The 144,179-nt window shown below is 45.0% G+C and overlaps 1 protein-coding gene and 1 long non-coding RNA gene across 2 annotated transcripts; one reads left to right on the top strand and one right to left on the bottom strand.

The window, feature by feature from the left end:
• Nucleotides 1-30,179: 30,179 nt before the first annotated feature.
• LOC121005295 (proton channel OTOP3-like) lies at nucleotides 30,180-129,168 on the bottom strand. Its single transcript, XM_040437948.1, has 7 exons — nucleotides 129,093-129,168; nucleotides 40,407-40,754; nucleotides 38,871-39,007; nucleotides 37,545-37,603; nucleotides 34,778-34,887; nucleotides 33,451-34,655; nucleotides 30,180-31,449 (listed from the first exon to the last, which is right to left on the bottom strand). Exons 2-7 carry the CDS (start codon nucleotides 40,750-40,752, stop codon nucleotides 31,279-31,281), a joined length of 2,028 nt encoding a protein of 675 aa, XP_040293882.1. The 5' UTR covers nucleotides 40,753-40,754; nucleotides 129,093-129,168; the 3' UTR covers nucleotides 30,180-31,278.
• On the top strand, nucleotides 47,253-59,350 carry LOC121005296. Its single transcript, XR_005779905.1, has 3 exons — nucleotides 47,253-47,264; nucleotides 49,184-49,188; nucleotides 59,251-59,350. It is a non-coding gene; the product is annotated as an uncharacterized LOC121005296 (long non-coding RNA).
• Nucleotides 129,169-144,179: the final 15,011 nt, after the last annotated feature.

The following is a 144,179-nucleotide window of genomic DNA, read 5'->3' as shown; positions in this document are numbered from 1 at the left end:
GTCCACCACCACCAGAATCACAGACTTCCCCGAGGAACGAGGCAAGTCCGTTATGAAGTCCATGGACAGATGTGTCCAAGGACGGGAAGGAATGGGCAAAGGAAGGAGAGGACCTGATGGCCGTGAATGAGGGACCTTGGCACGAGCGCAAGTCTCGCAAGCTGCCACAAAACCCTCAACCGACTTACGAAGCGCAGGCCACCAGAATCTCCCAGCGATGAGATCCAGTGTGGCTCTTGCCCCCGGGTGCCCAGCAAGGACCGTGTCGTGGTGTTCTTTAAAAATCTTGTGTCTCAAAGCGAGAGGCACAAACAACCTCCCAGGAGGACAAAGATCAGGAGCTTCTGACTGGGCTGCCTGCACCTCTGCCTCCAATTCAGGAAAAAGAGCAGAGACCACCACACCTTCAGCCAAAATGGGACCCGGGTCTTCAAAATTCCCACCTCCCGGAAAACAACGTGACAGGGCATCTGCCTTCACATTCTTAACCCCAGGGCGGAACGTAACAACAAAATTAAACCTTGAAAAGAACAAAGACCATCTGGCCTGTCTCGGGTTCAGACGCTTGGCTGACTCCAAGTAGGCCAGATTTTTATGGTCAGTAAACACGGTAATAGGGTGTCTGGCTCCCTCTAGCCAATGGCGCCATTCCTCAAAAGCCAACTTGATGGCCAACAATTCCCTATCTCCCACATAATAATTTCTCTCTGCGGAGGAGAGTTTCTTTGAGAAAAAGGCACACGGTTGCCATTTGGCAGGAGAGGAACCCTGAGACAAGACCGCACCCACCCCTACCTCAGAAGCATCAACCTCAACTATGAAGATAACGAAATATCAGGTTGTACTAGGATGGGAGCGGAAGCAAAACTCTCCTTGATATTAGAAAAGGCCTTACGCGCCTCTACCGACCAGGAAGAAAAATCTACCCCCTTTCTGGTCATATCAGTGAGTGGTTTAACAACAGAGGAATAATTCAAAATAAATTTCCTGTAATAATTGGCAAAGCCCAAAAAACGCATCAGCGCCTTCTGATTCTCAGGAAGCTCCCACTCAAGCACAGCGCAGACCTTCTCGGGGTCCATGCGAAAACCAGAAGCGGAGACAAGAAACCCCAGAAATTGGATTTCTGGAACAGCAAACACACATTTTTCCAGTTTCGCGTATAATTTATTCTCCCGCAGGATGAGCAAGACCTGACGTAAGTGTTCCTTATGAGTCTTGAAATCAGGAGAAAAAATCAAAATGTCATCCAAATACACTAATACAAATTTTCCCATTAAATGATAAAAAATGCTGTTGACGAAATGCTGAAAAACGTCTGGGGCATTCATCAAACCAAAAGGCATAACCAAATTCTCAAAATGGCCCTCAGGGGTATTGAAAGCCGTCTTCCATTCGTCTCCTTCTCTGACCCTAACCAGGTTGTATGCCCCTCTTAGGTCTAATTTGGAAAAGACTTTAGCCCCAACAACCTGGTTAAACAGGTCCGGGATCAGAGGAAGCGGATAAGGATCACGAATAGTGATACTGTTCAGCTCCCTGAAATCCAGACAAGGTCTTAAAGAACCATCTTTTTTCTTAACAAAGAAAAAACCAGCGGCAACAGGTGACTTCGAGGGTCGTATGTGTCCTTTTCTCAGACTCTCAGAGATATAAGCCCGCATAGCGATCCTCTCAGGTTGGGAGAGATTGTACAAACGAGATTTAGGCAGCTTGGCGCCTGGGATGAGATTAATAGGGCAATCATACTCCCTGTGCGGAGGTAAACCCTGAACTCCACTCTCAGAGAAGACATCCAAAAATTCAGAGAGGAAAGGTGGTACAGTCTTAGTAGAAACCTCAGAAACAGATGTTATGAGGCAATTCTCTCTGCAAAAGTTACTCCAACCATTTATTTGCCTCGCTTGCCAATCAATGGTGGGGTTATGTTTAGTGAGCCAGGGTAGCCCCAACACTAGAGGAGTAGGCAAACCGCTAAGGACGAAACATGACACATCCTCAACATGAGCATAACTCACAATTAAACGGATATTGTGAACTATGCCCTTTAATGATTTCTGAGAAAGTGGAGCTGAATCAATAGCAAAAACAGGAATATCCTTTCCCAAAGTGCATACCTGGAAACCATGAGTTATTGCAAATTGATTATCAATGAGTTTGACAGCTGCTCCACTATCCACAAAAATCTCACAAAAAATGCTCTTGCTCTCTAGCGCCACCCTAGCAGACAGGACAAAACGGGAACTACAAGCAAACGGAAAACCTTCAATTTCCGCCTCAACCCTGCCAATAGTAACAGACGGAACATTTTTAAAAGATTTTTTCCTTTTTGTCTCTTTATTACTCCCAGAAAACTGCCTGAATCTCCTAGAGGGACAAACATTTGCCAGATGATTTATACCTCCACAACAAAAACAAACCCTCCCCTGCGGGCTGAATCTTCTATTGTCAGAGGCAATCAACCCCAGCTGCATGGACTCCTGCTCAGAAGGGGCTGACAGCGACTGAGACCCCTGTGCACAGAATGAGACCGCTGCACTGTCCCGGGACTGAGTATGACAGGAAGGAGAGATCTCTCCTCTCTCTCTAAGACGCCTGTCAATACGAACAGCCTGAGACATAGCAGAATCCAAGGAGGTAGGTCTTTCATGAAAGGCAAATGCATCTTTCAATCCCTCTGAAAGACCATAGCAAAATTGACTTCGGAGTGCAGCATCATTCCAACCCGTATCTGCTGCCCATCTCCGAAATTCTGAACAGTATATCTCTGCGGATTGTTTACCCTGGCATAACAGACGTAGTCTAGACTCAGCCAGAGCAATACGATCCGGATCATCATATATCTGACCCAGGGCTAAAAAGAATTCATCCACTGAACGAAGGGGCCGTGGCAGCGAAAAGGCCCAGGACTGAGCGTTACCCCTGAGCAGCGATATAATGATCCCCACCCTCCGTTCTTCATCACCAGAAGAATGGGGAAGAAGGCGAAAATGGAGTTTGCAAGCCTCTCTAAAACGCACAAAATTCTCACTACCCCCGGAGAACGTATCCGGGAGCGAGATCTTAGGCTCAGCACAAACTCCATGAACGCAAGCTGAACCGGTCACTTGAAACTGAGAAAAAGTCTTACGGAGATCAGCTACCTCCAAAGAAAGACCCTGAAAGCGTTCAGCCAAAAGTGAAACCGGATCCATGCTTGAGACGGTTTCGGCGGCTGATAATGTCACGGATGGTGTACAGGAAACAAGACAATACCATATAAACAATGTCTCTCTGGAACCACAACTAAGGAACAAAGGGAGACCCCTGCAATAGACCTGCCGCTCTCCCTCACTGCTCAGCCTATGCGAACACCCCAAAGGTGGATGGCCGCATATCCACGTTCCTCGGCTATCTATTACCTGAAGACCCTACAATAGTGAAGGGACACGACCACCGGCTCCCTACACTGACACGGAGGGAGTCAGGGTCACCTGGATCCAGAAAAGACAAAATCATAAATACATAAACAGCACTTATCTTGCAGACGACTGACGACTGAGGACAGGGCACTGGGAACAGCATGCACACACACTCCAGGAAGTTGTATCAGCCGCACACTACTGCATTATGGGGAGGAACTTAAAGGGTAGCAATCAGTCGAACTGCATGACAGCTGAGATAGACTAACGAGATGAGAAACTAAACCAAAACAAAGAAATTCAAGGAGGAGGATCTGAGAAGCTCCTGTGAGCGCTTCTCAGCTGTCTGGCTGTGACACTACCCTATAAAGAGAAACAGAATCCTGCCTAAATTGTAGATATCACTATAAATTCTGAATTAATATACAGAAATTACAACTATAACCCCCCCTCCCCAATTGGCTGTCGTCACAACAGCTCTATCAAATATAACCATAATTACAATAATAATTGTACCTAAACAGTCACACGTGCCGCTCTCCGTTTCCTTTCCATATCCTCATAAATTCTAATTTGTTGAAGGTACAGGATCCATTCATTTAACGAGGGTGGGGAGACAGACCCCCAGTATTTTGGCGTATAATACAATCGGTGCAAGATCTTAAATTGAATTAATCTGTGAGCATTAGTGATTGTGGCCTTTCTTACATTCCTATAAATGCTGGTCCATTGTAATGGAAGGCAATTCAACTCTTTGCTCTCATTTACTTGGGCTTTTAAATAGTTACAGTTGCCAGTGCCATTCGGAGTTTGCAGTATAAGGGTACTTTCACACTTGCGGCAGAGAGATCCGGCAAGCAGTTATGTCGCCGGAACTGCCTGCCGGATCAGGCAAAATGTATGCTAACTGATGGCATTAGTAAGACTGATCAGGATCCTGATCAGTCTTAAAAATGCCTGATCAGTCGAAAAAATGCATTGAAATGCCGGATCCGTCTTTCCGGTGTCATCCGGCAAAAACGGATCCGGCATTTATTTTTTTACCTTTTTGTCAGTCTGCGCATGCGCATACCGGAAGGACGGATCTGGCATTCCGGTATTCTGAATGCCGGATCCGGCACTAATACATTCCTATGGGAAAAAATGCCAAAACCGTAGCATGCTGCGGTTTTCTCTTTTGCCTGATCAGTCAAAACGACTGAACTGAAGACATCCTGATGCATCCTGAACGGATTGCTCTCCATTCGGAATGCATGGGGATAAAACTGATCAGTTCTTTTCTGGTATAGAGCCCCTGTGACGGAACTCTATGCCGGAAAAGAACAACGCAAGTGTGAAAGTACCCTAAGCTAGCTATCTCAACCCTCTCGTCTATCTGGGCATAACAATAATCAAAAAATAAATTCTCCTGTGGAAAAATGTAGCCTTTATTCCTAGAGGCCTCCTATACGTGTTTTAAACGTGAGTACATAAACAGATCTAATGATGTACTATCAGTGAAATTAAATTCCAAAAACGATTTAAAGTGTCCCGAAGAAAAAAGGTGACACACATTGACAACCCCCTTACGTAACCAGTAAACAAAATCTGTGATTTTGAAGAATTCCACCAGATTCCTGACACTGAGTGAAAGCAAAAGAATAGGAGACTTTTAGAATCTCCTTAAGCTTATTCCAAACCCTCTGTAGGGTCCAAGGGATCAGTAGGGACTTCCCCAATCCCATATAACCAGACTTCAAACATGTGAAGATATTCTCTATTGGTTTATCCATAACCTGAGTCAAATATCGTGAGCTCTCTTTAAAGTTACAACATCGCTGAATCCGTGCACATAATATCCTTGAAAAAAAGGAAATGATAACCCGCCCTCTGATTCCGACAGCCATAAATATCTTGTTTTTGTTTTTTTTTTACTTTCAAGTTTTATTGATTTTTCATCATAACAAAATCAGAAAGTAAATATGTCACTTGCATAAGCCAGAATCAATGTTAACATTGGCAAAGTACAACTTTGACACTCATATTGTGATGTTACATAGTTAATCCAACATAAGAATATCAGATAATAAATGTCACTTGCATAATCCAACAACAATCACTAACCTATACAAGGTATATCATTGACATATACATCAGATTGTAGCATAGTCAATCCAAGAACATACTAATAGTTTGAAATCCAGAACTTGTGATCCATCTACGAGATATAATTTATTCTATACTATAGCGTGCCGCTATATAGTTATTTCCTACACGGTTATCCATCCACCGTTCTCTCCCACCATGTATACCACATTATCAGTCACTACAAAGCCAAAGAGGAAATTTTAGCTGCAAACGGACAGGAGTTCCACAAATCCCATTAGATATCTTTGTTTTATCCGCACCCTCTTCCTTCCCCAAATTAGATTGTTAATAAGAGTCTCCAGTCTATGGAAAAAGATATCATCGCTCCAAACCGGGGAGGCACACATCGGGTACATCACAATAGGCAGGATGATCATTTTAACAAATGCTATTCGATCCGTCTGTGCCAATATAAATTTCTGGCAAGCGCATATTTTAGACTTCACTTTATTCAGAACCGGGGCCAAATTAAGCTCATAAAACCTATTTATGGGAACCCCAATCTTAACCCCCAAGTAGTCCAAAGTATCATTAGGAGCAAGAACCCGGACTCCACTTCCCCTCATCTACGGCCTTGCGGTTCAGCGGGAGGAGCGATGACTTGGTCCAATTAATCAGATAACCAGATAATTTACCAAAGTCCTCTATTGCTTCCATCACATAGGGAAGGATTTTCCATCCCTGGTCCAGGAAGGATCATCGAATTTCTGGCTCACACACATGATCAATAACAGACTGGGGGCTGCTATAAGGTAATGCTGGCAGTTTTATATCAGGGGACAGGTTGCCTTTAACTGATCTGTGGGGGTCCGACTGCTGGGAGCGCAACCACCACCGCTCCTGATGGATTAGCTGGCCGCACATGTGCCCTGCCACTCCATTCATTCTGTATGGGACTTCCGGAGATGGCCAGTACAGCGCTTAGCTACTTTTGGTGGTGGCGTAGAGAATGAATGAAGCAGCAGGGCTGATGCTCCATCAGGATAGGAGAACGGGACCCCTGTACCTCACATGTATCCCGAGATTTCCACATTCATTGCTCCAATTGTTCTGCTAGATTTATTTCAGGGGGCGTGTCCTTTCTCAGAGGATGTGTCCTGTCTGTTGCAGCTCTCTCCTTGTAACTGTCACAGCTTAGGTGGTGTGTCCTTTCTGCTGCAGCTAGTATGGCCAACAAGAGAAAGGCGCTCATAGGGTGAATGTTAGAATACATGGTCCCTAGAGGGATGAGTTATGCTTACCTCTTTGTCTTGCTCACAAGAGCAGAGGTTGGTGCAGCCATTGCTATCACTTGTTCTCCAGGTACAATGGCCAATTGACCGGAGGAGTATCATAGGTAAGGATGAGTGGACTGGTTATGTCCCACTCAAGGGTGGTAGCTGACAGTCGCAGTGGGTTGATGAACTCTATAGTCTTTGCTAAATATTCACATAGACAACGCATTTCGTGCATGCTCAGGACCTCTTTTTCAAGTCATCTTGCTTATCTCAGCACGTGCGGCGTCTGTAACTACTTTGCTGCAGCTGGTGGTAGTTGCAGTATGGAACGGAGTGTGTGCTTCCGTCTCAGTGAGCAGGAGAGAGATATTAGAAAAAGAACAAACAGCAGAGGGCGCTATACGATAGATTTCAGTGAATAAGTCAGTAGCAATACAAAATTTTTAATTCAATGCAATTACAAAAGTATTCAGAACCAGGTGCTGGTTTGAAAACTGTAGAATATGGGGCAACTCCTTTTAATCCGTAGAGGACCCTCGCCGTACATGTACGGCGCTGGTGGATGTGACTTAAGGACCAGCGCCGTACATGTATGACGGGCTGATCGGGCGGGTGCAGGAGCTGCGCCCGCCCGATCAGCGGCACGGACCCGACAGTCACTGACAGCCGGGCCCCTGCTGCATACACCGGCATTGGTGAAAACACTGATCCCGGCATATTAACCCCTTGTATGCCGCGGTCAAAGCTGACCGCGGCATGCAGAGGGTTTGTGGAGGGTACGGGTGCCCTCCACATCTCCATCGGGTTCCCGCGCTGCAGTGACGGGGACCCGATGGCAGAGAAGGCAGCCCGATGCCTTCCATATCTTCTATCTTCATTCAGCAGTACCTGTGCTGACGTCACCGCGCTCACCACGTGGTGAGCACGATTACGTTATCAAAGGTCTTTTGGCAGGTCCTGAAAGAAGATGATGACGGCTGCGCGAACAACAGGATGAGGTGAGTTAATTTTTTATTTTATTTTTTAACCCCTAAAGTCACATTTTAGTAAGCATTCTGTATTAAGAATGCTATTATTTTCCTTTATAACCATGTTATAAGGGAAAATAATACAGTAAATTTACTTTTATCAATTTACTTACATCAAGAAGTAAGCATATAAATCACTAAAACAGGAGGGTAGCACGGAAGCACTGAAAAACTATAAGGAAAAAAATAGAACATGTTAAAAACAAATAAAAGCGGCCAAACTGGAGACCGAGAGATTAATTGCCAAAGATAGTAAAACTAACCCTAAAATGTTCTTCAATTACAGTTGCAAGAAAAAGTATGTGAACCCTTTGGAATGATCTGGATTTCTGCACAAATTGGTCATAAAATGTGATCTGATCTTCATCTAAGTCACAACAATAGACAATCACAGTCTGCTTAAACTAATAACACACAAAGAATTAAATGTCACCATGTTTTTATTGAACACACCATGTAAACATTCACAGTGCAGGTGGAAAAAGTATGTGAACCCCTAGACTAATGACATCTCCAAGAGCTAATTGGAGTGAGGTGTCAGCCAACTGGAGTCCTATCAATGAGATGAGATTGGAGGTGTTGGTTAAAGCTGCCCTGCCCTATAAAAAACACACACCAGTTCTGGGTTTGCTTTTCACAAGAAGCATTGCCTGATGTGAATGATGCCTCGCACAAAAGAGCTCTCAGAAGACCTACAATTAAGAATTGTTGACTTGCATAAAGCTGGAAAGGGTTATAAAATTATCTCCAAAAGCCTTGCTGTTCATCAGTCCACGGTAAGACAAATTGTCTATAAATGGAGAAAGTTCAGCACTGCTGCTACTCTCCCTAGGAGTGGCCATCCTGTAAAGATGACTGCAAGAGCACAGCGCAGACTGCTCAATGAGGTGAAGAAGAATCCTAGAGTGTCAGCTAAAGACTTACAAAACTGTTAGCGAATCTACGATACGTAAAACACTAAACAAGAATGGATTTCATGGGAGGATACCACAGAGGAAGCCACTGCTGTCCAAAAAAACATTGCTGCACGTTTACAGTTTACACAAGAGCACCTGGATGTTCCACAGCAGTACTGGCACAATATTCTGTGGACAGATAAAACCAAAGTTGAGTTGTTTGGAAGAAACACACAACACTATGTGTGGAGAAAAAGAGGCACAGCACACCAACATCAAAACCTCATCAGAACTGTGAAGTATGGTGGTGGGGGCACCATGGTTTGGGGCTGCTTTGCTGCGTCAGGGCCTGGACGGATTGCTATCATCGAAGGAAAAATGAATTCCCAAGTTTATCAAGACATTTTGCAGGAGAACTTAAGGCCATCTATCCACCAGCTGAAGCTCAAGAGAAGATGGGTGTTGCAACAGGACAACGACCCAAAGCATAGAAGTAAATCAACAACAGAATGGCTTAAACATAAGAAAATACACCTTCTGGAGTGGCCCAGTCAGAGTCCTGACCTCAACCCGATTGAGAAGCTGTGGCATGACCTGAAGAAAGCGATTCACACCAGACATCCCAAGAATATTGCTGAACTGAAACAGTTCTGTAAAGAGGAATGGTCAAGAATTACTCCTGACCGTTGTGCACGTCTGATCTGCAATTACAGGAAACGTTTGGTTGAAGTTATTGCTGCCAAATGAGGTTTAACCAGTTATTAAATCCAAAGGTTCATATACTTTTTTCACCTGCACTGCGAATGTTTACATGGTGTGTTCAATAAAAACATGGTAACATTTAATTCTTTGTGTGTTATTAGTTTAAGCAGACTGTGATTGTCTATTGTTGTGACTTAGATAAAGATCAGATCACATTTTATGACCAATTTGTGCAGAAATCCATATAATTCCAAAGGGTTCACATACTTTTTCTTGCAACTGTATATACATGGTAAAAAGTATAAATCTGAAGGTGTCGGCCCTTTACAGAGTAATGAGGGGGGAGTCGCAGAGAGCGACGAGGAGAAAGCAAAACTGTTAAATTTTTTCTCCAATGTATTCACTGAGGAAAATAAACTGTCAGATGAAATGCTGAATGTAAAAATAAATTCCCCATTAAAAGTGTCCTGTCTGACCGAGGAAGAAGTACAACAGCGACTTAAGAAGGTTATAATAGACAAATCGCCAGGATCGGATGGCATACACCCCCATATCCTAAGGGAATTAAGTAATGTCATAGCCAGACCCTTATTTCTGATATTTGCGGACTCTATACTGACAGGGAATGTTCCACAGAATTGGCGCATAGCAAATGTGGTGCCAATATTCAAAAAGGGTCCAAAAACAGAGCCTGGAAACTATAGGCCGGTAAGTTTAACATCTGTTGTGGGTAAACTGTTTGAAGGTTTTCTGAGAGATGCTATCTTAGAGCATCTTAACGGAAATAAGCAAATAATGCCATATCAGCATGGCTTCGTGAGGGATCGATCATGTCAAACTAATTCAATCAGTTTCTATGAGGAGGTAAGTTCTAGACTTGACAGCGGTGAATCAATGGATGTCGTGTATCTGGACTTCTCCAAAGAATTTGACACTACCGCATAAAAGGTTAGTATATAAAATGAGAATGCTCGGACTGGGAGAAAACATATGTATGTGGGTAAGTAACTGTCTGAGGGATAGAAAACAGAGGGTGGTTATTAACGGTACACACTCAGATTGGGTCCCTGTCACTAGTGGGGTACCTCAGGGGTCAGTATTGGGCCCTATTCTCTTCAATATATTTATTAATGATCTTGTAGAAGGCTTGCATAGTAAAGTATCAATTTTCGCAGATGACACTAAACTGTGTAAAGTAATTGACACAGAAGAGGACAGTATACTACTACAGAGGGATCTGGATAGATTGGAGGCTTGGGCAGAGAAGTGGCAGATGAGGTTTAACACTGACAAATGTAAGGTTATGCACATGGGAAGGAATAATGCAAGTCACCCGTACATACTAAATGATAAAACACTCGGAACACTGACATGGAAAAGGATCTAGGAATTTTAATAAACAGCAAACTAAGCTGCAAAAACCAGTGTCAGGCAGCTGCTGCCAAGGCCAATAAGATAATGGGTTGCATCAGAAAGGGCATAGATGCCCGTGATAAGAACATAGTCCTACCGCTTTACAAATCGCTAGTCAGACCACACATGGAGTACTGTGTACAGTTCTGGGCTCCTGTGAACAAGGCAGACATAGCAGAGCTGGAGAGGGTCCAGAGGAGGGCAACTAAAGTAATAACTGGAATGGGGCAACTACAGTACCCTGAAAGATTATCAAAATTAGGGTTATTCACTTTAGAAAAAAGACGAGGAGATCTAATTACTATGTATAAATATATCAGGGGTCAGTACAGAGATCTATCCCATCATCTATTTATCCCCAGGACAGTGACTGTGACGAGGGGACATCCTCTGCGTCTGGAGGAAAGAAGGTTTGTACACAAACATAGAAGAGGATTCTTTATGGTAAGAGCAGTGAGACTATGGAACTCTCTGCCTGAGGAGGTGGTGATGGTGAGTACAATAAAGGAATTCAAGAGGGGCCTGGATGTATTTCTGGAGTGTAATAATATTACAGGCTATGGCTACTAGAGAGGGGTCGTTGATCCAGGAAGTTATTCTGATTGGAGTCAGGAAGGAATTTTTTATTCCCCTAAAGTGGGGAAAATTGGCTTCTACCTCACAGGTTTTTTTTTTGCCTTCCTCTGGATCCACTTGCAGGATAACAGGCTGAACTGGATGGACAAATGTCTTTTTTCAGCCTTGTGTACTATGTTACTATCTCCTAGCAACCATGAGTGAAAATCGCACGGCATCCGCACTTGCTTGCGGATGCTTGCGATTTTCACACAGACCCATTCATTTCTATGGGGCCTACGTTGCGTGAAAAACGCAGAATATAGAACATGCTGCAATGTTCACGCAACACACAAGTGATGCATTAAAATCACCGCTCATCTGAACACCCCTATTGATGTGAATGGGTCCGGATTCAGTGCGGGTGCAATGCATTCACCTCACGAATTGCAACTGCACGGAATTCTCGCCCGTGTGAAAGGGGCCTAAGGCCTCTTTCACACGAGCGTGACGGATTAGGTCCGGATGCGTTCAGGGTGCGTTCAGTGAAACTCGCACGATTTTGCAAGCAAGTTTCAGTCAGTTTTGTCTGCGATTGCATTCAGTTCAGTTTTTTTCCGCGCGGGTGCAATGCGTTTTGATGCGTTTTTGATGTGTTTTTCACGTGTGTGATAAATAACTGAAGGTTTACACACATCATCTCTTAGGCCCCTTTCACACGGGCGAGTATTCCGCGCGTATGTTGAACGCATTGCACCCGCACTGAATACCGACCCATTCATTTCTATGGGGCATCACTTGTGCGTTGCGTGAAAATCGCAGCATGCTCTATATTCTGCGTTTTTCACATAACGCAGGCCCCATAGAAGTGAATGGGGTTGCGTGAAAATCGCAAGCATCCGCAAGCAAGTGCGGATGCGGTGCGATTTTCACGCACGGTTGCTAGGAGACGATTGGGATGGAGACCCGATCATTATTATTTTCCCTTATAACATGGTTATAAGGGAAAATAATAGCATTCTGAATACAAAAAAAATAAATAAAATTAATTTAACTCACCTTAATCCACTTAATCGCGGAGGCCGGCATCTCCTTCTGTCTCCTTTGCTAAACAGGACCTGTGGTGAGCATTCATTACAGGAAAATGACCTGTGGTGACGTCACTCCGGTCATCACATGATCTTTTACCATGGTGATGGATCATGTGATGACCGGGGTGACGTCACCACAGGTCATTTTCCTGTAATGAATGCTCACCACAGGTCCTGTTCAGCAAAGGAGACAGAAGGAGATGCCGGCCTCCGCGATCAAGTGGATTAAGATGAGTTAAAAATTTTATTTATTTTTTTTAACCCCTCCAGCGCTATTTTACTATGCATTCTGTATTCAGAATGCTATTATATTCCCTTATAACCATGTTATAAGGGAAAATAATACAATCTACAGAACACCGATCCCAAGCCCGAACTTCTGTGAAGAAGTTCGGGTTTGGGTACCAAACATGCGCGATTTTTCTCACGCGAGTGCAAAACGCATTACAATGTTTTGCACTCGCGCGGAAAAATCGCGGGTGTTCCCGTAAACGCACCCGCACATTTTCCCGCAACGCCCGTGTGAAAGAGGCCTTAGGCCCCTTGCAGACAAGCGTGTCCGGATTAGATCTGGATGCGTCCCGGTGCATTGCGGCAAACCCGCACGAGTAGGTACGCAATTGCAGTCAGTTTTGACTGCGATTACGTTCCGTTGTTCAGTTTTTATCGCGCGTGTGCAATGTGTTTTGCACGCGCGTGATAAAAAACTGAATGTGGTACCCAGACCCAAACTTCTTCGCAGAAGTTCAGGTTTGGGTTCAAGGTTGTGTAGATTGTATTATTTTCCCTTATAACATGGTTATAAGGGAAAATAATAGCATTCTGAATACAGAATGCATAGTAAAATTATCACGGTCGGCGTGACTATCACATACGTGACACAGAGGGAGGGAACGAGGAAGGCCCTGCCCAAGTGAGAGGGAAGGTGGTGACCCCTGACTCACCTTGCGGCTGGCACCTGGCTGCCCTGACGTCCCTAGACGGGTTCCTCACCCGTACGCCGATCACGTGCCTAAAGCCCTGGCTTTCCCTGAGCTGAGCCCTAGATAGTGAACAGGGCGGTGGGAACACTAGTCCGCACCACTAGCTCTAAGGGAAAACACCAAGGGGAGGACAGACAACACAGACTCAACATATAATCCCAGGTGGGCGACAACAGGAGACAACAATAAGCCCAACAGGGATCCGGAGGGTAGCACTCTGGAACAACAACCAGGATTCACAACTCCAGTGGGTCAGTATAGATGTCCAGGCAGGAAGCTCTATAACTGGCAACTAGAGAAGTGTGAGGGGAGAATATAAGGAGGTTGGGAGTGGCAGACAAGAAACAGCTGAGGAGGAGAAGCTACGGATCCCTGAGTGAGACAAAAAGGATAGCAAGGCAAACACAGAAAACAATCACTAAGAAACAACGTGATCTTTAGATATAGAGCGCGCAGCCACCCGCTGCGAGTTCCTGACCCCGGGTATAACGGAGTCAGACGTGGCTCTTGATACCCTCGTGACAAAAATAGGGCTGGACGGGTTAAAAAAAAAAAAAATAATAATTTAACTCGCCTTAATCCACTTGTTCGCGCAGCCGGCATCTCTTCTGTCTTGTTCTGTGAGGAATAGGACCTTTGATGACGTCAGTGCGTTCATCACATGGTCTATCACATGATCCATTACCATGGTGATGGATCATGTGACGGACCACGTGATGAATGTAGTGACGTCATCAAAGGTCCTATTCCTCACAGATGAAGACAGAAGAGATGCCGGCTGCGCGAACAAGTGGATTAAGGTGAGTTAAATTATTATTATTTTTAACCCCTCCAGCCCTATTGTACTATGCATTCTGCATTCAATAACCATGTTATATTTTCCCTTATAACCATGTTATAAGGGAAAATAATACAATCTACACAACCTTAAACCCAAACCTGAACTTCTGTGAAGAAGTTCGGGTCTGGGTACCACATTCAGTTTTTTATCACGCGCGTGCAAAACGCATTGCACCCGGGTGATAAAAACTGAACAACGGAACGCAATCGCAGTCAAAACTGACTGCAATTGCGTACCTACTCTAGCTGGTTTGCCGCAATGCACCGGGACGCATCCGGACCTAATACGGACACGCTCGTCTGCAAGGGGCCTTAGCAACCATCAATGAAAAACGCATCGCACCCGCACTTGCTTGCGGATGCAATTCGTTTTTCACGCAGCCCCATTCACTTCTATGGGGCTAGGGCTGCGTAAAAACGCTGAATATAGAACATGCTGCATTTTTCACGCAACGCAGAACTGACGCCTGAAAAAAAACGCTCATGTACACAGACACATTGAAATGAATGGGTCAGGATTCAGTGCGGGTGCTATAAGTTCACATCATGCATTGCACCCACGTGGAAAACTGGCTCATGTGAAAGGGGCCTAATACCAAGCGATCAAAAAGTCATACGCACTCCAAAATAGCACCAATCAAACCGTCAACTCAAAAAATACTATGGCTTTCAGAATATATGTAAAACTGAAACAAACAACCAAATTGTCATATTTGGTATTGTCGCATCCGTAACAACCTGCCTTATAAAAATAGCACATGATCTAACTTCTCAGATGAACATTGTAAATTACAAAAAACAAAAACAGTGGCAAAACAGCTATTGGTGGGCGATTCTATCATAAGAGGTGTGAAGTTTGAGGAAAATGGTTTTGTGAGATGTCTCCGTGGTGCTACCGCTAGCAGGGACAGACGACGCATCCTTAATATTGTTAGGCAAGCAAAGCAGGAAAGGGAGGTGGATGTTATTGTCCATCTTGGGACAAATGATCTGGCTTGCAATGAGGTTTTTAAAGGTGAAGGAAGCTTTTCACACACTTGGTAACGATATACGAGAGGTTGCATAGAATGTTTCAGTCTCTGCAGTTTTGCCTGTGCATAACCTTCAGCATGACAGGAAGATGCGCATTAAGGAATTAAATGTATGGCTTTGTGAAAGGGTTTGGCTTTGTGTCTCATGTTAGCTCTCGTTGGAATGGAAAAGAACTGTACAAGAAAGATGGTTTGCATCTTTCTTTCAAGGGAACGAATGTCCTCAGTGAACAGTTTAAAGTATTTGCTAAGGAGCATTTAAACTAGGAAAGGGGGGCAAAAGAGTGATAACCCAGCAGTCCGACTGCCCCCTGGAACAATGCCAGAAGATGCCAGTAGCACAAAGGTTAAGAAATTACAAGCTCAGAGTCTTGTCTACAAATGCTCGCAGTTTAGGGAATAAGATCAATGAACTTGAGTCTATAATGGCATCTGAGAATATAGATTTAGTGGCGGTTACTGAGACATGGTTCAAAGGGAATAATGACTGGGATATAACAATACCAGGGTTCTCTCTATATAGGAAAGACTGAGAAGGCAAGAAAGGGGGAGGGTGGCCCCTATGTGAAAGCATAAAATTTAATTTAATACAAGTTATCGAGACCAATTTAGAGTCAGTTTGGGTTACGTTGCAACTTGATCATCATAAGGTAACTCGTGTAGGTGTGATATATAGACCACCTAGCCAAGTCAAAGAATTAGATGATCTACTAGTTGAGAAAATAGCTAAAATGACATTGAAAGGGGAAGTTATCATTATGGGAGACTTTAATCTACCTGATGTAAACTGGAAAACCAAAATAGCTAGTTCTGCCAGGAGTACAGATATTCTAAATTCCCTACTGGGATTATCTCTACAGCAAGTAGTTGAGGAGCCAACCCGGAAGGAGGCCATTTTAGAGTTAGTATTCACAAATGGGAATTTGGTATCTGATATTACTGTAGGGGAAAGCTTGGGATCTAGTGATCACCAGTCAGTGTGGTTTACTAGAAGTACAGTGACCGAGTCACACCACACAAAAACAAAAGTTTTCTAAAATTAGATTAGTGGTATACGCGTCTCTATCAGATTGGAACAGTTTCAATGGAGTCCAGGAGAAATGGGACTACTTAAAAGTGGCACTATTGAGGGCAACAGATAATTGCATTAGGCTTGTCAGTAAAAGCAAAAAAAGCAAGAGACCACTGTGGTACTCAGCAGAAGTGGCCAAAATCATTAAAAACAAAAAGATAGCATTTAGTAATTATAAAAAAAAAATGAGGATGACAGGCAAATTTATAAGATTAGGCAGAGAGAGGCCAAGCAAGTTATAAGAGCTTCTAAAGCACAGGCAGAAGAGAAATTAGCTCAGTCAGTGAAAAAAGGCGATAAGACATTCTTCAGATACATACAGTTGCAAGAAAAAGTTTGTGAACCCTTTGGAATGATATGGATTTCTGCACAAATTGGTCATAAAATGTGATCTAATCTTCATCTAAGTGAAAACTATGGACAATCACAGTCTACTTAAACTTATAACACACAAAGAATTAAATGTTACCATGTTTTTATTGAACACACCATGTAAACATTACAGTGAAGGTGGAAAACGTATGTGAACTTCAACCAAACGTTTCCTGTAGTTGCAGACCAGACGTGCACAACGGTCAGGAGTAATTCTTGACCATTCCTCTTTACAGAACAGTTTCAGTTCAGCAATATTCTTGGGATGTCTGGTGTGAATCGCTTTCTTCAGGTCATGCCACAGCATCTCAATCGGGTTGAGGTCAGGACTCTGACTGGGCCACTCCAGACGGCATATTTTCTTCCGTTTAAGCCATTCTGTTGTTGATTTATTTCTATGCTTTGGGTCGTTGTCCTGTTGCAACACCGATCTTCTGTTGAGCTTCAGCTGGTGGATAGATGGCCTTAAGTTCTCCTGCAAAATGTCTTGATAAACTTGGGAATTCATTTTTCCTTCGATGATAGCAATCTGTCCAGGCCCTGACGCAGCAAAGCAGCCCCAAACCATGATGCCCCCACCACCATACTTTACAGTTGGGATGAGGTTTTGATGTTGGTGTGCTGTGCCTCTTTTTCTCCACACATAGTGTTGTGTGTTACTTCCAAACAACTCAACTTTGGTTTCATCTGTCCACAGAATATTTTGCCAGTACTGCTGTGGAACATCCAGGTGCTCTTGTGCAAACTGTAAACGTGCAGCAATGTTTTTTTCTAGACAGCAGTGACTTCCTCTGTGGTATCCTCCCATGAAATCCATTCTTGTTTACTGTTTTACGTATCATAGATTCACTAACAGGGATGTTAGCATATGCCAGATACTTTTGTAAGTCTTTAGATGGCACTCTAGGATTCTTCTTCACCTTATTGAGCAGTGTGCGCTGTGCTCTTGCAGTCATCTTTACAGGACGGGCATTCCTAGGGAGAGTAGCATGAGTGCTGAACTTTCTCCATTTATAGACAATTTGTCTTACCGTAGACTGATGAACAGCAAGGCTTTTGGAGATACTTTTATAACCCTTTCCAGCTTTATGCAAGTCAACAATTCTTAATTGTAGGTCTTCTGAGAGCTATTTTGTGCGAGGCATCATTCACATCAGGCAATGCTTCTTGTGAAAAGCAAACCCAGAACTGGTGTGTGTTTTTTATAGGGCAGGGCAGCTGTAACCAACACCTCCAATCTCATCTCATTGATTGGACTCCAGTTGGCTGACACCTCACTCCAATTAGCTATTGGAGATGTCATTAGTCTAGAGGTTCACAAACTTTTTCCACCTGCATTGTGAATGTTTACATGGTGTGTTCAATAAAAACATGGTGACATTTAATTCTTTGTGTGTTATTAGTTTAAGCAGACTGTGATTGTCTATTGTTGTGACTTAGATGAAGATCAGATCACATTTTATGACCAATTTGTGCAGAAATCCATATCATTCCAAAGGGTTAACATACTTTTCTTGCAACTGTAAATTAAAAAAGGAAACTAAAACAAGGAATTACCAAATTAAAAACAAAATAAGGAAGGTATATTGAAGAAAATAAAGAACTAGCTGACTGCCTCAATGAATACTTCTGTTCAGTTTTTACAAAGGAAAATGAAGGAAAAGGACCTCAGTTAGGAAAGAAGACTAATGAATCTTTTTATGCATGTGTCTTTTCAGAGGAAGAGGTTCTAAGTCAGCTGTCTAAAATGAATACAAATAAGTCACAGGGGCCTGATGGGATACACCCAAAGCTATTAAAAGGGCTCAGCGGTGAACTAGCAAAACCATTAACAGATTTATTTAACCAATCACTGGTAACAGGAGTCGTCCCAGAAGATTGGAAATTAGCAAATGTTGTGCCCATTCACAAGAAAGGTAGTAGGGAGGAATCGGGCAACTATAGGCCAGTAAGCCTGATATCAATAGTGGGGAAATTAATGGAAACCATACTTAAGGAGAGGATTGTGGAACATCTAAAATCCCATTGATTGAAAGATGAAAAACAGCATGGGTTTACTTCAGGGAGATCATGTCAAACTAATCTTATTGATTTTTTTGATTGAGTGACTAAAATAATAGATGGCGGAGGTGCAGTAGACATGTCTATTGTTGTGACTTAGATGAAGATCAGATCACATTTTATGACCAATTTGTGCAGAAATCCATATCATTCCAAAGGGTTAACATACTTTTCTTGCAACTGTAAATTAAAAAAGGAAACTAAAACAAGGAATTACCAAATTAAAAACAAAATAAGGAAGGTATATTGAAGAAAATAAAGAACTAGCTGACTGCCTCAATGAATACTTCTGTTCAGTTTTTACAAAGGAAAATGAAGGAAAAGGACCTCAGTTAGGAAAGAAGACTAATGAATCTTTTTATGCATGTGTCTTTTCAGAGGAAGAGGTTCTAAGTCAGCTGTCTAAAATGAATACAAATAAGTCACAGGGGCCTGATGGGATACACCCAAAGCTATTAAAAGGGCTCAGCGGTGAACTAGCAAAACCATTAACAGATTTATTTAACCAATCACTGGTAACAGGAGTCGTCCCAGAAGATTGGAAATTAGCAAATGTTGTGCCCATTCACAAGAAAGGTAGTAGGGAGGAATCGGGCAACTATAGGCCAGTAAGCCTGATATCAATAGTGGGGAAATTAATGGAAACCATACTTAAGGAGAGGATTGTGGAACATCTAAAATCCCATTGATTGAAAGATGAAAAACAGCATGGGTTTACTTCAGGGAGATCATGTCAAACTAATCTTATTGATTTTTTTGATTGAGTGACTAAAATAATAGATGGCGGAGGTGCAGTAGACATGGCTTATCTAGACTTTAGTAAGGCTTTTGATACTATCCCACATAGAAGGCTTATCAATAAATTGCAGTCTTTGTGCTTGGTCTCCCATATTGTTGAATGGATTAGGCAGTGGCTGAGGGACAGGCAACAGACGGTTGTAGTTAATGCAGTATATTCAGACCATGGTCTTGTTACCAGTGGGCTACCTCAGGGATCTGTTCTGGGACCCATATTGTTTAATATCTTTATCAGTGAAATAGCAGAAGGCCTCGATGGTAAGGTGTGTATTTTTGCTGATGACAGAAAGATTTGTAACAGGGTTAATGTTCCTGGAGGGATACACCAAATGGAAAAGGATTTAGGAAAACTAGTGGAATGGTCAAAAATCTGGCAACTAAAATTTAATGTTGATAAGTGAAAGATAATGCACCTGGGGCGTAAAAAGCCAAGAGCAGAATATAAAATCAGTGATACAGTCCTAACCTCAGTATCTGAGGAAAGGGATTTAGGGGTCATTATTTCAGAAGACTTAAAGGTAGGCAGACAATGTCATGGGGCAGCAGGAAATGCTAGCAGAATGCTTGGGTGTATAAGGAGAGGCATTACCAGTAGAAAGAGGGAGGTGCTCATGCCTCTCTACAGAGCACTAGTGAGACCTCATTTGGAGTATTGTGCGCAGTACTGGAGACCATATCTCCAGAAGGATATTGATACTTTGGAGAGAGTTCAGAGATGAGCTACTAAACTGGTACATGGATTGCAGGATAAAACTTACCAGGAAAGATTAAAGGACCTTAACATGTATAGCTTGGAAGAAAGACGAGACAGAGGGGATATGATAGAAACTTTTAAATACATAAAGGGAATCAACAAGGTAAAAGAGGAGAGAATATTTAAAAGAAGAAAAACTGCTACAAGAGGACATAGTTTTAAATTAGAGGGGCAAAGGTTTAAAAGTAATATACTTTAACCACCTCATCCCCCTTAGCTTAAACACCCTTAATGACCAGGCCACTTTCTACACTTCTGACCTACACTACTTTAACCGTTTATTGCTCGGTCATGCAACTTACCACCCAAATGAATTTTACCTCCTTTTCTTCTCACTAATAGAGCTTTCATTTGGAGAAATTTCATTGCTGCTGACATTTTTACTTTTTTTGTTATTAATCGAAATTTAACGATTTTTTTGCAAAAAAATGACATTTTTCACTTTCAGTTGTAAAATTTTGCAAAAAAAACGACATCCATATATACATTTTTCTCTAAATTTATTGTTCTACATGTCTTTGATAAAAAAAAAATGTTTGGGTAAAAAAAAATGGTTTGGGTAAAAGTTATAGTGTTTACAAACTATGGTACAAAAATGTGAATTTCCGCTTTTTGAAGCAGCTCTGACTTTCTGAGCACCTGTCATGTTTCCTGAGGTTCTACAATGGCCAGACAGTACAAACACCCCACAAATGACCCCATTTTGGAAAGTAGACACCCTAAGGTATTCGCTGATGGGCATAGTGAGTTCATAGAACTTTTTATTTTTTGTCACAAGTTAGCGGAAAATGATTTTTATTTTTTATTTTTTCTTACAAAGTCTCATATTCCACTAACTTGTGACAAAAAATAAAAACTTCCATGAACTCACTATGCCCATCAGCGAATACCTTGGGGTGTCTTCTTTCCAAAATGGGGTCACTTGTGGGGTAGTTATACTGCCCTGGGATTCTAGGGGCCCTAATGTGTGGTAAGTAGTTTGAAATCAAAATCTGTAAAAAATGGCCGGTGAAATCTGAAAGGTGCTCTTTGGAATGTGGGCCCCTTTGCCCACCTAGGCTGCAAAAAAGTGTCACACATCTGGTATCCCCGTACTCAGGAGAAGTTGGGCAATGTGTTTTGGGGTGTCATTTTACATATACCCATGCTGGGTGAGATAAATATCTCGGTCAAATGCCAACTTTGTATAAAAAAATGGGAAAAGTTGTCTTTTGCCAAGATATTTCTCTCACCCAGCATGGGTATATGTAAAAAGACACCCCAAAACACATTGCCCAACTTCTTCTGAGTATGGGGATACCAGATGTGTGACACTTTTTTGCAGCCTAGGTGGGCAAAGGGGCCCACATTCCAAAGAGCACCTTTCGGATTTCACCGACCATTTTTTACAGATTTTGATTTCAAACCACTTCTCACGCATTCGGCCCCTAAAATGCCAGGGCAGTATAACTACCCCACAAGTGACCCCATTTTGGAAATAAGACACCCCAAGGTATTTCGTGATGGGCATAGTGAGTTCATGGAAGTTTTTATTTTTTGTCACAAGTTAGTGGAATATGAGACTTTGTAAGGAAAAAAAAAAAAAATTATCATTTTCCGCTAACTTGTGACAAAAAATATTAAATTCTAGGAACTCTCCATGCCCCTCACGGAATACCTTGGGGTGTCTTCTTTCCAAAATGGGGTCACTTGTGGGGTAGTTATACTGCCCTGGCATTCTAGGGGCCCTAATGTGTGGTAAGTAGGTAAATGACCTGTGAAATCCGAAAGGTGCTCTTTGGAATATGGGCCCCTTTGCCCACCTAGGCTGCAAAAAAGTGTCACACATGTGGTATCGCCGTATTCAGGAGAAGTTGGGCAATGTGTTTTGGGGTGTCTTTTTACATATACTCATGCTGGGTGAGAAATATCTCGGCAAAAGACAACTTTTCCCATTTTTTTATACAAAGTTGGCATTTGACCAAGATATTTATCTCACCCAGCATGGGTATATGTAAAATGACACCCCAAAACACATTGCCCAACTTCTCCTGAGTACGGCGATACCAGATGTGTGACACTTTTTTGCAGCCTAGATGCGCAAAGGGGCCCACATTCCTTTTATGAGGGCATTTTTAGACATTTGGATCCCAGACTTCTTCTCACGCTTTAGGGCCCCTAGAATGCCAGGGCAGTATAAATACCCCACATGTGACCCCATTTTGGAAAGAAGACACCCCAAGGTATTCAATGAGGGGCATGGCGAGTTCATATAATTTTTTTTTTTTTTGGCACAAGTTAGCGGAAATTGATATTTATTTATTTTTTCTCACAAAGTCTCCCTTTCCGCTAACTTGGGACAAAAATTTCAATCTTTCATGGACTCAATATGCCCCTCACGGAATACCTTGGGGTGTCTTCTTTCCGAAATGGGGTCACATGTGGGGTATTTATACTGCCATGGCATTCTAGGGGCCCTAAAGCGTGAGAAGAAGTCTGGAATATAAATGTCTAAAAAATTTTACGCATTTGGATTCCGCGAGGGGTATGGTGAGTTCATGTGAGATTTTATTTTTTGACACAAGTTAGTGGAATATGAGACTTTGTAAGAAAAAAAATAATAATTTCCGCTAACTTGGGCCAAGAAAATGTCTGAATGGAGCCTTACAGGGGGGTGATCAATGACAGGGGGGTGATGAATGACAGGGGGGTGATGAATGACAGGGGGATGATCAGGGAGTCTATATGGGGTGATCACCCCCCTTTCATTGATCACCCCCCTATAAGGCTGCATTCAGATGTCCGTATGTGTTTTGCGGATCCGATCCATGTATCAGTGGATCCGTAAAAATCATACGGACATCTGAATGCAGCCTGACAGGGGGGTGATCAATGACAGAGGGGTGATCAGGGTGTCTATATGGGGTGATCACCCCCCTATAAGGCTCCATTCAGATGTCCGTATGTGTTTTGCGGATCCGATCCATGTATCAGTGGATCCGTAAAAATCATACAGACATCTGAATGCAGCCTTACAGGGGGGTGATCAATGACAGGGGGGGGATCAATGACAGGGGGGTGACCAGTGAGTCTATATGGGGTGATCACCCCCTGTCATTGATCACCCCCCTATAAGGCTCCATTCAGATGTCCGTATGTGTTTTGCGGGACCGATCCATGTATCAGTGGATCTGTAAAAATCATACGGACATCTGAATGCAGCCTTACAGGGGGGTGATAAATGACAGGGGGGTGATCAGGGAGTCTATATGGGGTGATCACCCCCCTGTAAGGCTCCATTCAGATGTCCGTATGTGTTTTGCGGATCCGATCCATGTATCAGTGGATCCGTAAAAATCATACGGACATCTGAATGCAGTCTTACAGGGGGGTGATCAATGACAGGGGGGTGATCAGGGAGTCTATATGGGGTGATCACCTCCGTCATTGATCACTCCACTGTAAGGCTCCATTCAGACGTCCGTATGTGTTTTGCGGATCCGATCCATCTATCAGTGGATCCGTAAAAATCATACGGACGTCTGAATGGAGTCTTACAGGGGGGTGATCAATGACAGGGGGGTGATCAATGACAGGGGGGTGATCACCTCCGTCATTGATCACTCCCCTGTAAGGCTCCATTCAGACGTCCGTATGTGTTTTGCGGATCCGATCCATCTATCAGTGGATCCGTAAAATTCATACGGACCTCTGAATGGAGCCTTACAGGGGGTTATCAATGACAGGGGGGTGATCAATGACAGGGGGGTGATCAGGGAGTCTATATGGGGTGATCAGGGGTGATCAGTGGTTCATAAGGGGTTAATAAGTGACAGGGGGGGGGGTGTAGTGTAGTGTAGTGGTGTTTGGTGCTACTTTACTGAGCTACCTGTGTCCTCTGGTGGTCGATCCAAACAAAAGGGACCACCAAAGGACCAGGTAGCAGCTATTTTAGACGCTGTTATCATAACAGCGTCTAATATACCTGTTAGGGGTTAAAAAAATCACATCTCCAGCCTGCCAGCGAACGATTGCCGCTGGCAGGCTGGAGATCCACTCGCTTACCTTCCGTTCCTGTGAACGCGCGCACCTGTGTGCGCGCTTTCACAGGAAATCTCGCGTCTCGCGAGATGACGCACGGATGCGTCCAGGAGGAATGAATCAACCACCTTCCGGACGCATCCGTGCGTTAGGCGGTCCGGAGGTGGTTAAAGTATAAAGTATTACTTTACTGAGAGAGAGTAGTGGATGCATGGAATAGCCTTCCTGCAGAAGTGGTAGCTGCAAATACAGTGGAGGAGTTTAAGCATGCATGGGATAGGCATAAGGCTATCCTTCATATAAGATAGGGCCAGGGGCTATCCATAGTATTCAGTATATTGGGCAGACTAGATGGGCCATAGACTATCATTATAAAAATTGTTGAGACAAAATGTCGCGCGACACATGTTGTCGTGTAGCCCTAGCATTAAAGGGGCAGGGTGCTATGGAGGTCACTGTTAAAGGGGAGGACACTGTGGAGGTCGATGTTAAGGGGGTAGGGGCCACTATTAAAGGGGCAACTGCTGTGGAGGTCACTGTTAAGGCAGCAGGGTACTGTGAGGTCACTGTTAAGGCAGCAGGGTACTGTGAGGTCACTGTTAAGGCAGCGGGGTACTGTGAGGTCACTGTTAAGGCAGCGGGGTACTGTGAGGTCACTGTTAAGGCAGCGGGGTACTGTGAGGTCACTGTTAAGGCAGCGGGTACTGTGAGGTCACTGTTAAGGCAGCGGGGTACTGTGAGGTCACTGTTAAGGCAGCGGGGTACTGTGAGGTCACTGTTAAGGCAGCGGGGTACTGTGAGGTCACTGTTAAAGCAGCGGGGTACTGTGAGGTCACTGTTAAGGCAGCTGGGTACTGTGAGGTCACTGTTAAGGCAGCAGGGTACTGTGAGGTCACTGTTAAGGCAGCAGGGTACTGTGAGGTCATTGTTAAGGCAGCATGGTACTGTGAGGTCACTGTTAAGGCAGCAGGGTACTGTGAGGTCACTGTTAAGGCAGCGGGGTACTGTGAGGTCACTGTTAAGGCAGCGGGGTACTGTGAGGTCACTGTTAAGGCAGCGGGGTACTGTGAAGTCACTGTTAAGGCAGCGGGGTACTGTGAGGTCACTGTTAAGGCAGCAGGGTACTGTGAGGTCACTGTTAAGGCAGCGGGGTACTGTGAGGTCACTGTTAAGGCAGCGGGGTACTGTGAGGTCACTGTTAAGGCAGCGGGGTACTGTGAGGTCACTGTTAAGGCAGCGGGGTGCTGTGAGGTCACTGTTAAGGCAGCGGGGTACTGTGAGGTCACTGTTAAGGCAGCGGGGTACTGTGAGGTCACTGTTAAGGCAGCGGGGTACTGTGAGGTCACTGTTAAGGCAGCAGGGTACTGTGAGGTCACTGTTAAGGCAGCGGGGTGCTGTGAGGTCACTGTTAAGGCAGCGGGGTACTGTGAGGTCACTGTTAAGGCAGCGGGGTACTGTGAGGTCACTGTTAAGGCAGCGGGGTGCTGTGAGGTCACTGTTAAGGCAGCGGGGTACTGTGAGGTCACTGTTAAGGCAGCGGGGTACTGTGAGGTCACTGTTAAGGCAGCGGGGTGCTGTGAGGTCACTGTTAAGGCAGCGGGGTACTGTGAGGTCACTGTTAAGGCAGCGGGGTACTGTGAGGTCACTGTTAAGGCAGCGGGGTACTGTGAGGTCACTGTTAAGGCAGCGGGGTACTGTGAGGTCACTGTTAAGGCAGCAGGGTACTGTGAGGTCACTGTTAAGGCAGCAGGGTACTGTGAGGTCACTGTTAAGGCAGCAGGGTACTGTGAAGTCACTGTTAAAGGAGCGGGTTTCTGTGGAAGTCACTGTTTAGGGGACGGGGTGCTGTAGAGGTCACTGTTATGGGGGATACTGTCTATATCTTTTAACGACACACACAAACATTCAATGAAATATACCCGTGCGAAGCCGGGTCCTTCTGCTAGTAACTATTATATGAGGTAGCACTATCTGTTTTAAAAGCAGAGAAATTGAAATATGGAAAGTTGCGAATTTTTCAAATTTTTGGGTAAATTTGGGATTTACATTTTTTTTAAATGAAAAATATTGACTGAAATGTACCACTATCATGAAGTACAATGTGTCGCAAGAAAACTATCTCAAAATGGCCTGGATAAGTAAAAGCGTTCCAAAGTTATTACCACATAAAGTGACACATCAAAATTCCCCAAAAACGGCCTGGTCCTTTAAGGTGAAAAATGGCAGGGTCCTGAAGGGGTTAAGCGTTAGAACTTGTTTGGACTCAAGCATCCCCACCTCCACTTCATTATCTGAGGTCTACCCAATAAATCTGCCCGGGAGCTGGCATCTTTCTGTGTACACTAAAAGCAGATAATTTGCTAACAAAGTCCATTATGTTTGGATGCCAAATGATAACTAATACAGCGTACTATTGATCAATCAAGTGTTTTCTCTTCTGCAGGGTAACTCTTAGGGCTCTTTCACACGGGCGAGTATTCCGCGCGGGTGCAATGCGTGAGGTGAACGCATTGCACCCGCACTGAATTCGGACCCATTCATTTCTACGGCGCTGTGCACATGAGCGGTGATTTTCACGCATCACTTGCGCGTTGCGTGAAAATTGCAGCATGCTCTATTTTGTGCGTTTTTCACGCAATGCAGGCCCCATAGATGTGAATGGGGCTGCGTGAAAAACGCATTGCGTAGTGCGGGTGCGATGCGTTTTTCACTGATGGTTGCTAAGAGATGTTGTTTGTAAACCTTCCGTTTTTTATCATGCGCTTGAAAAACGCATCAAAGCGCATTGCACCCGCGCTGAAAAAACTGAACAACTGAACGCAATCGCAGACAAAACTGACTGAACTTGCTTGCAAAATAGTGCAAGCTTCCCTGAACGCCCGTGTGAAAGAGGCCTTAGGGCTCATGCACACAAACGTATTTTTTTTTCTGTGTCCGTTAGTTTTTTTTTGCAGCCCATATGTGGAACCATTCACTTCAAAGGTGGCAAAAAAAACGGAAATGACCTTGTGTGCATTCCGTGTCTGCATGGCTGTTCCGCATTACGGACAAAGATAGGACTGTTTCTATAAGGGGCTGGCCCTTCCGTAAAATGCGGAATGCACATGGCCGGTATCGGTGTTTTGTGGATCCGCAATTTGCATGAGCCCTTAGGGCTCTTTCACACGAGCATGTCCCTTGCGGGAATCGCGCTCTGTGTGAGAGAGGGATTATGAGGTTTGGACTACAGAAGCGCAGGGATTTATCATGATTGATAATGCTGTGTTACTCTGCCTCACCTTTGTGTAACTGAATCGTACTGACAGCTTTATGTCAGTATGATTCCATTGCAGAAAGGTCAGGCAGAAGCACACCGCATTATCAATCATGATAAATCTGTGCGCTTAGGTAGTCAAGACCGCATGATCTCTCACACACACACACGGAGCGTGATTCACACAAGGGACTCACTTGTGTGAAAGAGCCCTTAGGAAGACATAGGGAAGAAGGGCGTGTAAGGACCCTAAATTAGACCGCCAAGCATGAGCGCCCACTAAAGGCCTAGAAGATAGTATCCTGTCTTTTTCATGACAATGCAAGTCCCAATGCCAAGTGAGGAGAATAGGATAACGCTTACCAAGTAAACGATAGTGCCCATAGAAGAGTGGGGCCCCATAACAAAAATCTAAATCCGGATTAAGCAGACCATAGACCTTGCTGTTCACAAAACTGCCTTGTTTTTATGCTTTACTAAAAAATAGTCATATTTTTATTAGGTTTCAAAACATGAACCAATATCAACAGAAATTGTGAGACATTTCCAAAAGCATTAACAATAATTAAATAATAATAATATAAGAAATGTAGTTTATTATCCTCCTTCTCCTCTCCCTATAATAGGCAATAATAAAAATAAAAAATATGAAAATCTGGCACGACTTCCAGGGCTTTGTAGTACTGACAACTTGTAGCTTAGGCTACTTTCACACTTGCGGTAGCCTTTTCCGGCAGGCTGTTCCGGCGGGGGAACAGCCTGCCAGATCCGTGCTACCGCAAGTCCACCGTCCTGGCGGAAGTCCGCCCCGGTCCCATTCACAATAATGGGGGAGGGCCGGCAGCCCAGCAAACATGCCAAAAGGCAGCTGGACATAAACCGCAGCGTGCTGTAGTGAGTGTACATCGTTTACCTGCGTATTTGAGTAACTTTTTTAAGTGCCCATGCACGCAACCGTTGTCTGTTTTGCGGATGTGCAGAACACAGATATCGGCCGTGTGCGTTCTGAATTTTGCGGAACGGAATGTCTGGCCCATAATAGAACTGTCCTATCCTTGACCATAACGCGGACAAGAATAGGACATGTTCTATATTTCTGCGCGGCCGTGGAACAGACATATGGAGGCCGACAGCACACTATGTAAATGCGGATGCGGACAAAAAATATGTTTGTGTGCTTGAGCCCTAAGCCAAATTTAGACTCTAAAATTCAGCTTTATGACATATTTTCTTTCCGTGCCCGTTCCATTTTTTTTGCGGACTGTATGCGGAACCATTCATTTCAATGGGTCCACCAAAAAATCTGTGTGCATTCTGTTTCCGTATGTCTGCATGGCTGTTCCGCAAAAAAATAGAATATGTCCTATTGTTGTCCGCATAACAAGCAAGGATAGTACTGTTCTATTTGGAGACAGCTGTTCCGTTCCACAAAATACGGAATGCACACGGACGTCATCCGTATTTTTTGCGGATCTGTGTTTTGCAGACTGCAAAATACATACGGTCATGTGCATGAGCTCTTAAGATAAGAATTTACAATTAGCTGGGGAAGGCATGGTCCATTTACAGATGATTCCTGGACTTCTCCAAGATGGCCATGCCTCTTCTCAGACTGCATGATGCACACTGTGTATTAGTAGTCCAGGACACGTCTCTTTTGTCCAGCACTGCTCTCTGATTGGTTATTGCTGCTCATGTGAGTAGCGCTAGCCAATCTGGAAGCAGCAGGAAGTGCCTCGAACTACTCATGCGCAGCTTGCATCAGGTAGTCTGAGAAGTGGCACAACCATATTGGGTAGCAGAAGAGGAGCCCAGGAATCGGCAGATCAGGAGCTCAGTCGGTGAAATGGAGGGCACGGTGTAAGTGTACCATGCATTCCCCTGCTAATTGTACATTTCTATTTGGAACCAGAGGCTCACTTTAATGTAGCCTTACTTTAAAAATATAACTTTAAAGTCAATATTTTTTTTAAAGACAGTAAATTACAGCAACAACACATGATCTGCACTCATATGTTCTATATCTATAATCTCCCCCATTATAGAAACACATTGATAGTTCTGATCCATTTTGCCCAGATGCTGCAGCCAGGCCATGTAGCTTACAAGAGCTGAAAAGGTCCTAAGAGGAGACCAGTAGTGTTAATGGCGCTAGATAGGTGGGGGTCCTCTAACAGACTGAATCAGAGCCCAGGAGCTTCAGGGGATGCCACTGAAGATAGACATGCACACTGATCAGAATAAAGGGGAAGTCATACTGTGTACTTCATATCCAAGCGCAGCTCTCGCTCTACTATTTTTCCTTGGGGATAAAGGTGCCAGGAGTCTTCCAGATAATGCTCCCTGGATATGCAAGTTAGCTCTCTTCCAGAAGAAAGAAAAACATCAGTCTAGTGCAGGCATCCTCAACCTGCGGCCCTCCAGCTGTTGCAAAACTACAACTCCCAGCATGCCCGAACAGCCTACAGCTATCAGCCTACAGCAGGGCATTGTGGGAGTTGTAGTTTTTGAACAGCTGGAGGGCCGCAGGTTGACTAGAGATTTTAGCCAAGCCATAGTTTCATTTCAAGGCTCTTTATTGGGTCAGACATTGGATTACAGGCAGCTTTCTTCCTTCTGGAGGAGAGCTAATTTTATATCTGGGCACAACAATATAGCCTTTTCTCTTTATCTATGAATGATATAGCTCATATTATGCCTCCAAATGATCCCGGATCCAGTAGGACAGCTGCTTGTTTTGCAATGGGAGGATTTTGGATAGCTAATAAATTCCTAATAGAGTGGTGGTGGTCTTGATGCTACAGCCCCTATACCCCTGAAGATGCCACGTCATTGGCAAAACATATTGGCTCTTCTGAGACCTACTGCTATGTCAAAAATAGGGCCCCACCATGAGCTTTCTGTGCATGCAGAGTGTACTGTCTACTCACTGCTACAAGACTTCCCAAAATAGCCAAGTGAGTGCACTCAGCTTTTTTTGGACGTCTGATAACAATGGAGAGGACATGATGCATGCATTGCCACTCCTCCATTCACTGCTATAAGACTTCGGAAAATATCCAAGCCAGTGAGCTCCGAGGTAGCCTTGGCTAGTTTTGGAAGTCTCATAGCAGTCAATGGAGAAAGCTACGCATGTGCAGCATGCTTTCCATTCATGGTGGGGCCTTTCCTTGAAAGTAAAGAGTTATGATCATGTAGCTGTCCCTTAGGATGCATAAGGGGGCTATTTGTTGTACAACGTTGTAGTCTGCAGGTCATCTCACCAAAAACCTGCCAGATTTATTTATATCAGTCTACCCCTAAACCTTGTGCAGATATCACATTGGTACCTTCTTGTGGTCCAAAACCTTGCTATCCCCAAGGGGGATAATGTCCTCAGGGTAATGTCTACTTGCTTCCATACCAGTTAGCAGCTCAACACTGAGTAACCACTGGTGTCCTCATGATAACATATAGGGCTACACAGGTTTGTATAGGACGTTAAGCAGAAAACTTGATGTCTACAATCAGCAGAAAGCTCCCCATATTATTGTCATCAGTTTATGAATACTCAATAATGCTACACGCTTGTGGATTGTAGTAGTGTCTACTGCGCTGTCAAAATGTTCTGTGGTTGACATATTGCAATGTAGATCTTTGTAGACCTTGAGATGGAAGAACTGCATTACGCAGTGACATAGACCTCCAGCAACCCTCCAACACTGTGCATCCGGTAAAAGACTGATAATGGGAGCCCAATGTTGAGAATTGCAAACCAGACTGAAAAGCCATAATATTCAAGCTCCAGACCATTTACATACTGAGGATGACCTCCAAAAGCGGACATGATCCAGAACTGCAAATCAAAAAAGAAAAAAAAATCATGGTTTGTAATATGGAGAGGTAAACCATCATAATGCAGTGTGTATGCCAGTTTACATGTACAAAATGTCTGTCGTCTCATTTTCCTCCATCATTAGTATGAAAAAAACAGCCTTAGAGGGCAGCTAAAGACACTTGACATCTACTGGGCTGGCCACCACTATTACCAATGAACAGAGTTAGGCCTCTTGCACACAACCGTATGGCTTTTTCAGTATCTTGCGGTCTGCAAAAAACGGATCCGCAAAAAAAATAGCCATCACTGATCTATGGTGATCAGCTCACTGTTGGGGGAAGGGTGCTGTGCTAGAGAAGGTTGTCTTCATGGAATTGGAATTTAAAGGATTCGTCAGTCAGTTGCAAATTTCTTTGTATATCGGATATAAAGTTGTAAAATTGATGTCACCCGCCCACACTGATTTCATGTAATTTACACGAAAAGGTCCCGTTTATATGTTCTTGTGGTAGGCCTCCTTTTAGATGGACATACAAATGAAGATTTTCCTTACATACAATATACAGTGCTGCCCATAATTATTCATACCCTTGGCAAATTTTGACTTAAAGTTACTTTTGTTCAACCAGCAAGTAATTTTTTGACGGGAAATGACATAGGTGTCTCCCAAAAGATAACAAGACGATGTACAAGAGGCATTATTGTGGAAAAATAAAAACATTTCTCAGCTATTATTTACATTTGAGCAAGGCCAAGTTTCTCTGCAGACTGCCTGATGTTGTCGTTGAGAATCCTCATGTATTGCTCTTTTTTCATGGTGCCGTTTACTGTGATTAGGTTCCCTGGTCCATTGGCTGAAAAACGCCCCCAAAGCATTAGGTTCCCACCACCATGTTTGACAGTGGGGATGGTGTTCTTTGGGCTGAAGGCTTCTGCTTTTTTACGCCAAATGAAGGAAACATAATTGTGACCAAACAATTCAATTTTTGTTTCATCTGACCATAACACAGAAGACCAGAAGTCTTCTTCTTTGTCCAGAGGAGCTTTTGCAAAGGCCAAGCGAGCTTTTGTGTGCCTTATCTGGAGAAGTAGCGTCCTCCTTGGTCTGCATCCGTGGAACCCAGCAGTGTGCAGTGTCCGTTGGATTGTCTGCCTTGAGACATTGCCACCAGCAGAGCCCAGATTCACCAGGATAGCCTTGGTGCTGATCCTTGGATTCTTTTTCACCTCTCTAACTATCCTCCCGGCCAGCACAGGTGTCACTTTTGGCTTCCGACCACGTCCTCTGAGATTTTTCACAGTGCGGAACATCTTGCATTTTTTTTTATAATACTTTGCACTGTAGCCACTGGAACTTGAAAACATTTAGAAATGGCCTTGTAGCCCTTTCCTGACTTGTGAGCAACCACAATGCGCAGCCGCAGGTCCTCACTGAGCTCCTTTGTCTTAGCCATGACTGTCCACAAACCAACTGCAGAGAGCTGCTGTTTTTCACCTGTTGAGTTGATTAAAACAGCTGTTCCCAATTAATCAGGATAATTAGGATGCTTTAGAGCAGCTTGGACTATTTGGAATGGTATAGAACTTTTGATTTTCCCACAGACTGTGACAGTTTGTGAAGGGTATGAATAATTTTGGACTGGACACTTTTTGCTCAAATGTAAATAAAAGCTGAGAAATGGTTTTTTTTTGTACATTGTCTTATTATCGTTTGGGAGACACCTATGTCATTTTCCGTCAAAAAATTACTTGCTGGTTGAATAAAAGTAACTTTAAGTCAAAATTTGCCTGGGGTATGAATAATTATGGGCAGCACTGTATAACCAGATTTGCAATAGACCGACCAATCCTTCCAATTCTAAACTTCTCAGGAGAACCCTCCTTAGTGCATTTGCTCAAATCCATGCAGACAATCTTGATTTGTACGTCCCTCTAAAAAGAGACCTAGCACAAGAAAATACAAACCGGACCCAAATTCATTTGGGGCTAGAAAACTTTTTGGGAAAGAATATAACTCACCATAACATTGCAGAGCACTAAAAAAAGCGCCACCTCCTTCACCAATCTGCGGCTGACACTGAGTTGTCCAACGCTTTGTAAATAAGCCACAGATGCCCTGCGAATCTCAACCATGGAGAGCCTACGAGGGGCTTCCTCGTGTTCCTCTTTGTTCTCCTTTTGGGCCTGTAGATAGTAATGCTCCTTGTGCTCTTTCCTCATTCCCTCTATAATAAAAATATTCTGAAACATATGCTGTAGGATCATCAGGATGGAGGACGACAGGTTTAAAGAGTTGAGCAGATTCCATGAACCAGTGGCTACAATAGCGACTATGGAATAATAAGAAATGGAGAATTGACCAAGGGAAGCTCCAAGCAGGAGAATAATTTCCAGACTGCGGGTGTAGTTTTTAGGTAGACTTCTGTGGTGGATGTTCTTCTCCCTTTGGTGTGTATTTATCTCTGTGCTGACTTTTCTCTTTGTCGGATGATTATTGAGATCTAGATGTTCCTCATGTTCTTTATGCAGGTCATGCATTTCAGTATCTCCATTGTGTGTTTCATTCTTTGCTTGTTTTTCATCATGCTCACAGTTTTCCTCCTCAGCTGTTGTGCTACACCCAATATGTTCCTGAAACTCAACGTTACTATTTTCTACCTCTTTTGACTGTCTGCTCTCCTCTACTTCTCCTTCCGACTGTCCATGGTGTTTATTCTCCACGTTCCTATGCCTACATTCTTTACTCTTTTTCTGCCTCTTTTCTTTTCTCAGTTTTTCAGGGGTTTCACTATTTTCATTATCCTGTCTTGTGTGCGCCATGTGCCGTTTATCTCTAAATGTTTGGGCAATTATCCCTATGATGCAGGCTATAACCATGATGGAGAGCAGAATGATACTGTACATAAAATATAAGATGAAGGAGGCAGTGACCACAACTCCCCCTGAAGCTTGTACTTGATACTGGATGAAGATGCAAATTCCAACTAGTAGTGCACTGACACCTAGAAGTGGACCATAAAGGACTCCGTGCAGACGAAAGGCAGGGTGGGAGGATCCAGAGTGGTGAACTTCTCTCCTGCCAACGTTCCTCCACATTATGAAAAGCATGGATGCACAAATCAGACTGTACTCAAGGTTGAAAGGGTATAACGTTACATAGCCTCGCTGAAAGGTCCAACATGTGGAATATTTAGGGCATAGGCATCCGGTGCCTTCAACTTCATCTAGAGACAGAGGTAACATTAAGTTAATTATGGAACTCAATGACCATTAAGTATTCAAAAAGGATCGAAAAAGTCCTAAAATATTGCAAAGGCATTGTAGGTTTTGGGTCAGGATTACTTGCCTGATGTGGTGTTTGAATGTAAGCTCTCCATGTCTTGGTGCACAGAGTCATTGATCACAGCCAGGAGCCAAAGCAGTAAATGGGTGGCCAGCGTTAACATAATGCCCCATCTGGAAATGAAACTGAAGTGAGCATCTGACAGGACAATGGTGAAATTGTAACATTTGTCCTGTAAACCAGGGTTCCTCAACTCCAGTCCTCGGGGCCCACTTGCCGGTCATGTTTTCAGGGTTTCCTTAGGCCCCTTTCACACGGGTGAGAATTCCGTGCGGGTGCGATGCGTGAGGTGAACGCATTGCACCCGCACTGAATCCGGACCCATTCACTTCAATGGGGCTGCTCAGATGAGCGGTGATTTTCACGCATCACTTATGCGTTGCGTGAAAATCACAGCATGTTCTATATTCTGCGTTTTTCACGTAACGCAGGCCCCATAGAAATAAATGGGTCTGCATGAAAATCGCAAGCATCCGCAAGCAAGTGCGGATGCGGTGCGATTTTCACGCATGGTTGCTAGGAGATGATGTAAGTAAATTGATAAAAGTCAATTTACTGTATTATTTTCCCTTATAACATGGTTATAAAGGAAAATAATAGCATTCTTAATACAGAATGCTTACTAAAATGTCCATTGAGGGGTTAAAAAATAAAAAAAACATTAATTCACCTCATCCACTTGTTCGCGCAGCCAGCATCATCTTCTTTCTTCTTCTTTCAGGACATGCAAAAGGACCTTTCATGACGTAATCATTTCTATATATATATAAATAATTTCTATCTTCATTCAGCAGGACCTGCGCTGATGTCACCGTGCTCACCACGTGGTGAGCGCGATTACGTCATGAAAGGTCGTTTTGCAGGTCCTGAAAGAAGATGATGCCGGCTGCGCGAACAGTCTGTATTAAGAATGCTATTATTTTCCCTAATAACCATGTTATAACGGAAAATAATAAATAAATATACAGAACACCTAAACCCAAACCCGAACTTCAGTGAAGAAGTCCGGGTTCGGGTCTGGGTACCACAGTCCATTTTTTTATCACGCGCATGCAAAACGCATTGCACCCGCGCGATAAAAACTGAACATCGGAACGCAATAGCAGTCAAAACTGACTGCAATTGTGTACCTACTAGCACGATTTTCCCTGATCGCAGACGCAATGCATCCGAACCTAATCCGGACACGCTCGTCTGCAAGGGGCCTTAGTATTGAGCAGGTGATATAATTAGTGTCAGTGCATCAGGACTTACCTCAGGTATTCATTCTGTGGGATATTCTCAAATCATAACTGGTAGGTGGGCCCTGAGGACTGGAGTTGAGGAGCACTGTTGTAAACCTTCAGACAACTATAGTGGGCTTGTTCACACGACCGTATGTATTTTGCGGTCCGCAAAATATACGGATGACGTCCGTGTGCATTCCGTTTTGTGCGGAACGGAACAGCTGGCCCCTGATAGAACAGTTCTATCCTTGTCCGTAATGTGGACAATAATAGGACATGTTATATTTTTTTGCGGAACGGAAATACGGACATACGGAATCGGAATGCACACGGAGTACCTTCTGTTTTTCTGAGGAACCATTGAAGTGAATGGTTCCGCATACGGAACGCAAAAAACGGAACGTAAACAGAAAAAACATACAGTCGTGTGAATGAGCCCTAAAAGAGTGGAAAAATCTGAGACAAAATCTGCACAGATTTGGTTGCGTTATTTTCTGCAGCATTTTCCACTACAGAATCAGTTTCCCATTGAATTTGATGGCGAAATTCTCATACAGAAAAAATCCGCAACAAAATCCACAGGCCCTAAAACATCTTATCCGGCCCTAAAACATGCCGCCCGTGTAAAACAGGCCTAAGGCGTATAGCTTTTTCAGTATTGTCTGCAAAAACGGATCCGCAAAAAATACGGATGACGTCCGTGTGCATTCCGTTTTGTGCGGAACGGAACAGCTGGCCCCTGATAGAACAGTCCTATCCTTGTCTTTTCCGGCACTGAGTTCCGTCATAAGGGCTCAATACTGGAAAAGAACTGATCAGTTTTATCCCCATGCATTCTGAATGGAGAGAAATCCGTAATTGAAATGTAAAAAATACCTCAACGTCGGATCCGTCCTTCTGGTCTGCACATGCGCAGACCGGTAAAAATGTGAAAAAAAAACATATGACAAACGGAGAGACGGATCCGTTCTTGCAATGCATTTGTGAGACGGATCCGCATCCGGATCCGTCTACAAAGGCTGCACGTTTACATGCAGATTGCCTGCTCCGACAGGCAGTTCTGGCGACGGAACTGCTTGGCGGATCACTCTGCCGCAAGTGTGAAAGTAGCCTTACGGACAAGGATAGTACTGTTCTATCAGGAATGCACACGGACGTCATCCGTATTTTCGGCGGATCTGTTTTTTGTGGACCGCAAAATACTGAAAAAAACATACAGTCGTGTGCAAGAGGCCTAACTCGCACCAAAACAAATCTGCACCTGTGGATTTTCTGGCAGAAAATTCTGCCACGTGTGAGTGCACCCTTTATCAGGGAATAAGTCAATAAAGGGGTTGTCCAACATTCAATATTTGTCACCTATCCTATCTGATTGATGGAGGTCCCACTGGTGGCTAGGACGGTGGTCCCGAGCTTTGCCTATTCCTCTTGTGGATAGGTGAATTGTGGGGAAACCCCTTCCACTGAAAGTCCTTGAAACCTCTTTGATCCCATTCCACAATATCTCATCTCGCATGTCGCATGTCACAATACTTTATACGCACCTACTTATATTGTGCTGCACCTGGACGCAGTCCCTGCAGCAAACCCACAGGAGCAACATCTGCAAAGAAAAGACATTATGATCACTATTCATCCCACGGAACGATACACTGGTAAGGATGAGTTCACACATAGGTTCTGGTGGTGTTCCGGTGTAATTTCTTTTTTTTGTGTGCCTTTTTGCAGCAAAAACACCAGCTCCAGATTGTTTACTGAAGGTCAAAAGGAAGTATGAAACATAGGACACACAAAAGCGTTTTTTATTTTTGGTCCTGATGTTCATTAGGTGTTTTTTCAGACTTCTTTTCAAAGCGCAGTCTGCTGGCGCCTCTTGGTGTTTGTTTCATCTTCTCTATAGGGGAAAAACACCATGAACAAAAGGCAAAAAAAAAAAACAGAAAAAATATATCACCAAAAACATGGCAAAAAGCTTAGGTGTAAAAATAAAATGCATGAGGTGATTCTAGTGTTTTTACTGGTAGACAATTTGTGTGTAGGGACACATATACTGTCATTCTGAAAAAAATGATGCTAGAAACCCCAAAACAATTTAAAAAAAAGTATACAGAATGGAAAGGAACACGACCGGTTTCTATGGAGTGTTCTGAGTTGTGAAATAAAGCCAAAGCAAATCCCATGTGTGTAGGAACCCTAAAACCATTCTGAATCCCACTGTTTAAAGAGGATTTCCACACGACATATTTGTCATGTATCCGTAAATCAGAAGGTAGAGTAGATGTAGAGTACCATTTTTCTCTGCAGAAGTGGAAGAGCGGCCTATGTTGCTTGTCACAATTGAAATTGCTTCTTACAAATGACAACATACCGTAACGTCAACCTGTACACATCATCTACCTATAGCAAAGTGATAGTTTCACCCAGAGCAGCTGAGACTTTTTGAAATATGACTAGAAAAATGCCAAAATCTCTGTCCATTTGACAGAACCTAATGGTCCATCAGGCGCCAAAACCAACGAGGTCCTTCAGGCGCCAAAACCAACGAGGTCCTTCAGGCGCCAAAACCAATGAGATCCTTCAGGCGCCAAAACCAATGAGGTCCTTCAGGCGCCACTGGTGTGACGGACACCACTTGAAGTCTGCTCGTCTAATTTGACAGAACAGAAAAACTATGGAACGCCTGAACTTCTTTGGCACCAGTCAGATTTCCATCCATGAAAATCTGTGGCACAAAACGTTAAGGAAACCATCATTGATGTGAATAGCAGTGGACCCGTGAAGCTTCTTGTCCAATATTATTGGCAGGTGCATACATTCAATCCTAAATCCAATGCAGGACTAAGACATTTCAGCATCTCAGAGTGTGTTACCTGTATGATTGTAAAGATGATTTTGATGACGGAGAAGACAATATCAATTGGCAGCTTACAAGAGAACAGACTTGAATCATAGCAAATTTTAAAGACAGCTACCAGGAGGCTGCAGGTTCCAAATAGAATAAGGGATGCTGAAGAGAAGAACAAATGGTTTCAATACTCAGAAGACACTTTAACACTGTATGAGATGAGCAAATGGGTCTGTTTATTGTCTTAAAAATATGTTCTCAAATACTTAAAAAAACAATAAAAACAACTTCAAGGGGATGTTCATGACTTTGATACTGATGGCCTATCCTCAGGACGGGCCATCAATACCTGATTGGCGGGGGTCTGACACCCTTCACCTCCGTCTACTACACAATAGATGGAAGTGTGTAGTACCAACGCTGGAGATGTGCCAAAACAGCTGGGTAACGGGGTGTCGGACCTCCCTTTAAAGGTCAAACCCACCAATGCAATTCAATAAATAGATTGTTAAGGCCATTGGATCACAGGCCTATCTAAAGATGATTTTAAATTTTTGGACCACGCTGCATATTAGACTCCAATGTTCAATACACCCCTAAGACCAGGGACACTTTAGGAGTGTTCACCCATTTTATGTAGCTGAGTTATATTTAAAGTTCTTGTCCCAAGATTTAAAAGGGTTGTCCGGGTGCAGAGCTGAACCCCAGCATACCCATATTTTCACCCCTCCGGCCTCCCTTTTATGAGCACGGCAGCATTTCATGCTTCGCTGCTCTCTCTTGCCTTGCGCTGTATTGCGCGGGGCAAGGGCTGTTTGTTTATATTTTTTACACTGCTAGGCGGAGGCTTCTGCCTAGCAGTGTTGCCGGTGACATCATCGGCTCTGATGGGCGGGCTTTAGCGCTGTCCTAGCCGTTTTACAGGCTAGGGCAGCTCTAAAGCCCGCCCATTAGTGCTGGTGATGTCACTGGGCTCACTGCTAGGCAGAAGCAGCCTCCACCTAGCTTACCCTATGGAAAGCCCGATATGTTACCGGATCTCCTGAAAAAGTCTTTGCCCTGCGATATTCAGCGTGGGGCAAAGGAGAGCATTGGAACATGGAATTCTCTGATGCTCATATCAGGGGGGCTGCCTGGGTGAAAATGGGGGTATGTCTGGATTCAGCTCTGAACCCAGACAACCCCTTTAAGCCTCTTAGTGAAGGGTCCAACCACTGGGACCCCCACTGTTCGTGAGAATGTAGGTCCTGTATGAATGGATTGGTGGTTGAGCATTTGCGCTCCTTCTCCATTCATATGTATGGGACTGTAGTAGATGGCCGTGTGCTGTATACGACTAGGGATATCAGCCAAACCATCCGTCTGTAGACAGTCGGAGTTTTAGCTCTTCAGCAGTACAAGCTACTGCATGCACAGTAGATCTGCTTCTATATATTGACTATCATTTATGAGGTCATTGAGATGCATTTCACAACCACAAATGATTAATACTGTAACTGTGTGAGCTACGGAGCAGTCATATAGACAGCAGACCCATTTCTATGCATCTCCTTTTACTGACCTTTCAGCCATAGTGCACCAGCGTGGTGGTCTTGTAGAACTGCCTTTGTTTTTCTGCGTGTCCATGCTAAATAGTAGATTGCCCAGGCTGAACTGAAGAGCATTAGGACTGAGAGATAGATGTAAGAGTTCTCGGCAGGCATTGAGCTGATAACCACACTACTGATCAGTGCAGCACCCAGGAATACCACGTTCATGGCCAGTAGTCCTGAGAAAAGTCGTCCAGAGACTCTTGCTCGCTTATGATGAATCAATGTAGATGGGCAATGTCGGTGGAGCCATGAATGTTCATAGCTTATACTGAAACCTTCATGGGTGATAGGCTGGTTTGGCTCTCCAAGTGGCATGTCTAAAAAGAATTAATGCAATAATTAAATAAAATATTAAAGCGGATTATCCAGAACACCTAGTTGCCAACATGTCAATGTCATATTGTTACTCCCTAGTGTGCAGACATCTAAATCAGGGCTGGGGGAAGAAAACGGCATGTTAACATTTCTAAGGCACGTATAATGTAAAGGGTGACCTATGTGATGGATAGTGCTTGACAGGTTGATGACACACACCTAAACAACTGAAGTTTAAAGGGGTTTTCTGGGATTTCGATACTGATGACCTATCCTCAGGATAAGGCCTCATGCACACGACCGTTGTTGTGTTCCGTTCCGCAAAATGGGGTTCCGTTGTTCCGTGATCTGTTTCCGTTTTTGTTTCCGTGTGTCTTCCTTTATTTTTGGAGGACCACCAGACATAAAGGAATGTTAAAAAAAAGTCTAAGACAGGTTTGCCATGCAAATGATAGGAAAAAAAGGGACGCGCGAACGCGGATGACAATCTTGTGTGCCTCCGCGTTTTTTAACACTTCCATTGACTTGAATGGGGCCGCAAACAGTTTTCCGTGAAAATAATAGGACAGGTTATATTTTTTTGACGGACTGGAACCACGGATCACGGACGCGGATGGCAAACGGTGCATTAGCTGAGTTTTCAACGGACCCATTGAAAATCAATGGGTCCGCAGAAAATCACGAAAAACGGAGCAATGGACACGGAATAAAACAACGGTCGTGTGCATGAGGCCTAAGGACTTGTTTTTCTCGGCCTCTGTTCCATTTTTTCTGCGGATAGGATGGGGACCCATTCATTTCAATGGGTCAGCAAAAAAATGCTGATAGTTCATCTGTTTATGTTCCGCGTCCGTTGTCCGTGTTTCCCTTCAGCAAAAAAAATAGTGCATGTCCTACTTTTTTCACATTTGCGGACAAGGATAGGCATTTATTACAAGGGATCTGTGGAAACAAATGGATCCTCCAAAAAAAACGGATGCCGCATCTGTTTTTTTTTAGCGGACGCACAATTTGCAGACGCAAAAAACAACTGTCGTGTGCATGAGGCCAAATTCATCAGTACATGATCGGTAGGGGTCTGACAACACGGACCCCCGCTGATCAGCTGTTTGAGAAGGCACCAATGCTCCTGTGAGAGCCGCTGCCTCCTCACAGCTTACCAAGCACAGTGCGTACATTATATAGCGGCTATTGAAGTGAATGGGACTTCAAGCATAGCCAGCATACAATGTACGGCGCTGTGCTTGGTAAGCATGGAGACGGCCGCTGAACTCACAGGAGCACCAGTGCTTTCTCAAACAGCTGATTGGCGGGGGTCCTGGGTGTCAGACCCCCACCGATCATGTACTGATGACCTATCCTGAGGATAGGTTGGATAGGATAGGACGCGGCTGTGCTGGGCTCAAGTACAATGTGGCCGAAATGGCCCCTGCAGTCTCTAATTAATCCAATGAGACTGTTCAGTGGCTCTGTATTGTTAATGGACAGCACCAGGCGGCCCTTAATAATGCAGACTGGCTAAAAAGTGCGGTTTCATTAGTTTAATCAGAGCTTGCTGCGGCTGTACAGCTTTGTGGTATGTGAACGCAGCACATCTGCGTCGCAAGCCCCACACTACCATGCTGTGTGGTCCTACCCAAAGGGTGAGATCTGTGGGCAAAACCGCAACAAAATCTACAAGTTACACATGCAGATTTTGTCTGGCACTAATGCCATTATAGTCAATGGGCTCCGGCAGCGAAAGGCAATATCCAGCCATGCCAGATAAGATGGACTTCAGCAGGTTGTTCCTCTGCCGGAACAGCCTGCCAGATGCCTATAACGGAGCAGGAGAACGGAGAGGCTGAACGCTAATGTGAACTCAGCCTTAGGCCTCCTGCACACGACCGTATGGCTTTTTCAGTATTTTGTGGTCTGCAAAAAACCGATCCGCAAAAAATACGGATGACGTCCGTGTGCATTCCAGAACAGCTGGCCCCTGATAGAACAGTACTATCCTTGTCCGTTAGGGTACTTTCACTCTTGCGACAAAGGATTCCGGCAGGCAGACCGTAAGAACGGATCCGTCAATGTGGCAATTTTACTAATACATTTCATTGGAAATTAATGCCGGATCTGGCATTCCGGTAAGTGTAAGTGTAAGAGGGACTGAACTGAAGACATCCTGATATCATACTGAACGGATTGCTCTCCATTCAGAATGCATTAGGATAAAACTGATCAGTTTTTTCCAGTATTGAGCCCCTAGGACGGAACTCAATACCAGAAAAGAAAAATGCTAGTGTGAAAGTACCCTTAGGATCCATTCAGACGTCCGTAATGCATTGCGGATCCGCAATACACCCAGCCGGCAATTGCGGACAAGATTAGGACATGTTCTATTTTTTTCCGGAGCTCCGGACCGGAAGATCAGGGGCGCCCTCCGGAAATGCGGATTTGGAGAGCACATAGTGTGCTCTCCGCATCCATTCCGTCCCTATAGAGAATGAATGTGTCCGCACCCGTTCCTCAATTTGCGGAAATGATGCGGACCCATTATACGGACGTGTGAGTGGAGCATTATGCGGACAATAATAGGACATGTTCTATTTTTGAACGGACTGGAAAAACAGAACTACTGAAACGGAAGGCATACGGAGTACCTTCTGTTTTTTTTTTTACGGATCAATTAAAATGAATGGTTCCGTATATGGAACGCAAAATACGTAGCGGAAACGGAAAAAAAAGTTTGTGTGCAATAGGCCTTAGTGTGAAACTAGCCTAAGGCTAAGTTCACACTTTAGTTATTTGGTCAGTTATTACCATTAGTAGTTGTGAGCCAAAACCAGGTGCGGGTGCAGTGTCCCAGTCGGGAGTGGTAGAGGAGCCCTTTATGTTTAAGGGTATTTGCAGAATGTCACTCTATGCTGTATACCAGTGGTATGGTCTATATGTAAACCACCACTTCACATTAGTCACCACTAAGTGGTGCTGTTACTAAAGATATATATCAGGATATAGGAAGGGTGAGGCAGATGATGAAAGCCATTTGATACCAGATGAAGTTATGAAGTGAAGCGCAGCAGTGAGAGCAGTGCAGCAAGGGCAGCACAAGTTTAGTTCTCAGCCAAGGAAAGCTACCTCCAGCATCAGAGCCAAGAAGTCAGACGCCTCAGCCAGGCTGAATGAGACAGATTAAGGGAGTGCACGACTAATGCTAGGGCTGTACCTGCTGTACCTGGAAGGGCTGACATTTAGCTACCCCTCTGAGATGTGCCAAGGGTAAGCCTTAACAAGAATCCCAGTGTGTTTAGAGAGTGAAAGGAGAGACTAGTGGAGACGAGAGTGTTACCTCAGCCTATAGACTCCATTAGCACCCAATGTGAGACAGGAGTTACCCTATGGTGCCTGTTCACACTCTACAGTGAAGTACCAGCTGTATTTGGAGCCACATTCCTCTATGGACAGTGTGGACACTTATGGAAATTGTCAGTAAGTTAGGAAGGCAGGACATATGTATAATGGCCATGTGAAGCAGTTTATTGATGTATACCCCACACCTGGAAGCAGAGGCGTGCTAAGGGTGCAGGGGAGGAAGGTGATGGCGGTCCGCTCTGGATGTCTACTCTGTGGGGGGTGCCAGAGCCCAGAAGCAATGAGCACTTCCATCAATACAGATGGAAGCGCTCATTGCTGGAGCGCCCGGGAGCTGCGGTCCTGTCACTCAGCTCCCCGACTCCATTTCTCCTGCACTGAATAGTGAAGCAGAAAGACTTCTCCCTGCTCCACCATTCAGCCTGCAGACACAGATCGCCTGGTTGGCCTGTGTGGGAGAAGCCTGCAGTCTGGGAATCTGCCTAAGCTCCGACCACACAGTGCTGCAGAGCGATCTGCGTCTGCAGGGGAGAGCTGGATGTGAGCTTCAGGAACGGGACAAGGCGAGTAGTCACTGTGTTTTTGGTTTCTTTGTTTTTTAACACAGAGGGCTTTACTACTGTGAAGGGGGTACAATAGGCATTTCTACTATGGAGGTGGCACAGAGGGCATTACTACTACAAAGGGGTACAGAGGGCAATACTACTACAAAGGGGCACAGAGGGCTTTACTGCTATGGAGGGGGCACAATGGGCATTACTACTATAGAGGGGGCACAATGGGCATTACTACTTTGAACGGGGTACAATGGGCATTACTACTACAAAGGGGGCACAATGGGTATTACTTGTATGAAGGGAGCACAATGGGCATTACTACTATCAATGGGTCAGAATGGGCATTACTACTATAAAGGGGGGGCAGAGGGCTTTACTACTGTGAAGGTGGCACAGAGGGCATTACTCCTGTGAAGGGGCACAGAGGGCATTACCACTGTTATGGGGGCACAGTTAGAGCATAACTACTCTGAATGGGCACAGAGAGAGCATTGCAACTGTGAAGGGGGCACAAATAGGGCATTACTACTGTGAAAGGGACACAGAGAGGGCATAACTACTGTGAGGGGAGCACAATGAGGGCATAACTTGTAAAGGGGGCACAATAAAGAGATAAATACTTTAAGGGGGCACAATGTGGGTATAACTACTGTGAAAGTTGTACAATGAGGGCATAAATACTGTGAGGGGGCAGAGTATGGGCATACAGTAACTACCGTGAGGGGGAAAATATCTGGACAAAACTACTGTGAAGATTGTACAATGAGGGCAGTTCTTTTGTTACAGTGGCTCTGCTGTCCCAAATCAACAGACCAGGTGCTCTCTCCACGACACACCCACTGCCGGTAAAGTCACAGTATTAAATAACAAATAATTTAGAGGGCACTCAAATATCTGGCATTGCAGGGAACCATATGGATGCCTAAAAATATTTATTCAATACATATATATACGTTAAAATCAGTGCACAATTTCAATAAATGAAAAAATACAAGAATACAAAAAAAAATAAAAAAATTGAAAAAAATATACACTGCTCAAAAAAATAAAGGGAACACTTAAACAACACAATGTAACTCCAAGTCAATCACACTTCTGTGAAATCAAACTGTCCACTTAGGAAGCAACACTGAGTGACAATCAATTTCACATGCTGTTGTGCAAATGGGATAGACAACAGGTGGAAATTATAGGCAATTAGCAAGACACCCCCAATAAAGGAGTGGTTCTGCAGGTGGTGACCTCAGATCACTTCTCAGTTCCTATGCTTCCTGGCTGATGTTTTGGTCACTTTTGAATGCTGGCGGTGCTTTCACTCTAGTGGTAGCATGAGACGGAGTCAGGTAGTGCAGCTTATCCAGGATGGCACATCAATGCGAGCTGTGGCAAGAAGGTTTGCTGTGTCTGTCAGCGTAGTGTCCAGAGCATGGAGGCGCTACCAGGAGACAGGCCAGTACATCAGGAGTCGTGGAGGAGGCCGTAAGAGGGCAACAACCCAGCAGCAGGACCGCTACCTCCGCCTTTGTGCAAGGAGGAACAGGAGGAACACTGCCAGAGCCCTGCAAAATGACCTCCAGCAGGCCACAAATGTGCATGTGTCTGCTCAAACAGTCAGAAACAGACTCCATGAGGGTGATATGAGGGCCCGACGTCCACAGGTGGGGGTTGTGCCTACAGCCCAACACCGTGCAGGACGTTTGGCATTTGCCAGAGAACACCAAGATTGGCAAATTTGCAAGTGGCACCCTGTGCTCTTCACAGATGAAAGCAGGTTCACACTGAGCACATGTGACAGACGTGACAGAGTCTTGAGACGCCGTGGAGAACGTTCTGCTGCCTGCAACATCCTCCAGCATGACCGGTTTCGCATTGGGTCAGTAATGGTGTGGGGTGGCATTTCTTTGGAGGACCGCACAGCCCTCCATGTGCTCGCCAGAGGTAGCCTGACTGCCATTAGGTACCGAGATGAGATCCTCAGACCCCTTGTGAGACCATATGCTGGTGCGGTTGGCCCTGGGTTCCTCCTAATGCAAGACAATGCTAGACCTCATGTGGCTGGAGTGTGTCAGCAGTTCCTGCAAGACGAAGGCATTGATGCTATGGACTGGCCCGCTCGTTCCCCAGACCTGAATCCAATTGAGCACATCTGGGACATCATGTCTCGCTCTATCCACCAACGTCACGTTGCACCACAGACTGTCCAGGAGTTGGCAGATGCTTTAGTCCAGGTCTGGGAGGAGATCCCTCAGGAGACCCTCCGCCACCTCATCAGGAGCATGCACAGGCATTATAGGGAGGTCATACAGGCACGTGGAGGCCACACACACTACTGAGCCTCATTTTGACTTGTTTTAAGGACATTACATCAAAGTTGGATCAGCCTGTAGTGTGTTTTTCCACTTTAATTTTGAGTGTGACTCCAAATCCAGACCTCCATGGGTTGAAAAATTTGATTTACATTTTTTAATTTTTGTGTGATTTTGTTGTCAGCACATTCAACTATGTAAAGAACAAAGTATTTCAGAAGAATATTTAATTAATTCAGATCTAGGATGTGTTATTTTTGTGTTCCCTTTATTTTTTTGAGCAGTGTATAAGAAAGTGAAAAATGATCAAAATATATCAGCAATGTCAATAAATTGGCAATATAATAAAAGAGTAATGATATAATCTCAGTAATAATATGACATTAGATTATGTATATCACTCTTAAAAACCCATGATTAGCAACTTCATGATTGCATAATGTAATTGATGTTATTTAGTAATATATAATATCTGAAAAGGCAAATCAGCGTTTTTTTTCGAATGAATCAAGTGGATCTGAATAGTACTATATGCATAAATACTCTATAAGGCCTCATGCACACGGACGTTTTTTTTTGCGGTCTGCAAAACGGATTTCCGTTGTTCCGTGTTCCGTGACCGTTTTTTCGTCCGTGGGTCTTCCTTGATTTTTGGAGGATCCACGGACATGGAAAAAAAAGTCGTTTTGGTGTCCGCCTGGCCGTGCGGAGCCAAATGGATCCGTCCTGACTTACAATGTAAGTCAATGGGGACGGATCCGTTTGACGTTGACACAATATAGTGCAATTGCAAACGGATCCGTCCCCCATTGACTTTCAATGTAAAGTCAGGAGTCCCTATTATACCATCGGATCAGAGTTTTCTCCAATCCGATGGTATATTTTAACTTGAAGCGTCCCCATCACCATGGGAACGCCTCTATGTTAGAATATACCATCGGATTTGAGTTAGATCGTGAAACTCAGATCCGACAGTATATTCTAACACAGAGGCGTTCCCATAGTGATGGGGACGCTTCAAGTTAGAATATACTGAGAACTGTGTAATAACTGCCCCCTGCTGCCTGGCAGCACCCGATCTCTTACAGGGGACTGTGATCCGCACAATTAACCCCTCAGGTGCCGCAGTTTTAAATTCATTGGTGGCCAGTACGGCCCCCCCCTCCCAGCCTCCCCCCCTCCCCTGTATTACAGTACATTCATTGGTGGCCAGTGGGCCCCCCTCCCTCCCCTGTATTACAGTACATTCATTGGTGGCCAGTGGGCCCCCCCTCCCTCCCCTGTATTACAGTACATTCATTGGTGGCCAGTGGGCCCCCCTCCCTCCCCTGTATTACAGTACATTCATTGGTGGCCAGTGGGCCCCCCTCCCTCCCCTGTATTACAGTACATTCATTGGTGGCCAGTGCGGCCCCCCTCCCTCCCCCTCCTAATTAAAATCCCCCCCATCATTGGTGGCAGCGGAGAGTTCCGATCGGAGTCCCAGTTTAATCGCTGGAACTCCGATCGGTAACCATGGCAACCAGGACGCTACTGCAGTCCTGGTTGCCATGGTTACTTAGCAATTTGTAGAAGCATTATACTTACCTGCGAGCTGCGATGTCTGTGACCGGCCGAGCGCTCCTCCTACTGGTAAGTGAAAGGTCTGTGCAGCGCATTGCTTATAGCACAGACCTGTCACACTGGCCACCAATGAATGTACTGTAATACAGGGTGAGGGAGGGGGGGCCCACTGGCCACCAATGAATGTACTGTAATACAGGGGAGGGGGGGCCGCACTGGCCACCAATGAATTTAAAACTGGGGAGGGAGGGGGGTGTGCCCCCTCCTGCCTGGCAGCACCTGATCTCTTACAGGGGCCTATGATACACACAATTTATCCCTCAGGTACCCCTCAGGACTGTAAGAGATCGGGTGCTGCCAGGCAGCAGGGGGCAGTCATGTACACAGTTCGTAGTATATTCTAACTTGAAGCGTCTCCATCACTATGGGAACGCCTCTGTGTTAGAATATACTGTCGGATCTGAGTTTTCACGAAGTGAAAACTCAGCTCTGAAAAAGCTTTTATGCAGACGGATCTGCGGATCCGTCTGTGTGAAAGTAGCCTACGGCCACGGACCACGGACGCGGATGCCAATCTTGTGTGCATCCGTGTTTTTTAACGGACCCATTGACTTGAATGTGTCCGTGAACCGCTGTCCATCCAAAAAATAGGACAGGTCTTTTTTGGACGGACAGGAAACACGGATCACGGCCGCGGATGAACAACGGTGCATTTTCCGAGTTTTCAACTGACCCATTGAAAGTCAATAGGTTCGCAGAAAATCACAGAAAACGGAACAAAGCCACGGATGCACACAACGGTCGTGTGCATGAGGCCTAATACGTATTATTTCATATAATTAGCCAGCTGATATTGTGATATACTAATCAATGTCCAGTTTATCTTGCATGAATCTCCTTATGTACTTCTCAATTAGGCTGACATCAGTATATTAGTATTGTGTAAAAAATAATTGATATCCTCTATATGAAGACAGATTTCTGTTGTTGTTAGTCTTTAAAGGAGCAGCATTTGATACAATCTATGGTTATTAATGATGGTTAGTATAACATAGACGTGCCATTATGTTACCAATCCGGCTCGGTTCTTTTGGCGTCCCACGTGGCATCCCACGTGTTTGGAAGCTGTTGATATGTTTGGCCGTTAAAAGCCAGCTGATAGATGGTTGGTTTGGAGCGCTCCGCTTGCTGTAAAGAGTTTGATTGTGCAAAGTTCAATGATTTATAGATAGATTGTAACTGCTCTCATATTGACTGCCTGCAGAATTCACACCAAATGCGTTTCGGAGCCTCGTGCTCCTTCTTCAGTGGTAGGCAGTGAGCATCTTTCTGGATCATTTTTAAGTTAGTTATTTAATTGGGCGGAGGTGTTTGTTGCAGTACCAAAGATGTGAACTGGATCTTCTTAATTCAACAGATGATATTATAATGCCTCCTATATACACTGCTCAAAAAAATAAAGGGAACACTTAAACAACACAATGTAACTCCAAGTCAATCACACTTCTGTGAAATCAAACTGTCCACTTAGGAAGCAACACTGAGTGACAATCAATTTCACATGCTGTTGTGCAAATGGGATAGACAACAGGTGGAAATTATAGGCAATTAGCAAGACTCCCCCAATAAAAGAGTGGTTCTGCAGGTGGTGACCGGAGACCACTTCTCAGTTCCTATGCTTCCTGGCTGATGTTTTGGTCACTTTTGAATGCTGGCGGTGCTTTCACTCTAGTGGTAGCATGAGACGGAGTCTACAACCCACACAAGTGGCTCAGGTAGTGCAGCTTATCCAGGATGGCACATCAATGCAAGCTGTGGCAAGAAGGTTTGCTGTGTCTGTCAGTGTAGTGTCCAGAGCATGAAGGCGCTACCAGGAGACAGGCCAGTACATCAGGAGACGTGGAGGAGGCCGTAGGAGGGCAACAACCCAGCAGCAGGACCGCTACCTCCGCCTTTGTGCAAGGAGGAACAGGAGGAGCACTGCCAGAGCCCTGCAAAATGACCTCCAGCAGGCCACAAATGTGCATGTGTCTGCTCAAACGGTCAGAAACAGACTCCATGAGGGTGATATAAGGGCCCGACGTCCACAGGTGGGGGTTGTGCAGGACGTTTGGCATTTGCCAGAGAACGCCAAGATTGGCAAATTCACCACTGGCGCCCTGTGCTCTTCACAGATGAAAGCAGGTTCACACTGAGCACATGTGACAGACGTGATAGAGTCTTGAGACGCCGTGGAGAACGTTCTGCTGCCTGCAACATCCTCCAGCATGACCGGTTTCGCATTGGGTCAGTAATGGTGTGGGGTGGCATTTCTTTGGAGGGCCGCACAGCCCTCCATGTGCTCGCCAGATGTAGCCTGACTGCCATTAGGTACCGAGATGAGATCCTCAGACCCCTTGTGAGACCATATGCTGGTGCGGTTGGCCCTGGGTTCCTCCTAATGCAAGACAATGCTAGACCTCATGTGGCTGGAGTGTGTCAGCAGTTCCTGCAAGACAAAGGCATTGATGCTATGGACTGGCCCGCCCGTTCCCCAGACCTGAATCCAATTGAGCACATCTGGGACATCATGTCTCGCTCTATCCACCAACGTCACGTTGCACCACAGACTGTCCAGGAGTTGGCAGATGCTTTAGTCCAGGTCTGGGAGGAGATCCCTCAGGAGACCGTCCGCCACCTCATCAGGAGCATGCACAGGCGTTGTAGGGAGGTCATACAGGCACGTGGAGGCCACACACACTATTGAGCCTCATTTTGACTTGTTTTAAGGACATTACATCAAAGTTGGATCAGCCTGTAGTGTGTTTTTCCACTTTAATTTTGAGTGTGACTCCAATTCCAGACCTCCATGGGTTGAAAAATTTGATTTCCATTTTGTAATTTTTGTGTGATTTTGTTGTCAGCACATTCAACTCTGTAAAGAACAAAGTATTTCAGAAGAATATTTAATTAATTCAGATCTAGGATGTGTTATTTTTGTGTTCCCTTTATTTTTTTGAGCAGTGTATATCCTATGAGGCAACATAAACATTTGGTCTTGAATGTGTAAAGCCAAAAAACAATGACTTTCTATAGACAAGACAATAATAAATACTCATAGGGATTAAGGTTGCATATTTCTAGGGACCATAAAAGGTACATTCATCAAACTAATGCACCTGCATTTTTGGTGCGTTTTTGATGCGTTTTCTTCACCTGTGTTTTTGGTGCGTTTTTGATGCGTTTTTGATGTGTTTTCTTCATTATAGATATTTATAGCTTACTATGAATATCTATAGATCTATAAATCCAGAGGAAAAAAAGAAGTCTGGTTTGAGAGCTGCACTTATACAAGCAGGCAAATAACGCGAGTTTGTGAGCGTTCGCGTGTTTGATTTCAAGTGTGTGTTTGTATTAAAGAGGACCTTTCATCAGAAAAAAGTGTGTGCAATTCTTATACTACCTTATCGGGCTGCTGCCACTGATGTCCGGACACTTTTTTTTTTTAAATAAGGACCCCCCGTTCGCCTGCTGTGCTTCCCGTTTGTTTCGTCGCCTCATATGCAAATGAGGCGACTTGGTTATAGTAGGCGTTGACATTTTAGTACTGCTGGGCGCGGTTATCTTCTCCATGGCAGCGAGCGCCCCGCTCTTAGCCAGGGAGAAGGAGCTCAAGTTCTCGCGAGAATCGAAGAAAACACCCTTCACAACAGTTGGCCAGATCAAGAACACTCTCCAGGAGGTAGGTGTTTGTGTGTCAAAGTCAACAATCAAGAGAAGACTTCACCAGAGTGAATACAGAGGGTTCACCACAAGATGTAAACCATTGGTGAGCCTCAAAAACAGGAAGGCCAGATTAGAGTTTGCCAAACGACAGCTAAAAAAGCCTTCACAGTTCTGGAACAACATCCTATGGACAGATGAGACCAAGATCAATGGCGTGGGCATGGCGTGGGCATGTATGGCTACCAATGGAACTGGTTCTCTTGTATTTATTGATGATGTGACTGCTGACAAAAGCAGCAGGATGAATTCTGAAGTGTATCGAGCAATATTATCTGCTCATATTCAGCCAAATGCTTCAGAACTCATTGGACGGCGCTTCACAGTGCAGATGGACAATGACCCAAAGCATACTGCAAAAGCAACCAAAGAGTTTTTTAAGGGAAAGAAGTGGAATGTTATGCAATGGCCAAGTCAATCACCGGACCTGAATCCGATTGAGCATGCATTTCACTTTCTGAAGACAAAACTGAAGGGAAAATGCCCCAAGAACAAGCAGGAACTGAAGACAGTTGCAGTAGAGGCCTGGCAGAGCATCACCAGGGATGAAACCCAACTTGTTTGTTTTATTTCAAATCCATTGTGGTGGTGTATAGAGCCAAAAAATGTGTTGATGTTCCAATATTTATGGACCTGACTGTATGTGTTCCATTATTGACAACACAGTCCAGTGCACATCTTGCATGATTTATTCAGTCCTGGAACAGCTGTTTGAGGGTGTATATCTTTGTTCAAAATGTGAGCAAATTGCCCGTTTGGAATCGCACATCGAGTATCTAACCGGGCGAGATCGAGTATCTAACCGGGTGAGTTTTAACACTGAGAAGCATTGACAATTTGGAAAAGAGTTTGCTGCTCACTGAGCAAGCACTCTATAGGGTAGATGTGGGGGAGGGTGGTAGCGAGGAGGCTCAGGAAAGTGAGGTAGCTAGCTGGATAACAGTTAGAAAGCGGGGTAGAGGGAAGAGTGCCAGGGAGGCTAGCCCTGATCGGACACACCCCAACAAGTTTGCAAGGTTGGCAGATGAGGGGGATGTCAGTTCAGGGAGAGCACTGCTGCAGCCGGCTACAGGCTCTATCATAGGGATGGGCTGCACCTCAATGGGGAAGGGGCAGCTGTGTTGGGGAGAAGATGGCTAGAAGGTTGGAGGAATGTTTAAACTAGGGACTGTGGGAGGGTAATTACGTTATAGGATGGGAAGATAGTGCAGATAGAGACCAGGGCAAGGTAATGGGACTGGGGGAGGAATGGAAGGAGGGACTAGAACAGTTCAGAAGGAAAGGTGTAGGGTAAAAATATACATAAACCTCTTAATTGTATGTATACTAATGCCAGAAACCTGACTAATAAAACTGGTAAATTGAAATTAGTGATGTGTGAGGAGGACTATGACATAGTGGGAATAACTGAGACATGGCTGGATGATAGCTATGACTGGGCAGTTAATGTACAGGGTTACAGTCTGTTTAGAAAGGATCACAAAAACCGGAGAGGAGGAGGGGTCCGCCTTAATGTAAAGTCCTGTCTAAGGCTAATTTCACACTAGTGTTTTTGCTGGATCCGGCAGGGTCCAGCATAAACGCTTCCGTTACTGATAATACAACCATCTGCATCCGTTTGAACGGATCCGGTTGTATTATCTTTAACATATTTTTAACATTGCCAAAACGGATCCGTCATTAACTCTATTGTAAGTCAATGGGGGACGGATGCGTTTTCTATTGTGGCAAATTGTGCCAGAGAAAACTGATCCGTCCCCATTGACTTTCATTGGGGTCATGACGGATGGATGAAAAGCAAAATACAACATGTTGCGGTTTGCTCTCCGGTCTGGGAACGCAACTAAAAGGAACGGAATGCATTTTGGAGCATTCCGTTCTGTTCAGTTCAGTTTTGTCCCCATTTTTTTTCGGTATTGAGCCCCTATGACGGAACTCAATACCGGAAAACTTAAATGCTAGTGTGAAAGTACCCTAAAGCCCACACAAGATATACAGTGCCTTGCAAAAGTATTTACCCCCTTGACTTTTTTTCCTGTTTTGTTACATTACAGCCTTAAGTTCAATGTTTTGTTAATTTGAATTTTATGTGATGGATCAGAACACAATAGTTTAAGTTGGTGATGTGAAATGAGAAAAATATATAAATAAAACTATTGTTTAGAAATAGAAAACAGAAAATTGGCATGTGCATATGTATTCACCCCCTTTGTTAGGAAGCCCATAAAAAGCTCTGGTGCAACCAATTACTTTCAGAAGTCACATAATTAGTGAAATGATGTCCACCTGTGTGCAATCTAAGTGTCACACGATCTGTCATTACATATACAGACCTTTTTTGAAAGGCCCCAGAGGCTGCAACACCTAAGCAAGAGGCATCACTAACCAAACACTGCCATGAAGACCAAGGAACTCTCCAAACAAGTAAGGGACAATGTTGTTGAGAAGTACAAGTCAGGGTTAGGTTATAAAAAAAATATCCAAATCTTTGATGATCCCCAGGAGCACCATCAAATCTATCATAACCAAATGTAAAGAACGTGGCACAACAGCAAACCTGCCAAGAGACGGCCGCCCACCAAAACTCACGGACTGGGCAAGGAGGGCATTAATCAGAGAGGCAGCACAGAGACCTAAGGTAACCCTGGAGGAGCTGCAGAGTTCCACAGCAGAGACTGGAGTATCTGTACATAGGACGACAATAAGCCGTACGCTCCATAGAGTTGGGCTTTATGGCAGAGTGGCCAGAAGAAAGCTATTACTTTCAGCAAAAAAACAAAAAGGCACGTTGTGAGTTTGCGAAAAGGCATGTGGGAGACTCCCAAAATGTATGGAGGAAGGTGCTCTGGTCTGATGAGACTAAAATTGAATTTTTCAGCCATCAAAGAAAACGCTACTGTATGTCTGGTGCAAACCCAACAAACACCATCCCCACAGTGAAACATGACGGTGGCAGCATCATGCTGTGGGGATGGGACTGGGAAACTGGTCAGAGTTGAGGGAAAGATGGATGGTGCTAAATACAGGGATATTCTTGAGCAAAACCTGAGGCTAGGACGGAGGTTCGCCTTCCAGCAGGACAATGACCCCAAACACACTGCTAAAGCAACACTTGAGTGGTTTAAGGGGAAACATGTAAATGTGTTGGAATGGCCTAGTCAAAGCCGAGATCTCAATACAATAGAAAATCTGTGGTCAGACTTAAAGATTGCTGTCCACAAGCGCAAACCATCCAACTTGAAGGAGCTGGAGCAGTTTTGCAAGGAGGAATGGGCAAAAATCCCAGTGATAAGATGTGGCAAGCTCATAGAGACTTATCCAAAGCGACTTGGAGCTGTGATTGCCGCAAAAGGTGGCTCTACAAAGTATTGACTTTGGTCAACCAATATTAACCGGACAGAATAAATATCGAATAAATCGAAAAAACGGACCCCCAAGGAGTCATAATAATCACCAAAAAATGAAACTGACTTTCGTATATATGAAAATCCAAAAGACTATATTATAAATATATATAAACAATACATACATGCATGATAAAAGAAGGCAGCACAAGGCAGGACACACAGATGAGGAGCAGGACCCAAGGAGAGGCCGGGAGATCAGTGCACAAAAATAACAACAGGGAAAAAAGAATGCTAGCTAAAAAAGCATACCTCAAAACCTCATGCCAGCAACGCCCCAAACAAAGTGCAAAGGAGGCAATTGCAGAGATTGAGGTTAAAGTACAAGGACAAGATTAAACATACCCTGAGTGGTGCAAAGATCTCTCAGCCGACTCCTGACCCATGATAAAAGAAGGCAGCACAAGGCAGGACACACAGATGAGGAGCAGGACCCAAGGAGAGGCCGGGAGATCAGTGCACGAAAATAACAACAGGGAAAAAAGAATGCTAGCTAAAAAAGCATACCTCAAAACCTCATGACAGCAACGCCCCAAACAAAGTGCAAAGGAGGCAATTGTAGAGATTGAGGTTAAAGTACAAGGACAAGATTAAACATACCCTGAGTGGTGCAAAGATCTCTCGGCCGACTCCTGACCCAACGCCGTTTCGCCAGTAAACCAGGCTTCTTCCGGAGATATGAGATTGTTTGGGGCGTTGCTGTCATGAGGTTTTGAGGTATGCTTTTTTAGCTAGCATTCTTTTTTCCCTGTTGTTATTTTCGTGCACTGATCTCCCGGCCTCTCCTTGGGTCCTGCTCCTCATCTGTGTGTCCTGCCTTGTGCTGCCATCTTTTATCATGGGTCAGGAGTCGGCCGAGAGATCTTTGCACCACTCAGGGTATGTTTAATCTTGTCCTTGTACTTTAACCTCAATCTCTGCAATTGCCTCCTTTGCACTTTGTTTGGGGTGTTGCTGGCATGAGGTTTTGAGGTATGCTTTTTTAGCTAGCATTCTTTTTTTCCCTGTTTTTATTTTCGTGCACTGATCTCCCGGCCTCTCCTTGGGTCCTGCTCCTCATCTGTGTGTCCTGCCTTGTGCTGCCTTCTTTTATCATGCATGTATGTATTGTTCATATATATTTATAATAAAGTCTTTTGGATTTTCTTATATACGAAAGTCAGTTTCCTTTTTTGGTGATTAAAGTATTGACTTTAGAGGGGTGAATAGTTGCACACATTGACTTTTTCTGTTATTTTGTCCTATTTGTTGTTTGCTTCACAATAAAAATAAAAAAACATCTTCAAAGTTGTGGGCAAGTTCTGTAAATGAAATGATGCAAATCTTTAAACAATCCATGTTAATTCTAGGTTGTGAGACACTAAAGCACGAAAAAAGTCAAGGGGGTTAATGATTTTGCAATGCACTGTAAGTGAGGGACATGAACATGTGGAGTCATTGTGGGTAGAAATACATGGAAGCAAAAACAATCATAAAATACTAATAGGAGTTTATTATAAACCATCTAATATACCAGAGTCCACAGAAAATCTGCTACTAAACGAGATAGACGAGGCAGATCATAATGAGGTGGTTATTATGGGGGAATTCAACTACCCAGATATAGACTGGGAAACTAAAACCTGTATATCTCATAAAGGAAACAGGAAACAGGTTCTTGGCAATAACCAAAGATAATTACCTTTCCCAACTGGTTCAGGACCCGACTAGAGGAAGGCCATACTGGACTTAGTATTAACCAATAGACCTGACAGAACAACAGATGTGCAGGTTTGGGGACACCTCGGAAATAGTGACTATAAAGTAATAACCTTCCAATTGTCATTCAAAAGAGTGTTTCTTCAGGGAGGAACAAAAATAACAAACTTCAAAAAAAGCTAAATTTAGCCAACTAAGAGAGGCCATATGCCTAACTAATCGGGACAAAGTCCTCAAAAATAAAAATACAGCCACAAAATGGGATATTTTTAAAAGCATCCTAAAATCTAATTGTGAGAGGTACCTACCTTATGGGAATAAAAGGTTAAGGAACAAGAAAAAACCAATGTGGATAAATATTAATGTAAAGAAAGCAATAAATGACAAAAAGAAAGCATTTAAATCACTAAAACAGGAGGGTAGCGAGGAAGCACTGAAATATTATAGGGAAAAAAATTGAATATGTAAAAAACAAATAAAAGCAGCCAAACTAGAGACAGAGATTAATTGCCATAGAGAGCAAAACTAACCCTAAAATGTTCTTCAATTATATACATGGTAAAAAGTATAAATCTGAAGGTGTTGGCCCTCTACAGATTAATGAGGGGGGAGTTGCAGAGAGCGATGAGGAGAAAGCAAAGCTATTAAATATTTTTTTCTCCACTGTATTCACTGAGGAAAATAAACTGTCAGATGAAATGCAGAAAGTAAATTCCCCATTAAAAGTGCCCTGTCTGACCCAGGAAGAAGTACAGCGGCGTCTTAAAAATATTAAAATAGACAAATCACCAGGACCAGATGGCATACACCCCCGTATCCTAAGAGAATTAAGTAATATCATAGCCAGACCCTTATTTCTGATATTCAAGGACTCTATACTGACAGGGAGTGTTCCACAGGATTGGCGCATAGCAAATGTGGTGCCAATATTCAAAAAGGGTCTAAAATTAGAGCCCGGAAACTAAAGGCCGGTAAGTTTAACATCTGTCGTGGGTAAACTGTTTGAAAGTTTTCTAAGCGATGCTATCTTGGAGTACCTCAATGAAAATAATCAAATAACGCCATATCAGCATGGCTTCATGAGGGATCGGTCATGTCAAACTAATTTAATCAGTTTCTATCAGGAGGTAAATTCTAGACTTGACAGCGGCGAATCAATGGATGTTGTATATCTGGACTTCTCCAAAGCATTTGACACTGTACTGCATAAAAGGTTAGTATATAAAATGAGAATGCTTGGACTGGGAGAAAATGTCTGTATGTGGGTAAGTAACTGGCTCAGTGATAGAAAACAGAGGGTGGTTATTATTGGTAAACACCCAGATTGGGTCACTGTCACTAGTGGAGTACCTCAGGGGTCAGTATTGGGCCCTATTCTCTTCAATATATTTATTAATGATCTTGTAGAAGGCTTGCACAGTAAAATATAAATTTTTGCAGATGACACTAAACTGTGTAAATTAATTAACATGAAAGAGGACAGTATACCGCTACAGAGAGAACTGGATAGATTGGAGGCTCGGGCAGAGAACTGGCAGATGAGGTTTAACACTGACAAATGTAAGGTTATGCACATGGGAAGGAATAATGCAAGTCACCCGTACATACTAAATGATAAAACACTGGGTAACACTGACATGGAAAAGGACCTAGGGATTTTAGTGAACAGCAAACTAAGCTGTAGAAACCAGTGTCAGGCAGCTTCTGCCAAGGCCAATAAGATAATGGGTTGCATCAAAAGGGGCATAGATGCCTGTGATGAGAACATAGTCCTACCACTTTACAAATCACTAGTCAGACCACACATGGAGTACTGTTTACAGTTCTGGGCTCCTGTGAACAAGGCAGGCATAGCAGAGTTGGAGAGGGTTAGGAGGAAGGCAACTAAAGTAATAACTGGAATGGGGGGACTACAGTACCCTGAAAGATTATCAAAATTAGAGTTATTCACTTTTGAAAAAAGACGACTGAGGGGAGATCTAATAACTATGTATAAATATATTAGGGGTCAGTACAGAGATCTCTCCCATCATTTCTTTATAGCCAGGACTGTGACAGTGACAAGGGGACATCCTCTGCGTCTGGAGAAAAGAAGGTTTGTACACAAACATAGAAGAGGATTCTTTATGGTAAGAGCAGTGAGACTATGGAACTGGAGAGTTCACTAAAAGAGTTCAAGAGGGGCCTGGATGTATTTCTGGAGAGTAATAATATTACAGGCTATAGCTACTAGAGAGGGGTCGTTGATCCAGGGAGTTATTCTGATTGCCTGATTGGAGTCGGGAAGGAATTTTTTTCCCCTTAACTGGGGAAAATTGGCTTCTACCTCAGTTTTTTTTTTTGCCTTCCTCTGGATCAACTTTCAGGATAACAGGCCGAACTGGATGGACAGATGTCTTTTTTCGGCCTTATAAACTATGTTACTATGTTAAATTAGTTATACTAGTCTAAAAAGACCATAACATGTATATTAAGATCTGCAAAAGTGTATAGAATGTGGAATCCCCCAAATGATTGTTCCTAATATGATATTAACTGAGTAAACATACTAGATACTTCTTGAAATGTATATTGTTAATTCGTATTCCAACATTATTATTAAATTGTGTTATTATGTTATATGGCTATACTTTTCCTTATTCTCTTTTTCTTTTTTCTCTTTTTTTGTGTCTCATTTCTTTTTTAGTTTTTTTCTTATTTAGTTGACAGGTAAAATACCCAAAAGAAAGGATGTACGTGGGGATTGGGGCCTACCAAGGAGGGGAGATTGAGGTGCTGGTAAAACAGCCGGACCTCGATGTCACGTCCCTGACTGGCCCAGGAATCCGAACAATTCCATCTCTGCGTTCAGACCTGCAGGAATTATAGTTTCAAATTCGAAGATTCTTCTTGACTCTACCCTGGACATATTGGCTATGTGATTGCCCCCTCTCCATGGTCTTCTGATTTTTTTCAAAGGCCACAAAGGTAAGTTTAGTGGGATCTTTATTATGGCAATCTTTAAAATGTTTTGAGACGGAATGTTGTTCAAATCCGTTTTTGATATTTGTGATATGTTCCGCTACTCTTTTCTTCAATGTTCCTTTTGTTCTCCCTATATATTGTTTGTGGCATGGACATTCCAATATATATATTAAATCACAGGTTAGACTGTCCCTAATCTCATAATGAAAGGAATTATGTGTGGAATATACTTGCGTGTTTTTTTGGGGAAAATTTGTAATTTTACAGTTGCTGTATCTACCTCACCTGTAGAAGCCTTTTAAGGATAGCCAATTGGGCTTTATCCCCGCTGTTTTTCTCTTTATAGTTGGTGCAATTTTTAAACCTAGGTTTGGAGCTTTAGTATATGTTATTTGGGGAGTGGTTGTTATTATAGATCCTACAACTTTATCTCTTAGAAGATGGTGCCAATGTTTCCTAATTATTTTTTCAATTGTCCTATATTGTGCATGAAATGGTAGTATAATACGAAAATTGTCATCCTTCTTATTTTCCTTTTTAGTAGTTGTAAAAAAACTATTTCTATTCATGTCTCTAACTTTATCTAAAGACGTTTCCAATATATTATTGGGATACTGCTTTGTTAAAACTGTTGTTTTAAATCTATGGCCTCATTCTCAAATTGTTCATTATCTGTACAATTAAGTTTGATTCTTCTGAATTGGCTGGTTGGGATATTTAATAACCACCTAGGGAGGTGGCAACTTGAATATAAAATATAACTAGTTTTCATAACCGGTTTTTGATACGTGCTACATACCAATTAGAGATGAGCGAATCGAATCAGGCAAAGTGGAATTCGATCCGAATTTCAGGAAAAATTTGATTTGCAACGAATGCAAATTTCCTCACGCTTCGTGGTAACGAATCACAATTTTTCCTAAAATGGTGGATTCAATGGTGGCTACACGTGTGAGGACATGGGGCAAGGGATTCTGGGAAGGCGGGCTGACCCATAATGCCATGCATGCAGCCAATCAGCAGCCAGCCCTGTGATGTCACAGCCCTATAAATACGGTGATCATCATAGAGTTTTCCAGTGTTCTGACTGCAGGGACAGACGTGAGAAGGCGCTAGGGACAGCAATAGGAAAAACCTCATTGTGAAAAAAAAATAACTAAAAAAGCGATTTGTAAGTGGAGGGAAAGGATAGGGAGGAATCATTTCACAGCATCTCAGTGCAGGGAGAGACGTCTGAAGTCGCTTGGGACAGTGCTAGAAAAACCCCATTGTGAAAAAAAAAAAGCTATTTACAAGTGCAGGGAAACATTATTTGGGGATCCAAATAGCCATTATACAGCTCTGGCATTCTAGCAATTTGTTCTTGTTATTGGTGTGCAAGTGCTATGTTGAAAAGCCTTTAGTGGCTTATTTCTTTGAAAAAAGAAAAATATATACGCATTTCACTTCTGCAGTTATTTGTGTAGAAAAAGTTGAGTGGCCTATTTCAGTACAGAAAGGAAAAATATATACGCATTTCACCTCTGCAGTTATATGTGGTGAGAGCGTTCAGTGTCCTATTTCAGTACAAAAAGGAAAAAAATATACGCACTTCACTGTTGCATTTATTTGTGAAAGAGTTTAGTGGCCTATTTCAGTACAAAAAGGAAAAATATATACGCATTTCACTTCTGCAGTTATATGTGGTGAAAGCGTTCAGTGTCCTATTTCAGTACAAAAAGGAAATAAATATACGCACTTTACTGTGGCATTTATTTATGAAAGAGTTTAGTGGCCTATTTCAGTACAAAAACAAAAAATATATATGCATTTCCCTTCTGCAGTTATATGTTATGAAAGCCTTCAGTGTCCTATTTCAGTACAAAAAGGAATAAAATATGCGCACGTTACTGTTGTATTTATTTGTGGTGAAAGAGTTTAGTGGCCTATTTCAGTACAGAAAGAAAAATATATTCTCAGTTCACTTCTGCAATTATAAGTGTTGAAAGCGTTTACTGTCCTATTTCAGTACAGAAAGAAAAAATATACGCACTTCACTGGTGCACTTATTTGTGGCAAAAGCGTTTAGTGGCCTATTTCAGTACAGAAGGAAAAATATACAGTACAGACCAAAAGTTTGGACACACCTTCTCATTCAAAGAGTTTTCTTTATTTTCATGACTATGAAAATTGTAGATTCACACTGAAGGCATCAAAACTATGAATTAACACATGTGGAATTATATACATAACAAACAAGTGTGAAACAACTGAAAATATGTCATATTCTAGGTTCTTCAAAGTAGCCACCTTTTGCTTTGATTACTGCTTTGCACACTCTTGGCATTCTCTTGATGAGCTTCAAGAGGTAGTACCCTGAAATGGTTTTCACTTCACAGGTGTGCCCTGTCAGGTTTAATAAGTGGGATTTCTTGCCTTATAAATGGGGTTGGGACCATCAGTTGCATTGAGGAGAAGTCAGGTGGATACACAGCTGATAGTCCTACTGAATAGACTGTTAGAATCTGTATTATGGCAAGAAAAAATCAGCTAAGTAAAGAAAAACGCGTGGCCATCATTACTTTAAGAAATGAAGGTCAGTCAGTCAGCCGAAAAATTGGGAAAACTTTGAAAGTAAGGGCTATTTGACCATGAAGGAGAGTGATGGGGTGATGCGCCAGATGACCTGGCCTGAACCCAATCGAGATGGTTTGGGGTGAGCTGGACCGCAGAGTGAAGGCAAAAGGGCCAACAAGTGCTAAGCATCTCTGGGAACTCCTTCAAGACTGTTGGAAGACCATTTCAGGGGACTACCTCTTGAAGCTCATCAAGAGAATGCCAAGAGTGTGCAAAGCAGTAATCAAAGCAAAAGGTGGCTACTTTGAAGAACCTAGAATATGACATATTTTCAGTTGTTTCACACTTGTTTGTTATATAATTCCACATGTGTTAATTCATAGTTTTGATGCATCATAGTCATGAAAATAAAGAAAACTCTTTGAATGAGAAGGTGTGTCCAAACTTTTGGTCTGTACTGTATATGCACTTCACTGGTGCATTTATTTCTGCTAAAAGCGTTTACTGGCCTATTTCAGTACAAAAAGAAAAATATATTCTCAGTTCACTTCTGCAGTTATATGTGTTGAAAGCGTTTACTGACCTATTTCAGTACAGAAAGAAAAACATATACTGTAAGTGTAACGGATCTCCTAGCACCCCGACCGGGTACCTCCGTTGATAGTGCTCCTAGTGCTTTCCGAGGACTCCAAGCACTCCACTTGACACCGTACGCACTGCAGACCCCACGAACCGCCGAAGCTTGGTTGAGGTCTCGCCGTCTCCTACCCACCCTGGACCTACGACAAGGCTCCAGGCTCCAGTGGGTCAACCTCTCCTAAGTCCAGAGAGCAGGAAGAGCTCTTACAAGAGCTAGTAGTTATAGCCAGGGGAGTATAGCAAATCTTCAGCGTATAGCAATCCCCAGCGTCGATCAGTTACCCAAACACCAGCCTCAACATGATGAAGGATAAAACAGGAACTCTTTATTGAGGGCTACCCGCCCGTATTTATGCAGGTCCCCATCTGGTGGACACCCCCCTAGGGGACCAGAAGGAAGACTGTGACACAGGACAGATATGCAGCAATTCAGGATACACAGACACAATACATCCCCACAATGCATCATGGTTTCCTCCTCTCTGCCCTGGAGACACCCGAGGAGTAATTCAATTATCTCTCAAGACAAAGGGAAATCGCCAATACACATGTGGGGACAACAGGACAGAAATCACCATTTAAACATGCAATGTCACAACCCTTACAGTAAACACAGACATTTAACATTTCCCCAGATAGCTCAAGTCTGAGTGCATATTATTAGGTGAATGGCACTCAGACTACACGAATACAATAAAATTAGCTATCTGGGTACCCTCACATAACATAAAATACAATTCCAAAGACAGATTTAAGCTGTGCGGCCAGGCCCCACAAAACCCAGTGGCGAGGTTGGTTTCACCAAACATCTCCCCCTCCCAGGGAAGACTAACCAGATACCTGACCTCATGCCGGTCGGTATCTGAGTTAGTCTGGCAGTCCACCCACAACCCAATACTGGACCTGTTGAATTTTGGGGCCTGGCTCTGTTCTGTATGTCCCCAGCTGTTGAGGGGGCATTTGCTACTCCTTGCTTCCTTGTTGCTCTCTAGCTTGGAGCTGTAGGTACTTGGTGGGCAGAGGCCGACTGCGCTCTGCCCCGATGCCAGCTCTTCCGCTGGGGTAGCCTGTGGGAAGTCGGGCTCTGGAGAAGAGGATAGGGGAGGGCAGAGGCCGACTGCGCTCTGCCCAGATGCCAGCGCTTCCGCTGGGGTAGCCTGTGGAAAGTCAGCCTCTGGAGAAGAGGATAGGGGAGGGCAGAGGCCGACTGCGCTCTGCCCAGACGCCAGCTCTTCCGCTGGGGTAGCCTGCGGAAATTCAGCCTCTGGAGAAGAGGATAGAGGAGGTCAGAGGCCATCTGTGTTCTGCCCAGATGCCAGCTCTTCCGCTGGGGAAGCCGGTGTGGAGTCAGCCTCTGGAGAAGAGGATAGAGGGGGGCAGAGGCCGACTGCGCTCTGCCCAGATGCCAGCTCTTCCGCTGGGATGTGGTCATGGAATCCTATCCCCAGGACCTTGTTGCAGATCGGCTGTGGAGAGGAGGAATCGCTTACCTCCTCCTCCTGGCATTCCTGCGGGGTTGGTGGGGGATCTGTACCGGCCGTCCAGTATCCCGGTAGGCCTGGTGCAGAGACTGCGGTCCCATCTGCACCATTGGAGTTAGGGGTGCTGTCCCCCTGTGGTTGGGGAGAGAGACCGGTTGTCTCCTCTCCCTTCAAAGTACACTGCCGCTGGGAAATGGAGACGATGCTCTCCTCTCCCTGCAAAACATACTGCCGCTGGGGAGCAGGACCAACTGTCCCTACTCCCTGAAACTCTGGCTGCCGTTGGGGATCTGGGCCGACTGCCCAGCATCCCTGTAGGGCCGGTGGAGAGATCTCGGTCCCGTCTCCACCTGCCATATGGGTTTCCCCCCAGGACCAGTCTATGAGGTCCCCTACCTCTGTAGCTGGTACTGAAGCAAGGGATACTTCAGTCGGGTCCTCCCAGTACACCTCCACAATATCCTCCCAGCTGAAGGGCTCTGGACCTGGGTCTGACACTCTGCTCTCTCGCTGAGCCCTCTCAATGGAGTGGAAGAGATCTCGGTCGTCCTGCTCCAGTTCCCACTCCAGGGTTGCTAGGTGAGCCAGGTCTTTCTCTACCTCGTGGGGGTCCTCCCAATCCAGCCTAGCCTCCCTCTCGTAGAAAATGTTCTGAAGTCTGGACTGTGCAGGGCTCCCGAAGTCAGGCTCTGCAAAGGACTCCCATAACAAGCCAGGACCATAAAACTCCTCTCCCTCTGGCTTGTCATGCTCAGCTGCCCAGGGGGAATGTTGAATGACATGCCACCTTAGGGCCTGGTAAGCGTCCTCTAGCCAAAGCTCCTTACATACCAGGCTCTGGAGCTCTGTTACCCAGTCATCCAGGGGCTGCTCTCCCAAGAGACCCATCCGCATCGCCACACGCTTCTGTAGCTGCTGCTCATACCTGGGGAGACTCTCACCTCGCCGCCGCTGGGCATTTTCCAGGGCATCATACCAGACTTCCTTTCTGTCTGCATCCCTGTAGTCTGCGGCTGCCTCCTCCTCCTCCTCCTCATCATAGAACGCTGTCCGAAGACTAGTTGATTCCATCCTGCTGCTGTAGCCAGGGGCGCTGTACGGATACTAGCGTTGCCCTCAATATACTCCACGAACGGTGTCTCCGAGCTGCTTCTCCTCACACTAGGACGCCATCCCACTGCTTGCCACCAATGTAACGGATCTCCTAGCACCCCGACCGGGTACCTCCGTTGATAGTTGCTCCTAGTGCTTTCAGAGGACTCCAAGCACTCCACTTGACACCGTACGCACTGCAGACCCCACGAACCGCCGAAGCTTGGTTGAGGTCTCGCCGTCTCCTACCCACCCTGGACCTATGACAAGGCTCCAGGCTCCAGTGGGTCAACCTCTCCTAAGTCCAGAGAGCAGGAAGAGCTTTTACAAGAGCTAGTAGTTACAGCCAGGGGAGTATAGCAAATCTTCAGCGTATAGCAATCCCCAGCATCGATCAGTTACCCAAACACCAGCCTCAACATGATGAAGGATAAAACAGGAACTCTTTATTGAGGGCTACCCACCCGTATTTATGCAGGTCCCCATCTGGTGGACACGCCCCTAGGGGACCAGAAGGAAGACTGTGACACAGGACAGATATGCAGCAATTCAGGATACACAGACACAATACATCCCCACAATGCATCATGGTTTCCTCCTCTCTGCCCTGGAGACACCCGAGGAGTAATTCAATTATCTCTCAAGACAAAGGGAAATCGCCAATACACATGTGGGGATAACAGGACAGAAATCACCATTTAAACATGCAATGTCACAACCCTTACAGTAAACACAGACATTTAACATATCCCCAGATAGCTCAAGTCTGAGTGCATATTATTAGGTGAATGGCACTCAGACTACACAAATACAATAAAATTAGCTATCTGGGTACCCTCACATAACATAAAATACAATTCCAAAGACAGATTTAAGCTGTGCGGCCGGTCTGTCTTCTCCTTTAAAGTTAGTATGGGCCATACTCCTGAGGCAAGAGGCTGGTAGCCAGGCCCCTCCGAAACCCAGTGGCGAGGTTGGTTTTGCCACAGTAAGCACTTCACTGGTGCATTTATTTCTGCTAAAAGCGTTTACTGGCCTATTTCATTACAAAAAGAAAAATATTTTTCTCGTTTTTAGGGGTGTTTTAATTTGCTTTTAATTTATTTAGTTCACCTAAAAGTATGTCAGACAGAGAAGTGCCAGGCCATGCACAGAGGAGTGGCAGAGGCATACATGTTTCTGTCGCAGGCAGAGGTCGCAGCAGAGTAAGGGGGCGTGGCAGCAGGAGTCGCAGCGAGAGCCCTGAGCTCCCGGTGTCATCTAGTGGTCATGTCTTGACCAGCAACCCAGCGGTTCTTGATTGGTTAACTCGGTCATCCACTTCATCCCAAGTGACATCAGACACCCACAGCCAACAGTCGGTGTGTTCGTCAGACACAACCCTTAGTTGGCATGGCCCGGGAGCAGGCCCTGTGCCCTCACCTGTCCTCAACCTGCCTCTGTCCTTTGCTGTTCCCTCAGCCACAGAAGTATTGTATGCTGTTGGCTCAGCTCCACTATACAGTGAGGACGAGCTACTGGAGGACAGTCAGCAGCTACTGCCCAGCCAAGATCTGGAGGAGACATCTGCTGCTTCCTCTGCTAGGCGGGCAAGTAGTGATGAGGAGAGTGGAGTGGGAGGTGGTGTTGCGACAGGTCAGGCTCCTGACCCAAAGACGGTTGAGGAGGACATCAGTGACGTGCAGACACTACTTGATGATGATGATGAAGCTGATCGCACTTGGGAGCCGGGTGCAGAAGGGGCTTCATTATCATCAGGAGAAGAGGTTGGCAGTTTGACTGTGAGGCAGCGGCTGAGCCAGCAAGGTGGTAGCATGGCTGGGAGCAGGGTGGCAGCAGTTGCAGGTTGGGAGCCAAACATGCCCGGGGTAGACCACCTGCTTCTCAGCAGCCTACCTGCCCGGGAAGTAGTGGTGCAGGGGTTCACAAAGGCAGCGGCGGTAGCAGTCAGTCAGTGCAGACTGTTGGGGGGAAAATCCCCTACTCGGTGGTGTGGCAGTTTTTTTTATTAAGCTGCCAGAGGAGGTTAACGTGGCCATATGTAGAATATATGGGCAGAAGGTGAAGCGTGGCAAGGGTGCCAATGTTGGCACTACGGCCCTGCATCAACATATGCAGCGTCACCATAAAGTGGCCTGGGAGAACCGTGGCTCCGATGTGGTGGTCCAGCCTGCCGCAGCTACCGCTGCTTCACTCAGTGACACGCACCCGGTTTCAGCCAGTCAAGGCTCCACCACCTCAGCCAAAGGGAGCTGTCTGTCATTCCCATCTTCTGCTGTTCCAGATGCTCCTGCTCCTACTCCTCATCAGTCATTCCGTCAGCAATCAATCACCGAAGCGATTGCCAAGAGACAGCAGTATGCTTGCACGTATCCAACGGCGCAGAAGCTGAACGTGCTCCTGTCCAAGTTGCTGGTGCTGCAGTCCCTCCCTTTCCAAGTGGTGGACTCTGCAACTTTCAGAGAACTGATGGCTTGTGCCGAGCCAAGGTGGAGAGTCCCAGCCGTCATTTTTGCGAAAAAGGCATTACCAGCCCTGCACAAATATGTAGAACAAAAGGTGGGCCAGTCCTTGAGCCTGTCGATGTCTGCCAAAGTGCATGGCAGCGCCGACGTGTGGAGCTGTAACTACGGTCAGGGACAGTACATGTCCTTTATGGCCCACTGGGTGAATGTGGTTCCTGCACAGCCACACCAGCAACTTTGCCAGGTCACGCCGCTTCTGCCTCCACGTTGTCACGCCGTTGGTCCTGCGACAATGTCCACCTCTGCCCCCTCATCCTCCACCATGTCCTCAGCCTGCACTGCAGGGACAAGTCAAAGTGCCCCTCCAGCATACAATGTGTGCAGGGCACAGCCGTGTCACGCTGTTCTGCACCTCGTTTCCCTGGGCGAACGGAGTCACACAGGGGAGGAACTGCTCTGGGTGCTTCGTCAAGAAATAGAATCCTGGCTTTCTCCCTGACAACTCGGAACCATGGTGACAGACAACGGGAAGAACATTGTGTCGGCACTGCATCAAGGAAGGAAGGCTGAGCCATGCGCCCTGCATGGCACATGTGTTCAATCTGGTTGTCAAGTGGTTCCTGAAGTCTTCCACCCATCTGCAAGACATATTAAAAATGGCCAGGAAACTTTGAATACACTTCAGCCACTCGTACACAGCAAATCACACCCTCCTTGAGCTGCAGCTTCAGAATGGCATCCCCCAACATAGGCTGATATGTGACTTTTCCACCCGTTGAAATTTCACCCTCCATATGTTGGACCGACTATACGAAGAGAGAAAGGCCATCAATGATTTCTTGATGACGCAAGCGGATAGGAGAACTCCCCTGTGTAACTTTGATGTCAGTCAGTGGCAGCTCATGCGTGACACCTGTCATTTGCTCAGGCCCTTTGAGGACACCACGTTATTTGTCAGTAGCCAGGACTACGGGCTGAACTACGTCATTCCACTGCTTCATGTCCTGGAACAGATGCTGGTAACAATGGCTGGTCAGAGGACTGGAGACGTGGCACCTAGATCTCACGGCTACATGAGCCCTGTGGGGGCTGAACTGGAAGAGGAGGAGAAGGGGGAGGAGGACATTGGAGCACAGGCAATGTGTAGCCAAATGGGTGGTTTTTCTACTTAGGTGACAGGAGTGGAGGAGCAGGAACAGCCAGAGGAGCTCCAGGGCGATAAGGAAGATGAGACAGAGGACCCAGACACACCGTGGCAGTATGCAGTACAGATGGAGGCTGGGAGTCCCTCCGAGTCACTTGTGCAAATGGCCCGATGCATGCTCACTTGCTTGCATAGTGACAGTTGCATTGTCACCATTCGGCAGAGGGATCACTTCTGGATCTCCACCTTGTTGGACCCTTGCTACCGGTCCAGAATGGGGGCCTTTTTTACACCCACTGAGAGGGAGGACAAACTGAACTACTACAGAGACATCCTATGTAGTCAGTTGGCCGCTGCCTATCTGCCCCATCGTCCATCCTCTCGCAGGTCTGACCGGGGGGGCCCTCTGCGCTCACGTTCCACTGCCATGGCTGCTGAGGAGGGGTGGGGTGGCAGGAGCAGTACCAGCTCCATCAGCAGCAGCCTAAGTCTACAGTCGCTGATGAGTAGATTTCTTCACCCGCATAGTGAAGAAACTACTCACCAGCAGCAGGTAGACCTGGAGCAGTACCTGAACCAGCAGGTGGTGGCATACTTTGACAGCACCCTGCCAACCCACATTGAAGATCCGCTGGACTACTGAGCAGCCAAACTTGATTTGTCCCCGCAACTAGCAGAGTTTGCCCTGAAAAAGCTGTCCTGCCCAGCCAGCAGTATGGCATCAGAGCGAGTGTTCAGTGCGGCGGGGGCCATAGTTACCCCAAGGAGAACTCGCCTGTCCACCCAAAATGTGGAGAGACTGACCTTTGTCAGGCGTGGATGAGCCAGGATTTCCAACCACCAATTCTGGATGCATCAGACTAGATCATCCATGGTGCCACACCAACACTTTGATAAAAAGAGACAAGTTTCTTCTGAGTACCTGCCTCAGCTACTACTCTGATGCTGCAACCCGCCTTATGCCACACATCTGATGTCAAGTGCTCCTTCTTTCACCCACCTTTATCAGCAGGTACTGGTATTGCCACCCACCGCCCCACTCTGTTACCGGGTCACTTTGTGGTTTCCTGATGCAACTGCTGCTGCCATCTCCACACTATGTCACCTTGCCACTCTGTGGTGTCCTCCTGCTGCTGCTGCCATCTCCACACTATGTCACCTTGACACTCTGTGGTATCCTGATGCTGCTGCTGCCATCTCCACACGATGTCACCTTGCCACTCTGTGGTATCCTCCTGCTGATGCTGCCATCTCCACACTATGTCACCTTGCCACTATGTGGTATCTTGATGCTGCTGCCATCTCCACACTATGTCACCTTACTACTCTGTGGTATCCTCCTGCTGCTGCTGTTACTGCCATCTCCACACTATGTCACCTTGCCACTCTGTGGTATCCTCCTGCTGCTGCCATATCCACACTATGTCACCTTGCCAATCTGTGGTCTCCTGATGCTGCTGCTGCTACTGCCATCTCCAGACTTTGTCACCTTGCCACTCTGTGGTATCCTGATGCTGCTGCTGCCATCTCCACTCTATGTCACCTTGCCACTCTGTGGTATCCTCCTGCTGCTGCTACTGCCATCTCCACACTATTTCACCTTGTCACTCTGTGCTCTCCTGATGCTGCTGCTGCTACTACCATCTCCACACTATGTCAACTTGCCACTATGTGGTATCTTGATGCTGCTGCCATCTCCACACTTTCACCTTGCCACTCTGTGGTATCCTTCTGCTACTGCTGCTACTGCCATCTCCATACTATGTCACCTTGCCATTCTGTGGTATCCTGATGCTGCTGCCATCTCCACACTATGTCACATTGCTACTCTGTGGTATCCTTATGCTGCTGCTACTGCCATCTCCACACTATGTCACCTTGCCACTCTGTAGTATCCTCCTGCTGCTGCTGCCATATCCACACTATGTCACCTTGCCAATCTGTGGTCTCCTGATGCTGCTGCTGCTACTGCCATCTCCAGACTTTGTCACCTTGCCACTCTGCGGTATCCTGATGCTGCTGCTGCCATCTCCACACTATGTCACCTTGCCACTCTGTGGTATCCTCCTCCTGCTGCTGCTACTGCCATCTCCACACTATTTTACCTTGTCACTCTGTGGTCTCCTGATGCTGCTGCTGCTACTACCATCTCCACACTATGTCAACTTGCCTCTCTGTGGTATCCTCCTGCTGATGCTGATGCCATATCCACACTATGTCACCTTGCCACTCTGTGGTATCCTGCTGCTGCTGCCATCTCCACACTATGTCACCTTGCCACTCTGTGGTATCCTCCTGCTGCTGATGCTGCTGCCATATCCACACTATGTCACCTTGCCACTCTTTGGTATCCTAATGCTGCTGCTGCCATCTCCACACTATGTCACTTTGCCACTCTTTGGTATCCCCCTGTTGCTGCTGCTACTGCCATCTCCACACTATGTCACCTTGCCACTCTGTGGTTTCCTCCTGCTGGTGCTGCTGCCATATCCACACTATGTCACCTTGCCACTCTGTGGTCTCCTGATGCTGCTGCTGCTACTGCCGTCTCCACACTATGTCACCTTGCCACTCTGTGGTATCCTCTTGCTGCTGATGCTGCCATCTCCACACTATGTCACCTTGCTACTCTTTGGTATCCTTATGCTGCTGCTGCTTCTGCCATCTCCACACTATATCACCTTGCCACTCTGTGGTATCCTCCTGCTGCCATATCCACACTATGTCACCTTGCCAATCTGTGGTCTCCTGATGCTGCTGCTACTGCCATCTCCACACTATGTCACCTTGCCACTCTGTGGTAACCTGATGCTGCTGCCATCTCCACACTATGTCACCTTGCCACTCTGTGGTATACTCCTGCTGCTGCTACTGCCATCTCCACACTTTGTCATCTTGCAACTCTATGGTATCCTCCTGCTGCTGCCATATCCACACTATGTCACCTTGCCACTCTGTGGTATCCTCCTGCTGCTGCTGCCATCTCCACACTATGTCTGCCACTCTGTGGTATCCTCCTGCTGCTGCTGCCATATCCCCACTATGTCACCTTGCCACTCTGTGGTATCCTCCTGCTGCTGCTGCCATCTCCACACTATGTCTGCCACTCTGTGGTATCCTCCTGCTGCTGCTGCTGTCATATCCACACTATGTCACCTTGCCAATCTGTGGTCTCCTGATGCTGCTGCTGCTACTGTCATCTTCACACTATGTCACCTTGCCACTCTGTAGTATCCTGATGCTGCTGCCATCTCCACACTATGTCACCTTGCCACTCTGTAATTTCCTCCTGCTGCCATATCCATAATATGTCACCTTGCCACACTGTGGTATCCTCCTGCTGCTGCTACTGCCAACTCCACACTATGTCACCTTGCCACTATGCGGTATCCTGATGCTGCTGCTGCTACTGCCATCTTCACACTATGTCACCTTGCCACTATGTGGTATCCTGATGCTGCTGCTGCTACTGCCATCTCCACACTATGTCACCTTGCCATTCTGTGGTATCCTCCTGCTGCTTCTGCTGCCATCTCCACAGTATCTAACCTTGCCACTCTGTGGTATCCTCCTGCTGCTGCTGCCATATCCACACTATGTCACCTTGCCACTCTGTGGTATCCTGCTGCTGCTGCCATCTCCACACTATGTCACCTTGCCACTCTGTGGTATCCTGATGCTGCTGATGCCATCTCCACACTATGTCACCTTGCCACTCTGTGGTCTCCTGATGCTGCTGCTACTGCCATCTCCACACTATGTCACCTTGCCACTCTGTGGTATCCTCTTGCTGCTGCTGATGCTGCCATCTCCACATTATGTCACCTTGCCAATCTGTGGTATCTTGATGCTGCTGCCATCTCCACACTATGTCAGCTTGCTACTCTGTGGTATCCTTATGCTGCTACTGCCATCTCCACACTATGTCACCTTGCCACTCTGTGGTATCCTCCTGCTGCTGCCATATCCACACTATGTCACCTTGCCACTCTGTGGTATCCTCCTGCTGCTGATGCTGCCATCTCCACACTATGTCTGCCACTCTGTGGTATCCTCCTGCTGCTGCCATATCCACACTATGTCACCTTGCCAATCTTTGGTGTCCTGATGCTGCTGCTGCTACTGTCATCTCCACACTATGTCACCTTGACACTCTGTGGTACCTTGCCACTCTGTGGTATTCTCCTGATGCTGCTGCTGTCACCACCTCCACACTCTGTCATTGGGCCACTCTGCAGTCTCCTCATGCTGCTGCCAACTCCAGACTCTGTCATTGGGTCACTTTGTGGTCTTCTCATGCTGCTTCCACCTCATCAATATGTCATAGGTCCGCTCTGTGAACTTCTCTTGCTGTTCCCACCCTCCCCACTTCATGACTGGGCCACTATTTTGCCTTTCGGCCTGGCTGACATCATGATTTATTTGACCTTTCTTCTGATCTGTCAGAAGGAAGGAAAAATAAGATGCACAACGGATCCTGTCTGTGTAGCAGCTGTAAGGCCTGTATGGTCCCATCAGCATTGGCTTGTGATTTGGTAGCCAAAAGCAGGAGTGGGTACAAAACACAGAAGAAAATATTCCATTCATCTCTATTTTAGATCCACTCCTGTTTTGTTTTTTTTGCATTAGCAATACTGATGGATTATTGAGCAAAAGCTGAGACAGGATCAGTTTTTTGGGGGTTATTGTTCTGACTTATCATAGGAAGGGCAAATTAATCAGTGACCTCTCCACTCTGTCCGGTGGGGCTCTATTTGTATACACGTTTAATAGAACAGGTTCTGTAGACATCTATGTGGAATCAGCTGGCGACGGTGTAAAAGGATTGCGCTTCTTCTTGACGCTAACATCGACATGTAAGGCTGAGTTCATACTTGAGTTATTTGGTCAGTTTTGGCCCCGTGACTGCCCTAATAAGTGATGTGTGCAGTGATTCTAAAAGTGACGCCTGTCATCTGCATGTCATACGGACTCAGTATTATTTTACTACCACAGCAGACTCCCTATGCGTGTTACTACAAGCCACAGTGTTCTACACCACTATAAAGGCTCTCTGCAGCCTGAAATAGTCATTTTTCAAATACCAATCTATGATTATCAATATTGATGATTAAATCTAAAAACTCTATTTGTGTTTTACTTATATTAGTTGCGAAACTTAAATTTCTCTCATTAATGTTGATTTCTTGTAAGAAAATATTTGTTATCCTTTGTATTTTGCCAATTGAATATGATATAGTTGATATAACGGCGCCAGAGTACCAGACTCATTCCCAATTTTGGTTTAATAACGTCCTCCTCCCATTGTGCCATAAAATTATTGGCGTAACTGGGGGCAAATCTGGAACCCATTGCCGTTCCCCTTTCTTGAACGTAAAATCGGATTCATATGTAAAATAATTGTGGGTAAGGATGTATTTGACCCCTTCTATTATAAATCTGATTTGGTCATTGTGTAATTGACTTTTAGATTGTAATTGTTTTCCTAATGCTTCTATTCCCTGTTTATGCTCTATAAAAGTATATAGGGAGTTGACATCCATTGTACCTAGGATCCAATGATTCTGGAATTCAAATTTTTCAAGTGTTGATATTATGTCAGTCGTGTTTTTTATATATGATGGTATTTGCTTAACAACAGGTTGTAATATCCTGTCTATATATTGTGATAAATTTAAAGATACAGAGCCTATACCAGAGATGATAGGTCTTCCCGGCGGATTATTGTAGTTCTTATGAATTTTAGGAATGCAGTAAAAAAAACGGTAATCTTTTTGGCGTCGCAACTTTATATTTGTATTCACGTTCTAAAAGGATTCCTTTATTGTGTCCTATATCACAATATTTTACTAGTTCTTTATGGTATTCATTAGTAGGATCATATTTTAATTTATTATAAGTCGATTGATCATATAATTTATAATTGTCTTTTACATTCTTTATCATACTGGTCCTTATCTAAAATTACAATAGCTCCTCCTTTATCCGCTGGTCTAATCGTGATATTGTGTAAGGATTGTAATTGTTTTATGGCTTCTATCTATTTTTTTGTTAAATTATTAGATACTGTACTCTTTTTCAATTTCCTTATATCTATTTCAAAATTTTTCCAGAACGCAGCTATTTCTTGTCCTATTTCTTGTTTAGGATTCTTCTTAGATTTTTCTTTTAGATCTGTATGTTCGTATTTTTCATGTGTGATAACCAAATTAGTGGTTTCTTGTATTATTGGATTTTTAATATAATATTTCCTCAAGCATACTTTCCTAATAAATTTCTGTATACCTATGTAAGTGGTAAATTTATCCAGTGTAGTAGTGGGTGAAAATTTCAGTCCTTTATTTAAAAGGCTTGTCTGTGCATCCGATAGTTGTGTCTGACTTAGATTAACTATCATATTATATTTTATGGACGTGTCCTGTGTTGTCTGTGTGAATGTCTTCTGTCGTCCTCCTCTTCGTGTCTTCTTCCGTTTGTCTGTGGTTGTGCTCTGGTTGGTGTCCCTGTGTTGTAATTTTCTAATTGGTGATGAAATGTGTGATTGTGTGTTGGTGACCATCTTCTCATTGTGATATCTCTGTCGTAAGTTGTATTCGTGTGTCTGAAATTGTGTTCTCGTGTGCCTCCTTTCCAGAGATTGTGAATGTTTTTGCCTGGTTTTTGATCTGTGATGTGGTAGAGTTTGATCTAAAAAATGCGGGGTAGATAAAGACTCAAATAGATTAGATGTTGGAATGTTATATTGATTTTGTATTTGATTCCTATTTGTGCTAATCTCCCTTTCTTCATTTGTTTTGGCTGATGTTGCTTTGGTTGTACGTTCAGAATTTTTTGATAAGTGTTCTGCTTGTCTATTCTGTTTTAATTTTTTCGATTTATTATTTATTATTTCCCGTTCTAATGTATCCAGTCCCATACATATTCTTTCTTGCCATTTAACAAAGATCTCATCCTTAGGTAGTGTATCTATTGTTTCTCTTAATGTAGAGATTTGGCTTATAATTTCCTCCAAGATTTGTGTTAGTCCCTTTTTTATCATTTGTACTAGTGTATGTGATTGTGTTTTAAAAAAAGTATCCTATTCCTTGTTAAAATCCTCACTATATAGATCCTGTGCTGGATCTTTGATAATTAATAGACCCTTTGGTATTATTCCCCTTTCTAGATACTCGTTTAGTGATTTAATCTCCCATCTTTGCTTTAATTGTCTATATAATAATTTTTCTAAATCTCTAAAAAGATCTATAGTTGATCTATGTGGATTATTTTGAGTATTTGTATCTTCTATTTGGTCAAAAATACTCAACCTTCTTACATTTTCTTTCCATGCAACTCCAAATATCCAGAATACTCGGGTAGGGAGCTCAACAGTTGGGTGTAAATAGATTGCATAATACTTTTGTTACAGTGGCTCTGCCGTCCCAAATCCACAGACCAGGTGCTCTCTCTACAGCACACCCACTGCCGGTAAAGTCACACTAACCATCCATTAGTTATACTAATCATCATTAATAACCATAGATTGTATCAAATGCTGCTCCTTTAAAGACTAACAACAGAAATCTGTCTTCATATAGAGGATATCAATTATTTTTGACACAATACTAATACACTGATGTCAGCCTAATTGAGAAGAACATAAGGAGATTCGTGCAAGATAAACTGGACATTTATTAGTATATCACAATATCAACTGGCTAATTATATGAAATGATACGTATTATAGAGTATTTATGCATATAGTACTATTTAGATTCACTTGATTCATTCGAAAAAACGCTGATTTGCCTTTTCAGCTATTATATATTATATATCACTAAATAACATCAATTACATTATGCAATCATGAAGTTGCAAATCATGTGTTTTTAAGAGTGATAAACATATTCTAATGTCATATTATTACTGAGATTATATCATTACTCTTTTATTGTATTGCAAATTTATTGACATTGCTGATATATTTTCATAATTTTTCATTTTTTACTTTACTATTTTTTGTATTGTATTTTTTCATTTATCGAATTTGTACACTGATTTTAACGTATATATATGTATTGAATAAATATTTTTAGGCATCCATATGGTTCATTGCAACGCCAGATATTTGAGTGCCCTCTAAATTATTTATTTAATACAATGAGGGCAATACTACTGTGAGGGGTTAGATTATAACAATATTGGGGGAAGGGTGTCAGAGAAAGGACCTGCCCAGGGTGCCAAACACCCTAGTGTAACAATGGCAGTTGGCAGCCGCCAGCGTGCAACGCATCCTCTATGTATCTCAGTCGAACTGCACACAAGGCTCCTCCTCTCCGCTGCAGGCTCCGGACCCACTGTCCTGCACCGTCGCAGGTGGCAACAGCTTCAGTTGCACCTTGTAGGAGCCGCACACGTCCTGTTTCTTTAAGGGATCGTGCACGCCCCTGATTCCGCCTTTCCCTCCAATCCCGGCCAGGATCCAGCTTTATAAGGGTGCTTCCCACTTCCTGTGATGCCTGAGCAATATTGTAGTTTTCTAGAGCTAAGGTTCTAGCTTGTAGTTCCTGTGTTGTTATCCTGCTTCCGACCTTAGCCTGTATCCTGACCTCGTCTATGCCTGATCCTCCTGTACCTCGCTGCTCTAAAGTGTCTGATTCGGATTGTCGACCACGCCTCTGTCTGCTGTTCAGCTAGTTACACCTGCTGCACCTGAGCTATTCAGCTCTGCTGTTCTAACAGCTCCAGCTCTGCTTAATCACTAACTCAGCTCTGCTTCATCTGACTCTGCTGCTGCACTTCTTCCATCCAGCGACAGCTCGCTCCACCTGCCTGTATCCCCAGTGCTTGCACTGGCGCGTTCTGGCCTGCTCGGCCAGCTGCCACTTAACCGGGACCACTCTTGAGGTAGCGACCTGGTGTCTTCCCTGCAGCTAAGACCAGCTTCCACATCTTGGAGCGGGATAAAGGGTGAAGACCAGGGGAACACTTAGATTCTGCTCCCAAGTTTGGCCCAAAGCAAAACCGGTAAATGGCACAGCGGGTCCACACCCGTTGGAGCGTTACAGTTTACTCAGGCCATGGACCCCGCTGGCAAGCTCAAGCCTGTGGTGCAAAATGTATACCAAGAGCTACAACGCCAGAGCGAACGCCAAGATGTACTGCTGCAGTGTCTGAACACGATATCCGCCGGTCTGGACGCGCTATCTACACCTGCTCCTGCCGTACCACAAGTCCCAGCAACTCCTGCAAATCCTGTTGCATCGTATTCACACATAACTGCTGTCCAGCTGCCTTTGCTTCCACAATACAGTGGCGATCCAAAAGCCTGCAGAGGGTTCCTGAATAGTCATGAGCGGGAGGTGCCATATTCGATTTCGCGATATTTCGTGAATATTCGATTGAATATTCGTCTTATATTCGTCTAAATCGAATATTCGTCATTATTCCATTTATCGCGAATAATATGCGATTTAATTAATCGCGCATTGCGATTGTTCTTTTGACAGTATAAGGCAACGTTCGACTAATTGACTATGGCTAGGCTAATATGTGTATTTTACGAATATTCTTAATATTGCTCTAACTTCGTCTTTTAGAATATTCTTAATATTCTAAAAGACGAAGTTAGAGCAATATTACGAATTTTCGTAAAATACACATATAGATTGTAATTTAGTTACTATAGTGCTATAATCCTTTTTTTTTCTCTTTTTTTTGTCTCTTCTGAACTTCAGTTTTGGAAAATATGTACACTATTAAAAAAAATACTATAGCAGTATATTAGCTAAATTACAATCTATATGTGTATTTTACAAATATTCTTAATATTGCTCTAACTTCGTCTTTTAGAATATTCGTAATATTCTAAAAGACGAAGTTAGAGCAATATTACGAATATTCTAAAAGACGAAGTTAGAGCAATAATATTCCACTTTGCCATACTGCTCCCCGACAAGCGTCCCCATAACCATGGGAACGCCTGTGGGTTAGAATATTCCATCGGATCTGAGTTTTTACGATCTCAGGGAAAACTCAGATCCGATGGTATTTTCTAAGCCACAGGCGTTCCCATGGTGACGGGGACGCTTGTCGGGGAGGTGTATGGTGAAGTTGATTAAATAACGATTTTGTCATGCGGTCGCGCACACGTATTAACCATTACGATTTTTCTGTTATAATATTCGTGAACTCGAATATTATAACCGAGATTATTGGTTTAGATTAGAATAGGACGAATATTCTAAAATCGAAAATACAGGAATATATTCTTTATTTCGAATATTCGTCATATTTGGTACATCTGAAAACGTGATTCCTTCCAGCTTCAATTCAGTTGCTTGTGGGCCAATGGCTCATTGACCCACAAGCAAGAAGCAGGGAGGAATCATATATTTTCAGATGGAAAAAAAAACGAATATTCGATTTTGCGAATATACCTGTATAGAACTATATTCGAAATATTCGAGATAAAAATTCGTTATTCGAATATTCGCGCTCAACACTATTCCTGAATCTGTGCCTGATCCACTTTGAGCTACATGGAGACAAGTTCCAGTCTGAAAGTAGCTTTCATAGTCTCTCTGCTCTCTGGAGAAGCTCTAGCCTGGGCTAATCCTATATGGGAGCGAAGCGGACCTGAGACTGCAAACCTCCAGACCTTCCTAACTGTTTTCCGTACGGTGTTTGAGGAACCAGGTCGTGCCTCGTCTGCAGCCTCTGCGCTCCTTCATCTGCGTCAAGGTGCAATGACAGTGGGACAATACGCAATTCAGTTCCGTACTCTGTCCGCAGAACTGTCCTGGAATGTTGAAGCCCAACAAGCCGTATTCTGGGAGGATCTTAGTGACCGTATTAAAGATGAACTTGCGGGAAGGGATCTTCCTGTCTCTCTGGACGCTTTGGTCACATTGGCCACACGTATTGATGTGCGATTTCGAGAACGTTTCTCTCAAGCCGCAAGGGTGAGACGGACATCTAGACTCGCACCTGTCTTCCAGAGGACTCTTCAGACTCCTGCTGCGGTTCCGCCTGAAGAGCCTATGCAGGTGGAACGCCTGAAGCTCTCTGACCAGGAGCGCCAGCGGTGACGAGCAGAAGACTTGTGCCTCTACTGTGGTGGAAAAGGTCACGTTGTTCGTACCTGTTCCCAGAAGGCGGAACTTCTGCGCCTAGGCTCAATGGGAGAAGTGACCCTAGGTGAAAGACAATTCTCCCAAACTTCTTGTTCCTATTGTCTTGTCCTCTGGGAAAACCAGTATATCTGAACCTGCCTTCCTGGATTCCGGCACAGCCGGAAATTTTGTTAATCAAGCCCTGGTGACCCAGTGCCAGTTATCCACCACTCGTCTGGCGAAGCCTCTGGTGGCAACTATTGAAAATGGACAACCCCTGCCCAGACTTATTCAGTTCATCACTGCTCCTGTTAAACTTCAAGTCGGGGTGCTGCATTCTGAAGAAATATCTTTCTATGTCCTGCCGGATTCCACGGACCCAGTGCTTCTGGGATTACCCTGGCTACAGCAGCATTCTCCCATCATAGACTGGCGTACGGGGGATATTCTCCCCTGTGGTCCTCAGGGCCATTCTTCCTGTCTGTCGGTGGTTCGCCCAACGTCTCCTCGTCCGGTCCCTATGAAACTGTCTGGTCTGCCTCCGCAATATGTGGCATATGAGGACGTTTTCTGTAAGAAGAGGGCTGAGACTTTACCACCTCATCGGTCTTATGACTGCCCGATCGATCTTCTACCTGGGACTTCTCCACCTCACGGAAGGGTTTATCCATTATCTCTGCCCGAAACTCAGGCTATGGCCGAGTATGTTAAGGAAAACCTCCAGGGGGGATTTATCCGAAAGTCTACCTCTCCGGCGGGAGCCGGTTTCTTCTTCGTGGCCAAGAAAGACAGGTCACTCCATCCGTGCATAGATTATCGTGGGCTGAACAAAATCACGGTCAAGAACAAGTACCCTCTGCCTCTGATTTCTTAACTGTTCGACCGTATCCGAGGCGCCCAGATATTTTCTAAGTTGGATCTGCGTGGTGCGTATAACCTGATCCGAATCCGTGAAGGCGACGAGTGGAAGATGGCGTTCAATACCCGTGATGGCCACTATGAGTACCTGCTCATGCCGTTAGTCCTATGCAACGCTCCTGCAGTTTTTCAAGAATTTGTGAACGATATCTTCCGGGACCTGTTGTACAACTGTGTAGTGGTGTATCTTAATGATATTCTCATCTATTCCCCCGACTTGACCACTCACCGGAAGCGAGTGCGCCTGGTTTTTCAGCGATTAAGGGAGAATGGTCTGTACGCTAAGCTCGAAAAATGTGTTTTTTGCAGTCCACCTTACCCTTCCTGGGATACATTGTTTCCTGCTCCGGTCTGCAAATGGACCCCGACAAGGTCTCAGCCGTCCTGAACTGGCCTCGTCCTCAAGGTCTCCGTGCCATTCAAAGGTTCCTGGGGTTTGTCAACTTCTGAAGACAGTTCATCCCAAACTTCTCTTCCCTCACAGCTCCTATTTCTGCTCTGACGAAGAAAGCAGTGGATGCAAAGAAGTGGACCCCTGAAGCTGAGTCTGCTTTCCTGCATCTCAAAGACTGCTTTGCCGCTTCTCCTGTTCTCCGTCATCCGGATACCTCCAAACAGTTCTTCCTTGAAGTTGATGCTTCCTCTATTGGAGCAGGTGCCGTCCTGCTACAGAAGAACTCCAAAGAGAGATTTGTCTTGTGTGGTTTCTTCTCCAAGTTCTTCTATTCTGTGGAAAGAAACTATTCCATCGGCATTAGAGAGCTGCTGGCTATCAAGATGACCTTGGAAGAATGGAGATACCTTCTGGAGGGGGCTCTGCATCCTGTGGTGATATACACTGACCACAAGAATCTGACATATCTACATTCTGCACAGCGTCTAAATCCACGTCAGGCTCGATGGGCACTTTTCTTTGCCAGATTAAATTTTTTTCTGCATTTCCGAAAATGTAAAGGCTGATGTACTTTCCCATTCATTCAACCCAACGGATCAGATTGAAGAACCTCAACATATCATAGAACCGTCTCGTCTGGTTTCTGTGGTGCCAGTCCGTGTGAGAGATATTCCTCCGGGGAAGATCTTCGTTCGGTAGGCCAAGAGGAGGAAAATTCTTTCTTGGGGACATTGCTCCAAGTATGCTGGTCACCCTGGGGTGCGTAAGACCCTTGATTTGCTGTCCCGTCACTATTGGTGGCCGACCCTACCCAAAGTTGGATTTCTCTTCTGGTTACCATCCTCAGTCTAATGGGCAAGTTGAACGAATTAACCAGATCTTGGAGAACTACCTACGTCACTTTGTCTCTGCTCAGCATGATGACTGGGTTCGGCTCCTGCCTTGGGCGGAATTCTCTTACAACAGCCATTCCAGAGAATCTACGGGCTCTTCTCTCTTCTATAGAGTGTATGGACTTCATCCTCGTGCTCCTTTACCCCTGTCTGCATTTTCTGAGGTACCAGCTGCTAATTCTTTGTTCAGAGACTTCCTCAGCATCTGGAGACAGACTAAGGACTCTATCTCTCAGGCAGTTACCTGTATGAAGAAGAATGCAGATACCAGACGTAGACCACCTCCTCCAGATTCCAAACTCCTTCCATGTATCTCTCCTGAAATCATTGGTCCTCAACTCCTTTTCCAGACCCCCTCCACCACTACTTCCGTTCCTACTGGCGAAGAATCTGAATTTGAAGTACAGAACATCCTCGATTTAAAGGTAGTGGGTGGCAAGAGGTACTTCCTTGTAGACTGGAAGAATTATGGTCCTGAGGAACGTTCCTCGGAGCCGGAAGAAAATGTACATGCTCCTAATCTTCTCAAAAGATTTTTTCAGCACATCAGGACCAAGAAGAAGGGGCGTGAGAGGGGGATACTGTAACAATGGCAGTTGGCAGCCGCCAGCGTGCAGGGCATCCTGCTATGTACCTCAGTCGAACTGCACACAAGGCTCCTCCTCTCCGCTGCAGGCTCCGGACCCGCTTTCCTGCACTGTCGCAGGTGGCGACAGCTTCAGTTGCACCTTGTAGGAGCCGCACACGTCCTGTTTCTTTAAGGGTTCGTGCACGCCCCTGATTCCGCCTTCCCTCCAATCCCGGCCAGGCTCCACCTTTATAAGGGTGCTTCCCTCTTCCTGTGATGCCTGAGCAATATTGTAGTTTTCTACAGCGAAGGTTCCAGCTCGTAGTTCCTGTGTTGTTATCCTGCTTCCGACCTTAGCCTGTATCCTGACTTCGTCTCTGCCTGATCCTCCTGTACCTCGCTTCTCTAAAGTGTCTGATTCGGATTGTCGACCACGCCTCTGTTGTTCAGCTTGTTACACCTGCAACACCTAAGCTATTCAGCTCTGCTGTTCTAACAGCTCCAGCTCTGCTTAATCACTAACTCAGCTCTGCTTCATCTGACTCTGCTGCTGCACTTCTTCCATCCAGCGACAGCTCGCTCCACCTGCCTGTATCCCCAGTGCTTGCACTGGCGCGTTCTGGCCTGCTCGGCCAGCTGCCACTTAACTGGGACCACTCTTGCGGTAGCGATCTGGTGTCTCCCCTGCAGCTAAGACCAGCTTCCGCATCTTGGAGCGGGATAAAGGGTGAAGACCAGGGGAACACTTAGATTCCGCTCCCAAGTTTGGCCCAAAGCCAAAGCGGTAAGTGGCACAGCGGGTCCACACCAGTTGGAGCATTACACGCCACTGTCTGGAAGATAGTTAGTCAGCCAGAACTTACCACAGCCTGAGTGTAACCAGAACCTATACCTCACCAACAGCCTGTTACTAGGATTACAGATAAACTACTTGTAATGTGCTTTATATGGATTACAATACAGCTACCTCCTCCATGTCAATGAACCTGTACATCTAGCTCAAGGCAACTGATTCCCAGTAAATGTTCGTTATTTCATTATTTCTATACCACATTTGCACCCAAAGGTGCTGGCGTCAATGACCTCAGGGACCCTGCCTTCCCTGCACTTAAAACCCTGTACCATCAAGGACATCTCAACCAACATCTGACAGGAGATCCCTCAACACCAGAGTGTGCCCCGAAGGAATCTGGTGGCCTTCCTTCCCGTCACTGCATACCAACTACTTCCCCCATCAGGCCACCACTCTCACACATCGCACCCCTGCATTCCCAGTCGTTGCATATCATTTTGGCGTCACAAACAGAATCAAATCCTCTGAAGAGCTGTATGGTGATGGTATGTGAGACCCCCTACTATCAAATTGCATTGTCAAAAGTGGAAAAAGTGTGAATACTTTCTCTGCCATCGTTGTGGTAACAGCCCGCTAACGGCGGGAAAACTAAGGTGACAGCCCTTTCTAGAGCAGGAAAATAATTGTTTGCTGCTCCACCATGGACTTACCATTATGCCACCCGATGTCTGTCACCATTCACCTAATGCTGCTGAACCTAGGGGACAAGCCAGTGAAAGTTGAGGCCTATATATCACAGTAGAAAGGGGTGGCTCATTGTGTGAAGAAAAGGTCTTATGAGCACCCAGCTAGAGCGTCTGAGGGAGAAGAGGCTCTCTCCCCTGAAATGAGTTTTGCTGCTGCTGAACAAGCCGCACTCCTGATTTTGAAGGTGTCAGCTTTAGATGCTCGTGTCCAGGAAGCCTGGGACCGCCACTGGAGGGGACGTGGAATGAATCCCCTGCCTCTATCACCTCGGACGCTGGGTCACAGACCCTCGACCCATCCTGTTGTTACCTGAATTGCCAAAAGGTCTGGAGAAGCCAGTCCACCAGAAGCTAAGTTACCGGTGGCAGTGTTGCCCAGGGAGCACGATGGATTCGATTCTCCACGTCGGTTGTGTCCGCAGTTAGCAGAAGAGTTAAAGGAGGCCTGCTTGACCCGGATCCACAGATACAAGCGGCATTATGAGGTGTTGACTGCTAAGATGTTAAATCCCTCTGTGGGCTGGAGCCCATTTTTTTTTCCGATTCTGCTGGCACCATCTGAAGGTGCACCCTCTATCTTGGAGAAACCCTATAGTTGGCTGGAATGCGCTCCTGCTGCAATACCCCAGAAGAGGGATTACAGAGCAGAGCCGTTATCTGAATAGTCTGACTCAAGGACACACCCTGGAGGAAAATATTCCCCAAGAGGATGACTCCCACCTGTAAGTAGACCGTTCAGGCCACACTAGCTCCCCTGCCGAGGAGGATAAGACTGTATGGAGCCAGAGCCACTGGCTGGTGAGGGTCTCCCTGTTGTGTTGATGGCAGTTCCCCAAGCCACTCAGGAGCCCACTGCCCCTTTAATGGACTCTTTAAAGGACTCCAATTCTGCTAAAGTCCCTGTTGTGCAGGTTGGCGCCTTTTAACTCTTTTTCTCCTTCTCAGGTTGTCTGAGATTTGGAACCAGAGAGCTTTAGTGCAACGTTTTAAGAAAACGTACCCAGAAAGGAACATTATGTGTTTCACTCTGTGCAAAGTTAATGGTTTTACAAAGCACTAATTGCCTAGTCAGAGACTTTGATGAAAAGCCTACTGTGTTTGGATTAGAAAAATGTAATACCCCAAATCAGAGATGGACTTTGTCATAAACTGCATGCCCTAATGTGAGATCAACACCCAATTTTGTCAAGCACAGAACTTGCTACGCCCAAATTAACCTTGCATCATGAAAGTTGAAAGAGATATATGATTATTGATAAGGGGTATTGTTATGCATAACCCTTTGCCTATATGTGGTAAGTGACATAATAGTACCGTACAGTATTGATTTCTATGCATATATGTGTTTAAGGCATATTTGACCTATTTTTTAGGTGACTTCAGAGAGATGCAGAGCTTCAATCAAGTCAAACGCTGAGAATGGCATATCTTTAAGAAGGGGCGGATACAGTGTCCCATTCAGTAGTGGTAGTGGGGTATTTGCAGAATGTCATTCCATGCTGTGTATGTATATTGCTATAATTCCTTATCTTTAAATAGTATTTATTGAGTTTTGACAAATATTGTAACAAAGTACAACTGAAACTATACAGCATAATAAAAGTATAGAGAAAACAAACATATTGGTCTCAGTATTGACTATGCTATACATTAACAAGTGTTGTAACAAATGACTATCCGTAAGTATCATTCCACTAAGCCAGGTACATAAATTGCTTCCACGAATGGTTTACAAAAATGAGGATTAGGAAAGAACGAAATGGGGAAGGGGAAAGGAGAGGAAAATAAATTATAAATAATAATAATAGCATTAAAAAAAAAAATCCTTTAAAGGAAGGAAATGTCTATCTCATACCAGGGTTTATCTAGGTCTCTTAAGAGGAGACAAGTGAGAGAAAGTCTGGGGCGTTTTGGAAGTCTATCCAGCACGACCAAAGCCTAAGGTATTTGTCATGCTAGTCATTTACTTCTGAGGAGATCTCTTCCATTCTGGCAATGTATAGCATTGCTTGGTACCATTCTCTCATGTTAGGAATATTTGTTGTGTGCCAGTGTCTAGGTATTACTGATCTAGCAGCAGTGACGCAGAATCTAAGCAGGCTCTTTGAGATGCGATAGTGCCGGGCAGGATGGATAGCAGCGCCACTTGTGGGATAGGAGCGCCACTCGTGGGGAGTTATCCACAATTTTCTGGGTAATGCTGGGCAATGTTTCAAAAACCTTATCCCAGAAAGGTTTGACCCCCTCACAACCCCACCATATATGTAGCATTGTGCCCCTTTCCTTACCACAACGCCAGCAAGACTCAGGAACCGTAGGAAATATCCTATGCAGCCTGACTGGGTATCTGTACCAGCGTGACATAATCTTGCAATTTTTTTCGTGTGCAGTACATGCTATAGAGAGTTTATGAGAGAATAAGTACGGTAAGCCTTTTGTTGGTCAGGGCGTTCTGACAGTACCCAATTCCTGTTCCCATCTCAAGATAAAATTTGTCTTTATGAGAATCAGCTAACAAGTTCTGGTAAAGGTGGGAGATCAGGATCGGGGGCGTGACCAACTTCCGGTATGAGCGCACTCTTCTGAGCGCCGCTCCGAGTCCCGAACGAAATCCTCCTTAATCCTGACTACTAATCAGCCGCAAACATAGAGTGGCAGGTCCAGAAACAGAGGGGGACCACCCGGAGGAACAAAATGAGCCCAAGCAAGGCACAGGCGGCAGCGGAGCGGCTCAAGGAGTTTGCAAGAGCCGATAACCAACATAGCGCCGCGTCTCCATCTAATTCGCGCGCTCATGCGACTCGCGGCAACCCGACCCTGTAGCAAGATCCTCAAAGTGAGGAAGAACCAGAACTCTCACCTAAAGCAGCCCATGAGCAGCTGATGACTGCAATTTCTATGTGCCAAACCTCCCTCACAAGCAAAATTGAGGAGGTGAAAGTAGATGTTGGGCTCCTCAGGCATGATGTGCAGCAGCTGAGGGAAAGGGCGAGAGAGACAGAGCACAGTGTGTCGGAGCTGGAAGATATCACCAGACCTATGCAGACTAAACTCTCGGATCTGGAGCAGAAAGTTCAGTTGTGGCAGCAAAAATGTGACGATTTGGAGAACAGATCGAGACGCAATAACATCCGAATCTTGGGCCTTCCGGAAAAGGCTGAAGGAATGGATCCAGCGTCCTTCATAGAAAATTGGTTCAAGACCACATTCTCAGGTGCCGCGTTCTCAGCGATATACGCCGTAGAAAGGGCTCACAGAGTCCCGGCAAGACCTCCCCCACCGGGGGCTCCCTCCAGACCCCTGCTAGCCAGACTCCTAAACTGGAAGGACAGGGATCTGCTGCTTAATTTGGCAAGAACCGCGCAGAATTTATCTTATAATAACTCCAGGATTTCACTATTCCCTGATTTTTCGGCGGAGTTGCAGAAAAAGAGATCTACCTTCGTGGCTGTAAAGAGGAAGCTACGTGAGCTGAATGTCCAATACTCCATGTCGTATCCTGCTTGGCTCCGGATTGTAGATGGCGGGAAATCCTTATTCTTCACAGATCCAAGGGAAGCCGATGAATGGGCAGCCAGCAGACCGAGACACTGACCTGAGCAGTTTCGGGATCTACACTACACTTACCTATTCCACGTCGACCTGTGAAGGACGCTGATTTGCTTAAAGCTGGACTCCGCTCACAGAATTATACCCTTGGTATCGTATGAATATCATGGTTCCTTATTAGGGATATGCGGAGTGTTTAGTTATCTGCAATGTTTAATTCCTGCTTAATTCCTTAGTTGATATTTGGCTGTTTAGTGGTACATGACCACGGGACTCACCCGGCGAATACCTGTACTGGGTTAACATCTATGTACACCGTGCAGGTGCCCGTATATATGGTCATGAACGAAGCGGGCTTTGAACCTGCTCATTACCTGATGTTTTTGACATCTTAAATGTCTTTTTTTTATTTTTATATGTTTGTTATGGTGGTACTTACACATTTCCTGGGAAAGTATGACGCAGTTATGTAGGGTGGGTGGCAGAGAAGAGAGATCCGAGAACCTATTCAAGGGGACACTATTTATGCAATTCATGGAATTTAGGATAGCATGGCGGGACTAACAGTCATGTCATGGAATGTGAGAGGTTTGGGCGGACCTAGGAAGAGGATAGCGGTGTTTTCGCATGTGCGTCGGCTTGCTCCACATATCCTGGGGTTGCAAGAGACCCACTTAACATTAGAAACGGGTAACAGGATAAAGAAGCCGTGGGTACAGTGGAGCGCCAATGCATATGGGAACTCGTACTCAAGAGGGGTAGCGGTTTTAATACATAGCAGCCTGAGATGGGAACTGCAGAGGTTTGTTGTGGATCCGGATGGACGGTACATATTTGTGTTAGAAACGGGTAACAGGATAAAGAAGCCGTGGGTACAGTGGAGCGCCAATGCATATGGGAACTCGTACTCAAGAGGGGTAGCGGTTTTAATACATAGAAGCCTGAGATGGGAACTGCAGAGGTTTGTTGTGGATCCGGATGGACGGTACATATTTGTGTATGCATACGTCAACTGTAGTCCATATGTCATCATTAATGTATATAACCCCCCGCCGGCCAGCACATCTGTCCTACAGGCCGTGGTGAGCTTTGTAGTACAGTATCCGAATGTCAGATTAATATGTATGGGGGACTTTAATATGCTAATGAACTCGGAATTAGACCGATTTCGGAGCCCAGCAAGAGATGAGGTGACAACTAGCTCAACTTCAGCACTTCTGAAAGTGGCCACTGAGATGGGATGGCTCGACTTATGGCGGGAAAGACATCCCCTAGCGGTGCAGTACTCTTGCTTCACCCCTTCTAGAGGTGCCTTATCCAGGATAGATTACATCATGGGTAACGCACAGATCCTTACTGAACTGGAGAGTATTGAGTACTGCTCGCAGGGGCCCTCTGACCATGCTCCGCTGTTAGCAAAGTTCTTACTGTCGGATGGCCGGGAGAGAGGGAACAAGATGCGTATACATCCCTTTTGGCTAACCCTAATAGGATCTAATGATCGAATCCCGGATCAACTCCATATGTTTTTTGAGGTGCAGGGTGACACAACATACGAGCTACTGATCTGGGAAACGTTAAAAGCTTACTTAAGGGGGTGCATCAAATCATCCATAGCATTTATTAAAAGAGAGTCCCACCGTAGGGAAGTAGAGCTTCAAGAGACTTGCAAGGTAGCCGAGACTGCTTTTACTAGAGACCCTTCTGAGGTTAACAGGCTAGACTGGCTCCTTAAGGGGAGACAATACATGCAACACCTGCAGGAGAAGAGCGATCGAAAACTCTTTTTTCTCAAACAACAGTCTTTTGAGCAGGGGGGTCAGGCAGGTAAGCTACTGGCCCATATTGCCAGGAATAATTCCTCAGCCCCGCCAGTCCTGCGCATCAAAGGGTCGGATGGAGAGATAAAAGAAAAGTCGCCGGACATTATTGCTAGATTCCAGGAATTCTATCAAGAATTGTATAGTTCAGTGATACATTACTCACCCCAGGAGCTTGCAGTATACTTACAGGAGGTGACACATCCCCAATTGTGTGCTGAGGATAGAGAAATGCTAGAGAGGGATTTTACTCTAGAAGAAATACAAGACGCCATGCGAGTTCTGACAACTGGTAAGGCACCCGGCCCGGATGGCATCCCGATTGAGGTGTACAATAGATATGGTGACATTTTGGCCCCCAGAATGAAAAACATGCTGCAGGCGGCTAAGACTCAACAGAAACTCCCAGACTCATTTTATGATGCCACCATAGTGGTTATCTTGAAACCAGATAAAGACCCTTTGGAATGTGGTTCGTACAGACCTATATCCTTGCTAAACCTAGATTATAAGGTTCTCACGAAAATAATTGCCAATAGATTGAATAGGGTCGTTGCATCTATTGTACACCAGGATCAATCTGGATTCATACCTGGGAGATCCACATCCAATAACATCAGGAGGGCGCAAGTTATCACGCAAATTGATAAAGCCTTAGATAAGCCATGGGTTTTGGCTTCTTTGGATACGGCCAAAGCCTTTGACTCGGTGGAATGGCTGTATTTACTGGAGGCACAAAAATGTTTTGGTTTTGGCCCGGTATTTGCCCAGTGGGTACAAATGTTATATAAGCAGCCTAAAGCGAATGTACTGGTGAATGGCTCACACTCAGGTCACTTTGAACTAGGTAGAGGGACAAGGCAAGGATGTCCTCTGTCACCCCTCCTGTTTGCAGTCGCAATAGAGCATTTAGCACTTAGACTGAGACAGGATGGGATCTACAGTGGTATCTCCTTAGGGGGTAGAGAGGACAGAGTCGGGCTGTACGCTGACGATCTGATCCTTTTTATGGCTAGGGCGGAACAGTCATTACCTAGAGCAATTGAGTTGATTGAAATTTTTGGCCGTTTCTCTGGATTGCATATTAACTGGTCCAAGTCGGCTCTGATGCCTCTTAAGCCTGAGGGATGGCCTACGATATATTGCAATCTCCCAGTGGTAGATCGGTTTAAATACCTAGGTATTATAATAACTAGAGATCCCCCCCCCTAGCATATACACTGCATGCAGAATTATTAGGCAAATGAGTATTTTGACCACATCCTCCTCTTTATGCATGTTGTCTTACTCCAAGCTGTATAGGCTCGAAAGCCTACTACCAATTAAGCATATTAGGTGATGTGCATCTCTGTAATGAGAAGGGGTGTGGTCTAATGACATCAACACCCTATATTAGGTGTGCATAATTATTAGGCAACTTCCTTTACTTTGGCAAAATGGGTCAAAAGAAGGACTTGACAGGCTCAGAAAAGTCAAAAATAGTGAGATATCTTGCAGAGGGATGCAGCACTCTTAAAATTGCAAAGCTTCTGAAGCGTGATCATCGAACAATCAAGCGTTTCATTCAAAATAGTCAACAGGGTCGCAAGAAGCGTGTGGAAAAACCAAGGCGCAAAATAACTGCCCATGAACTGAGAAAAGTCAAGCGTGCAGTTGCCAAGATGCCACTTGCCACCAGTTTGGCCATATTTCAGAGCTGCAACATCACTGGAGTGCCCAAAAACACAAGGTGTGCAATACTCAGAGACATGGCCAAGGTAAGAAAGGCTGAAAGACGACCACCACTGAACAAGACACACAAACTGAAACGTCAAGACTGGGCCAAGAAATATCTCAAGACTGATTTTTCTAAGGTTTTATGGACTGATGAAATGAGAGTGAGTCTTGATGGGCCAGATGGATGGGCCCGTGGCTGGATTGGTAAAGGGCAGAGAGCTCCAGTCCGACTCAGACGCCAGCAAGGTGGAGGTGGAGTACTGGTTTGGGCTGGTATCATCAAAGATGAGCTTGTGGGGCCTTTTCGGGTTGAGGATGGAGTCAAGCTCAACTCCCAGTCCTACTGCCAGTTTCTGGAAGACACCTTCTTCAAGCAGTGGTACAGGAAGAAGTCTGCATCCTTCAAGAAAAACATGATTTTCATGCAGGACAATGCTCCATCACACGCGTCCAAGTACTCCACAGCGTGGCTGGCAAGAAAGGGTATAAAAGAAGAAAATCTAATGACATGGCCTCCTTGTTCACCTGATCTGAACCCCATTGAGAACCTGTGGTCCATCATCAAATGTGATATTTAAAAGGAGGGAAAACAGTACACCTCTCTGAACAGTGTCTGGGAGGCTGTGGTTGCTGCTGCACGCAATGTTGATGGTGAACAGATCAAAACACTGACAGAATCCATGGATGGCAGGCTTTTGAGTGCCCTTGCAAAGAAAGGTGGCTATATTGGTCACTGATTTGTTTTTGTTTTGTTTTTAAATGTCAGAAATGTATATTTGTGAATGTTGAGATGTTATATTGGTTTCACTGGTAAAAATAAATAATTGAAATGGGTATATATTTGTTTTTTGTTACGTTGCCTAATAATTATGCACAGTAATAGTCACCTGCACACACAGATATCCCCCTAAAATAGCTAAAACTAAAAACAAACTAAAAACTACTTCCAAAAATATTCAGCTTTGATATTAATGAGTTTTTTGGGTTCATTGAGAACATGGTTGTTGTTCAATAATAAAATTAATCCTCAAAAATACAACTTGCCTAATAATTCTGCACTCCCTGTACTTTGAACACAGAGCCCTTAATCTCTTTATTCACTAAGAAATTTGCAGCATGGCAATCTCTCCCTATTTCACTGATGGGGCGCCTGAACCTCATAAAGATGGTCCTTCTCCCCAAAGCTTTATATGTATTGGAACATGCTAGCACGACCGTCCCGAGAAGGTTCTTTGATCGCCTTCACTCTATGATGTCTGCCTTCATTTGGGGCGCGGCTAGAAGGAAATTAGCGATCCGTACTTTGCAGAGGCCTAAATTGCAGGGAGGGGCGGCACTTCCAGACCTGTTTTTGTACTTCCTAGCGGGGCAGCTACGTTACCTTGCCTCTTGGGTATCCTCACAGCTTCTCCCAAATGCGGAGTTCTATCTACAGGATTTCCTCCAGTTACATTCCCTATGGCCAGTATTGGAAGATATTAGTCTGTTCCACGGAAAAGCCCTTCTACTGCATAGGCTAGCCCATCAGGTTTGGGAGGCAGCTAAGCTAAAATCTTATACCGATATCCCGGACGTAGTGCCCCTATGGGAAAACCCTATGTTTCAGCATTTAAGTAGGCATGATGGCGCTGCGATGTGGAAGGAGCATGGGATACTGACCCTGGGTGACCTATATGAGGGAGGATCCTTGAGATCCTTTTCTCAGATCCAGGAAAAATCTGGTACCCCAAGACACATGTTCTTCAGGTATTTACAGATTAGACATGCCCTCTCTGCACAGTTTGGTAGAGGCTCTAGAAAGATTTCTAACTATCCATTGATTGGAGTGCTCTCCACACAAGGCCCTAGAGGTCTCATATCGGCTATCTATACACACCTCATAACCACGAAAATGAACATGTCCCCTCTGACCGTAGAAGATAAGTGGAGGATTTGTATCCCATCCCTTTCTGAGAAGGAATGGACCGAGGCGTTAGCAGCTCCTACAAGAGTGTCTCCCTCGGTCAATAATAAGATAATACAACTACTTATACTTCATAGAAGCTATCTTACTCCTAGTAGGCTGTTTAAAATGGGTAGGACTGAGAACGACAACTGCCTAAGATGTCATCAGGCCAGTGCCAACTTCTGGCACATGATGTGGGAATGTAGACTCATACAAAGTTTTTGGAGGGACGTGACGTCCTTATTGTCAGATTTAGTGCCAGGTAATGTTCCCCTTTGTCCTAAGATGTGCTTGTTGGGAATTATAGATGAGGAGCAGTGGTCTCACCATCATAGGATATTTTTGGAAGAAACTTTATTCCTGGCTAGGAAGGCTATAGCCCTTAGATGGATGGCTGATAGGATGACTAATGTTAACCACTGGAAACAGGTAGTAAATCAGATTATTCCTCTAGAAAAAGTAGTCTACATTCACAGGGGATGCCCTCAGAAATTTGAGAAAGTGTGGGGGGAGTGGTGTGCGTCCACTAATACGCTAAATTCTCGATGAGATTTCATATTTATATGCAGACTTTAATGGGAAATGTAGAATATTTATGTATTCAATAGTCACCTGGGATAAAATCCCTGATTTGTCAAGCGTGAAACTGTTTAGGAATTGTATTGGTAAACTGTCAGAAACCCTGCTGCGTCCAGAGGAAATTATAATTACATCAAGAATAATGTACCACAAAATGTTTTATTTTTTATGATTGTTTTAAGTCAATCTGTATGTTGACTCTGTACTTTCTTTTATTGGATTTATTGACATGCCAAAAATGTCATGTACATTGATATTGCACCTTTATACTCCAATAAAACGAGTTTTAAAAAAAGATGGGAGATCAGGTGTGTCGGCGGAGAAGACAAAGTGAATAATTTTTCGGTCTCTGTCAGAGGAGTCCCAAAGGCGCACTGTTCCCCTCTCGAGGAGATAAAGGACTTCAATTGCTCACATTCCAACCACGAGATCCGTGCATTTGGGAGCTTTGAACTTAGTGCAGATAGAAAGGGCAAAGGATTCCCAGCTAAAATGTGGTGAAAGCGGTGGTCTTCTATGGCTCATAGGCCGAGAAAAAAGTCTCTACCTGCACTAGCGGGGAAGGCCAGGTTGTGTAAAATCGGAGTAAGAGGGCTAAGTCATCTTTGGATCTGACTAAAGTAGAGAATCCTATCCATGGACTGAGGTTTCCCCAAACAAATCTGATAGCTGCTGTTTTCAGTTTCCAAAAAAAATGGGCAGGTGTTGTCAGTGGTATGGTTTGGAAAATGTAGAGAAACTTCGGCAGTATGTCCATTTTAAGGACATTAATTCGACCAAACCATGACAGGCCTTTTTTTTAATTAAAGGCCGCAAATTCTTTTAGTGTCTTTTCTATCAAGAGAAGGTAATTCAGACTAAACAATTTAGTCTGATCTACAGGCATATGCGTTCCTTAGTATTTTAGTGAGGTTGGTTGATGTCTAAACTGGAATGAGGTGAGGAGTTTAGAAAAATCTGTCATTGGGATGGAGATATTGAGGATTTCTGATTTTGTATAGTTGACTTTAAAGTTGCTTAGGTGGCCAAAACGTTCAAATTTGCTTAGTATCGAGGGAGGGGATATATGAGGCTGAGTGACATACATTAATAGATCATCTGCGTATAGCGCTGCTTTGTATTCGGTATTCTTGACTGTAAAGCCGTGTATAGATGGATTAAGACGTATTGCGTTGGCCAGATTGTGGCCCTCTAGGATATAGAAGACGGGCCAATGGTCTGCCACATTTATTAGAGTATTCGTAAAAGAAACGTTTTGCCTGATCACAAATTTTTTTATATTGTTGGTCAACTATAGCTTTAATCAAGTCTCTTACTTTAAGTAACTCCACATGTGTGGCCGGGGAAAGTGTCTGTTTATGTTGCATTTCTAAGTTATGCGCCTGAGCAATAAGGTTGTTGAGTTTATACGCTTTTTCTTTTTTCAATCGGGTTCCATGTTTAATAAAGACCCCTCTAAGAACGCACTTCAGTGCCTCCCATTGTGTGGGTAAAAGGGTGTGTCATCAGAGGCATGTGTCTGGATAAAATCACTAATTGTCTGTTGAATGTCTGTTGCGCATACTATGGGCCAGATTTATCATGACTCTGACAGCTCACTCCACTTTCACATATGGCTAAAGTCAGTTTTAGCCAAGTCAGATTTATGATCGGCCCTTTAAGACTGTAATAAATGTGGTTTGACGGTAGCAGTTTATCCGTCAGTAAGCAGCTTTACAAAAGTCGCACATCTGTACGAAAAAGTCGCACATTTTTATGAAAAAGTCGCATGTTCTATTAAAAAGTCTCATAAGATAAGCATGGTCCTCACTGGAGTGAAATTGCGACTTTTTTGCGACTTTTTTGCGACTTTTTAAATAGTCCCAATAGTAAATCTGTCTAGAGATTCATTTACACAAGAAAACACACCCACTTTCAGAAAACTGGCGAGCCTAGTGCAGAGCAGAAAAAAGTCGCAAATTTGTGCGCAGTTTTAGCGTTTGGGACTTTTTTTGGGACTTTTTCACTCCATTATTCTGACCTGAGCTAATGATAAATCTGGGCCTATGTCTTTAAGCAAATTATCATTTAATCTCCAATTCTATGGTTTAGGTGTTGCATCAGGGAGCTCTACTGTAAAGTAAATCGGGTTGTGGTCGGAGAATAGTATGTCCCGCTTGCGGTTTCCAAGCTAAAGTGTGATGACTGACGAGGAAGAGGTGAATGCAACTATAGGACTGATGTGGAGAGGAGAAAAATTTTAAATCTTTACCTTGTGGGTGAAGAATCCACCAAATGTCCACAAGCTGGAGCGAGTGGAAATGAGAGAGTAAGGATCTCAGTTGTTGGCGGGGAACAGCACCCTGGCCTGCAGTAGAATCCAAGAGAGGATCCAAGGTGAAATTAAAATCTCCACCGACAATCACCTGTCCCTCTGCAAAACCAGACAGTTGGTGTAGAAAGGATCTGAAAATAGAAAGCTGTCTCTGATTAGGAAGATACCAAGTGACCACTGTGACCAGTGTGGAGAAAATCTTCAGTTTAAGGAAAATATAGCGCCCCTCACCATCCATTATGACATCAACCACTGTCCCCTGAAAGGATTTATGCAAACCCACAGATACACCTCTGGATCGGGAGTCAGAGCTCGGGTTATGATGCCACACCGTATAATACCTATCACGTAGCACCGGGAAATGTCCCTTTTTAAAATGCATTTCCTGCAAAAGCAGTATTTTCACTCTCTGCTTGTGCATGTGATACAGAATCTGAGACCGTTTTTGGGGTGTACTAAATCCCCATACATTCAAGGAACCTATTTTTAGGGTGGACATCTCCCCCAGGAAAAAAAAAAAAGGGGGGGTATGAAAAGGGAAGGAAAGAAAAGATGGAAGAGATGGGAAGGAAAAAGGATAAAGTTGGAGATAAAAAGGAGAGGAGAAGGGAAAAACATGGAGTGGGAAGAAGGGAAAGAGTATATCTCACACCCGAAAGATGTGAGTCCCTAAACGGAAGCGAACTTTCAACGGAGGAGCTACCCCCCTGGTCAGGAGGGACCCTAGAAGATAATCTTAAAAAATACTGGAAAGGTACAAACATCACTATTTAAGATAACAAACATTTTGTGAGCTATAAGCTTGCAGATTCATTGTCACTTCACCTCGGCATAATTGTCTCTGGAGACAGCGTTATCCACACTATAACCCAAGCCAATGCCATGCCAGCCTGTCAACCAGCCACCCATCTTTAAAAAAATTATGACATCCCAGCTGATAGACCAGCATAGGTGGGCCCCTGAGGTCTTACTGTACTATGGCTGAATATAAAGCTATCGGACCCAAGATCCATGATAACATCAGATCCCTGTTACGCTGAGCGCTCCGGGTCCCCTGCTGGCCTCGGAGCACTCACAGCGTACAGGGAGTGCAGAATTATTAGGCAAGTTGTATTTTTGAGGATTAATTTTATTATTGAACAACAACCATGTTCTCAATGAACCCAAAAAACTCATTAATATCAAAGCTGAATATTTTTGGAAGTAGTTTTTAGTTTGTTTTTAGTTTTAGCTATTTTAGGGGGATATCTGTGTGTGCAGGTGACTATTACTGTGCATAATTATTAGGCAACTTAACAAAAAACAAATATATACCCATTTCAATTATTTATTTTTACCAGTGAAACCAATATAACATCTCAACATTCACAAATATACATTTCTGACATTCAAAAACAAAACAAAAACAAATCAGTGACCAATATAGCCACCTTTCTTTGCAAGGGCACTCAAAAGCCTGCCATCCATGGATTCTGTCAGTGTTTTGATCTGTTCACCATCAACATTGCGTGCAGCAGCAACCACAGCCTCCCAGACACTGTTCAGAGAGGTGTACTGTTTTCCCTCCTTGTAAATCTCACATTTGATGATGGACCACAGGTTCTCAATGGGGTTCAGATCAGGTGAACAAGGAGGCCATGTCATTAGATTTTCTTCTTTTATACCCTTTCTTGCCAGCCACGCTGTGGAGTACTTGGACGCGTGTGATGGAGCATTGTCCTGCATGAAAATCATGTTTTTTTGAAGGATGCAGACTTCTTCCTGTACCACTGCTTGAAGAAGGTGTCTTCCAGAAACTGGCAGTAGGACTGGGAGTTGAGCTTGACTCCATCCTCAACCCGAAAAGGCCCCACAAGCTCATCTTTGATGATACCAGCCCAAACCAGTACTCCACCTCCACCTTGCTGGCGTCTGAGTCGGACTGGAGCTCTCTGCCCTTTACCAATCCAGCCACGGGCCCATCCATCTGGCCCATCAAGACTCACTCTCATTTCATCAGTCCATAAAACCTTAGAAAAATCAGTCTTGAGATATTTCTTGGCCCAGTCTTGACGTTTCAGCTTGTGTGTCTTGTTCAGTGGTGGTCGTCTTTCAGCCTTTCTTACCTTGGCCATGTCTCTGAGTATTGCACACCTTGTGCTTTTGGGCACTCCAGTGATGTTGCAGCTCTGAAATATGGCCAAACTGGTGGCAAGTGGCATCTTGGCAGCTGCACGCTTGACTTTTCTCAGTTCATGGGCAGTTATTTTGCGCCTTGGTTTTTCCACACGCTTCTTGAGACCCTGTTGACTATTTTGAATGAAACGCTTGATTGTTCGATGATCACGCTTCAGAAGCTTTGCAATTTTAAGAGTGCTGCATCCCTCTGCAAGATATCTCACTATTTTTGACTTTTCTGAGCCTGTCAAGTCCTTCTTTTGACCCATTTTGCCAAAGGAAAGGAAATTGCCTAATAATTATGCACACCTAATATAGGGTGTTGATGTCATTAGACCACACCCCTTCTCATTACAGAGATGCACATCACCTAATATGCTTAATTGGTAGTAGGCTTTCGAGCCTATACAGCTTGGAGTAAGACAACATGCATAAAGAGGATGATGTGGTCAAAATACTCATTTGCCTAATAATTCTGCACGCAGTGTATACCCCCAGGCAGCACTCCTGCGTCTCGGCGTGTGCGTCCTCGCTCTCTAGGGCGCGCGCGCGCCGGGACTCTTAGATTCAAAGGACCAGTGCACCAGTGATTGGTGCCTGGTCCAAAGGGGTTATTAAGGGTTAAGGTTGTGAGAGGCAGTGCTGACTTAATTAGGCTGCACTTGTGCACTGCCCATTTATACCTTCTCCTCCCACAACCTTCTGCCGGATCTTTGTGCCTTGTGCCTCAGAGAAAGCGTTCCCTACGATGTTAGTTTGCCTTACCTGTTGCCGTACCCGTTGCTACCGTCCACTCGCCTTTGAACCTTTGCCGCCTGCCCTGACCGCTGCTACGTCTGACTACGCTCTTACCTTCTCCCTGTGTACCACGCCTTATCAGCTGCCAGGTTGAGTTGTTACTAGGGGACACGACCTGGTAGTTACCGCCGCGGCAAATCCATCCCGCCTTGCGGCGTGCTCTGGTGAAGACCAGTAACTGCTTAGAACCGGTCCTCTAGTACAACCCGCGCCATCGCCTCTCTGGTCCAGAGGATTCACTACCTGTCCTGCCGGTTCGTGACAGTAAGATCCGGCCATGAATCCCGCTGATGTTCCCCTGCCAAGCCTGGAGGACCTCACCACCATTGTGGCCCAGCAGGGTCAACAGCTTGCCCAGTTGACCGCTATGTTGCAGCAGCTCCTGCCTTCTCTGCAACAGCCAGCCCCTCCGTCTGCTCCTGCTGCATCACCTCCGCCTGCCATTACCACCGGTTCCAGAATCCGTTTGTCCTTACCAGACAAATATGACGGAGATCCTAAGCAGTGCCGTGGGTTGTTGTCGCAGTGCTCTCTCCACCTTGAGCTTTTGTCCGACCAGTTTCCTTCTGAGCAAGCCAAGTTAGCCTTTATTCTCAGTTTACTGTCCGGGAAGGCCCTGGCCTGGGCTACACCACTATGGGACCGCGCAGATCCTGCCACCGCTTCCGTCCAGAGCTTCTGCCTAGAGTTCCGGAATGTTTTTGAGGAGCCTGCCCGGGTTACCTCCGCAGAGACTGCCTTACTAAATTTGACCCAAGGAGGTTCTTCTGTGGGTAACTATGCCATTCAGTTCCGCACCCTGGCCTCTGAGCTGAACTGGAACAATGAAGCCCTTTGCGCCACCTTCAAGAAAGGACTTAACAGTGAAGTAAAGGACGTTCTGGCTGCACGTGAGCTTCCTTCCACTCTTAGTGACCTCATCTTGCTGGCCACTAGGATAGACAAACGTTTCGCCGAAAGACAAGAGGAACTCCTCCTTGAAAAGGAAAAAGCTCATCCTAGACGCTTTCCTCGTCTGGCTCCCGTTTTTCCGCATCCCCCTCAACCCGCTACTGGGTTTTCCGCCGTGGAAGCCATGCAGGTGGATCGGTCACGCTTGACTCCGCAAGAACGAAGCCGCCGCAGAAACGAGAACCTGTGTCTGTACTGTGCCAGTACCGAGCACTTCCTTAGAGATTGTCCTCTCCGTCCACCGCATTCGGGAAACGCTCGCACCTAGTAAGCGTGGGAGAGGCGTTGCTAGGTGTGGATTCTTCCTCTCCACGTCTCATCATACCCGTGCAGTTGATCATCTCTTCCAAGTCCTCTTTCTCCGCAGCCGCCTTCTTGGATTCCGGTTCAGCTGGCAACTTCATTCACGCCTCCTTGGTTGACAAGTACCGTATTCCAGTAATCCATCTACCCAAGCCGTTTTTCATTTCTACTGTTAACGGTGAGAGACTCTCAGCCACCGTGCAGTTCCGTACCCAGCCTCTGCAGATGGACATCGGAATATTTCATACCGAGACTTTAGAATTCTTTGTCCTTCCCTTCTGTTCCTCCGAACTCCTCCTGAGTCTGCCGTGGCTTCAACGTCATAGCCCTGTCCTGAATTGGTCCACCGGTGAGATCCTGCGTTGGGGCTCCTCCTGTTCGGACCGCTGTCTCAAGCCTGCTCCGGTCAAACAGAACCCGCAAGTTTCTCCGCCTTCTGGGCTGCCCAAGCCATACCATTCCTTCACGGATGTCTTCTGCAAGAAACAAGCTGAGGTTCTTCCTCCTCACCGATCCTATGATTGCCCGATCGATCTGATACTCGGTTCTACTCCACCTCGGGGCAGAATTTATCCTCTCTCACCTCCTGAGACTCTTGCCATGTCCGACTATATACGTGAGAACCTACAGAGAGGATTCATAAGAAAATCTTCTTCTCCTGCTGGGGCTGGTTTTTTCTTTGTGACTAAAAAAGACGGCTCCCTCCGCCCCTACATTGACTACAGAGGTCTTAATAAAATTACCATCAAGAACCGTTACCCTCTGCCTCTAATCTCTGAGCTTTTTGACCGTCTCCGAGGGGTTAAGATCTTCACTAAATTGGACCTTCGAGGGGCCTATAATCTGATCCGTATCCGTGAGGGAGACGAATGGAAGACCGCCTTTAACACAAGGAACGGCCATTTAGAGTATTTGGTGATGCCCTTCGGCCTCTGCAATGCACCTGCTGTCTTCCAGGAATTCGTCAATGATATTTTCAGGGACTTACTTTACACCTGCGTGGTCGTATACCTGGATGATATCCTCATCTTTTCCTCCAATTTGGATCTACACCGGGTCCATGTGCAACAAGTTCTTACTCGTCTTAGGAGAAATCGCCTGTACACTAAACTTGAAAAATGTCTTTTTGAACGGACCTCCCTGCCTTTCCTGGGTTACATTATCTCAGCCCAAGGACTTCAAATGGACCCAGCCAAACTCTTGGCGGTTCTGGATTGGCCACGTCCCTCTGGTCTCCGAGCCATACAAAGATTTCTGGGCTTTGCGAATTACTACAGTCAATTCATCCCTCACTATTCCACTCTGGTAGCTCCTATCGTGGCCCTCACTAGAAAAGGAGCTAACCCCAAATCCTGGCCTTCCCAAGCCGAAGAGGCCTTCCAGTCCCTGAAATCCGCCTTTGCCTCTGCATCCGTTCTCTCTTGACCAGATTCCACCAAGCCCTTCTCTCTTGAAGTGGATGCCTCCTCGGTGGGAGCCGGAGCTGTCCTCACCCAGAAGTCTTCCCGGGGCAAGACTTCAACTTGTGGCTTCTTTTCTAAAACATTCTCTTCCGTAGAGAGAAATTACTCCATTGGGGACAGGGAACTACTGGCTATTAAATTGACACTGGAGGAATGGAGACATTTACTCGAGGGCGCCACACATCCTGTGTACATCTTCACGGACCACAAGAACCTGGCTTATCTCCAGTCTGCTCAGAGATTAAATCCCCGTCAGGCTCGTTGGTCTCTGTTCTTCGCCCGCTTTAACTTTGAGATCCATTTCCGTCCGGCTTGTAAGAACATTAGGGCAGATGCTCTGTCTCGCTCCTCTGATGTGGTGGGCGACGAGTTAACACCTCGATATATTATCCCTCCAGAACGCCTAATTACAGTCGCTCCCGTGGACCTGCGCCTTCTTCCTCCTGGCAAATCCTACGTACCTCCACGTCAGCGGCTGCGAATTCTCAAGTGGGGCCACGCCTCCCCTTTTGCCGGTCATCCAGGGGTGCTAAAGTCTCTCCAACTAATCTCCCAAAGGTACTGGTGGTCTTCTCTGGAGAAAGATGTCTCGGACTTCGTCCAGGCCTGTACGATTTGCGCCCGGGATAAATCGCCTCGCCAGAAACCAGCGGGTCTTCTCTTGCCTCTACCTGTTCCTGAAGTTCCCTGGTCTCACATCGCCGTGGACTTTATTACAGATCTTCCCTCCTCCCATGGCAAGTCCGTTATTTGGGTCGTGGTGGATCGCTTCTCCAAGATGGCTCACTTTGTACCCCTGCCCGGTCTACCCTCTGCACCCATGTTGGCCAAACAATTTTTCCAACACATCTTCCGTCTCCATGGCCTTCCCAAACATATTGTCTCGGATCGTGGGGTACAATTCGTCTCCAAATTCTGGAGGGCTCTATGTGCTCAGCTCGGGATCAAATTGGACTTTTCTTCTTCGTACCATCCTCAGTCTAACGGCCAAGTAGAACGGGTGAACCAGATTTTGGGTGACTATCTGCGTCACTTTGTATCCTCACGCAATGACGACTGGGCTGATCTACTTCCCTGGGCGGAGTTCTCCTACAACTACAAACAATCCTCTGCCTCTAACAAGTCTCCTTTCCTTGTAGTTTTTGGCCGTCATCCTCTTCCACCTCTGCCGCAGTCTGCCACTCCTTCTTCTGTACCTGCCGTTGACAGTCTTGTACAGGATTTTTCCTCCATCTGGCGAGAAACCCACGCTGCTCTCCTCAGGGCTTCCGCCCGTATGAAGGTTCAAGCTGACAAGAGACGCAGATCTCCACCGGAATTTCGTCCGGGTGACAAGGTGTGGCTCTCCTCTAGGTACATCCGATTTAGGGTCCCAAGTTACAAGTTGGGCCCTCGTTTCTTGGGACCCTATAAAATCAAGAGTCGTATCAATCAAGTTTCTTATCAGCTCCATCTTCCTCCCTCCCTCCGAATCCATAACTCCTTCCATGTCTCCCTTCTTAAACCTGCTGTCTTTAACCGTTTTTCTCCCAAGCTTGTTTCTCCCACCCCTGTCGCCGGTACCTCCGATATATTCTCTGTCAAGGAGATCTTGGCGACCAAGATCTCCCGGGGGAAAAGATTTTTTTTGGTCGACTGGGAGGGCTGCGGTCCTGAGGAGAGGTCATGGGAGCCGGAGGAGAACATCCTGGACCGCAGTCTCATCCGCAAGTTCTTCGGTACCAAAAAGGGAGGGAGACCAAAGGGGGGGGTACTGTTCCGCTGAGCGCTCCGGGTCCCCTGCTGGCCTCGGAGAGCTCACAGCGTATACCCCCAGGCAGCACTCCTGCGTCTCAGCGTGTGCGTCCTCGCTCTCTAGGGCGCGCGCGCGTCGGGACTCTTAGATTCAAAGGACCAGTGCACCAGTGATTGGTGCCTGGTCCAAAGGGGTTATTAAGGGTTAAGGTTGTGAGAGGCAGTGCTGACTTAATTAGGCTGCACCTGTGCACTGCCCATTTATACCTTCTCCTCCCACAGCCTTCTGCCGGATCTTTGTGCCTTGTGCCTCAGAGAAAGCGTTCCCTACGATGTTAGTTTGCCTTACCTGTTGCCGTACCCGTTGCTACCGTCCACTCGCCTTTGAACCTTTGCCACCTGCCCTGACCGCTGCTACGTCCGACTACACTCTTACCTTCTCCCTGTGTACCACGCCTTATCAGCTGCCAGAGAGGTCGAGTTGTTACTAGGGGACACGACCTGGTAGTTACCGCCGCGGCAAATCCATCCCGCCTTGCGGCGGGCTCTGGTCAAGACCAGTAACTGCTTAGAATCGGTCCTCTAGTACAACCCGCGCCATCGCCTCTCTGGTCCAGAGGATTCACTACCTGTCCTGCCGGTTCGTGACAATCCCATCCGCGGTAAGCCAGGAACTCCCCAAGTTAAGCGTCCCTGGCTCACCACGGATGCGAAAACATTCCCAATTTTGAACAATTGTGACTTCATCAAGGTGATTTGATTAGTATCACGAGAAAACTTATTTGAAGCCACTACATCATCCTATCCTGGCCATAACTAAAGGCCTCCTATTGCCCAGTCGCCCCTCTAGGAGTGACTATCTCAAAGTCACACACCTGTAGTGTCTCACATGAAGCCATATCTGTGGAGATCTCCATCTGGACTCCCGCTCCCTACCAGGGGAAGCCAGATCCCAGAGGGCAAACTGTCATGCGAGACCCATGTGCTCAAATCGACAATCTGGGCTACAGGGTAACATGTAACTGTGCAATTCTGACAAGTAACCACAATGAATACTATAGGACTCACATAAAGCTTTAAAGAAAGCCCTTCAAGCAATAAACATGAGTGTCCTCATCTGTGTGTAGTCGTCTATGGTGCTTGAGGGCTTCCATCTGTGGAGACGCTGGTCTGAGCGTCCTGACTTCTGGCTGTGCGTCTCGCCTTTCCTCGTGGGGATCTGGACTCTCTCTGAGGTAATGGTGCCATTTCTTTCATAGCCCCAGTCGGTAGGGAGGGCCAATCTGTGATCTTAACTAATGCGATATCCAACGCTTCAGCAAAGGTTGGCAGATCCCGGGGATGCCGAAGAGTCACCAACTGGCCATTTGCATGGACTTGTAAGCGAAAGGGGAATCCCCAGGTATATGTGTTTTTGTGCTGTTGCAGCACGGAGAGCAAGGGACGCAAGGCTTTCCTTTTTAATAAGGTATAGCGGGAAAGGTCCGACAAAAGTTGCATGGTGGAGCCCCCATATTGTATCTGCCCTGTCTCTCTAGCTTTCTTTATTATAGCTTCTTTATGTTGGTAGTGATGTAGCCGGCATATAATGTCTATGACCCTATCTGGGTCAGAGGGTCTATGTCCAAGGGCACGGTGAGCCCCGTCCAGCTCTAAGGGCGTATCTAATGGAACCCCCAGGAGGCCATTAAAAATGGAGCGTAGAGTGTCCTCTAAATCTCTGGGCACTACCATTTCAGAGAGGCCTCGTACTCTGATATTGTTTCTTCTTCCCCTATTCTCTGCGTCATCTAGCATGTCCGCAAGATATTGTATTTGATAAGTGTGCGCCTCTATGCTGGCCTCCTGTGCGTCTTGTTTGTTAGCGACTACTGTTATGGATTGTTCCACCGATGCCACTCTTGTTCCTATAGATAGAACTTCATTTTTTATATTGTTGACTTCTGCCCTATAGGCCTTTTCTAGTCTGGAGATGTATGCCTCCATATCATCTTTGGTAGGAATAGTGGCAATGCGCGCATGTTAGTTCCCTAGGACAACAAGGGCTGGTGTCCCCATGTCTGTCTGTGTAGCTCTGATCATTGCAGACTGTGATTTTTTTGCCAGAGGGTTTGGGGAGAGGGGATTTGACAGCTGATGTTCGAATAAGGGAGAATTCTCCCACTCCCTGTCACCCCACTCACTTGATGTTGTAGTAGCCATGTTGGTTTCCCGCGCTTCTGTCGCTGAGCCGCATGGTGACGAGGCGAGGTGACTGCCTGTTGGGTGTACCTTAGAAGGGCTGCCTGCCCACTCCAAAGCTGTAGACTCCACCAGGTCCTGGGTGCCGTCTGTTGGGCCTCTGCTGTCGGTATCTCGGAGCGCGGATGCAGCCTGCATCTCCATGTGTTCAGCTGTGCGGGAAGATGGCGAGGGGTTTGCGCGCTGCGTTCCCGGTGATAGAAACCGCTCGATGCTTTGGGAAGAGGCAGCTTCCAGGTGGTCAGTGCTCTGTAGTGCCGACTTCTTCTTTCTACCTCCCATGATAAATGGTAAAGTGACGTTTGTACCGTAGATAGGGGTCTCTCTGTTCGACCAGAGGCAGAAGCCGAGGTTCAGCACGTCTTTACTCCTCCATAGCCAGGCCATGCCCCCGCTATAATTCCTTATAACAGGCTGGTAAACCACCACTTCACATCAGTCACTACTAGGTGGTGCTGTTACTAAAGATCTATACCAGGATATAGGTGAGGCAGATGATGAAAGCCAGCTGATGAAGTTATGAAGTGAAGTGCAGCAGTGAGAGCAGTGCAGCAAGGGCAGCACAAGTTTAGTTCTCAGCCAAGGAAAACTACCTCCAGCATCAGAGCCAAGAAGTCAGACGCCTCAGCCAGACTGAAAGGGACAGGTTAAGGAAGTGGACGACCAAAGCAAGGGCTGGACTTCCTGTACTTGAAGTGAGCAGACATTTAGATACCCCTCTGAGTTGTGTGCAGACCAAGGGTAAGCCTGAACGGGAATCCCAGTGTGTTCAGAGAGTATAAGGAAAGACTAGTGGAGATGAGGTATTACCTCAGCCTATAGACACCATTAGCACCCAATGTGAGACAGGAGTTACCCTACAGGGCCTGTTCATACTCTACAGTGAAGTACCAGCTGTATTTGGAGCCGCATTCCTCTATGGACCGTGTGGACACTTATGGAAATTGTGAGTAAGCCAGAAAGGCAAGACATACCTGTATGTATAATGGCTATGTGAAGCAGTTTATGGATGTATACTCCACACCTGGAAGATAGTCAGCCAGAAGTTACCACAGCCTGAGTGTGACCAGAACCTATACCTCACCAAGAGGTCACGAACCTCAGGGACCCTGCCTTTCCTGCACCTAAAACCCTGTACCATCAAGGGCACCTCAACCAACACCTGACAGGAGATCCCTCAACACCAGAGTGTGTCCCGAAGGAATCCGGTGCCTTACTTGTCTTCACTGCACGTCGGCCCAAGTTGCTGCAGAAACGTGAGTACCAACTACCACACCCATCTGGCCACCACACTCACACATTACACTCCTGCGGTCCGGTCGCTGCACAGGTCAAAAACCCAAAACAGGTGTAAAACTTTCCATTATACCTGATCTCTGGTGTGTAGGCTTCACACTGGCTTTGGCTCACAATAACTGATGGAAATAACTGACCAAAGTGTGAACTCACACACATGACCGCATGTATTTTGCAGTCTGTAAAAAACGGAACCGCAAAATATATGAATAAAGTCCTTGTGCATTCTGTATTTTGCGGAACGGAACAGCTGGCCCCTAATAGAACAGTCCTATCCTTATCCGTAATGCGGACAATAATAGGACATGTTCTATTTTTTTGCGGAACGGAAATATGGAAACGGAATGCACACGGAGTACCTTCCGCTTTTTTGGGGACCCATTGAAGCGAATGGTTCCGCGTACGGTCCGCAAAAAAACGGAATGGACACGGAAAGAAAATAAGTTTGTGTGCATGAGCCCTAAGGCTACCTGCAGGAGCGTGAAAAATTCTGCAGGAAAGGCCTCATGCACACGACAGTTGTTTTTTGCGTCCGCAAATTGTGCATCCGTTTTTTTTTGGAGGTTCCGTTTTTTCCCACAGATCCCTTGTAATAAATGCCTATCTTTGTCCGCAAATGTGAAAAAAGTAGGACATGCACTATTTTTTTTGCTGAAGGGAAACACGGACAACGGACGCGGAACACAAACAGATGAACTATCAGCATTTTTTTGCTGACCCATTGAAATGAATGGGTCCCTATCCTATCCGCAAAAAAAACACGTAACGGAGGCCGAGAAAAACAACTGTCGTGTGCATGAGGCCAAAACAGCATAAAAATGCAAAAAAAAATTGCACATAAATCTGCACTATTTATGTTCTTTTGTGTATTTTTTATGATGTTTTGTTGGGTTTTTTGGTGTGAATTTTCTTTTTATTTCAACAAGCCCGTCTATGTGGAAAACTACTATAAGTAAGGTGCGGTATCACAAACAATTGACATGCTGGACACGGCAGGTCAATTTCCGCACATGCAAAACACACAGTGGGGGTCATTTATTAAGGGACTGACTATTTTAGGCAGGGATTACGGCCCCGGAGAATTTACTTCCATTTATTCCTGGAAACAGTTGTAAATGTTGTCGAAAAACTACTCTAGCCAGCCAGAAAATTTGTATTTGCGACTTTGTTATGATTTTGTTGTACATTTGCCCCAGATCTCTTCTTTACATTGCAAAATCCACAACAATTGATGCTCTGTGGATCCCAAATTCTGCACCGCAGGTAATCTTCCGAATGTAAAGTTTCCGAACCATGGATATGACATTTTGAAAATCTCCTCTACTGAGTTGGTATTGTATTATGCAGCGGAAAATGTAATATGCACTATGTGGATATGACCTAAGGGTGCCTGCACAAGCAACAGATTTTGTTGCCGAAAATTCCCGGGACTGAAAATCAGCTCCATTCAGGCTTGCAAAAATCCATGTGCTCCAATTTCTTCAACAAAATCTGTTGCTTATTTAGGTGCCCTTACCATATATTTAATGTAGCGCAACTGGCATTTTGTTTTTGAAGGGTAAATTTACTAACCTCCTGCCCAGAAATGTGACGCCAAAAAGTTGCACATCTACGTTGGAAGCTCTGGGGCTTCCGTCGCAGATTCCGTTAAAAAGACCGGAGGAAAATGTCTGTCATGCAGGACATTTTCTTCTGGTAAAAAAATCTGCATTCTGAGCGAAAACTGAACAGACTCCAGTGTAGTCAATCAGGTTATTTATGTGTCCTATCCAGCACTTCCGTTATTTCTGTTATTCTGCTTCTCTAACGGAGCAGAACCATGGAAAATAATAGCGTTGGTGTGAACCCGGCCTTACTCTACTTTGGAAAAGTCGGTGGGTAAGTGCTTATCTATTTTAGGCTACTTTCACACTAGCATTAAAGTTTTCCAGTATTGAGTTCCAACATAGGGGCTCAATACCGGAAAAAAACGCATCAGTTTTGTCCTAATGCATTCTGAATGGAAAGCAATCCGTTCAGTATGCATCAGGTTGTCTTCCTTTCCGTCCCTTTTACGGTATTTGGCCGGAGAAAATACTGCAGCATGCTGCCATTGTATGGGGCTGTAATCCCCGTGCGGATCCTCCGAACACATCTGTAACACCCCAGAGTTGTGTTACAAAACTCTTTTATCCTGCTACAATCTGTTAAGAGCTTTCACTTTGTCCTCTGATGTAATTTTACATTATGTCATTCACAACTGTGCATTATAAACCATGTTAAGTGTATATTGCTGTAATTTCTATGTTCACCAGCAGGTGGCAGCAATGGTCTGGTAAGGACTTAGGTTCAGTTTAGTACATCTAAGCTGGAATAGTTCATTCCAGCTTAGCTCCCCCCTCTGTGAGCAGAGTGGGCTGTGCCCATATCCTGCAGCATGGGGAGAGAAGGAAGTTAGAGTCAGTGTGCCAGCCACCCCTGTTGGGGAAGACTGTGTATGTTAGGAGCTCCCAGATATAGGGAACCAAACCAGGATCTTGTCTCGGCTGAGACATTGATCATCATCCCCAGCCTGAGCCCTGCAGCCTCAGCTGGATGAAGCAAGCAGACAAACTCTAGAATTCCAGGAAAAAAGCATACCCTCAGAAGATAACTGTGAGTAAAGTCCAGAGACCTAGGAGAAGCCATATTCCTCCTCAGCTAGTCAGTCCCCAGACAGCAGAAGATAGAGAGTGCAGAAGCCAAATTCCTGCCACAGTATAGAGCTACAAAGCAGACGTCCTTTCCTGAAAGCTCCAGGTACATAAGAGAGCAGAAGATAAATTCCTGCCAACCATTGCCAATACCTGCTGGGACCTAAGACTAAAGCTGTATCTTGCTTGGATGAAAGTTACAATCAGTAAAGACAAGTTTGAACTTTACCAAAGGTCTGGATCTCAATTTCTGCTGCAAAATCCCTCTATTACTCCTACTAGCACTACACTAAATTTATTGCGAGTGAGCCAGTATCCAGGAGTCCAGCCGTACCCAGGTAGGAGACACCGTTGACACCATTACCACTACCCTACAGAGACATTACACCACTCTGGCATTCCTAAACTGAGGCGTGAGTTATAACACCTTGGAGGGCCCTGTGATTGTACCCTGCGCATGCTGCAATTGGCGTCACAAACAAAACTATAGACTATCACCTACACCTGACCCAGCCATTGCATAATTTGGCATCAGAGTGCATACCCTGCTCCAGCTCATTGCACATCCGCGTCAGAGATCCGAGTGTCGGCCACAGATTACAGCTGCAGATCCTCCTGAAAATAGATGGCACAGAAAAATCTGTGACACTTGAACTTAGCACAAGAAACATGATCTGCTCAATAAAAATGGGTGGTTTCTCCATTTCTTTTGTTACTACATCCTGGCTGCCAAAAATATTCCAGGCCTTGCTCTGACTCACCCTGTCCTAATTATATCATTACTGGCACAGCACCCAGCAGCTTAAAGGGGAAATCCAATGGAAATGACTGTACGATCTAATATGTTACGTATAGATACCTGTGAAAATTTCACATTGGTGAAGTTCGTGATCTTGGACCAGCACTGATTTTCAGAATGAATTGGTTCTATAAAACCCTTTAAGGGGTTTTCCCAGTTTCTGGCTCCTGATATTGATGACCTATCCTCAGAAAAGTTCAACAGTATCCGATTAGTGAGGCTCCGACAATCAGCATCCCCACCAATCAGCCGTTCCTTGCAGTCACCGGCGTCGAAACTAGCATTTTGAATGGAGCAGGAAGCACAGCACCATTCAAATTGTAGTGGCCATACTGGGTTACTGCAGCTCAGCTCCCACTCACTTGACATAGTGCAAAACTCTACAGTACAACAATGTCAGACTGGCCAGCTGGGGTATCGGCGCACTCCCCCAGTTAGCCCAGTCAACAGTGTTCGTACGTGGTGGTAATAGTCATCCATGTGCTGTCTGCATCCCTATATCTGTTCCCTATATAGAACACATCCTATTCTTGTCCATTTTGCCAACAAGAATAGGCATTTTGACAAATGGGCCAGTGAAAAGTGCGGGATGCACACGGACACAAAATACAATCATGTGCATTATGCCGAATTTAACATGCTAGGAATTTTAAATCCCCACCATGTATCACTTTCTGTGCGGATTTCACACAGATTTTCTTACGTAGCATGTGGGTGAGATTTGTTTCAATCTCGCCCACTATACTTCTGCTGTAAAACGATATAACCAACATAGTGGGCTTCACTAATATGAAAATGATGCAAATACATTAACCACAGCACCTGTAAATAGTGCACCAACTAATTATCCGTAAAAGATACATTTTTTGTTAATCAAATATAAAAAAATGACAAGGGGTTAAAGGGGTTTTCTTGTACTTTTTAACTGAAGACCTATCCTCTGGATAGGCCATCAGTATCTGATCGGTGTATGCAGGTTATTTTAGGGTAACTGTGTGAGATCTTTGGGCATTATTTTTTTTGCAAACAGTGTGTTTGTCTATTAATGTCTTCATGGCACCTGGTGCTGGCTACAAAAAAGATACCAAAAACAGTAGGTGAAAAAAGAAAACAAAAAACACCACTAAAAGCTCAAAGGCACAGAAAAAAACTGTAAAAACCTGAGCGTGAAACCCACCCTAAGGCCTCTTTCACACGAGCGTGACGGATTAGGTCCGGATGCATTCAGGATGCGTTCAGGGAAACTCGCACCATTTTGCAAGCAAGTTCAGTCAGTTTTGTCTGCAATTGCGTTCAGTTTTTTCAGCGCGGGTGCAATTAGTTTTGATGCGTTTTTCACGCGCGTGATATAAAACTGAAAGTTTACAAACAACATCCTTTAGCAACCATCAGTGAAAAACGCATTGCATCCTCACTTGCTTGCGGATGCAATGCGTTTTTCACTGAAGCCCCATTCACTTCTATGGGGCAGGGCTGCGTGAAAAACACAGAATATAGGCCTCTTTCACACGGGCGTTGCAGGAAAATGTGCGGGTGCGTTGCGGGAACACCCGCGATTTTTCCGCACGAGTGCAAAACATTGTAATGCGTTTTGCACTCGCGTGAGAAAAATCGCACATGTTTGGTACCCAAACCCGAACTTCTTCACAGAAGTTCGGGCTTGGGTTAGGTGTTCTGTAGATTTTATTATTTTCCCTTATAACATGGTTATAAGGGAAAATAATAGCATTCTGAATACAGAATGCTTAGTAGGTGATCAATTGAGGGTTAAAAAAAATAAATAAAATTAACTCACCTTCTCCTCTTGTTCGCGTAGGTCCCGGTCTCTTTACTTCTTTAATGATGAGCTGTGGGCTAAAGGACCTTTGGTGACGTCAGATCACATGCTCCAATCACATGGTACATCACCGTGGTGATGGACCATGTGATTGGAGCATGTGATCTGACGTCACCACAGGTCCTAGCCGGTATTTTCATCTTTTGAGAAGTAAAGAAGAGACAGGGACCTACGCGAACAAGAGGAGAAGGTGAGTTAATTTTTTTAATTTTTTTTAACCCTCAATTGATCACCTACTAAGCATTCTGTATTCAGAATGCTATTATTTTCCCTTATAACCATGTTATAAGGGAAAATAATACAGTGAATAGACTGTCACCTAGCAACCATGCGTGAAAATCGCACCGCATCCGCACTTGCTTGCGGATGCTTGCGATTTTCACGCAACCCCATTCACTTCTATGGGGCCTGCGTTGCGTGAAAAACGCAGAATATAGAGCATGCTGCGATTTTCATGCAACGCACAAGTGATGCGTGAAAATCACCGCTCATGTGAACAGCCCCATAGAAATGAATGGGTCGGTATTCAGTGCGGGTGCAATGCGTTCAACTCACGCATGGCATCCGTGCGGAATACTCGCCCGTGTGAAAGGGGCCATAGAACATGCTGCGTTTTTTACGCAACGCAGAACTGATGCGTGAAAAAATACGTTCATGTACACAGACCCATTAAAATGAATGGGTCAGGATTCAGTGCAGGTGCTATGTGTTCACTTCACGCATTGCAACCGCGCGGAAAACTCGCTTGTGGGAAAGTGGCCTAAGTGCTTATACCACCCAAAGCATTCTTATAGTTGAATATACAGTATACTCAAAAGTATACTCAAAAAAGATGCATATCCATAAAGTTCAACCAGCAGTTTATGTACAGTCGTGGCCAAAAGTTTTGAGAATTACATAAATATTGGAAATTGAAAAAGTTGCTGCTTAAGTTTTTATAATAGCAATTTGCATATACTCCAGAATGTTATGAAGAGTGATCAGATAAATTGCATAGACCTTCTTTGCCATGAAAATTAACTTAATCCCAAAAAAACCTTTCCACTGCATTTCATTGCTGTCATTAAAGGACCTGCTGAGATCATTTCAGTAATCGTCTTGTTAATTCAGGTGAGAATGTTGACGAGCACAAGGCTGGAGATCATTATGTCAGGCTGATTGGGTTAAAATGGCAGACTTGACATGTTAAAAGGAGGGTGATTGTAACGGTCACGTCCACACACACACAGGGGGAAGTATAGTGACCACTGCGCTCCACCCTCACCCCTGGCCCTGCCTACTTGCCTCACGAGTCCTGATGACAGGGGACAACTGGACGACAGTCCCTAACTTAGGATACGTGCAGGGAAGACAGATAAGTCAAAATACGGAACATGAACGGACCGGGTCAGAACCAAGAGAGCTACGCAGTACAAAGGGTTAAGCAAAGAATGGTCAGGAGAAGCCGGGGTCAAATACCAGGAGAGTAGAGAAGTACAAGAGGAGTCCTAAGAGAGTAGTCAGGTGGGAGCCGAGGTCACAATACCAGGACGGATGCGCAGTACAGGAGGAGCAGGCAAAAGGATAGTCAGGGAACGGAATCAGGTGAGTATTCAGTAGTCCAACAAATAGCCAGGAACCTAGAAATTAACAGGCAACCTGTGGCTAGCAGGCTGCCTGTATTTATAGTGGGGAGTGAGGGTCATGTGACGTGGCCAGCGTCACATGACCGACAGACCAACCAGTTGAGCACCGAGTGATCAGCTCGGCGCTCAAGGCAGACTTAGGAGCAGGGAGCCACCCAGCAGCAAAGCCGCCCTGGGAATGAGGTCAAATGCAGATCCTCATTCCCAAAGCTAAGCAACAGTTCTGCGAGCAATGGGGGACCAAGTGCACCTTCGGAACCCCGTTACAGTACCCCTCCTTTTACGAGGGGCGACCGGACCCAAGACTTCAGGCGATGGCTTTTTAGGGTGTTCTAAATGAAATTTTTTACGAACCAGTCTAGGAGTATGAACCTCCCTGGCAGGTACCCAAGATCTCTCTTCAAGTCCATACCCCTTCCAGTGAATCAGGTACTGCAAGGAGTTACGCACCTTCCTGACATCCACTATTTTAGACGCGACATACTCGACAGAATCATTAACAAGAACCGGCGGAGGCGAGGCTTTCGATGGTACTACCGGTTCAAAATATTTTTTAAGTAGAGATTTATGGAACACATTATGAATGTGGAATGACTCGGGCAGCTCCAACCTAAATGATACCGGGTTAATCACCTCCGTGATCTTATATGGTCCAATAAAATGAGGAGCAAATTTTCTAGAAGCTACCTTGAGAGATAGATTCTTGGAGGACAACCATACTTTATCCCCAACCTGAAAGTTCACCCCCCTTGAACGTCTCCTATCGGCCTTGAGTTTTTGAGAACTTTGAGCCTTTTCTAGGTTCGATTGAACCCGGGCCCAAACTGTGCACAGTTCGAAGGAGAGTTTATCAGCTTCAGGGTTAGAGGAGGAGACGGACGACCCAGAATGAAAATGGGGATGAAAACCATGGTTACAAAAGAAAGGGGAGACCCCAGCAGAAGAAATGACACGGTTATTCAAAGCAAATTCAGCCAACAGAAGGAATTTGACCCATAATTGCTGGTCATCAGCAACATACAACCTCAGGAATTGTTCCACAGACTGATTAAGGCGTTCAGTCTGCCCATTTCTCTCAGGATGGTAGGCGGAAGAAAAAGACAACAAAATTTTACATCTTTGACAGAAGGCCCTCCAGAATTTGGGCACAAACTGCACACCCCTGTCCGAAACAATATTTTCCGGGATGCCATGTAAACGAACAATCTCTCTCACAAAAATAGACGCCAGGGTTTTAGCATTCTGAAGTTTAGACAGGGGAATGAAATGAACCATCTTGCTAAACCTATCGACCACTACCCAAACCACAGTCTTACCCTCCGCCAGCGATAGGTCAGTTATAAAGTCCATCGAGATATGGGAACAGGGTCTACTGGGAATGGGTAGGGGTCGTAGGTTACCAGCAGGGCGAGTCCTAGGTGTCTTAGACCTGGCACAAACCTCACAGGCTGACACGCAGGACTTGACATCCCTGGTCAGAGTGGGCCACCAATAAGATCTAGAAACCAGATCCTTAGTGCCCTCAACACCCGGATGTCCACAAAAGGCAGAATCGTGACACTCACCCAACAGCTGGAGACGAAATTGTACGGGAACAAACAACTTATCTGTTGGGGTGGATGCCGGTGCCAGATGTTGTTCAGCCTTAATGCGAGCCGATATATCCTGGGTTAGAGCCGCTAAGAAGATGTTTGCTGGTAGGATGGATTCAGGCGGCGTCTCAGTGGGTTGAAAAGCATGGAAGCTCCGAGATAATGCGTCTGCCTTCACATTTTTACTTCCCGGCCTGAACGTAATGGAGAAATCAAAACGGGTAAAAAACAGAGCCCATCGAGCTTGTCGGGGATTCAACCTCTTAGCGGACTCGAGAAACATTAGTTTTTTATGATCAGTGACAACAGTTACTCGATGCCTTGCCCCCTCCAAAAAATGTCTCCACTCCTCAAATGCCAATTTAATAGCCAGCAGCTCCCTATTCCCTATGTCGTAGTTTCTCTCCGTGGGAGAGAATTTCCTAGAGAAGAAGGCACACGGTCTCAGGTTAGTGAGGCCAGCAGGACCTTGTGAAAGGACTGCTCCTGCGCTATCCTCGGACGCATCCACCTCCACAATAAAGGGTCTCTCCTGATCAGGCTGGATCAGAATGGGAGCGCTACTAAATGCCTTTTTTCATGTTTCAAATGAAGAAATAGCCTTGGTAGACCAATTCTCCAAATCCGCCCCTTTCTTAGTAAGGTCGGTCAATGGCTTAGCAATTACAGAAAAATTCATGATAAATTTACGGTAGTAATTAGCGAAACCCAAAAAACGTTGTAAAGCCTTTAAGGATGAAGGCCTTACCCATTCCTTAATTGCTAAAACCTTACCAGGATCCATTTTAAAGGCGTGAGGAGTCAAAACATGCCCTAGAAACAGTATCTCCTGTACACCAAAGACACATTTCTCTTGCTTAGCGGATAGCTGGTTCTCCCTCAACACCTCTAATACTTGTTTGACATGGGACACATGAGATTCGAAATCAGGAGAGAATATCAAAATATGGTCAAGATAGACAATAATAAATTTACCTAAGAACTCCCTAAGAATATCGTTCATTAAGTTTTGGAACACAGCTGGGGCATTGCTGAGTCCAAAAGGCATCACCTGATATTCAAAGTGTCCTATCGGAGTATTGAACGCTGTCTTCCATTCATCTCCCTCCTTGATTCGGATTAGATTGTATGCCCCTTTCAGGTCAATCTTGGAAAACCAGGTTGCCCCCAAAACCTGGTTAAATAAATCCGGAATCAATGGGAGAGAGTATCTATTTTGGACAGTGATTTTATTTAATCTATGGTAATCAATACAAGGCCTAAGACCACCATCCTTCTTTTTAACAAAGAAAAACCCTGCTCCCATAGGAGAGACTGAAGGTCTAATATGCCCTTTAGCAAGGCTCTCCTTAATATAATCTTCCATAGCCTTGCGTTCGGGCCCTGAAAGATTATAAATTCGACCTTTAGGAAATTCGGCACCCTCAATTAGCTCTATGGCGCAATCATAAGGTCTATGGGGGTGTAGAACCTCTGCAGTAAGGGACGAGAACACATCAGAATATTCCTTAATAACAGAGGGTAATGTATTAGACCTTACTGAAACCCCAGCCTGGACCACGGACAAGCATGAGTCACACTTAGGTCCCCATTTCACCAACTCTCCTTTGGACCAATCAATTGTGGGGTTATGTAAACGGAGCCAAGGCAACCCTAGTACCACCTCAACCGCTAGGTTCTCCAGGACTAGAAGAGAACATCTCTCAGAGTGGCACACACCCACAGACAGAGAAATTTCAGAGGTACATGACCTCACCGTACCACCAATCAGGGGAGTAGCATCAATAGCCATGACATGGATAGGTGTAGGTAAAGCAAACATTGGAATACCCAATTTACAAGCAAACTCAAAGTCAATAAAGCTGGCCGCTGAACCGGAGTCAATAAAGGCCTTACCCGGCCATTTATTAACCCCCAGAGAAATTGTTATGGGTACCAAAAGCTTACCTTTAGAAAAATCAGGGTGTACCTGGTCTTTAGGTTGTCTTGCCTTAGGAGACTTGTCAGAGAGGACCCTCTTAGGACACTTGTTGATCCAATGGCCAGGATCTCCACAGTAGAAGCACTCTCCGCGTCTGCAACGAAGATTACCCCGGGTCATGCCAACCTGCATGGGTTCCTCGGTGGAGACCTCAGTGTTGTCCCTGGAAAAGGCCTCTGGCTGGACCACCATCTGAGAACAGAACTGTCGTTCTTGTCGTCTCTTTCTAACTCGTCTGTCAAGTCTGACAACTAGGGTCATCATCTCCTCTAAGGTCTCAGGAATTTGGTAATTGACCAATAGATATTTTAAATTATCAGATAGACCAGACCTAAACTGACTCTTCAGGGCTGGTTCATTCCATCCTGAGGGGACACACCACCGTCTGAATTGGGTGCAATACTCCTCCGCAGGGAGATGGCCCTGAACCAGTGCCCTAAGAGCCGTCTCGGCTACCAGGGCCCTGTCTGGTTCGTCATAGAGGGTACTCAGGGCCTGAAAAAACCCCTCCACAGAAGTTAGACAACTGGCCCCAGGAGGTAACGAAAATGCCCAGTCCTGGGGATCACCCTGTAGTAGAGAAATAATAATCCCCACGCGTTGGCTCTCGGGACCGGAGGACACGGGGCGCAAGCGGAAGTAGAGTTTGCAATTTTCCTTAAAGGAGAGAAACCTCTTCCGGTCTCCAGAAAAGGGTTCTGGGAGCTTGATCTGGGGTTCAAAATGTGGACTGGAGGACAGAGGATTGGAAGAACCTTGCCCTAACTCACAAGAACGGAGTTTCTCTCCTAGCTCCTGCACCCTCTGTGTCAAGTTAGAGACATGGTCAGTCAGGGTAGTAAGAGGATTCATGATACAGTGGTTATTGGGCCTGTTAATCTGTAACGGTCACGTCCACACACACACAGGGGGAAGGATAGTGACCACTGCGCTCCACCCTCACCCCTGGCCCTGCCTACTTGCCTCACGAGTCCTGATGACAGGGGACAACTGGACGACAGTCCCTAACTTAGGATACATGCAGGGAAGACAGACAAGACAAAATACGGAACATGAACGGACCGGGTCAGAACCAAGAGAGCTACGCAGTACAAAGGGTTAAGCAAAGAATGGTCAGGAGAAGCCGGGGTCAAATACCAGGAGAGTAGAGAAGTACAAGAGGAGTCCTAAGAGAGTAGTCAGGTGGGAGCCGAGGTCACAATACCAGGACGGATGCGCAGTACAGGAGGAGCAGGCAAAAGGATAGTCAGGGAACGGAATCAGGTGAGTATTCAGTAGTCCAACAAATAGCCAGGAACCTAGAAATTAACAGGCAACCTGTGGCTAGCAGGCTGCCTGTATTTATAGTGGGGAGTGAGGGTCATGTGACGTGGCCAGCGTCACATGACCGACAGACCAACCAGTTGAGCACCGAGTGATCAGCTCGGCGCTCAAGGCAGACTTAGGAGCAGGGAGCCACCCAGCAGTAAAGCCGCCCTGGGAATGAGGTCAAACACAGATCCTCATTCCCAAAGCTAAGCAACAGTTCTGCGGGCAATGGGGGACCGAGTGCACCTTTGGAACCCCGTTACAGTGATGCTTGAAATCATTGTTCTTCCATTGTTAACCATGGTGACCTGCAAAGAAACGCGTGCAGCCATCATTGCGTTGCATAAAAATGGCTTCACAGGCAAGGATATTGTGGCTACTAAGATTGCACCTCAATCAACAATTTATAGGATCTTCAAGGAAAGAGGTTCAATTCTTGTTAAGAAGGCTTCAGGGCGTCCAAGAAAGTCCAGCAAGCACCAGGATCGTCTCCTAAAGAGGATTCAGCTGCAGGATCGGAGTGCCACCAGTGCAGAGCTTGCTCAGGAATGGCAGCAGGCAGGTGTGAGCGCATCTGCACGCACAGTGAGGCGAAGACTTTTGGAAGATGGCCTGGTGTCAAGAAGGGCAGCAAAGAAGCCACTTCTCTCCAAAAAAAACATCAGGGACAGATTGATCTTCTGCAGAAAGTATGGTGAATGGACTGCTGAGGACTGGGGCAAAGTCATATTCTGAGACCATTCATGTGTGGGGTTGCTTCTCATCCAAGGGAGTGGGCTCACTCACAATTTTGCCCAAAAACACAGCCATGAATAAAGAATGGTACCAAAACACACTCCAACAGCAACTTCTTCCAACAATCCAACAACAGTTTGGTGAAGAACAATGCATTTTCCAGCACAATGGAGCACCGTGCCATAAGGCAAAAGTGATAACTAAGTGGCTCGGGGACCAAAACGTTGACATTTTGGGTCCATGGCCTGGAAACTCCCCAGATCTTAATCCCATTGAGAACTTGTGGTCAATCCTCAAGAGGCGGGTGGACAAACAAAAACCCACTAATTCTGCCAAACTCCAAGAAGTGATTATGAAAGAATGGGTTGCTATCAGTCAGGAATTGGCCCAGAAGTTGATTGAGAACATGCCGAGTCGAATTGCAGAGGTCCTGAAAAAGAAGGGCCAACACTGCAAATACTGACACTTTGCATAAATGTCATGTAATTGTCGATAAAAGCCTTTGAAACGTATGAAGTGCGTGTAATTATATTTCACTACATCACAGAAACAACTGAAACAAACATCTAAAAGCAGTTTAGCAGCAAACTTTGTGAAAACTAATATTTGTGTCATTCTCAAAACTTTTGGCCACGACTGTACATAGTTCATCTATAGAATGGTTAATAAAGCCATACATTCCATAGCGAGCGACTCCCCAGAAACCTCCATTCAGTGCCCCCTTAATCCAAACACAGCATCGAAATGTCAGATCAGTTCCGCAGTAACACTTATCTATAATTCCTGCAAAAAACTCACAACTTCCTATTTTTTTTCTTTTTTCAATAGAAAATTCATTGGTGGTGTGACTGCAGTAACATGTACATTTAACCTTTAGTTTATATTTAATAGACATTAATAGAATATTAACAAAATAAATAGAGGCATGTATGTTGCATAATACTAAAGTAAACCATAAGATAAAAGTCACATAAGAGGTATTGTAAGGAAAGTAGCCATTAGTCATCAGGAGGAAGAAAAGGTCTAAAAATGGTGTCACCAAATATTTCATATAAACCTAGCCTAGGATGGGCAGTGAATGCAGCTGTTTGTATGATTTCTAAAAGGTCCTTCTTCAGTCCTAGCAGTTTTAGCTTTTAAAGATTATTATGAACATCTTCGGGGCATTTTTTCATGATTGCATTTTTACTCATTTTGGACTAAAATTTTTTTTTTCAATTGGTCTTAAATTAATTCAAAATGTTCAGCAGTTTTTGCTCTACAGGGTTAAGTTTCAGTCTATCCGCAGAGTATCTTGCTTTCAGTCTCACACCGAACCAGTCAGGCCGCTGTTCTGATGGCTGGATCTGTAGCCCTTATCTCCAAACTCCCGACAGCTCATAAAGATTTATGGGGGGTCACTTATCAAACTGGTATAAAGTAGAACTAGCTTAGTTGCCCATAGCAACCAACCAGATTACACCTTTCATTTTTGACAACTCCTTTGGAAAATGAAAGGTGGAATATGTTTGGTTGCTATGGCCAACTTGGCCTTTCTACTTTATACCAGTTTAATAAATGACCCCATTAGGCCATATTCTTATCCGTTTGGTAACAATTTGGCTATAATAGATGTTTATGAGCCCTCAGGAATTCAGAAATAAGGGCTTCAGATCCAGCCATCAGAACATCAACCTGATGGGTTCGGTGTGAAACTGAAAGCAAGATACCTTACAATCGATTTGCTCATCTCTATTCTCTACACACAAAAATTTGCCTCTGGAGGTTTTTTACCACAAAAAAAAACAGCTTGTGGTGTTTTAAGGGCATCAGCAATTTTTGCCATTTTTCTTGTGTTATTTTGTGCATTTTTGCAGTTTGTTTGCCCACTCGCATGTTTGCCCCTTAGCATTTCCCCTGAAAACACCTGAAAAAAGCTGTTTTTGAAAAGAAGCCAGAGAAAATGGCTGGTGTGTCTTAAAGGCTACCTGCACATGGGGTGGATTACACGCGTTTTTTCCACACGGATTCTTGCGCAGAAAAACTGCAGCGTAATACAGCACCAGCAAAGTGTATGGAAGGGTTAAATATACATCAAAACCGCATGAAATCCGCAAAAAATTTGCAACTAACAGATGCAGATTTTGATGCCATCCTGCACCTCTGGCCGCAGCTTATCTCACAGGAGAACAAAAGGATTGAGCATTGAAATTCGGTGTGCACCGATATCTTCTGTAGGGGAGAGCCAGGAGCCCCCCATACACAAAAGATTGTCTTGTGGTCAAGCCTAAAACAGCGGGTTCTGCCGACGATAATGTGATGGCTAACCTCCAGGACTCCATCTGTGGTAAAACTACAGCTCCCAAGATGCACACTTGTTTGGCTGTTCTCAGAACTCCACAGAAATGAATGGAGCATGCTGGGAGTCGTAGTTTCACCACAGCTGGAGTACCAGAGGTTAGCCATCATAATGTGTATGGGGGCCTTAAAGGGGTTGTCCCATTAAGACATCTTATTCCCTAGACTAGGAAATTCTTTTAAAAATAATGATTTTGTCTGAATGACTCATTTACTGACAGTACTGCAGAAAAAGGAGCTTGTTCCACCACATTTGAGTGATTTATGAACATTTAGAAAAGGTGTGACTCATAGGCGGGGACGGACTGGCCATAGACCTTATAGGGAAATTTCCCGGCGGACTGCCACCCAGAGGGCTACCCAAGCCCTCCTCATGGCCGCCAGCCAGGTACATAATGATCCCATGGTCTCTGCATTGATTAATGTAGGAGCATCAGGTACTTATGCACCTAACCAACGGCCGCAGCTGCCCTTCTGAATTCAACTGTATTGCCGTCCTCAGGACAAGGATACAGTTAAATACTGTGGTGGGGGTAGCTGTATTTTGTGCTGCACTGTGGTATTTGGTTATGCTGAGGCAGTATATTGAGTTGCACTGGGGTATTTGGTTCTGCTGGGGCAGTATGTTGTGCTGCACTGTGGTATTTGGTTCTGCTGGGGCAGTATTTTGTGTTGCACTGTGGTATTTGGTGCTGCTGGGACAGTATATTGTGCTGCACTGTGGTATTTGGTTCTGCTGGGACAGTATATTGTGCTGCACTGTGGTATTTGGTAAATCTGAGACAGTATATTGTGCTGCACTGTGGTATTTGGTTCTGCTGGGGCAGTATGTTGTGCTGCACTGTGGTATTTGGTTCTGCTGGGGTAGTATGTTGTGCTGCACTGTGGTATTTGGTTCTGCTGGGGTAGTATTTTGTGTTGCACTGTGGTATTTGGTTCTGCTGGGGCAGTATATTGTGCTGCACTGTAGTATTTGGTTCTGCTGAGACAGTATATTGTGCTGCACTGTGGTATTTGGTTCTGCTGGGGTAGTATTTTGTGTTGCACTGTGGTATTTGGTTCTGCTGGGACAGTTAATTGTGCTGCACTGTGGTATTGTTGGCCATGCCCACTTCTGTCCCCGCCTAGTTATACCAGCCCTACGTACTTGTGTTGGCCCTGCCTTCTGTCAATTTGGACCCACTTACTACATGAGACCACTTTTAGTTTTTTTTTTCCAGGGCCACTTTAAGTTCACAGTCTGTCCCTGCTCGTAGGGGTTATAATACAAGGTGCTCCACAGAATCTGACCACCTACCATGTAGCCGTAAACCTGTCCAACTGCCTGTAGTTCCAGTGCCTCTGCATGGTATGTATGTAGTGTACGGGAGCTGTAATGCCCGTCACTACAGAAGGGTCACTTGTGTGCTGTCGTTTCCCCTTATTTATGGGGAGGTTGGTATAAGTCATCTTCATAAAATATAATGTAATGTAATGCTATGTACTTCCCTGTTACTGTGAAATGTGCATTTGCAGGCCAGCTAGGGGTGTCATTCCAGCTCTGAGTCACTAGAGGGAGCTAGGGAGCCCTAGGTTATATAAGGCCCAGTCAGGGAAAGGAATAGCGAAGAGATTTAGACTGTGTTGGAGATCAGACTATGTCTGAGTTAAGTCCAGGCCAAGAGCCTGTGAAAGCAGAGCGGGCCTAGAGCCTGCAGACTAGGAGAGGGTATTGCAGTCCCTGTAACCGGGTTCCAGATCAAAGGAGAAGGTTCCCCTCCTGAGTCCATATTTGCAGAAGCAGGAACACCACGGTTAACCAGCCTGAGGACACTGAGAGCAGAGTCAAGTCTAGGAAAGCAAGAGGTACTAAAGACAACAGAGGAGGTACTTGATAATTACAGACCCAAGGATATACGCCAGAGCTAGGGCATTGGACCTTGGGGAATAGTTTCCATGTTCCAGGATCAGTCAGGAATAGAGTGCAAGCCGCCTGTACTGCAAGTCCTGTATTTAACCCTCTGAGATCACCTTGCTATATATATATTGGGTGAATTTTTGTACCGAAACCAACTGTCTTCAAAGGAACTGCGCTTCCATCTAAGTCCATGTATGATGACTACTTAAGATCCAGTAAAATCCAAGTTCTGTTTTATCATCACGTGGTTCCTCAGTTATTCCTGCTATCAGCAAACGGTGTGCCACCGTTACTTGGCACTGGCGTCACGAACATTACCTTTCACTACCTGCCCTTGCAGAGAGTCAGCTGTCCCAGGTTAGTGGTCACAATTGCACTACAACACCCAGGAACACTATTAACCCTAACTTGAGTACGCTGCATGTATGTACAAAGCCCGGGCCCGGCCTACCTCACCGCAGCCTGTGGTTAATCCTGTTACTACTAATACTCATAAATGATAATTACCATGTTTCCCAGCCTGCCACAATTATATATTATAGCACGGTGTCTAGAATTTTGTATGGTTACCTGTAATTACATGCTTGTGTGAGACTATTATTAATAAAGCGCATCCAGTCGTAAAATTTGGAAGAGGAGTAACTACAGAAAGCTGATGTAAATACTCATTGTAAAAAGTCAGACGGCATTTATTTTTCAGAAAATTAATTACAGGTGCAGAGTTTCTTACAGGTGCAGAGTTTCGTGTGGAAGATCTTTTTTTTGTCCTCCTTGGGTCATCCATATTACTTGGACGCTGCTCAGCTGAAAATTAATTTCCATGGCGTCTCTTCTGTGTTCGGAGAAAAACTGACCAAACACGGACGCAACACGGATGCCATCCATGTTGTGTCTGTGTTTTATCACGGACCCATGGACTATAATAGGCGTGTGTGGTCTGCGTGTTTGGTCTGGTTCATGTCTCCGTGATTTATTCACTGAGCAACAATTAGTAAAAAATACTGATGTGTGAACAGACACATTGAAATCAATGGGTACATGTGGTGTCCGTGGAAAAAGCAGACAACACATGTCAATGGAAAACAGAAATGTGATCAAGGCCTAAGGCCTTGTCCACATTTCCATTTTTCACTGACGTTTGCTGTCCGCATTTTTCACAGACAGCACACTTAGGCCACATGCACACGACCGTGACGTTTTTTGTGGTCCGCAAACCGCGGATCCGCAGAAAACGGAAGCCGCCCGTGTGCCTTCCGCAATTTGCGGAATGGAACGGGCGGCCCATTGTAGACATGCCTATTCTTGTCCGCAAAATGGACAAGAATAGGACATGCTATATTTTTTTTGCGGGGCCATGGAGCGGTGTAACGGATGCGGACAGCACACGGAGTGCTGTCCGCATCTTTTGCGGCCCCATTGAAGTGAATGGGTCCGCATCCGAGCCGCAAAAACGGCGGCTCGGATGCGGACCCGAACAACGGCCGTGTGCATGAGGCCTTACCCATTGATTTAAATGTGTCTGCTTACATTTCAGTATTTTTTTACTGAATGTGGGTCAGTGAATGAATCATGCATTACTATGATCCGTGAAGACTAATAGGAGATTCTTTGGAACTTAATTTTCAGCTGAGCAATGTCAGTGAATTATGGATGACGCACGGATGTTAAAAACGGACACACGGACCAACCACGGATCCTTCACGGACATCTTCATGGATAAAACACGTACGCTTTTTTTCACGGACGTGACACTGACGCTGAAATGTGAACGAGGCCTCAGTGTTTGGTCAGTGAGTCAGTTATTGTGAGCCAAAACTGGGTGTGGGTCAAAAGCACATAAAAAGTACAAATTCTTCAGTTTTTTGCTCACAATGGCCTCATGCACACGACTATTGTCAATGGCCAATCACTAATGAATATCACTGATCAAACACTGAAGTGTGATCTAGGCCTAAGGGCTCATGCACACGACCGTGTGCCGGCCGGTCCCGTATTGTTGCCCGCAAACAGTGGGTCCTCAAAATACAGGCCCCGGCCGTTCTGCCACCGTATCACGGATGCAGACCCATTCACTTGAATGGGTCCGCAAGCCAGAAGGTCGGTGCGAAACGGAGGCAAGGAACCCCATGGAAGCACTATATATTTCTTCCGTGGGGTTTCAATCCATCCCTCTGCACAGCAAAAAAGTTGTGCATGCACTATTTTTTTGCAGTGCGGACCGTCAGATGCGGATCGCGGACCCCGTTCAAGTAAATGAGTCCGCGATTCGCATGCGGCAGCGCTATGGTTCGTGCCCGTGCTTTGCGGACCGCAATTTGCCGTCCGCAGCACAGGCCCGGCCGGCACACGTTCGTGTGCATGAGCCCTAAGGGTGAGATCTGGGGCAAATCTGTGTAATAGAGAATATCAGCGTAGTCCAATACCTTTACACAAACCGGGTGACATACCGTAGAATAAAATCAGGGCAGAATTCAGAGCATGCTGTGGATTTTCAGCTCCATCATAGATGGCATTGCGAAGGGTGAAGTCCACAGCATGGTTCGGAGTGAAATCAGCATGCACACGCATCGGAGAAATATTCTGCAGTGTGTAAACGTAGTAATACTATCCCTATTAATCACAAGTGAATGAGCGTGTTCTTCCTGTTTGCAGAAGCTGTGGCGTAAAAGAAAGAAATCGATCCTTAGTTTTTTTTTACGGCTCCGTACACGGCGTATCTGCAGACTTGCTGCTTGTGATTCCGCATTTTTCACCTGGGGTTAAATGGTGACATGTGTTGTGCGACAGCAAGTCTCACAAAAGTCTGCAGCTTGCTGTTGTGCAAGTATTTTGTAGCTGGACTGGAGATTGGAGCTGCACGGACATTGATTGTCAATGGTGCTGCAGTGCCACCTGCGACGTGCCGCTTCTGTGACAATCGCAGAAGATCCAACGCTGTTGGATTTTTTTGTCTCGAGTAGCACAAGATTTTGCTGTCATAGACCACAACGCAGGTTGAGTGTGACTTACCGTGATTTGGTTTTATTTGACACAAGTCACTGTGGAACCCCAGCCTAAAAGCACAGCTGAATCGCAGAAAAGGGCAGGCAAGTCGTATTCTTTGTGCGACTTTCAACCAAAAATTCATCAGTGTTGGACTTCCTTGTGACTATCGCTGTAGCATCGTGACCCCATTAACAATCACTATAAGCGATGTCACCGTGGCACCCCAGCCTTACAGTAGCAGCAAAGTGGATGAGACTTAAAGGGGTATTCCAGTTATTACATTATCCCCCATACACATTAGATCAGTGGGGGTCCTACTGCTGTCACACCCACTGGTCACGAGAATGGGGAACCCATACCCTTCGGAGCTCCCCTAAATGAACGGAGTGGCAGGTGGGGCATGTGAACTGCTTCTCCATTCATCTCTATAGGAGTTCTGAAAATCGCCAAGTGCTGTAGTCTTCTGTGTCCGGAACTCCCATAGAGATGAATGGAGCAGCAGGAGTTGCTCCCTGTTCTCAAGATCGGTGTGTGAGTCCCAGTGGAATAAATCCTTGCAGTAAGGTATGGTCACACAATGGATTTTACGCAGAATCCATGTCAGAAATCCAAGGCTTATCCATGAAAAGTTTCCACCCCAATCATGGCAAACATAAGCACGTCAATAGTTTTTTCCATCTATAACATGATTTTCCATTAAAATCAGTGGAGGCGGACTCCTTTCCTGTGATCCATAGGGTGAAAACCACAGCAAAATCTGCAACAAAATCCCCATACCCTAAATTTGGTTTCTTTGTAAAATATCAATAAGACAATTAGAAAAAAAAAAAAAAAGAAAACACAATTAAATATAAACCTAATAAAACAATGAAAAGGAAAACAGCAACTTTTTGTTTTTAACAAAACAGATTTGCCCAAAATGTCATTTATCATGCTGAAAATAGCTCGGGGGTCGCGAGTTCTGTCACTTCTAGAACATATGATAGATATGATAAAAAATGTCTCATGGCGTATGGAAAAACAAGAGATCATATTTACCAGCCACTTGTTAAACATGACAACTCAGAACGTCTCATTCTTTTGTATATGTCACAAATACTGTATTCATTTCTAGACCGATTTCCTGCCGCCAACCCAACTCCAGATTTTCTACTTTTGTGAATTAGATTTTTTTTACATATTTGATATAAAAAAGATATCCACTCGGAATTCTTTAAACCGGACATATCCATACTTCTAGCTGTACAACCAGATCTACTGTAGGTACATGTTATAGTTACAGATTAACCCTAAATTTCCCGCGTCAGAGTACCCACCTGCAGTGCAAGTTTTTTTTTCGCGAGGCTGCTCTGTCTGATGTGACACCTTGAACTTCTTGGAAGTGTCTGCCGCTGCTCCTTTTCCTCTGCCCTGTAGAGCAGGTGCATTGATTTTTGTTTGTTTGCTTTTATGAATAATCCTCCAATTGTATTAATTGCTTTACAAGTGGCTCATTAAATCCAGAGCATGAAAGGGCCGCTAATTGTTGCTGCCTGTATGCACATGAAGAATGGGCTGGGAAGATAACCACATCTACATGGCATGCAGCCTCTGCACTTGGAATAGAAAGTTGCTAACGCTTGTAGAAAGGTGTGCTATAAAACAGCCATGATGAAAAAAAACTGTGCGGAAATCACGACCGGACAAACAAGGAAAGAAGCGAAGAGCAGCGCAACGCTGAGGATTCACCGTCCCTTCTGCTGCTCGGGGCACATTGTGATCTCTTAATCCTAGAGGCTCAATCTCTGTAAACTCTCAAACTCATTAATAGATTCAGTTTATGCTGGGATCAGTCTGCTCATTAAATTGGACCAACCACTGACAACAGGCAAGAGATCAGATTAGCACAGATAGCGTAGAAGAAGCAGATGCATGTAGAAGGGTGGCATCACCTACCCTGCAAAATACTGTGAAACCAGGCACAAAGGGATAGTTCAGCTGAATGTAATGAAACCTTTCATTTTGTGATCCACTGCGTAAAGCGCTTTAAGCCTATATGTAAATGAGCAGTTAAGTGCACCGAAGGCGGGTCTAAACTATACTGTGCACCCTTGCTCCTCCTGCTTAGCCCTCATGCACACGACCGTTGTTTTGGTCCGCATCCGAGCCACAGTTTTTGCGGCTTGGATGCGGACCCATTCACTTCAATGGGGCCGCAAAAGATGCGGACAGCACTCCGTTGCTCCCTTCCGTGGTCCGCAAAAAAAAATATAACCTGTCCTATTCTTGTCCGTTTTGCGGACAAGAATAGGCAGTTATATCAATGGCTGACCGTGCCGTTCCACAAATTGCGGAATGCACACGGACGCACTGCGGACCGCAAAACACACAACGGTCGTGTGCATGAGGCCTTACTCTGCCAGCCAATCCAGATTGACAGGGTCAGGTTCCTGCATAGTCATCTCTACTGGCCCTATTAACCACCTCAGCTCCCCTAGCTTAAATCCCCTTAAAGGGAATCTGTCACCTGCTTTTAGCATTTTAAGCTGTCACCATCGCTATGTTCACTAAAGTACCTTATTTCCAGCAGTCTTCTTTTTAATTTATTTCGTTTTGTCCTTTTGATATAAAAGAGCTTTTTATGATATGCTAATGAGGGTCCGAGGTGCCCAGAGGGGCGTTTTTTTCCCTCTCCGGTGCCCAGTGACGCCCCCCTGCAGTGCCCAAGAACGCCTCCTGATTCTGAAATAACCTCCCACAGCCCGGAAAACGGTTCCGCCCCCTCCCCACGTCATAGTCTACCTTCTAGAAATGCCCCGTCCTTCTTCCTGTCGGCAGCCAGAAAACTTGCGCAGGCGCAGTACCGCCTGCGTCTGCGCGATCATCAACCTCCTGAGGGCAACAGCCTCAAAAGTCTCACTGGGTATGCGCAGAGCCCAGTGATGTAACTTGAGCGCTGTTGCCCTGAGGAGGTTGATGATCGCGCAGGCCGCAGGCGGTACTGCGCCTGCAGGACGGGGCATTTCTAGAAGGTAGACTATGACGTGGGGAGGGGGCGGAACCGTTTGCCGGGCTGTGGGAGGTTATTTCAGAATCAGGAGGCGTTCTTGGGCACTGCAGGGGGGCGTCACTGGGCACCGGAGAGGGAAAAAAAACGCCCCTCTGGGCACCTTGGACCCTCATTAGCATATCATAAAAAGCGCTTTTATATCAAAAGGACAAAACGAAATAAAGTAAAAAGAAGACTGCTGGAAATAAGGTACTTTAGTGAACATAGCGATGGTGCCAGCTTAACCACCTCCGGACCGCCTAACGCACGGATGCGTCCGGAAGGTGGTTGATTCATTCCTCCTGGACGCATCCGTGCGTCATCTCGCGAGACGCGAGATTTCGGTCAGAGCCGGCCCGCTCATGCGCATCGCGGGCTGGCAAAAGTTAAAGGACAAGTTCGTCACCAGCCTGCCAGCAACGATCATTGGCTGGCAGGCTGGCGATTTTCAAAAAAACGAATCACAAGCCATATAACAGATCATATTAGTAAATATGATCTGTTATGTGGCTTGTCTGCTCCTGTGCTGGTCCTTTTCGTCGGTTGGATCCAGCAGAGGAGCAGAGATCACAGTGAGCAGCACCAACAGTACACTTTAGCCCCAGATCACCCCCTGCACCCCAATTAACCCTTTGATCACCCCTTTGATCGCCCCTGTCAATCACTAGTGAAAGGAAAAAAGTGATCAGTGTAAACTGTCACTTTTTTTCCCCACTGGTATTGACTGTTAGGTTTTAGGGATAGTTTAGGCCCCTTAGGTTAGGTAGTTTAGGGATCAGTTAGCCACCAGCCCACCGCACCGCAGTCACTTATTCGCTGTTTAGCGTATCGCTAATCAGCATTTGTACTTTTATAGTATCTGTAAGTGATCAAAACTGATCACGGTCAGATCTATAATAGTATTAGTGTCACCTTAGCTCGCCCTCCACCCAAAACGCAGTGTTTGCCCGATCAGGTCTGATCGGTCGCCCACACGTGCGTTCACCCACGCCCGCCCCACCGCAGTGACAAAAAATGTATTTTTTTTGATCACTGCACATTCACTTTACACGCGCTGCGGCGATAAAAAAAAATCAGTTTTGATATTTTTTATCAACCGCAGCGGCCTCCGGTACTTCGCTAGCCTCCCATTTGTAAGACAGGCTTTCTTTTTTTCTTGGGTAGTCTCAGGGAATACCCCTAAATTTAGTTGCCCAAATGTCAAACAGGGGGTATTCTTCTGAAGAGGCCTACAGGATTCTGACCCAGTCGGATGAGGAGTGGGAACCCTCATCTGATGAATCTAGCGGGTCAGAATATGAACCTGTAGAAAGCAGTGGCTCTCTGACCCAAAGTTCGGACGAGGAGGCTGAGGTCCCTGATAGCACCAGGCGTACCCGGCCCCGTGTCGCTAGACCACAGGTTGCGCAGGATCCGCTTCAAGAGCAGCAGAGTGGGGCTGGCGCTGTCGGATCACGTGGTGAGGCATACACCAGCAGCGCAGCCCTTCCTGGACCTAGTACCAGCACTGCCGTACAACATGGTGAAGTAGCGAGCACCAGAAGGGCAGTTGAAGCTGGTACGGTGGCACGTGCAGTAGTTACCCCGTCGCAGCCACCGCACAGACAGGCCCGTAGAGCCCCTAGAATCCCTGAGGTGCTGGCAAACCCTGATTGGCAGTCACCAACTTCAGCCGCACCATTAGTTCCCCCTTTCACCGCCCAGTCTGGAGTTCGGGTTGAGACGGCTCAGATCGGTTCGGCCCTGGGATTTTTTGAGCTGTTCTTGACTGCGGAGCTTTTAGACTTAGTTGTGGCAGAAACAAATCGGTATGCCACACAATTTATAACCGCCAACCCGGTAAGCTTTTATGCCCAGCCTTTCCGGTGGAAACCAGTCCAAGTTTCCGAAATTAAAAATTTTCTGGGCCTTCTCCTCAACATGGGTCTAACTAAAAAGCATGAATTGTGGTCATATTGGTCCACGAACCCAATTCATCACATGCCCATGTTCTCTGCTGCTATGTCCAGGACACGATTTGAGACCATCTTGCGTTTCCTGCATTTTAGCGACAACACCACCTCCCGTCCCAGAGGCCACCCAGCTTTTGACCGGCTCCACAAAATTCGGCCCCTCATAGGGATTTGTATACCCCAGAGCAAAACATCTGCATAGACGAGTCCCTAATACATTTTACCGGGCGCCTTGGCTTCAAACAATACATCCCAAGCAAGCGTGCCCGGTATGGGGTCAAATTGTATAAGCTCTGTGAAAGGGCCACAGGCTATACCCACAAATTTCGTGTCTATGAGGGAAAAGATCAGACCCTGGAGCCGGTCGGTTGCCCTGACTACCTGGGGAGCAGTGGGAAGACAGTCTGGGACTTGGTGTCACCCTTATTCGGCAAGGGGTACCATCTTTATGTGGACAATTTCTACACAAGTGTGGCCCTCTTTAGGCATTTGTTTCTAGAACAGATTTGCGCCTGTGGCACCATGCGACCTAGTCGCCGGGGCTTCCCCCAACGGCTCGTTACCACCCGTCTTGCAAGGGGGGAGAGGGCTGCCTTGTGTAACGAAGAACAGCTCGCGGTGAAATGGAGAGACAATCGTGACGTTTACATGCTCTCCTCCATTCACGCAGACACGACAATCCAAATTGAGCGAGCAACCCGTGTCATTGAAAAGCCCCTATCAGTCCACGACTATAATTTGCTCATGGGAGGGGTGGACTTCAATGACCAGATGTTGTCTCCGTATTTAGTTTCCCGACGCACCAGACGCTGGTATAAGAAGGTGTCTGTATATTTGATTCAATTGGCTCTGTATAATAGTTTTGTTCTCTACAGTAAGGCTGGGAGAACACGATCCTTCCTCAAATTTCAGGAAGAGATCATCGAGAACCTCCTGTATCCAGAAGGTTCCGTGGCCCCATCCACCAGTGTAGTTAGCCGTCTACACGAGCGACATTTCCCCAATGTCGTTGCCGGTACCTCAACCCAACCGTCACCCCGAAAAAGATGTTGTGTCTGTAGCAGGAGTGTAATAAGGCGTGACACCGACTATTTCTGTCCTGACTGTCCTGACCACCCTGCCCTATGCTTAGGGGAGTGTTTCCGGAAGTACCACACATAGGTACACCTAGCATAGGGATCACATCTCACCAGGACAGGCACACAGGGCTATTAGGGCCCATTCACTCACAGCTGCTGCAAACGTCTCCTTTCACCTGGGACAAAGTGCATAACGCATTTCGCCACATCTTTGGGCGATTTGCGCTTTGCACATTGACCCATGGGGAAGGAGAGGTTTGTTGTATAAAGGTAAAAAACAAAACAAAAAAAAAAAAACACCAGTAAGCAAAAAGGTTAATGTTCAGTTCAAAAGGTTAAAGTTTATATGTTCTGTTCCAAAGTTAATAAAATTATTGCGTTGCGGCCTGTTTTTTTTTTTTTTTTTACCTTCCAGGTGGACCAACCGATCGACTAGCTGCAGCACTGATGTGCATTCTGACAGAAGCATTGCGCTGCTGTCAGATTACACACAAGTCGGTGTATGCGGCGCTGCAAGACGAGATTTCTCCTCTGCAGTAAAAGATACGTTTGCCGAGGCATATGAGCTGAGGAGGTGGCGGTGTTCATATGCTTTGGCAAACACTTTGTATATAAAAAATAAAAATAAAATCCCAGCAATGATTTATTCATCCACATCGATTGATGTGAATGGAGAAATCTGGTTTTCCAGGGCATACGAGCTAAGTGGGTATGGATGTTGGGCGGAGCTCCTATGTCCTGGCAGACGCCTTTCCCCTCCTTTTTTTTTGGCAGAGATTTTTTCATCCACATTGATCGATGCGAATGAAGAAATCTGTGCCGTTCATTTTTTTCTTTCAGCCCAGAGGCTGAACGGAAAAAAAAAATCTCATTACCTGTATGCTCAATATAAGGAGAATAGCAGAATTTCCTAATGCTGGCCATACATGTAATGATTGCGGAGACCCTCAAATGCCAGGGCAGTACAAACACCCCACAACTGACCCCATTTTGGAAAGAAGACACCCCAAGGTATTCGCTGAGGGGCATATTGAGTCCATGAAAGATTAAAATTTTTGTCCCAAGTTAGCGGAAAGGTAGACTTTGTGACAAAAAACAAAAAAAATATCAATTTCCGCTAACTTATGCCCAAAAAAAAAAATTCTATGAACTCGCCAGGCCCCTCATTGAATACCTTGGGGTGTCTTCTTTCCAAAATGGGGTCACATGTGGGGTATTTATACTGCCCTGGCTTTTTAGGGGCCCTAAAGCGTGAGAAGAAGTCTGGGATCCAAATGTCTAAAAATGCCCTCCTAAAAGGAATTTGGGCACCTTTGCGCATCTAGGCTGCAAAAAAGTGTCACACATGTGGTATCGCCGTACTCAGGAGAAGTTGGGGAATGTGTTTTGGGGTGTCATTTTACATATACCCATGCTGGGTGAGATAAATATCTTGGTCAAATGCCAACTTTGTATAAAAAAATGGGAAAAGTTGTCTTTTGCCAAGATATTTCTCTCACCCAGCATGGGTATATGTAAAATGACACCCCAAAACACATTCCCCAACTTCTCCTGAGTATGGCGATACCACATGTGTGGCACTTTTTTGCAGCCTAGGTGGGCAAAGGGGCCCACATTCCAAAGAGCACCTTTCGGATTTCACCGGCCATTTTTTACACATTTTGATTTCAAACTTCTTACCACACATTTGGGCCCCTAGAATGCCAGGGCAGTATAACTACCCCACAAGTGACCCCATTTTGGAAAGAAGACACCCCAAGGTATTCGCTGATGGGCATAGTGAGTTCATAGAAGTTTTTATTTTTTGTCACAAGTTAGTGGAATATGAGACTTTGTAAGAAAAAAAAAAAAAATCATCATTTTCCACTAACTTGTGACAAAAAATAAAAAGTTCTATGAACTCACTATGCCCATCAGCAAATACCTTAGGGTGTCTACTTTCCGAAATGGGGTCATTTGTGGGGTGTTTGTACTGTCTGGGCATTGTAGAACCTCAGGAAACATGACAGGTGCTCAGAAAGTCAGAGCTGCTTCAAAAAGCGGAAATTCACATTTTTGTACCATAGTTTGTAAACGCTATAACTTTTACCCAAACCATTTTTTTTTTACCCAAACATTTTTTTTTATCAAAGACATGTAGAACAATAAATTTAGAGAAAAATTTATATATGGATGTCGTTTTTTTTGCAAAATTTTACAACTGAAAGTGAAAAATCGTTAAATTTCGATTAATAACAAAAAAAGTAAAAATGTCAGCAGCAATGAAATACCACCAAATGAAAGCTCTATTAGTGAGAAGAAAAGGAGGTAATATTCATTTGGGTGGTAAGTTGCATGACCGAGCAATAAACGGTGAAACTACTGTAGGTCAGAAGTGTAAAAAGTGGCCTGGTCATTAAGGGTGTTTAACCTCTTAAGGACACATGACGTACCGGTACGTCATGATGTCCTGGTACTTAAGGACACATGACGTACCGGTACGTCATGTGTTGTTCCGATCACTGCCGCCCGGCCGGCAGTGATCGGAACCCGGTGCCTGCTCAAATCATTGAGCAGGCACCTAGGCTAAATGCGCGGGGGGTCCCGTGACCCCCCCATGTCGGCGATCGCGGCAAACCGCACGTCAATTCAGACCTGCGGTTTGCTGCGACTTCTGCAGTTTCTGGTCCCCGCGGTCCCTGACCGCGGGGATCAGAAACTTTATATGCCTAAAAAAAGTTTTATTCACCCCCCCCTGCACCCCCGAATGATTTTTATGGTGGCGGGAGGTGCAGGGGGAGGGTTGCGGGCGGTGTGGGCGGTGCGGGAGGCGGGCGGTGCGGCAGGCGGGATCGCGATCCCCCGCCCGCCTCCCCTTGAAAATTCATTGGTGTTCAGTGGGTATACCAGGGTGCCAGCACATTGCTGGCACCCTGGTATAAACGGCTGACATCTGCGATGCGATGTCAGCCGTTTAACCCTTTCCATACAGCGGTCCGTACGGACCGCTGTATGGAAAAGGTTAACAGCGCAGGGAGCTCCCTCCCTCTCCCATCGGGGGGCTGCTGTGCCTTTGCAGCCCCCCGATGGAGAGGGAGAGAGCCCCCAGACAGCCCCCCGAGAGATCCCCTCCTTACCCTTCCCCGTCTGCGAAGTTCTGAGCAGACGGGGAAGGTTCCCATGGCAACAGGACGCCTCTCAGGCGTCCTGCTGTCCATGGTGCTGAACAGATCTGTGCTGAAAGGCATAGATCTGTTCAGTGTAAGTAAAATACAGTGCAGTACAATATATATTGTTCTGTACTGTATTATACAGACATCAGACCCACTGGATCTTCAAGAACCAAGTGGGTCTGGGTCAAAAAAAAGTGAATAAAAGTGAAAAAAAAGTAAAAATCAAAAAACACATTTATCACTGATAAAAAATGAAAAAAATAAAATTCCATACACATGTTTGGTATCGCCGCGTCCGTAACGACCTGATCTATAAAACGGTCATGTTACTTTACCCGAACGGTGAACACCATAAAAATAAAAAATAAAAAACTATGATGAAATTGAAATTTTGCCCACCTTACTTCCCAAAAAAGGTAATAAAAGTGATCAAAAAAGTCGCATGTACACCAAAATTGTAACAATCAAACCGTCATCTCATCCCGCAAAAATCATACCCTACCCAAGATAATCGCCCAAAAACTGAAAAAACTATGGCTCTTAGACTATGGAGACACTAAAACATCATTTTGTTTGTTTCAAAAATGAAAACATTGTGTAAAACTTACATAAATAAAAAAAAAGTATACATATTAGGTATCGCCGCGTCCGTATCGCCCGGCTCTATAAAAATATCACATGATCTAACCCCTCAGATGACCACCGTAAAAAAATAAAAATAAAAACGGTGTAAAAAAAGCCATTTTTTGTCATCTTACGTCACAAAAAGTGTAATAGCAAGCAATCAAAAAGTCATATGCACCCCAAAATAGATGCCAATCAAACCGTCATCTCATCCCGCAAAAAATGAGACCCTACTTAAGATAATCGCCCAAAAACTGAAAAAACTATGGCTCTTAGACTATGGAGACACTAAAACATCTTTTTGGTTTTAAAAATGAAATCATTGTGTAAAACTTACATAAATAAAAAAAATTGTATACATATTAGGTATCGCCGCGTCCGTGACAACCTGCTCTATAAAATTACCACATGATCTAACCTGTCAGATGAATGTTGTAAATAACAAAAAAAAACGGTGCCAAAAAAGCTATTTCTTGTTACCTTGCCGCACAAAAAGTGTAATATAGAGCAACCAAAAATCATATGTACCCTAAACTAGTACCAACAAAACTGCCACCCTATCCCGTAGTTTCTAAAATGGGGTCACTTTTTTAGAGTTTCTACTCTAGGGGTGCATCAGGGGGGCTTCAAATGGGACATGGTGTAAAAAAAAACAGTCCAGCAAAACCTGCCTTCCAAAAACCATATGGTGTTCCTTTCCTTCTGCGCCCTGCCGTGTGCCCGTACAGCGGTTTACGACCACATATGGGGTGTTTCTGTAAACTACAGAATTAGGGCCATAAGTAATGAGTTTTGTTTGGCTGTTAACCCTTGCTTTGTAACTGGAAAAAAAATATTAAAATGGAAAATCTGCCAAAAAAGTGAAATTTTGAAATTGTATCTCTATTTTCAATTAAATCTTGTGCAACACCTAAAGGGTTAACAAAGTTTGTAAAATCAGTTTTGAATACCTTGAGGGGTGTAGTTTCTTAGATGGGGTCACTTTTATGGAGTTTATAATCTAGGGGTGCATCAGGGGGGCTTCAAATGGGACATGGTGCCAAAAAAACAGTCCAGCAAAATCAGCCCTCCAAAAACCAAACGGCGCACCTTTCACTCTACGCCCCGCTGTGTGCCCGTACAGTAGTTTACGGCCACATATTGGGTGTTTCTGTAAACAGCAGAGTCAGGGCAATAAAGATACAGTCTTGTTTGGCTGTTAACCCTTGCTTTGTTAGTGGAAAAAATGGGTTAAAATGGAAAATTAGGCAAAAAAATTAAATTTTCAAATTTCATCGCCATTTGCCAATAACTCTTGTGCAACACCTAAAGGGTTAACGACGTATGTAAAATCAGTTTTGAATACCTTGAGGGGTGTAGTTTCTTAGATGGGGTCACTTTTAGGGAGTTTCTCCTCTAGGGGTGCATCAGGGGGGCTTCAAATGGGACATGGTGTAAATAAACCAGTCCATAAAAATCAGCCTTCCAAAAACCATACGGCGCACCTTTCCCTCTACGCCCCGCTGTGTGGCCGTACAGTAGTTTACGGCCACATATTGGGTGTTTCTGTAAACGGCAGAGTCAGGGCAATAAAGATACAGTCTTGTTTGGCTGTTAACCCTTGGTTTGTTAGTGGAAAAAATGGGTTAAAATGAAAAATTAGACAAAAAAATTAGACAAAAAAATGAAATTCTCAAATTTGCTCCCCATTTGCCAATAACTCTTGTGCAACACCTAAAGGGTTAACAACGTATGCAAAATCAGTTTTGAATACCTTGAGGGGTGTAGTTTCTTAGACGGGTCATTTTTAGGTGGTTTCTATAATGTAAGCCTCGCAAAGTGACTTGAGACCTGAACTGGTCCCTAAAAATTGAGTTTTTGTACATTTCTGAAAAATTTCAAGATTTGCTTCTAAACTTCTAAGCCTTATAACATCCCCAAAAAATAAAATATCATTCCCAAAACAATTCAAACATGAAGTGGACATATGGGGAATGTAAAGTCATCACAATTTTTGGGGGTATTACTATGTATTACAGAAGTAGAGAAACTGAAACTTTGAAATTTGCAAATTTTTCCAAATTTTTGTTAAATTAGGTATTTTTTGGTGCAAAAAAAATTATTTTTTTGACTCCATTTTACCAGTGTCATGAAGTACAATATGTGACGAAAAAACAATCTCAGAACGGCCTGGATAAGTCAAAGCGTTTTAAAGTTATCAGCACTTAAATGGACTCTGGTCAGATTTTCAAAAAATGGCCTGGTCCTAAGGTGTAAAAAGGCTGTGTCCTTAAGGGGTTAAGCTATAGGGGCTGAGGTGGTTAAAATGCTAAAAGTAGGTGACAGATTCCCTTTAATGACCAGACCACTTTTTACAATTCTGCACTACACTACTTTCACGGTTTATTGCTTGGTCCTACAACTTACCACCCAAATGAATTTTACCTCCTTTTCTTCTCACTAATAGAGCTTTCATTTGGTGGTATTTCATTGCTGCTGACATTTTTACTTTTTTTTTGATATTAATCAAAATTGACCGAAATTTTTGCAAAAAAATGAAATTTTTCATTTTCTGTGGTAAAATTTTTCAAATAAAACTACATTTCTATATAAAAAAAATTCTAAATTTATTGCTCTACGTGTCTTTGATAAAAAAAATGCAATAAGTGTATATTTATTGGTTTGCGCAAAAGTTATAGCGTTTACAAACTATGGTACAAAAATGTGAATTTCCGCATTTTGAAGCAGCTCTGACTTTCTGAGCACCTGTCATGTTTCCTGAGGTTCTACAATGCCCAGACAGTAGAAACACCCCATAAATGACCCCATTTCGGAAAGTAGACACCCTAAGGCAGTGATGGCGAACCTTTTACAGACCGAGTGCCCAAACTGCAACATAAACCCACTTATTTATCGCAAAGTGCCAACACAGCAATTTACCTTGAATACTACAGTCCAATATAGAATATCTTCCATGTACTTTATCATTTATTTACAATATCCTGCCTACATTCAGTGCACTGTGCCGTTCATAGTGCGCCCTGCGCTGCTGAATGGCAGGAAAAGTCTAAGGCATATTGGTACACCATAGACTTTTTCCAGGGTGTGGGTGCCCACAGAGAGGGCTCTGAGTGCCGCCTCTGGCACCCGTGCCATAGGTTCGCCATCACTGCCCTAAGGTATTCGCTGATGGGCATAGTGAGTTCATGGAAGTTTTTATTTTTTGTCACAAGTTAGCGGAAAATTATTATTATTTTTTATTTTTATTTTTTTCTTTCAAAGTCTCATATTCCACTAACATTTGCAGTGTAAAGACCAGCACTCCGTAATTCCAATGATGAAAAAAGTTTTCTTTTTATTCGTCACCCATGTGTGACGCGCGTTTCGACACTAGTTTGTGTCTTTATCAAAGTACAGGTGATAACAGCTCATCGTAGTTTACAAATGGCATCATTATATACAATTCAAATAACCCGCCTCTTGACCACGTAAGCAGTCACATGGCGAGGGGCGGACCAAACCGTCCCCGGCCATGTGACCAGTCACGGGGCCAGTGCGTCATACTGCTAGGCAACCCAACCAAACAAACTAGCTAGGAGTGGAGTGCGGTAAGATAAGTATCTAATCCATATGTTATTATTATTATATCAAGGCAATTTTAGATCCCTTACACATCTCATATATATACTCCATGGATAACGATACATTATAATTAGAACATCACTCCCTCATACAAAAACGGATATATGGTCACGGAGACAATGATGTCAGTCACACGATACATCATATGGCATAGCACCATTGTCTCGGTTACAAAAAATGTTGTAGAGGTATATTACATATCACAGGAAATAGGTTGTGCTGCAGTATTCAAAGAGATTCATGTCAGGTTCAAACATATGTAGAGAACCGCGGTATCAATATTTGATTACAAAACAATAGCATGCATGGATACAAAATGACAGACCACAATTATCTATCACATATATATAGGATCAGAGAAAACAATTAAGTGAATATTCCTTATTTAAGCCTTTGGGCGCAAGCGTCTCAAGTCGATGGATCCAATATGCTTCACGCTGGTGGAGCATCTGGATCCGATTTCCTCCACGTCGAGGTAAGGTCACTTCTTCTAGAATTTGAAAACGCAATTGTGAGATGCGGTGATTTTTTTCTTTAAAATGTTGGGGAATAGGTAGCAAAATATTTTCTTTCCTAATTGTGGACTTATGTTTTGCTACCCGGTCCTTCATACGCATTGTCGTTTCTCCAACATAGCACAACCCACAGGGACATTTAAGTAGATAAATCACAAAACTGCTGTCACATGTGAAGTGACCCCGAATGGGGATTTGCTGTCCTGTCTGTGGGTGTGCTATGTTGGAGCCTTTAATCACATTGGAGCAGTGAACACAGTTAAGACAGGGAAATGTTCCCTTCCTAACTGTAGAGAAAGTGAGCTGTCGCTGAGGCATCCTGTCACTCCCTACATCTGCTCGGACAATCATGTCCCTAATATTTTTATTTCGCTTGAAACACATCATGGGACGGTCCCTAAATTCCTGAATCTCAGGATATGATTTTTGTAAGATGTTCCAGTGTTTATAGATGACAGCCTTAACTCGGTCCATCCAAGGATGGTATTTTACCACTAACGGTATTCTCTGTCCCTTGTCTTTCCTTTCTGTGGGATTTTTTATCTTATCCAGCTGCTGGTGTAATAGATAGGGCGGATAGCCTCTGTCTATAAATTTCTCAGTCATCTCCCGCAACCTGAGATCACGTGTGTCCTGATCCATGACAATATTGGCCACTCTTCTATATTGCGAGTATGGCAGAGATTTTTTAACAGTAGATGGGTGATTACTTTGGAATGACAAGAGACTATTTCTGTCAGTTTTTTTGACATACAAGTCAGTGGTAATTCTATTGTCAGTTCCCCTAATCACCCATGTGTCAAGGAAGGAGACACGTTGTGTATCTTGGTGCAGGGTGAATTTCAGCTCTGGTCTAATGTTGTTAATATAATCCACAAAGGTCATAAGGGTCTCAATGCTGCACCGCCATATGCAAAAAACGTCATCTATAAAACGTTTCCAAAATATGCAATGGTTTTGATACAGCTCACTTGGGTAAATATATTCTCTCTCAAAGTGTGCCATATAGCAATTTGCATATGGCGGTGCAGCATTGGACCCCATCGCGGTCCCGCACCGCTGTTGGAAAAAAGTGTCCTGAAATAAAAAATAATTGCGACGTAAGACAATGGACAGTAAGGAGATAAAAAATTCTTTTTCATGTACCGAGTACAGGCTGTCATCCAGTAACTTCTGGACTGATTCCAGACCCTTTTCATGCGTTATACTTGTATATAAACTGCAGACGTCTAGAGTGACCAGGATGCAATCATGCGACAGCTCAATTTCCCGTACTGCCTCCAAAAAATGTTGGGTATCCCTCAGATAGGAAGGGGCCTTTTTTGTAAGTGGAGTCAACACTTTGTCGAGAAATATCGCAGGGGGAGATAGGACTGAATCACTAGCTGCAACAATGGGGCGACCCGGAGGCTTATCCAGGGATTTATGCACTTTTGGTAATGTATAAAATACGGGTGTCACAGGGTGTTGGTTGATCAAGAACTCCGCTAATTTTTTATCAATAACATGGTGTAATACATTTTGGTCAACCAAAGTCTGTAGCTCCCGTTTTATTGTCCAGACCGGATCCCCCTGCAATATTTCATAGACATTGCGGTCAGATAATTGTCCCTGAATCTCCCCAACATAATAATCTTTATCTAGTATGACAAGGGCACCGCCTTTGTCCGCAGGCTTAAAGACCAGGGAGTCATCATCAGTCAGATGATTGACCACCTGCCTCTCCTCCGCGGACAAATTATGGTGGATATAGTAATCACCTTTCTTAAAATTTGCAAGCAATGTGGCAATATCACGTTGTACAAGATGTATATACGTTTCACTAGGGTGGTAAACCTTTGGAGCACGCAGACGCCCAAGAAGGCCAATACCCGGCGCTCAGGTCGACACCATCATCGGGGACGCCGAAGCCCCACGTCTAACCCGGTCACAGGTACTCAGCCCACCTTAGTGTTAAACCTATCCTCTAAGAATCTCTCTCCACTCCAAATTGGACTTCTTGAAAAGGGACTATCGTTCAGTCCGACCACGAGTCTGGATACATTTGGACTGGACATGGATTTAAACCGTTTTTTTCGGAGCATACGGCTTAAAAGCCATTTTTCAAAAGTTCCTATGCATGATCCGGTCCCTATTGTAAATCTACAACCTTCATTAAATTTGCAGCAATTTGGCTTAAGGCTTAAGAGCCATTATATGCCCCCAAAGGTTTACCACCCTAGTGAAACGTATATACATCTTGTACAACGTGATATTGCCACATTGCTTGCAAATTTTAAGAAAGGTGATTACTATATCCACCATAATTTGTCCGCGGAGGAGAGGCAGGTGGTCAATCATCTGACTGATGATGACTCCCTGGTCTTTAAGCCTGCGGACAAAGGCGGTGCCCTTGTCATACTAGATAAAGATTATTATGTTGGGGAGATTCA

Source organism: Bufo bufo, chromosome 6 (genome assembly GCF_905171765.1).
Source record: "Bufo bufo chromosome 6, aBufBuf1.1, whole genome shotgun sequence".
NCBI lineage: Eukaryota > Metazoa > Chordata > Amphibia > Anura > Bufonidae > Bufo > Bufo bufo.
This window is presented reverse-complemented; position numbering and strand designations above follow the sequence as displayed.

Excerpts from the sequence above, each read along its gene's own strand:
- LOC121005295 (XM_040437948.1), bottom strand. The coding sequence starts at position 40,752 with ATGCCACTTGGAGAGCCAAACCAGCCTATCACCCATGAAGGTTTCAGT. Across the intron at positions 34,888-37,544 it reads GTGCAGCACAATATAAGTAG|ATGGGGCATTATGTTAACGC; the intron begins GTGCGTATAAAG and ends TTTCATTTCCAG. Across the intron at positions 31,450-33,450 it reads TAGTGCTCTGCAATGTTATG|TTCTGGATCATGTCCGCTTT; the intron begins GTGAGTTATATT and ends TTTGATTTGCAG.